Source organism: Taurulus bubalis (genome assembly GCF_910589615.1).
Source record: "Taurulus bubalis genome assembly, chromosome: 9".
Lineage (NCBI taxonomy): Eukaryota > Metazoa > Chordata > Actinopteri > Perciformes > Cottidae > Taurulus > Taurulus bubalis.
The window spans coordinates 15516538-15660716 of NC_136597.1; the positions used below are offsets into that span (position 1 = coordinate 15516538).

General features: G+C 39.6%; 5 protein-coding genes and 1 long non-coding RNA gene across 6 annotated transcripts; 2 read left to right on the forward strand and 4 right to left on the reverse strand.

Moving 5' to 3' along the window:
• Window positions 1–2210: 2210 nt before the first annotated feature.
• Window positions 2211–7563, forward strand: rgma (repulsive guidance molecule BMP co-receptor a; the record flags this gene model as incomplete). The annotated part of the gene is made up of 4 exons (XM_079223323.1): window positions 2211–2245; window positions 2318–2433; window positions 4055–4572; window positions 6859–7563. The coding sequence occupies 4 exons, from the start codon at window positions 2211–2213 to the stop codon at window positions 7561–7563; spliced, it is 1374 nt and encodes a 457-aa protein (XP_079079449.1).
• A 3138-nt stretch (window positions 7564–10701) lies between these two features.
• On the reverse strand, window positions 10702–27608 carry chd2 (chromodomain helicase DNA binding protein 2). Its single transcript, XM_079223931.1, has 38 exons — window positions 27444–27608; window positions 23819–24053; window positions 23105–23191; window positions 22878–22936; window positions 22318–22425; window positions 21862–22038; window positions 21595–21734; window positions 21268–21493; window positions 21061–21161; window positions 20915–20968; window positions 20595–20773; window positions 20360–20484; window positions 20035–20251; window positions 19862–19951; window positions 19566–19756; window positions 19264–19452; window positions 18980–19142; window positions 18691–18843; window positions 18080–18151; window positions 17604–17753; window positions 17354–17502; window positions 17177–17273; window positions 16997–17089; window positions 16719–16892; window positions 16406–16575; window positions 16279–16320; window positions 16027–16166; window positions 15806–15944; window positions 15542–15692; window positions 15164–15283; window positions 14938–15060; window positions 14466–14606; window positions 14174–14290; window positions 13887–14065; window positions 13700–13799; window positions 13412–13604; window positions 12912–13152; window positions 10702–12494 (listed from the first exon to the last, which is right to left on the reverse strand). The coding sequence occupies exons 1-38, from the start codon at window positions 27587–27589 to the stop codon at window positions 12203–12205; spliced, it is 5523 nt and encodes a 1840-aa protein (XP_079080057.1). The 5' UTR covers window positions 27590–27608; the 3' UTR covers window positions 10702–12202.
• A 1370-nt stretch (window positions 27609–28978) lies between these two features.
• LOC306741405 lies at window positions 28979–35903 on the reverse strand. Its single transcript, XR_013771060.1, has 5 exons — window positions 35744–35903; window positions 34307–34372; window positions 34096–34165; window positions 30795–30848; window positions 28979–29421 (listed from the first exon to the last, which is right to left on the reverse strand). It is a non-coding gene; the product is annotated as an uncharacterized lncRNA (long non-coding RNA).
• A 10276-nt stretch (window positions 35904–46179) lies between these two features.
• On the reverse strand, window positions 46180–54190 carry st8sia2 (ST8 alpha-N-acetyl-neuraminide alpha-2,8-sialyltransferase 2; the record flags this gene model as incomplete). Its single annotated transcript, XM_079223710.1, has 6 exons — window positions 46180–46492; window positions 49011–49304; window positions 51218–51475; window positions 51572–51712; window positions 52613–52669; window positions 54093–54190. The coding sequence occupies 6 exons, from the start codon at window positions 54188–54190 to the stop codon at window positions 46180–46182; spliced, it is 1161 nt and encodes a 386-aa protein (XP_079079836.1).
• Window positions 54191–60060: 5870 nt separating this feature from the next.
• Window positions 60061–93159, reverse strand: slco3a1a (solute carrier organic anion transporter family member 3A1a). Its single transcript, XM_079223475.1, has 10 exons — window positions 92829–93159; window positions 86811–87267; window positions 67773–67871; window positions 67429–67701; window positions 66810–66974; window positions 66524–66722; window positions 63728–63896; window positions 63162–63334; window positions 62988–63052; window positions 60061–62190 (listed from the first exon to the last, which is right to left on the reverse strand). Exons 1-10 carry the CDS (start codon window positions 92985–92987, stop codon window positions 61838–61840), a joined length of 2112 nt encoding a protein of 703 aa, XP_079079601.1. The 5' UTR covers window positions 92988–93159; the 3' UTR covers window positions 60061–61837.
• A 22722-nt stretch (window positions 93160–115881) lies between these two features.
• LOC306741744 (ras-related and estrogen-regulated growth inhibitor-like protein) lies at window positions 115882–117108 on the forward strand (the record flags this gene model as incomplete). The annotated part of the gene is made up of 4 exons (XM_079224060.1): window positions 115882–115930; window positions 116030–116083; window positions 116168–116235; window positions 116683–117108. 4 exons carry the CDS (start codon window positions 115882–115884, stop codon window positions 117106–117108), a joined length of 597 nt encoding a protein of 198 aa, XP_079080186.1.
• Between the last annotated feature and the right edge of the window lie 27071 nt (window positions 117109–144179).

A 144179-nucleotide genomic window follows, 5' to 3' on the forward strand; every position in this document is an offset into this window, starting at 1 on the left:
CATTCCTGTGTTTGCCTCTATCCACACTGTCGCAGCTGAAAGTCCCAAAACATTCCACAATTCATCAAAATACATCACAAAGCAAGACACCTTTCAGTTGCAGTCATTCATTTTAGATGTGAATACATGGTATATTAGAGCTGGGAATCAGTCTGCACAGGGCCACCCTTGTTGCTAACATGTGGAGGCTCAGACCTCATTGTACAGGAACATATCCATCATCCACGAGAAGGACAGCAAGCATTCACAAAGATGTTCACCGTGCTATGGAAAAACACTGTACAGCCAGCCATAACCTGAGTGCACAGCCATCTGTGTGGTAGTATTTTGTTGTAAATGGCAGTAGAAGACAGCAGTAATGAGTCATTTGTACAAGATAATCAAAGAGGGTGGTATTAAGCCTTTTAGAGGAGGGGATCACGGCCTGCTCTTTGTGGAAATGTATTCAAACCCTTTTAACTATGCATTTGGAAAGGCCCACTTTATTACAAGTCCTGCATTCTTAGTTTGACTTTACATCCCTTTCTCATTGCTGATGTGTTGACCTTCGTGTGTACTGCGGTTATGGCTTCATGTAGCGGTGTTTCAAACTAAAACCATGATGCCTTGCTACAGCAAGGCATCATGGTTTGTTTTAGTGATAATGACACTAGAGAAACTAATAATTTTACAGATTTTTTTGTTTACGCATAACAAATTATTTTTAAGTTTACAATCAATTTCTTCAGTGGGGACATATATTCTGTTAAGAGTAAAGAGTACAAGGTCCTTTTCAACGCTGTAGGTATTGAGAACACACCACTTGTGTTTTTAGTGTTTTTTGGGGGAATTTAACAACCAAGGACGAGTTGTCACGGTCATATAATTACAGGCATATTTCCCCAAGTGGGTTTTTAAATGCTGGATGGATTCTAATTGTGATTTCTTTACTTCCACCCTTTGATATTCAGTTTGATTTGATGTTTTGACAGTTGAATTCCATTATAACTCTTTAAGTGCCCCTTTTTATGTGTACCTTTCACCTAGCTGACAATATGTCTGTCACATAGAGCTGAAACAATTAGGCAATTTATAAATTTGCCAATCAACGGAAAATTGATGTGCAACTATTTAAAATATTGGTTAAAAAATGTTGGAGCAGAAGTGCTAAATATTCGCTTGTTCACTCTCAAACAGGAAGATTTTATGTTTTTGTATTTAATGTATATGCGGGTTTTGGACTGCTGGTTGGATAAAACCGCGATTGTAAATATGTCAGCGTTGGCAAACTGTGATGGCCATTCTTCACTATCGCCTCACATTTTATAATGTAGACAAAACAAACAAGCAGTCAAATAATAAGCAGAGTAATCAATAATAAATATAATTGTTGGTGGCAGGCCTAATACAAAACAGCTTGTTCCAATTCCATTCGTGATGGTTACGCTGAGTGAAACATTAAATCCTAAAATGTCACGTTTGGCTTCACCATTTCATCAAATGGAATATTATTGGTGTCTTGTGCATCATTTTGTTCTCAATTATCCAACATTCAGCTTGACAAAATTGGCGTCTTTAGAACCTTAAGGATCTTCACTAGAACATGAAATAATGCTATGTAGATTATGGTGGCACAGTGCGAGTTATATGACCTACCAGTGTGTCTGAAGGTTTAAAAAAAAAAAAAAAAAAAGGCCAACTTGGCTTGCAGCCACCATTTTAAGTAATGCACTATTGTACTATTGTATCAGCAGTGCTGATATGAAGGGCACAAAGCAGATCATTTACAGCTATGTGATAATAAAGGTAATGTTTGTTTATAGTGCATGCTGTCGTTTCCCCCCCTCTTTCCTCCGCGTTGACCTCCACACACACACACGCGCTGCATGGCGGGATGACCTCTTCTCCTGTGTCGGGTTCCTCTCCACAGAGAGGTGGCTGTTGTGATCTCGTCGTGGACTGACTACCACTCTGTGGGTCGCGGAGAAGACTCGGTCATTCTGCGAACAAGTCTGCACATTGAGTTGTAATTTGAAACTCGGGAGAGGGGGTTTAAGGGCAGAACAGGCAGCCGTGATTGGCTCAGGGTGTCCTCGGCCCGCGGAGGCTGCTCCCTCTCGACACTCCCTAAAAGGAAGACGGATCGCCTGGCTGCTCTCAGCCGGCGGACCCGCGCGGACTGTTCGCGAGCTCACTCGGCGGTAAACATCGTCTTACCAGTTAGTGATGCGATGACGGGACCTCAGAGCTCTTTTGTGGACTTTTTGTGGGTTTTCTCAACGAGGACTCGGTGGCTCTAACTCTTCTCCTCTGTCCTTCCTTAATCCGGGTCGAGCAGGGAGAGGAGTGAAGTGCGACCCCGAGCTGGATGGATGGTTATGGGGAAAAGAGGAAGACCCTCGGCGCTTGACGTGTGCAGAGTCCTCGCGGTGTTTCTCTCACTCTTCCCCTCCGGTAAGATGCTGCTTCTCACTTTGAAATTCAAAAGAAAAGGTTTTCGAGTAAAGTTTATTTTTCTTATTTTTTTTAAAGGCAACCCACTGGCATGTTTTCAGTGATACGGTTTAAGCTACATGAAGTTAATAACGTTGTGTTGAACTTTATAAATCATAACGTAGCTCGTTTTTAGCCTTAACAAACGGTTTCACCTTGGGCAACAAAGTTGCCAGGTTCGGTCACTTACTAGAACGGAACTAGTTACATGGTGCGCCACAATATTGCTATAATGTTGCTAATACATGTTGCTATAACCTATAACTAGACAAGTCGCCGCAGCAAATCAGTTGTAATTGCATTGAAACTAAATACCACATTGATTAAAATCTCCGAGAATCTTTATTACCGAGATATTGCAACAGGCTTGGGAGTTAACAACTAGGTTATGCCATTACAGCGCAACATTTGACGAATTCAAGCAACGTTAGCGTTAGTCAGTGATTTACTTGGTTTTATTGGAGAAAGACCAAACAAAGTGAGAGCTCCTTTAGGAGCTGCTGCAGCCCCCAACTCTTGTTTTGTTTGGGGGATGGTGCGTGCCTCGGTCATTTATCTAACTTTAATTTAGAATATTAATTAAGCAGGGAATAACACTTTGAGATGTTTTAATTGCTGCCATTACAAATTAAATCACTTTGTATTATGGTTTGAATGCTCCTGTTGCAGTGTATATGTCCCCAAATCCACTATAATAGCACTTTGTGCAAAGACCTCCTAAAAGGTCGAGTGAACTATTGCAGTGACAGTGTAGCATTACATTACATTCCCACATTTTTGGGTTTAAATTTACTTAATATCCTTGTAATGTGACAATGGGATGATGGCTGTGGATCACCTTTTTTTGCAGTGGGGATACCTATTTCAGCTCACCTTGCATGTCTGCCAAACCCTTATCAGTTTCCCTATTAAGTCAAACAACAAAGTGATATTGCACTGACAGTTGACATCAAGATTAGTTTATTGCCGTCTATAGATGGAGAGGCGATGTGGGGGTTGGAGAGAGCTACGGTGAAGCTTTCAGCAGGAATATTGTTTAAAACTTGAAAGTGTACACTGGATGAAACTTCTCCCGGCCTATTCAAATAAGTGCTTTATTAGTCAAAAGTAATACTAGTCAAACACGGTGCGACAAGGCAATCTTTGAAATGTTTGAAGCACATTGTGTAAAGAGTTGGCAGGATGTGGCGATAAAGCTGGGGACAACAATCTACAATGAGCAGCGTTTACTATCACTAAAGGTGTGGATTAGGATTCCTAAATGGATAGATACTAGACATAGCAAAGTATGTGACACAATATAAGAGATCCTACTTTGTTTAAAATGTGTTTAATGTCATGTATAGTATTAGGCACTGCGGCCTAACCACAATGGCTGTGTGGGCATTCATGCTTAGTTGGAAATATTGATTATTCTTGTTTTTAGATTCAGTCCTATTTAAATATGTGCTGTAAAACTACCATTGATGGCGGCCAAAGTGTATTTATACCCTTTTCTTCTGTGTCTTTATGATGTTTCTAAATTACATGGGGTTCTCTGGTTTGCTTCTTTTGTTCACTGTATATTGTTCCTCCCTGACAGTGAGTCTGCAGTGCAAGATCCTCAAGTGTAACTCAGAATTTTGGGCCTCCACCTCAAATTCTGGGCCCGAGGAGGAGTTTTGCACGGCACTGCGAGCATACAACGGCTGTGTACGCCGGACTGCGCGAACCTGCAGGGGCGACTTGGCATACCACTCCGCCCAGCATGGCATAGAGGATCTCATGAGCCAACACAACTGCTCTAAGGAGGGGCCGACATCCCAACCACATGCCCGCACCCCTGTTCCTCCTCCACCTCCGCCGCTCCTACCTGACAGCCAGGAACGCTCGGATGGCCCAGAAGTGTGCCACTATGAGCGCAGTCTTCTTCGCAACACAGCGCCGCCCAACTACACCCACTGTGGCTTCTTTGGAGATCCACACCTCCGAACATTTGGTGATGACTTCCAGACATGTAAGGTGGAAGGAGCCTGGCCGCTCATCCACAACAAATACCTGTCTGTCCAGGTGACCAACACTCCTGTGGTGCCAGGGTCTCTGGCCACCGCCACAACCAAGGTAGGGATCCTTACTCTTCGTCCTGTATGTATGGCAATATTATGGAAGGCCATTCCCGCAAGTAAAAGAAAAAAAGAGATAAAAAGTCTTGATTGTGAGATAAAAAGTCATTATTATGAGATAGAAAGTTGAAATTATGAGATAAAAAGTTGAAATTATGAATTATAAAAAAGCCAGCGCCACTGAATCGCATGTGTACTTTCCATCTCATAATTATGACATTTTATGAGATACTTGCGTTTTTTTTCTTTTACTTGCGGTAATGGGCTTCCATACTATAATGGTCTGCTTGGTTTCCCAAACAAGAACTCTGAACAAACATGAAATCAACTTAGGGCTGCATCTAACAAGTATTTTCATTTATCTACTCATCTTCTGATTAATTGCTCCATTAATTGTTGAAAAATGTCCATCCCAATTTTCCATGGTGACATTCTCATATATTTTGTTTTGTCTGACTAACAGTCAAAAAACTCAAAATACTCAGTTTAGTAACACATAAGTGAAAAAAGCAGCACATTCTCACATTTGAGAAGCTGGTTTCAGCTGTTGTTCTGACAACAAAATAGCAACTGGAAGATTTACACAAAAAATGAAAACCAACAAATTCATAAATAATGTAGATGATCATTAGTTTCACTTTGCTACATTTATTTTACATGTTAGTTGCATCAGATCATCTTACTGTTCATATTTGGGGTCGTATTAGTCTCTCATGTGGTCTGTCTGTGAGAGCTGCTGGGGGGCTGCTTCTCTTGTCAAACTGTGGACTCTGGTTAGTGTTTGGATGAGGTCCATAATGACAGATAAGGAAGACAAACCCAGCTCAATTGCAAAGATCTTGATAAGCTTTATACATTATATGTTAGTATTAAAACAGCAGTGCTGCATCAAATGTTAACACAAAGCTCCATTTTCACTTTTCACAGTGGACGGCTCGCACTGATGTTTGGCCTACTTATCCTTAGAGTGTCGTCCACTCTGAGCCATTACGTTTAGAAAAGTTGTGTTTGCACAGAAACGAGACATGTCCACTACATTATGAGATATTTTCTTTCATAGCTTTATCAGCAGTACATTCCTCATTATTGTTTTCTTTAATGGAACATGGGTTCGTTGGGACGCCGGTCCCTGAAATGGCTTTCAGTAGAACTTGAGGTCAAAAACAAAGAGGTTGGAGTATTTGCTGTTGGCAAATTCACTTGGACTTGGTCCAGATTTGGCAACGTTTTGACGGCAATGATTACGGACCTCAGCCACTTTGCAGAGTCTCATAACTGAGGTATTTATACTGAGGCATACAGCAAGATCATTTTGTCCTTATGTACATTTGTAGAAAGTATAATTTTCAGCAACTAAGGTTTCTTAATGATACGCTATTAAGTATTTGTGGTTTTCTTTTAGCTTTTAAAGTAATTACATTTTTATAATGCTGTTCTTGGAAGCAAATGAGACAAACCTTTTTTAAGATCTTGATTCTGGACAAAAGGGAAAACAAGGCAAGAGCCAATGCCACCTGTGCAAACAAGGCCCATCTGCTAAAAGATCTGCAATAGCAGAGCTCTTGCTACAGCAAATAAAACTGTCTGGTTATTTCTATCTTCATTCTGATGGAGGGATAATGGAGGCATTTTTGTTTGTTTTCATTAAAAGCTTTAGAAAAGATCCTGGGGAAAAAAAACAAGTTAATGTAGGTGGGAAATGTTACCCGAGGGAAGGGGGAATTGAGACGGAATTGGTGCAACAGATAAATTGTCAAGCGAGTAGCTCATTCTGTAGGCTCCCCCCGTCCTCTGTCACAAGCGAGCAGGCATCAGTCCCTCGGCTTTCCTGCTATCGCTGCTCCAACAATGGCTCATTGGTGTCCTGATGAAACCAAGCTTGCAGAGTCCTGAGCGGTCTCCCTTAATTAGCTGCAGAGTATATCGCTCTGTCCTGGCCCGATGCCACTCCCTGGAGCATAGTTCTGGGGTTCACAGGCAGGTTTTTCAGCGCTATGAATGGATGGTCTTTGTGTCTGCAAACTGAGGCCTGATTTTACATGGCCAAGACTCGTGTTTTTTGAGGGCGTTTACCTTGGCCTCCCCCATGTTGAGCCAGTGCTGAAATATGACACTTAAGTGGGGTGGATGGCACATATTGCACAAACTTGTTCTTAATGCAAATGGATAAGCACTTCCCTTTTTAAAAATCTGATTCTCTGTATGTTACCAGAGAAGCACTGCAACTAATGTCTCCATACTTGCATTTGTGCTAAGATGTCTTTCTTTTTCTTTTCTCCTGCAGCTGACAATCATCTTTAAGAATTTCCAGGAATGTGTGGACCAGAAGATGTACCACGCAGAGACGGATGAGCTGCCGGCTGCGTTTGCAGATGGCTCCAAGAATGGAGGGGATCGGCACGGAGCTAACACTCTGCGTGTGGTGGAGAAGGTTCCTGGGCAGCATGTGGAGATTCAGGCCAGGTACATTGGAACAACCATAGTGGTCCGGCAGGTGGGTCGCTACCTGACCTTTGCCGTGCGGATGCCGGAGGAAGTTGTGAACTCGGTGGAGGAAGGCGATAACCAGGACTTGTACCTGTGTCTTCACGGCTGCCCTGCCAACCAGCGCATCGACTTCAGAAACTTCAAGACTCGAGCAGCGGAGGCCCACAGCACAGGCAGGATCAGGGGCGGCACGGCGGCACATGGATTTACCTACCAGGCTGCCAAGGCCAAATGCAAAGAGCGGCTCCCGGTGGAGGACCTGTACTTTCAGTCATGCGTGTTCGACCTCCTCTCCTCTGGAGACATAAACTTCACCATGGCAGCCTACTACGCCTTTGAGGATGTAAAGATGCTCCACTCAAACAGCAAGAGATACCACATCTTTGAAAAGGATGCTTTTATGAGTAATGCAGGCCAGAAGGGCAAAGATGTGCTTTCACTCCTCTTCCTCAACGTCCTTGCTGTCTTACTGTGGGTCGAATGTTGCACAGTTCATCTATAGTTGCTTGACAACAGTATCCTCATGGTGTATCTGTCTGTGAGTGTTAGAGTACCATCGTCACGTCGTACATTGGCTCCTCTCGTCTGCTCTGGTTCTGTGACTTGACTGGTGGCTTGCCAGTAGGGTCCTCCCAGCCATGAGTCTCATTTTAGTAGGATTGTCATGTCTTGACTTCGGTCCAATGACAAGTAGAGGTCACCGTGCTCCCACCTATCATCACATGTGTTTAGCTGGTTCATAGGATTGGTCTTTGATGAGAGCAGCGGTGAGAGAGCCCAGCTACCCCAGAGCTCAGGATATCCACCTAGGATTAAATCCCACATTCTCACCGGGCCTGCATGCCTATGGGAAGCCGGACAAGATGATCTTTTGCAGAAAGAAGAGTTTGCTGATCCTCCTCTCCTGATCCACTCATTGGTGCCGAGCCAGTGAAGCTCTCCGTGGCTCATGTGGCGAAGCGAGAGGACCTGACAGGGGCTTTTGTTAACCTAAGGCCAGAAGTAGCTCTATGTTTGATTAGTTTCCAGCTTTGGAAAAGCCTGAGCCTTTTGGAAGAAGCACTCAGCCAAAAGGATGTCAAAGCAGCGTCTCCAGTTGTCTGCTGTGGAGATTAATGGGTCATATTGTAATACAATTGTGTGTGTGTGTGTGTGTGTGTGTGTGTGTGTGTGTGTGTGTGTGTGTGTGTGTGTGTTTGTGTGTGTGTGTGTGTGTGTGTGTGTTCAGATTAGTAAAATATGTGTGCAGAACTCAGCATCTGTGGTTCATTTTGTGTGTTTGTGGGTCCAGGAGAAATCTTTCCCATGTCTGTGGAACCCAAAACTTCAGAAATAGAAAAGATGAGGAGCTCCACAATCTGTCATTATCTGCCAAGTAGCAAATCCCAAAAGGGATATGATGTTAAAAAAAAGATCTCTTTTCAGTGTCATACAGACGACTTTCACCCCATTGTTTGGGTGTTGATCAGACAGTGTTTTGTATTTTACGTCTGTAATGTGAATGTAGCGAACGAGAAAAGCAAAAGAACAACCTTAGTTAAGGGCACTCATAGCGTTTACAGAATGTAGATCAACCTGTCGCTCTTCAATAGCATTTTGTGAATTTAACTCTCCATTTTAAGTCTGTGGTGTAGATACTGCTAGTAGTTGCGATAAAGACGTCACCGCTAGTCAGTTTAGCATTTCATGGACGACCAGTGTGCTGACCTGACTGTGGCTTTGTGCATAAATGATAAGCATATGGCAGTAGACGTGATTTCATGGCTTAAGTCATTGCCAAAGAACAAGCCCTTGTGCCAACATTTCCCTCACAACTGAATTTCCATCTTTCAGTCTTGAACAATTCACATTAGGGGGATTCTTAATTGTATATATATAACGTGTGTTTGTTGGTGAATTATGCGTTACAGTAACACACTGTAAGAGCAGCATTAGTTTTTGTTTTAGCTGTCGCACCTTTTGCTTCTCTTGTGTTTCATGACAACACTTTCCATTTGAACTCTGGCGCTCCGCTGCAGCATATGGTAATGGGCAAGTCGTCCATGTAGATACAGTTACTACTCTGGCACAGTTTTACGGTCATTTATCCTTTACACTGAAGTATTTGGCAGGCTTTACTACTGCTATTTGGAACATGAAATGGTGCAGCCTGACAGCAACAAAAAAAAAAGGTCATACAAACAAATGATTGTAATGTTGAATCTTGTGTTAATAGATGTAATTTGTGTTGTGAGTTTTACAGTATATGGTTCTACATTTGAAATGTGAGGTTGTACATATGTTTTGTGAGTTTAAATTTGTATATTACCAGTTGTGTTTTGAGTTTATCACTCCTGTTTTTGTACATCAGATGTTTTGGTGAATGTGAACCTTTTTTTGATTTGAAAAGGGATTTCTTGCAAAAACATGAACAGCACAGAACAAAATATTCTTACTATATACAGTATACTCACCTAGTCCCTGTGGAGGAAGTGATACACTGCTGGTTGTCATCAATTTAAATACAACATGCTGAATGCAGTCCACATCATCTAGAAACTGAATGTAGGAACGTGTTCTGAGGTGTTCATGTTTTTGAGTTTAAAGCACTTTATGTTTTCTTTACCATTTAGCTCTTATTTGGTTTGAATTTCTGTCAGACTTGTACTATTAGTAAAGAGTTTAAAAAAAATTGCTCAATGGGAAATGCCAGAAAGATCAAACTGTTTGTAATTAAAGCAAATGTGGTGCCACACGCCAGCTGTTTATAATGTAAATTATTTATTGAATAAAAGAAAATGTCTTGTTAATGAGGTGCCCTGTTGTCTCAGTTATTGTGAGAGCAGTTGTTCAAATTCACTGTTTTCTTTTCATAATCTGCAGTGTTTGACTGCCCCCATCTGGAAAGATGTGGTGGTGAACGTGAACCAACGTTTGTAGCAAAACGTCTGAAGAATGATCCAAAAGTAATGATTTATTAGTTAAGACTACAAAGTCTAATTAAAAAGTCAAACTTAAGTTTTGTATAAATGAGCTGAAAGTGACATTCAATGCAGACAAATGTTATAAAACGACTGTATACCCACAATCGCCGAACTCAAGCTCTGAATCAATCAATATAGAACGACAAAGGTGTCGGCTTCATGTACCCCGTCATGATTAAGAAATAATATCCCAGATGTATGCGTCTGTTTATTGGCTTATTAGGTACTTTCCTTATAATTATGTTGATATTATCAATATATGCTATTATAAATAGTATCTATAATATATGTTAAATTAGTTAAACAGGGATATAGTTCACATTTTGAGTGAGCGCTGTCGAGATACTAATGTTTTTCTATATCTGAGAACACAAGGTTGATTTGAACGTAAAACATTTTCCTAGTTACAAATTAACTTTAAAATCAGTTTTATTTATTGGCTTTCAAAAATCAGCAGAATTCCTGCATTTCACAGCTCATGTATAGCTATTGAACCTTTATAAATGCAACTCATAATTGTACAGCGCAGAATCATCTCACTTATCATTTTGATTCATCTTTACACAGCAATCCTGGTCTTTGCAGAGGAAACGATATGATAAAGCGATTAGGAAATTAAAATCAGATGGATTTTATCAAGTCAGCCATGAGAACATTAGACTAGACACATGTTCAATGTGTAACAAAGTTTATTACATATGTCCAAACATATGTACAGCACATTTCTCATGAAGAGTGGTTTTGTCACAAATATAAACCATTTAGACTTTCTTAAAGAACATATGATACAGGAACAGACGCTTGCTGTTCACTGTAACAGGTCCGCTAAGTGGCCTGGACCAAACACACGTGGTTTCTGTAAATTTAGCTTTTTCCTATCAAATCGTCAACACTTTTGGAAACCACAGAACCACATAAACGATTGCCAGAATAAGTGGTCCCGTAACCAGTTTACTTCGAGCAATTTCCTTAAAATGACACTGTAATACTACACCCTGCCTGTGTTAAGCCCCAGTACTGTCCATGAAAATACACTATGATAATACACACATAAATAAGGCACGAATGGAGAAGCATAAAAAAACAATTGAGGGACAGAGCAGATTTGGCACAAGAAAAGAGACCAAAGGTAATGCACATAATTAAATGTCATCTTCAAATCCCTGATAACCTTGATACAACCTCCCGGCAACAGCATTACCAAACCAAAGATAAGGAAAGAAAATGTTTTATCACAAAGTATTTTCAGACATCAGAGTACTTACATACTGTAAGTGGGAAGATGTATTAATGAAACTACACTGAAGTACCATTCTTAGCCACCAGAACACTGAAAGGCAACAAAAATAAAAGGATTGTCCCAAGTTATAGTGTTATCAGCCTTTGCACAATATGTTGCAATAAATACTACTGACAAAGCTTCCATTTCATCGGGCCTACCAAGAGAAAAAGTGGTTAAAGTGAACAAAGCAAGAGGATTGCAATGATTTATACAGCTACACAATTACAGAAATAAAGATCATTTGTACATGATTCATACGAGTTTGCTAAAAAACATTTTTCAAACGACTTGTAGAGTGTTTAGAGGAAACATACTGGCTTCGTTGCTCATTCAACTTTCATAAGAATTAGGCCGTGCCAACACGTCACCATTTCAACCCACATGGTGATTCAGTTCAGCTACATGTTCACGGTGCAAATGATGACGAACACACTACACATTCCTTCGTATTGAAATCTTCGAATGACATCATTTGCAATACTTAAAGCTAAACACAAAAAAATAATGTCCATGTCATGCTTCCTTTGGGAAAAATCCCAACATTTACCATTCAGAAAGGCCATAGCCTTCAGGCACTTTTAGGATTGAGACCAGTCATCAGTTCTTGTATCCTAAATTCTCCTTAGAAAATAGTCCATGGGACTAAGCATCCATAAGCACCTTACCATGGTTGACTGATTTGAGTCAATTCATTTAAATAAAGATGCTTGTTTCAGTTTTTTTTTTCTTTTTCATCGTGAAGATGACAGATAAACAAACTTCTTCCTTCATGGCATCCTTCACAGCTAGTGTCACTGGGGCTAAAGAGCTAAATAGTTTTGGGTTTCCGGATTTCCCTTCCAACTGAGAGCTTATAATTGGCGAGTCCAGACTCCATCAGCAGACTTGGCATCTTTTTATGTTTTCCTGTTGTTCCAGTTGGGATCTGCTGTGGCGTTTGGCTCTACAGGCCGCTCTGCCGGAGAGCGGGAGTCCTGGGGAGACTTCTGAGCCTGCGGGGAGCGAGGGTCCAGCGGCGCGGGAGGTTTGTCGGGGTGGAAGGGCCGGCTATAGTGCTCCGGCCCGGGTGGACCCGTTGGCCTCTGCTCTGGCGTCCTCCTGAAGTCCTGCAGAGGGCCTTCTCTTCCCTGGTGGTAGTTGGAGTTGGGACGGAATTCCTCAGGACGTCTTCTTTTGGGATCTGAATTCCTGAAATATCATTGATAGCATTTTTTTCTTTTTTAAACCAGTGGTATGACATAGGGATGTATAATTTATTGAACTTCAATCACGATTTTGGCTTCCATTGATTATGAAAACCAGATAATCAACAAAATATGATTATTGCGCTACATTTCGTTTTGCAAGACGCTGTCATTTTGATGTATGTTATAAATCCAGCACACCCTCTTCCCGCTGCTACTTTAAATGCATTTTTCCAAAGTAAAATGAGCAGTCATGTGAAATAATCTGGATTATATATTAAACAAAATAATTGGAACTATGATTTTTTTTTAAATTAATCAACATATATACACACACACACAGTATATATTATATGACATAATAGTTCCTGATTTTAGACCCAAAAACTAAACTGAAACATGTAATCAGAGTAAAACTCACCTGTCATAATAGGATCTATGACCCCTGTGGTCCCGGTCGTTGTCGTACTGCTCGTACGGTCTTTTTCGGGGGGAGCTGTTGTTGCGGTAACTGCCCGAGCTGCGGTACGAGTCTCCATGTGGTCGTCGATCCCCGTAGTGATCCTTGTAACGGTCATACGTATGATGTCGCTCTCCCTGCCACGACTGGTTGCTGTTACTTGGGTAGTTGTACTTACGGTCCCTCTGCCAGTCTCCTCTATCTGTCATGAAACATGTAAAAGCTGATATCAAAAATAAAATCCCTTTATTTATTGCCACTCTGGCATCCCTATGATGAATATGAATCTACAGCCAGGACATGATTAGCTTAGCTTAGCATAGCATAAAGAATGGAAACAGGAGGAAACAGCGAGCCTGGCTCTGTATAAATGCTAACACCTTTAAAGCTCACGAATGCTCACTTTGTTTCCTTCTTTCGTTTTCTTTGACTTAAACTAACATAATTCGATCTGCACGTACCATCGTTGCCAAAGTGCCGCTTATTAGGCGAGTTGTACGACTCTCGGTGGTGTCCGTGGGGGCCGGCCTGAGTCGAGTGAGATCCAGGTTTAGAGGACGACTGAGTACCCGGGGAGTCTCGACTGGAACCACAGGGCTCTGGTCGGAAGTTTTTCCCCCTCCCTCCAGAATCTTCCTTCTTCTTCTGCTCCTTCTGGAAACACAACAGGATATGTTCAGTGTCGGTTTTGTACAATACGTTATGTCTTCGTCCTAACACTTGATAAACCAGAGTTAGAATCCACTTGCCTCTTCCTCATGTGATCGCTTCTTTTGTGCCATTTTGTAAAGCTTGTGAAGCTTCCTGGCACCAAACTCTGTAAACTTAGACACAAAGATCCAGAGGTTTCTGCCAAAACGGGAACAAATAATCAGAGTTAAACAGGTGAGCACCATGATTCATTACACAAAAGGTGATACGGTCCAATCATCTTACCTCCGCCATATTTTGACATGTTCAGGGTCACTGTAGGCTTTAAGGCACTCTGTGATTCGGTCTCCAATCTTCAGAAGGCATGTGCGAGTGTGCTGGAGCTGCTCCTGGTCAGACAGACCCTCATCCGGTTTATCCAGCTGCTTCAGGGCCTTTTTCACCGGCCTCATGCGCTCCTTACACTAGACACATGGACAAATTGCTGATATTATTTGGATGCTCTGCTCGCAAACTCCTTCTCAAATATCACTGGCTTAATCTTTGTGCAGGGATTTAAAAAAGAGACTTACAACACTGAAAGTATCCTGGTCAAGTTCATCATCCTCATTCAGTTCAATGGGAATGGGGTCCGACCCAGCCGTTATGTGAACTGGACCTTGAGTCTTCTTCCCTTTTACTGCTTTAGCCTGGAATACAAAAACAATTAACCTGTAACTGACATTCATAATCAATAGATTATTCACAGGATGGTGACAGACTGTATAGCCATGTTCCTTTAGCTACAAGAAGTACAGCATAAAAAACATTATTGCATCAACCTTACATCCACTTGATAAAGTCATGAACACTTTGCTGAAATACCTTTTCTTTTCTGGGCTTGGCACCCTTTTTTTCTTTGTCCCCGTCCTTCTCCTTTTTAGGAGTTCCCTGTTTTTCTTTGTTCTCTTTGTTGTCCTTTTTCTTTTGTCTTTTCTTGGCGGGGGACTTCTCCGTTCCGTCATCCTGTTCAAACACAAGACAGCGTACGTTAAACAATATGACAGTAGGTCATACTACGAGAGGACAAGGACTTATCTGGAGTCACCTAATCAAGTGTAGCATTGCTCTGCTTAACTAAAAAAACAGCTGAATTACATTTCTTTGTTAAAGTGGATACTTTGTAGTTTCCTACTTCACAGGGCCTGATTTATAGTCTGGTGGGTCATTTATCTACCACTGCAATTAAGGACAAGTTTTGTCAGTATGGCTTTGCTGGGTCACAAAATCAAATGTTTCAACTGAAACCTCGACACAGAAGCATACCTACACCGACAGACTAGCAGGTGACACTGACCTTGACCTCGCCCTCCTCCGACGGGTTGTCGGACAACCGTGGGGAGGAGATGTCGTTGCCCTGCTCATCCTTGAGGATCTTGTTCTCCTTTTTCACCCGAGGCTTCCTCTTCTTCACTTTGACCTTTTGGGGGAACAGACTGGATGAGCTGTGGTTGGTCAAAGGAAACCTTCATGTGGTGAACATGGTATAGATGAGTTGCTCGGAGCAACGGCAGCCTACCTACCTCCACTGTTTTGGACAGGTCTGTGCTGTCTTGTTCTTTTTTCAACAGCTTGAGAAGATACTCGGCTCTCGCCTGCAACTGCTTTGCCTGAGGCTTCTTGCTTGGATCGCCTGGGAGAATCTGTGCAAAGGGGAGTACATGTTAGACACATAAATGATACATGATTAAAATAAATCTAGCTGCCTTCTAAACATTCTGACCAGAACATGATTTATAAAAACAACATTTTCAAAGCTTTTACAATATCTAAACTGGCCACTTTTGGTCCAAAAGTACAAAATAAATATATTATTGTGTGTCGAGTGTGTGCTTAATTTCTAATACTTTGATTTTCATTCATTTCCAACTTGGTGATGAAGGTAGAAATTAGACATTTGCCTTGTCAGCGAGTTTAAGGTCAGGATCCGTCTTGATCAGATCCCAGTTGCCAAAGCCGTGCTCATAGATACCGAGCAAGAGCTGAACGTCATCCTGCAGCTCCCAGTCGACATCAAAGTGGGCTATCTTGACTCTGCATGTCAGATTGAACCTGCGGGAAACAGATCTGTCAAATTTAATCTGCAACACAAACATACCTTTTCTTTTACATCTTGAGTGTAATGCAATGCCATGCTGCTCCTCATCTCTGCAGTGGTATCTTACTTATTTCTCTCAGCAGGATTGGCGGGCACTTCTTTGTGCAGGGGCTCAAACTCTTCCTCGTGCTGGATGATGGACTTGGCGTTGACCTGCACTCCCGAGATCTTGATGTTAATTCCTCGCCGCTTCCCAGGACCTTTAGCTGAAATAATAACATGCGTATTTTTTGGGCCCGGAAAAATGCTCCGATTTCAAAGAACTCCAACGAAGCGAAACCAACATACCTTCCACTGGGTTCTCTTTGAGGTGCTCCTCGTGCTCCTGCACTGCAGTCACACAGCTCGTATGAATCAGTTCACCAAGTCTCTTCAGGTCTGCAATGGATTTGTCAACCAGCTCAGAGTCTCGGGCAATGGCCTCCAACCTGGATACAGAAAGACGCACTTGACTGTTTGAGCTATTAAGATGTCTCACACACCATGCAGTCCAATGATGTAGTCATACATTTATTATTAATATAATTTAACAAAGCTTACCTTTCAAGTGGAGATCCAAATTTCTTGTATGCCTTAATGAACCTGTGAATAATATTATCATGAATACATTTTAATTGTATGATAAATAATTAATTGTATTTATACAAAAAAAAACTAAATACTTTACCTGCGGATCTCTGCATCAGTAAAACCCTCCACATTATTTTTTCGGGCTCTGGGTCGGCCTCTCTTCTTTGGCTTCTTGTCGTCATCACTATCTTCAGTCTCACTTTCAGAGCCTGAGGAGTGGTTCTTCAGCTTGGAGCCCACATCACTGTCACTATCATTTGCCTTAGCCTGAAAGAAAGAGGAACCAGAGCAACACCTTATGGCCAGATATAAATACACTGCTGGAAGATAGAACGCATTGTAAAGTATGATTCTGAAGTCAAACAAAATGTTTTGTTTTTAAAATGAATCTGTAAAAGTTCTCCTCTTACCCTCTTGTTAGAGCTTCTGCTTCTGGGCAGCAAGAAGATGTCATCCATCTCCCGCTGCTTCTCCTCCTCCTCAGTTTTGCGGCGCTGATCTTCAGGGATGATATCCTCCCATTCCCGTATGGGCCTATCCACAAACTCTGGAACACTCTCTTCCATGCTTGAGAAATTGGCAACCTGCAGCGACATGAGGAGGAAGAAAGGGACAAATCAGATTTTGAAAGAGGGGGATCTTTAGATACTTTACAATAATGCTACAGTTCTAAAAAAGTGACAGGAACCTTAAACTGAGATAGAAGTTCATCCGTAGCACTTGAGCCCTGGTCACTTTCTCTTGTTTCAGCCAACCTCAGGATCTCCTCAATATCCATCTCCTATAGGAAGAAATACATTCTGGTTTAATTCCACAAATATGTAACAAACATTTTGACTGCACACCAGATTATTTCTTGTTGGAATACCTGTGGTTCAGACTCCTCTCCTTCTGCCTCTTTGAAAAGCTCCTCTGCACCAAATTTGAGAATGGCATTCAGTTCTTCTTTGTTGAATGGGTTGGAACTGGAAGAAAAAAAAGCAACAAGGTTAAACACAGAGTTGCAGTGTCCAAATATGAAACAAGATGTTTTCTGACATCTTACTTTGTGTTTCCTGAGTTGCTGTCAAGTACAGTCCGACCGGTGGTGTCCATTCTCTGAATGACAAGATGGTCCAAAACCATCTTCTTCTTTGCTCTCTCAATGATGTCCTCCTCCACTGTCCCTTTGGTGACCAGTCGATAAATATTCACCTACGAAAGGTAAGCGGTGATGTCATTTTCTGACAAAACAACTATCTTTTTAATTATATATCATATGTACAGTGAAACCCATCATTTGGGCCAAGGATTACCTGTTTCTTCTGGCCGATCCTGTGAGCCCTGGCTTGTGCCTGCAGATCATTTTGAGGGTTCCAGTCGGAGTCAAAGATGACGACGGTGTCTGCCGAGGCCAAATTTATCCCTAAACCTCCAGCTCTGGTGGATAACAGGAAGCAGAAGTCCTGGGAAACGGATGAAACTGTTAATGCGGATCTCAATTAGCAATACACCACACATCATTTAAAAATGGTAATTGTGACTTAAATGCTGCTCAACCTTAGACTTTGTTCCAAGTAATCATGTATATTGGATCCTTTATAAACCATTTATAAAATACACCCTTCTGCTGCTACTACTACTACTCTTAAAGATAGTCCAAAGCGAAGAACAAATGTTTGTTTGAAACCGTCATCATCCCAATAAGATAATGCTAATAAATATGGTGTGCATTGGAGAATAAACTTATTACTTTCTTCAGTTAGTAACAATACATTATTAGTATACATACCTCTGAGCCTTCTGCATTAAAGTGGTCAAGTGCTTGCTTTCGTATTTCTCCCTTTATGGAACCGTCCAGCCGCTGAAGAGGAGCGAGAGAAATGAACCGTTGAAGATTTCCCAGGCAGCTAATTGCTATAATATTGGCATCACTTTGCTTGACATGCCATTCTACCCAAGCTAAATGCTACAGCAATGTCTGCACCAATTCAGCAAAAACAACCAGTCCAGTGACTTGCAGGCGTTTGTCTGGTCTTCAGCAGAACATAACTTGTTGTTATAAATAACATAACAGGATCTCTCAGCCTGGTGGAGTATATGTGCAACAACACTGACATCCGACCCTCATCCCAGTCAAAGCCACCCAACACAACCAGCTCAACAGCTCCCTGCACTGTAAACACCAATAAAGACAACAGTCATAAACTGTTTGACTCCATAAACTGTCAGTCTACTCTAGACAGTTTTTGGAGATACAATAGGTTTTAGAAAATCTGATGGCTAACAGCACTATATGTTTGATTTTATTCTCATTTTCAGCAAATAATAATAAAAAAGGTCTCCCAGTTATGTTCCAAAAAACACTTGCACAATGGAGCCCAGGAAATGTTCAAATCGTACCTGGAATGGGTAGCGGTTCTTGGCGAGGTATTCAGCCAGAATGTCCAACATCCTGACCATCTGGGAGAAGATCAGGACTCGGTTGCCTCTTTCTCGGAGTCTGGTCAGCAGCTTGTCCAGCAGCACCAGCTTCCCACTGCCCCTCACGACACGCTGAACAAAGCACAAACTTTGGGAGTCAGGAAAAATTAAGAATCACTGCGCCTTTATTGGGGCCTAGTTTCCTTTGCAGAGCAGAGATATCCTGAGGTGTTGCTGGGAGCTAAGGAGGGTTCAGAAGGAAACATACCTGCAGGTGTTCCTTTTGGGTTTCAGACTCTACTTCCTCAGGCTGCTTAATGAGAAAACTGTGGTTGCAGCACTTTTTAAGCTCCATAACTATGTTCAGGAAGCCAGAGGAGCTGCCTCGGGGGCCTTTGTAAAGAGCTCTATAATTCCTCGTTAAAATCCACCTGGAAATATCGGGGAACAAATGAAGTTAATGGGGAGGAGAAATGTAGCTTCTGTACAAGACGATTTGAAACACTGAAGTAGTTAAAACAAAAGTTACAAAAGAGAGAAATACAATCATACTTGTAGAATTGTTTTTGCTGTGCAGTCATGTCTACACGGAGAATCTGTTCTACTTTGGCAGGGAGAGATTTCTCCACGTCTTTCTTAACACGTCGCAGAAGGAAGGGCTCAAGGACTTTGTGGAGACTCTGATATCCGTTATCCGTTCCTTTCCCGTGTGCATCGTCAAAATCCTCCCAGGAATCAAACCTGTTGTGCACGACAAAGATAACAGACGTCACTCATCCACGGCTGGGATGCAAACTGATGGCGTTTCCCTGCTGGTCTTCAGCATCACATAAAACGTCTAAACCAGGACGTACTTGTCAGGCATGAGGAAGTGCAACAGTGACCAGAGCTCTTTGAGGGAGTTCTGCAGCGGAGTCCCAGTAATGAGGAGCCTGTGGTTAGACCTGAACTCCATCAGTGTTTTGTACAGCAGGGAGTCGTCATTCTTCAGCCTGTGAGCTTCATCCACACCCAGAAAAGCCCAGTTGATGTTCCCGAGCACCGCCTGCAGACAAATGTTGCGTTCTTGTAAGCCACAGTGATCCGGTTCTCTTCACGGCCAATAAAACTATAAGCCCAATCCTGAAGAAATGCTGATCCCTGCACCTACCTTGTCTTTGAGTAGAATTTCATAAGTGGTTAATAGTGCACTGAAACGGATTCTTTTCGTTTGATGGTTCACCCACTCGTAGTCACGGATCTACGTTTAAAAAAAAGCACAAGTTCATGGAACCAACTCTGGAGAAGACCACCAGGCTGAAAGACATTCAGGGTTCAACGTACCGATTTTCTGCTCATGACATCACCGAGGTAGACCACCACGTTCATGTGAGGAGCCCAGGTGTCAAACTCCCTCTGCCACGAGGAGAGCGTGGACAGAGGCACCACCACTAAGAAGGGTCCATACAGCTGATGCTGGTTAAACAGGTACGACAGGAAGGAGATGGTCTGGATGGTCTTTCCCAGCCCCATCTCATCAGCAAGGATAACACTGTTGCACCTGAGGACGGAGCATTACAAAAAAGACAATTTTTCACAGATTTTTCTAATTAGGAAATCCAACACATTCCAATAATAATCCAATATTACAACCTCATTCACACAGTACCTGCACCAAGAGTGGGCCAACCAGTTCAGCCCATCCAGCTGATAATCTCTCAGTTGAAGGTTATCATCTCCAATATATGATGGTTGTTTCTTCAGAGGAACAAACCTTGGTCTTTGCTTTAACACCTGAAATGACAGTTAGACAAAATCTTTAGGTAGGAGGAGAAAAATCTAACAATATTGAATTCAAAAGTAAAACATGAAGATGAGACCATTCTGGGTCATTTCACTTTTACCTTGCAGTCTTTAGAGGGGAAGGTTTTGCTGGAGCTTCGGTTAATGAAGCTGTCAATGCAGGGCTGAAACTTCTTTCTAACCAAAGCTCCATCCTCCCAGCTGCACTCTGAATAGGGCAAGCCCATCCACTTGCATAGATACTCTGGCTCATCGGAGGACGGTGTCTTGTGACTATGAGCTGTGTGAAAAAAAGCACACAAATGATTGGAAAAAGACAAATGACGATGACAAAAGTAGAAGCAAAGACATTTACATACAGAACATTTAAAAAGTCAACAGAATGCAACAGTGCTGGTAAAACATTAGCAAATGGACTTACAGGGAAAGTCAGAGGATCCTGGCAGCGGTTCTGGTGTATTTTCTGTTTTTATTGCTGTTGATAATCAAATAAATTTTAGTACATCTAAAGTGTAATAATAAAAGACAATTAGACAAAAGCAAATACATCAGATAATTAATTCCTACCGACAATACGCTCCACAATCTGAAACTGCTTGTTCAAGTCAGATATGAGTTCTTGTTGGCAGTTATGAAATTCTACATCCTCAGGAGACACCCTGTTCAACCTACAAGCAGGGACAGAAGAAACAGTGAAAATCCTCAAAAGCGATACATCACACAATGATGTGTTGCGATACATTGTTCTGTTGATGTGAAGACAGATGTTTTTACCATGAATTGAGCTCTTCTTGTTTCTTTTTGTAGTTGTCCAGTTTCTTTAGTCCCTTGACCTTCTGCTGCAGCAGAGAGTCCATGCTCTCCCAGGTGTTGTGGATGTAGGCCCAGTCCTTCCACTTGATCAGATAGTGAGTCTCCCCTTCATCGTTCTCGGGGTCAAAGCCTTCACTCGGGTCCCCATTTTCCTGCACAGAATACCCAGTAGTGGAAGCCCCGGTGGCTAGAGGAGAATGAAAAAGACTTTTAGACATGTCGCAAAGTGTCTTTTGGTTTTGAACAACGGTTTTCAAAATGGCAAAGAGTCAAGTAAAAATGCCGTACCTCCTTTTTTGCCTGTCCTGGTGTCCATAACCTTCTCAATGGTCTCACTGTCGTCATCCTGCTGCTCCTCACATGCGTCCCCCGTCATTTCAATCAGGTCATCAGAGTCCGTTTCAATGTCATGTTGGTCCTCTTTATAACTGGAACACAACAGAACAGGGCATACACGTTAGTCTGAAGTCCAAAAAACTAAACTAAACGTCCCGTTCCAATAGTTCATCGCACCAGGAGACTGATGACAAAAACACTATAGCTTCAGAAATGCACCTTTTGACTTTTGTTGCACCCCTTTTTCGAGTCTGTCTCTTTGAAGTGCCGTCTTCATCGTCGTCGTCGTCGTCATCGTCGTCGTCGTCATCTTCTTCAGCAGATGAGTCCTGTTTCCTGGACTTCCTGCTTTTTTGAGTCGGTTGCTTTTTGTTGGTTGAGGATTTGGTCTGAGGTCTGTAGAGCACACAGTGAAGCATAGAGACACACAAAACCCTTAGAGAACAGCTACTAGCCTCCTGGATCATCCACTGACAATTTGAAAAATATTTGTATCATGATCATCATTTTTACATTTTGCATGTTGCATTTTAGACAACATTTTTACAACATCAGGCTGCAGGTCTACACTTCTTCACACCAGAGTAAAGGGGAAAAACTGCTCATACAATATGGAATGATTTGGAGATGATTAGTGGGTAGCTGTCTGGTGGCCAGGCCTTGCTACACACTTACCTTCTAGCAGGAAGTCGTCGGGATCTAACTTTTTTCTCTTCTTGCTCACTGTCTGTACTGTCGGAAGCCTCCTCGTCCTCGTCTTCATCATTTGAGTCCCAGATATTTCTTACAACAAAGAAATGCCACAAGTTCACCCTCAAGGCCCATCACTGCTATACCTAAATTTGTATTCCATTCAATACTGGCCATAGGGTGTTCACTACAACCCAATTTGATCAGGGATAAGCCACCGATCGGACCAATCAGTTTTGATGTAAATGTGAAACCTCGCCTGACTGACTGAAACTAATGAGCCCATTTGGAACAAACAGATACCCATTTACAAACAAGCTTAAAATGATAAGAATCACAACATGAACACAGACTGGCAACACAATGACAAAAACAGACATGAACTACTGTATGGATTGAGTGTTGAGTAACAAAAATCTTGCTAAAAAAGGGGTTTGTGTCTCAACATGACAGAATTGAAACAATATGGTGCTGTACTGTTAAATAAATTAAATTATAATAAAATTATTAAAACACCCAAAGACATTCTCAGTCTTCACACTTACTCTTTTTTCTTAGCTCGGACTTTTCTCTTGGGACTTTCACTCTCAGAGCCACTGCTGCCCTGTAAATACAGTCAGTTTCAGTCAGCTTCGTTTCCACATGAAACATAACAGCGTTTCTTCATAGCATCCACTAGGTGGCACAAAGGGCTTGTTGATGCCAATAGAAATAATAGCCAGGCCATGATGCATATTCTTTGTCCTTTTGTTTTTTCAAAACATCTGCTTACCCCAGCACCGATGTTTAAACGAGCCGGCTCCTGTCTGCTGCGATTTGACCTCCTGACTCCATACACATCTGGATGTTCGTCCCACATCTGTAAACAGAGCGACCGCTATCAGAGAGCTGTTGACTTTAATAATAATAATAATAATAATAATAATGTATCCCTTATTTGTGCCACAGTGGGGAAATGTATTCTCTGCATTTTAACCCATCCTTAGTAATTAAGGAGCAGTGGGAGGCCTTGTGAAGCGCCCGGGGAGCAACTGGGGGTTCAGTGTCTCAAGGACACTTCGACAATGCAAACTATACTTTCTGTATCCCTACACAAATCATTTCACGTCCAATTATAATTTGTAAGAATGTGCCATCAAGCTGCAAATAATTGTTACTTTCATAATCTGATTCTCAATTAATTAGTCTATAAAATACTAGACTATCGTGGCAAATGTCCCATTCAGACAGAGCCCACGGTGGCGTTTACAAGTGTCTTACTTTGTCTGCCCGACTGTACAAACCCAAAGAGTTTACAAGTAAATAAAATGTGGAAAGTGACAAAATATTCACAATTAAGAAAGCTATAAATAGCTATATTTTGTGGCACTTATGCTTGAAAAAAAACAATGACATTTCAAATAAATTGTCAAAATAGTTTGTTCTTTTTCTGCTGCTACCTCACCATCTGCTCCCTGCTCCCTTTCTACAGTGGAGTGACCTTTACCTTCTTCACATCTGCCAGCCGCTCCTTCTTTCTAACGGGCTTGTCTTTCACTCCGGCTGTGTTTTGCTGTGATTTGGACTCTGCAGACTCGCTCTCTGACTCCGAGTGACCCTCTGACTCTGAGGAGCTGTTTGACTCAGAGTTGTGGGATCTCCTCCTCTCGCGGCCATGCTCGCTCGCTGACTGACTGCCCGACTCCGACGCAGAGCGGTTGGATTCCTCTGAGGCTGAATTGCTACAGGAACAAGAACATGTTGATTCTTTCGATTTTGCGGTGCATATTTGGAGCTACATTTTACACCAAACAACACACATTCTGTACACCAAACAACAACATGGCAAACAATGCGAGTAGAGTTGTGGCAGCAACTTAAAAATAAATAAACTCAAAGTGCACACACACTCACTAAGACATAGGGAAACTGCAAGAGCTTGATGGCAATGAGTGAATTGTGACTGTCAGTCGAGAGGAAACAGAAACCTAATTACATCATGCAGCATGTTCTTTAGTCAGCTAACAGTCTTATAAATAAGCTCATTCTCTCTAAGGCACACAAATCTACTTAGTCATCTTGAAAAGGCGTTCTGTCATCACTAAAATGACAAGTTTCACACGTCATCACTTCGGATGGTGACTTAGTATTACAATATGTCCTCTCTGCTAATCTACATTACATTAATATAATAAAGTGGGCGATTTGGAAATGGTTCTTGAACATTTTTGCTTTTGACTCCTTCAACTGAAAGTGTCTACTTGTGACCCCTCACAGATTATGGCCTTAGTTGAATGTGTTGTGAGCGTTTAACATATTTTTGTAGAGGCCTGAAAAGGACCAAGTATTCAGAGTTTCAGAAGAAAAAAGGAAATATTAAAGAAAATAAATATTATAAAAAACAAAACGGTTTCCTAAAAAATAAAAAAGCGTGCTATGACCCCTCTGATGTGTTTTGGGTCTCCTCCAAACATCCCTGATTGGTAACAAACCCCTATCACAACATGGAATGTATTCAGATAAAAGCTTTAAATATTTTTGGAACCCCCTTGAAAACAAGATGGTGCATGTCATGGGGTATATCCTGATGCAATCAAGTTCAAATTGAAACAAAAGCATACATTTTGTGAACTATAACTAAATTAGACTGTAGCTGGTATTTTGATATGACTACATAATGTTATGGAGGGCATCAATGGATAAAACCTCTAGCCTGAAATGGTGACCTCTCCTGTCTGGGTTTCTGTGTGCAGTACTTTGTCTGGCCACATGGGGGGGGCAGTCACTCAAAATAAATCTGGAGGCATCACTGCCTCAAATAGATCTCTTTGGACATGGGTTTATGTATAACCAAGATCACACTTAGTATACATGTTTAATTGTTGTTTCATCTATCGTTTTATTTCTTTTGAGAACAAAATAATTAATATGTCTCTTAGAATACAGTCATGTTTATTCTTTACACAGGTACCGACATCGATAAAACGAGAAGACAATAATTAATTTGTTGGAAGTAATTTAAAACAATCTAACTGGCGTTCATGTAAGTATAAATGTCACAGCCTGCACCATCAGTAGCCTCGATTGCGAAACTCGGAAGTGCATGCCTCCTTCCGCTTTAAGTGAGGTCAACAGTGGGCGGGACATGGACAAAAGCTCGATTGACTATTGGCTGGCGTGTTACTAGGTGACACTCTAGCCAATAAGAACGCAGTGTGCAGGCTTTCCAATGTCTGAACTCTTCCTGTTCCTCCTCCATGTAGTTCTGAGCTGAGTTTTAATACAGATAAGTGAGCAAGCTGGGCACACAGAGCAAGGGCCATTTTGTGACTCAGGAGAGCATGTATATATAGTACGTTAGTAAGATATCATGTTGCATTATGTCAGAAGGCTTTCTGTTCTTTCTGCAGCTGTGCATGCCCACAGTACTCATGTACCAGTCTGTAAAAGTTAGGCTGTCATCAGTAGCAGAGGACATATTTCTCACACAGCTGAAAATACTAAAATGGCTGCCACAAGATCACACAGAAAAACTACAAGTGTGATGTAACCTGCTGCAGTGTACAATCAGTAAAATGCTGTGAAGGTGATTACCTGCATTTAGTATCCAAACTTCGTTGTGCCTTTATCTAAAAACACAACAGTCTATTGTGATCAGGCTGCATTATTTATTGGGAAAACATGGCAGCATTTCTAACACTAAAAATGTCTGTTTGGCCACAGCATATATGCAATTAATACAAACATTTAAAATGATAATAATAATGGCTTGCTACTTGTGCAGTTTCTGAATTCCTGCAGTGTTCTGACACCATGCAAATGCACCTGTTATTAGTTTAAAAAAAACATCTTTATTGATGAAAATAGTTGTTTCCACTTGTTTTGATATTTGAAGATTCAGATACCTGAGGATAACGAATACACACTTGCACATTTTTACTATCTTTCTAAAAATAACAGCAGACAAAACTGTGAAAAAATATAATGTTAAGTGTCAAGACTCTTGGCCATAAGCACTTACATATAACCCACTTGACAAGTAAGAGAGATAAAGCCAGATTGAAATAGAACAGAAAATTCTGTAACATTCACAAGCATCAAATAAGTTCAAGACAGGTGCTTCAACTAACACCAGCAACATCCATAAAGCCAATATGAATACAATAAGTGCCTTTTAAACTTATGATACTAAAAAAATAACAGTAAATGTGTGTGTTCAATGAATACAATATCTTGCTGGACAAGTGAAAGCAACCATTTAATATTCTAATAATAAACATTTGAGTTAAGAAAAATATTTGAACCTGAAATTGTCCATTGCAATAAGACCTGAAAACAAAAGTGAAAATAACCTTCTACTGGAAGCATGTTACAAAAGCATGTGAACATTTACATCCTGTCATAATACACAGAAAACAAAGTAGTTTTAAGTTCTGCTATCCATCTAAAACAAAAGAAAATTATATGAAAAGGGCATTAAAAGATTTGAGAAGGAGGGCTTGAATGAGCAGACGTAAGTTATTAGAAGCTCACTTGGATTTCCTAAACTCTCTAATTTAGTCAAAACTTTAAGCACAGGTCGAGATAAAAGATCACAGATTGACATAAATAGAAAGAAGTAAATTGAAGCAACATGCAACCTGATTTATGGTCAACGAAGTAATGACAAAGTATGTTATAGATAACACATCTTAAAGACTGGATATACTACTGAACACAAGCAACATCAAAGCAAACATTGTGTGTGAAATAAATGAAAACCAAGCAACAACGTTGATAAAATGGTGCAATGCAGTACCAACTAGTTAGACAAGGTCATTACATGTAGAGATAGGACATGAAACATCTGACAAATCATGAGCAACATAATATAGGACAAATGAGTTTGCCTTTGGTGTAACACATAACGTACATCTTGTGGGCAATGATCTCTTAATATAGGCCTGACACCTCAGTATTGACTGTAAGAAATGCTAAAATCAGGGTGTGGCTATTAAACAATAGCAAGGTCATTCATGACAGTGGTACACTTCTTCAAAACCACATCGCAGATATAGACACAGATGATTGACCATGCTTGACAAGGTAAACAATCACACATGAAAAGCGTATAAAATGTATAAGGATCATACCTTGATGCATTGCTTTGAGTCGATCCTTCATCCTCTTGTTGTTTACTTTTAGTCTTCATCATGGTAGTATCCTGAAAATCTTTGATAGGATGATCTTTTGTACTGGTATTTACTGTCAAAAAGTTAGAGCAAGCATGAACTATCATAAAAGTCCCTCCAGATAGCCTTTGCTCAAGTGGCAGTAAAAAAAAACAAAGCGGTGCGACACGAGTTAAGAAAAGGGCATTAAATGCAAAGAGTGGAGTATTATTATTTACATTGCTAATTTAAAAGAGCTAAGAAATATGGCAAATGCTGCTATAATAGGTTTAATATCCAACGTACGTCCTTCAATATAGTACACGGATCAAGCCGCATGCAATTAATTATAACTGCGTCATCACATGAAGGGTTGGACAAATAACATTTAAAGATGAGAAAATCGGTTAATTATAAACTACACAATGTAAACAGAGTAATTCAATGTGAAAAAAGGCTGTAACCTATACATGAACTATTAGATTCACGTTCGCTCCATCACGGTTTTTTTTTTTTTATCCGACTTGGAATAAAAAAACAGCAAACTGTAAAAAAGAATAACTCGACAATAAATTAGAAATAAAGAGCGTTTGGATCGAAAATCTTTTAGGCCTTTAAAGTCTGCATCTGCTGTCAGACTCAGAGCGACAGAGGCGAGCAGCAGCACACTAAAAATGGAGGCGCGCCATGGCTGCCAGAGCCCAGTGTCGAAAACAACGACAAGCGCTCCCTCAGCTCAGACGGCTCGTTCAGCTCGAGAAAAACAGCCCAAAAACCACGCAAAATGCCCAAAATCCCGATAAAACGTCGATCGCACGATCAAAGCACTTTGATTTTGGTCAGAATCGAGTGGTCTCCGTCGAAAAACGGCCGAGAGAAACGGTCTGACGAAAGCCCATGGCACCCTTCCCAAGGCTCAGCCGCCATCTAGAGCTCCTTCCTAGCTCTGAAAGCTTCGCCTTTGATTGACGTTATTTCCATTTACCCCACACTCAGGTGATGTTTAAGTCCCACCCCTTTTATTATGTTTAAAATGTGCTTTTATATGAACTTAGTCATTTAAAAGCCCAAGACCTGAGGTTGAGACCTTTACTTTCAACTTCATAAAAAAGCTATGAACACTGAGAGGCTTTAAAGTATATAAAATTGTGTGCACCAATTGCATCACTTCCTGCACAGACAGGAAGAAGGACAACCAGGAGCCATTTTAGAAAGCCTTTGGAAACCATTTCTGTTCAGGCAAAGTCCTTTGTTGCTACTTGTTAAATACCATACACAAATGTGGGCTCTTCAACTGTTAATAGATTAAGCAAAGACATGGGACTGATTGGAACCGACTCATTTTCAAGCTCTTCCCCTTTATTTCACCAATCGCGTGATAAATTGTCTTCGTAGAACAACACGTGAATAAGAGAACATGACTTCGGGAGATTCATCAACCCGCGAAGCCTAGCGGAAGCGCTAATGCTAATCTATGAATTATCAGACATTCATGAGTAACGCTAGTGAAACAAAGCCAGTGCTAACCAAATTTATTTGTTGTACAGATTAGCGGAAATGTTCAAACCAACAGCCGAGCAAAAGAACTTCAACGTTATCAAAGTATTACGCTCAATATCCTATTGTAATTTTCTGTATAATTAGTTATTGAAACAAAGCCAGGAAAAAAAAATACGAGGACATACACTTTATTTCAAAACAACATTTGAAAATCAAATGTACAAATGCTGATTTTGCGTTTCCCAAAAACACTGTAATTTTTCCAGTCCACTGAAAACGTGGCCAGCAACAGTGTTCCAGTGTCCATGTTGTCGTACAAAAAAAAAATCCAAATGTCATAGTCCAGCAAAAAAACAAAAAGGTTTCATCATATCAAATTTGGGCTAACTGCCAAATCACTGTTCCATCTTCACGTTAAACAACGCTGTCTCCACTTCAGCAATATCCAGTTGACTGGCGTCTTGATAGAACAAAAACAAGAAGGAAAAAATGTAAGCCCACAGTGCAACTGAAACAAGGAATGATTCACAGCCCAGCAGTTAAACCACGCTTGCTAAACCAGACCAATATCAATTTTATTTACATTCATGGCAAGCTTTCAGATGCGTTAGCTAGCTTTCCGAATGAGGCCCGAAATATAATTTTCAACAAGTACAGTTAATTCCGTTGAAACTAAATAGCTATTCTCTTAAATTGCAATTAAAAGTCATCACATCGACAACGTATAGAACGCTAGCTACAGATTGTTGGGCGCTTGTAATCCAGTGTCAAAACGTATTTATTTAGAATCAAACTTGTTAATATATAACATCCTAAACTTCAATGTATTACGTTCTAATAAGACATTCAATACAACTTTTTATGCATTACATGTAAGGAATAAAAGCATTTGGCAGGATGTCGCACGTAGGAATTCTTAGTACGAAGTTGCAGTGAGAAATGCAGCACGCCATACTAGTAATGTAAAATCTGTCAAATTGTTGTACGGCTCTGAATTGACAGTTTGGTGGATTCAAAGAAATCAGCTAAATGAAGTCCGTGTTGATCAGATGCGACAACAATTTGCAAATAAATTCATCAACTGACCACCAGGGGTGTGCTGAGTTTAGAGATAACCTAATTCAAAATATGCATAAATCTTAATTACGCAACAGTAATGTTCAAGTAAATTACGATCAAAACACTGTGAGGAAACAATGCTGTATGCAAATTCAAATCAATAGCCCTAATTGACCAAATGTTTACCAAAGGCATCAAAACAAATTCATGATCAACCAACAGATGGACAACATTATAGCAGCGCTTCAAAACAGCAATTTCACACAACTGCTGCTCAAAGTCAGGAAGGTGTTGAAATACGGCATTAAAACAAAGTTGTTACACGCCATCGGCAATGTTTTAACCCGTATTAAACTTTAGGGTCAATAATCTATCAGAGATTTTAGCAAAAATGGATAATATAGAAATTCTTGGAGAAAGGTGGGCTTTTCTGAAAAGTACCAACAGGAGGCCATGCAGTCAATGTCCACATGAAGCCACAGTAAAACTAGCTTACATTATTATTTATAATGGAAGTAGTCACATTACTTTGTTAATGCACTCCACCTACGAACATCCAAGTCGTTTGCTAGCCTTTGGAACTAAAAGTGAATCGTAGCAATACATATTCCAGGTAAATGTAGTCTACGGTCTGCTTAAAAAAAAAAAACTGTGTGTTATACTCAATCTATCTGAATGGGATATAAGTAACATTTCCCCGTAAAGTCTAATTTTGTATTTATTATATTAATGAGCTCAGTTAATGAATACTTAATTCAAACCAAGAAAACTTACAGAGCCGTCTTCTTTTTCTTCAAAAATTCTTCACACCATGTCTTCATGTCGCCGCTGTGGAAAAGATAAGAAACAATGAATAATATGCATAACACACATGAAATTCACACAGATAGCAAATAAGTGGACCACTCAACATGATTGGCGCTTGGGTTTTAAATGTCAACTGCAACTGACTAAAGATAACAGACAAAACCAAGGTTTTCCAGCATACAACATTTGAATATGAGGAATGAGAAAATACATTAATAACTATAGATTAAAAGCCAATGTTGCATACAGCAAAAGTTTTTTCTGGAAATTGTAATAAAATACAAGCTATTGTTCTTTTAAAACAGAAGCCTAAAGTCTTTGACTTAGTGTAAGCCTACTGGTGTGCTGGTTAAATCAACATTGTGAGGTGTAATACGTCTAATAGGGGGTTGCCCATGTATGGAAGGCCAAATACAGCAAACTTATTTCACTGTTATTGCTTCACCAATGAAATACAAAATATGTATCTTAATACTATAAACTCGTTTGAGGGGTTTTGCAACAAACTATCTACAGACACTTCTCTTGCACCCTGCTTTTTTAAATAAACTCATATTGCTAGCCGTATGGTTTTCTTTTGTTCTTTTTGGGCATATTGTTCTGTTGCAAGGACTCCTGATGCCTGAATTTGCGGCGCGACCAGATTGCATGTAAAGTCAATCCACAGACGCGCTGCGACACGAATTGGCGATTTATTCGCGCCGCAGCAAGATAGACGCGTTGGAGGCGGCGCGAACAAAATGTTTGACCTGGGGCGAACAAAGCGAAGGACGCGGCGCGAATTCGTGTGAGTTGATTTCTCCCAACTCTGGCGGAGAAATCGCGTGACGCAAAGTTGCGGCAGCCAATCAGCGTTGAGAATCAGCGTTGAGAATCAGCGTTGAGAAGCTGCGCCCGTCACCACCGCCGTCTCCCCCGTTTCTGAATGAAACTGCTGCTGCTCCGCCTGAACCAGCGCTGGTAGCGGCTTCATTGAGACTGTTGTGGGACTACTGATAATATTATGAACCCAGACACCATGGAGTTTGATGAACTAGTGGTTATTTCCATGGTGGCTGGCATAATCGGCATCGTTTTACGGCGATACGCGAGACGCCGTTCCTGGAGGAGTCGGATTCACCGAGCTGTGTGCGGCTACGGATGATGTTATGAACTCAAATACGAGGGCGTTTCATGTTCCGACATGTTTGGGACTTCCACAACAAGTATAAAGCAGAACTAGTGGTTATTTATTCCATGGTCGATAGCGGCAATAAAAGCTTCGTCGCATGTCTCTCACAGAGGCAAGCAACAGAGCTAAGCCACGCCCCCTTCGCGCCGCGATTTTTCGCGTTTCCCTCGTTTCACTCACGCGAGTAAACTTCCGCGGTGGACGCGGCGCGAATTTTCACGGCATGAACACGGCATTACAGTTTCTACAGCTACTTCTAAAACTTTGGAAAAAGAAAATGTTGAGAAAATAAATAAATTTGAAGAGGGAAGCCAGATAATTTGCTTTTCTAGACTCTGAGCAACTTTCTATCAATAGCTTTTTTGTTGTTCATAGAAAGGTATTCAATGTTCTATCTTTAGACAATTTTTGATTTATTGGAGTGTGAGTCAGTGTAAATGTTTTGCGATACTAATCAGAACGATTAGGTCTTTAATGTTAATGGTTATTGTTCCAGAGATTTCACAGTGATTCGCTTCGGATCACAATAAATTGTTGTTTTTATGTCTCAAGTTAAGACATTTCTCATGTTTTAAATTAGCTTTTCTTATTCATATTTCGGTACAAATGTTTTTGCAATGCTGTTCCTTTGGAAGCAAATATCAAGGAAAGACACGATGTTCTGATTTTTCATTTGAAGAAATAAGGGGTCGTCTAAGAATGGCGTCAAACCAAAAGCAGTTGCGTGAGGAAATAATTAACAACCCAGATGAATGCACCCCATGTGACCTAATATTAAACACATGTTGGACAAATATAACAAATCTGGCTGTTGTCATGATGCCCACTGTAGGTGACAATTAAAAATGCCTTTTTAGAGTGTGACTGCATTGTCAAATTAGCAAATCAATGTTCAATGATTACTTTGGCAACATGCCACCAGTTTGCTAACCCAGAACGATGTTTAGCATTATCCGCCCTGGCTCAGCTTCTTAGCAAAACTCATTCATTTGAGTTAAACTCTAAAAAGAATGAATGATGTTGGACCAAAAGATTGCATGTCAATACTCGTCACACCGCCGATTGGACGCATCAAATATACCTCTTGCCTAGGAGCCACAGTTAATGTCCTTTTCACAAAAACATCCTCTAAAAAAAAAAAAAAACACCATTTCCAACGGCTTGTGCTACACCTTAGAGGCTTTTCGCTGCCTTGAGCAACGCGTAGACCCAGCATGCCACTCGCTGAGCAATTGATTGACCTTTGGGTGGAGAAACCACGTTCTGTTTGAAAATGTCAGTGTTTGAACTATGATTGATATGAGGGCAATGTGATGATCGTCCGTTGTTGTTTTGTATTTTCATGGGACATGAACAAAAAGAATAATCAAAGATTTTAAGGTTAGCTAGCTAGTCGAAAGACCGTCATTAACATTGTTCAAATCGGAATGTTATTTTTGAATAACTAAATGTTTATCACATTAAAAAGTACAAAGGAATCAGTCTTTAAATGTTGTAATTTGTTAATACCAACTCTTATTTCAACACATATGATAATCCAAAAAAAATTGCACAGAGGTCGACATTGAAGTCAACGTCTGGGTGCATCCTATGTTTTTAAATCACGTTTCAGAAGTATTATTAACTGGCAAACTTTTGATACATGTCAAATATATATGTCAAACCTCCCAAGTGTCAAAGTACTTTATTAGATGAATTTACATAATTATTTAAAACCAACTATGAAATGTCTCTCCCACAGTAAGGTCCTTGAGCACTTTGACATTTTTTTATTAATGTGTGAATACATGCCACATTATACACTAGAGGGCAGAACTGTCCTACATTTAGACACTGTCAACACTTAATAACTTAATAAACTGCGATAATGCACTGAAACAAAATACCCTTTAATGCATTTCTTAAAAGTGATATACACATAGAAGTGTAAATATACACTATTCACTACTGTTTATTCAGTTATGTACGCGTTAAGTAGTGGTTAGTAAAAAAAAAAAAAAAGTCACTTTGATTCAACAAATTTAAAGAGCTCAATGCACAGATAATATACAAGGAATTTACTGAACATGTTTAATCTTTTTTGAAAATGATACTTACAAAGCCCTGTTGCAGTGCAACTCTCCCGAATCCTTCAATTCCCGGGTCCATGGTGGTGAAATGTCAACCCCTTTAAAAAAGGAAAGATAGCGGTTTAGAGAGGAACTGTGGCAACAGCACCCCCTACTGGCTAAATGTATGAAACAGTAAAGTCAACGAAGCTAGTTAGCCTGGAAACACTTAAAGCGCGGACTGGTTAAAAATGACATACCATTTCACTTGGATCAGATGATCCCTTTTCTTCTTTGACGCAATTTGCTAAACTTCAAGGGAATCCCTGCAAAAAACCAAACAACTTATTTTAGGAGTCGCAATTAACAACGTTGCAACATAGGTTGGCATAAAATACGGCAATGAATAGGCTATTAATCTAAAGATATTTTTAATAATGTTTCAGGGCTCATTAAGATATGTTTTTAAATTATAAATAACTTGTAGCATGTGTAGTTGAGAAAATGTTTAATCTTCGCACGCCTTGGTGACACAAAATAGAAGTAAATTAGTCTTAAACAGGAACACCCTGCTCAAGATAGTGTTGAGAAGACATTTTGCTATGTGTAGTGATACTAATCCTTTAGCAATATGACTTAATATACAACAATCTGTTATAAAAGATTGTAGGTTTTCTGTTGTATTATGTGTAGTATTTACCATCACATGTGGATAAATCCTCAACCTTGTCCGTAAGACTGTGATAGTAAGATGAATTTATTTCTTTATTTAATATTAATACAGTATTTTGAGTTTCCTAAAATTATAGTTCTAATTGAAGTGTGGCTTTCTAACACAAAAGTACTTCTTTACACATCTTGCAGATGTAGTGTTAATAAGAAACAAAATGAACGTACATATTTAAATTATTCTTCATTCAGGAGCATAAAGGGTTAAAAGCCAACACCCTATTTTGTATTTCGAAGTACATCTAAGCTTTTATCACATATAAAACCTTTAATTGGCAAACAAAGCAAGTATGGTTTATGTATTAAGTCTACAATAGACAAATTGTTAACAACTCATATTTAAAGCATTTTGACAACATGTCACAATTTATTTCATCTATTTTTAATTAATAACTATTTACCATCCAACACTTTCTTAAATATTGTTAGAAACTATATCTGTACACACTGATCAAATAATGTGAAAATGTATCAATTTTTTTAGATTTATTAGATTTACAATTGGATGAAAAAGCTCAAAAAACTATTTTACTGAAAAGAAACCCCAAAAACATGCCTCATATTGTAGTGTTGATGACAACGAGTCTCAATACAGCATTTAAAAGACGAACATGTTGCTTGAACTAGATGTTTTTGTCGAGTAAATTCAGACAAGGGCATTTGCCCTGTCAAGGACAAAGCAAATTTTAAATGCGTAGGTTGAAATAACTCCAAACAGATCGAGAACAATGTGCATGTCAAAATATTAACTAAGTTAACTCGAAACAGAGTTAGCAAACGTGCAAATCCCATGAACTAAAACACAATTAAATGCATTTCACAGCCTCTCTGAGCCGTTTTCTGTATTCTCACACCATGGCCATTTTTTTTACAACACTGCGTCTGCCTGTCGTTTCAGCCACCATATTGCCAAACACCCGACTCGTATTTTAACGGCTAAAATATCTCGATTGCTCGTTAGTTCTTACCCATTTCTCAGGTCGTGTCTACCCGCCGTCGTCTGCCTCGTCTGGTGTCGCGTTTTTGGGCGATTTTCGTCGTTTTGGGAGCTGTTTCGGCCCCATCTTTCCGCCCGTTCGTCGTCTCTGTGCTCGACGCCTCGCTCCTCTGTCGTGTGTGTCCTCCTCTCTCCCTCCGCCTGAGCTGATATCCTTCAGCGGCTCTGCCCACTTTGCTCTCAACGTAAGCCAAGCTCCACTTCCTCTCCAGCCCCATCCAGCCACCTCGAGCAGCCGACTGCATCTGAAAACCCGCCGAGTTCATTTCTTGCAGCCCAAATATATGACAAAACATTTGAAACGTTTTTCCCAAAACACAACAAAATTCTTTAACGACACTATTAGTTTTTTGTACGTTTGTTATGGAGTATCAAATGACGTTCGTAAAAGTCAACTTGTATTGTAAACAACTGTGTGTGTGACCCACTGATATGAAGTTAAGTGTTTGTAAAGAAAACCACCTATGTATTTGGAAAGCAGTGATACGTAGTTATACACGTAGATACTTGTTTAGTGGCATTGCTGTAAATGTGAAGATAAGTGCATAATAGAAAAACTCATTTTCCTCATAGTGTTCCTTTTTCCCAACTTTCCTCAGCCTCTCGTCAGCTGATAAATGCATTTCCTCAGAACACCAAGGTATATATATTAGCTGTGTAGTAGGCCTAAGCTTTGTCTTGCTTCAGAAGCACAGGCTTCCTTTAACCATGTTTAATAAGGAGAAAGATAGTGTATTGTAAATGCAGATCTGTCAGTGAATTATCAATAACACGTGTTAAGCAGCCTATAACACCATCATTCAGACGTCAGGCTTAGTTCCTGATAGTAATTTAGGCTTCCTGGCTATGACCCTTTCACATTAATGAAGGAGTTATTGGGCCCATGTGTCATTCCATTTTTGAGTGAGGTATGCCATGCACAAGAGGGATTTTTTGTTTTTAATGTTTGCAGTTTTATTATAAACCTATACAAACAATTAACCTGAAGTAAAACTGTAAAGTTGCCTCCTTATGGCTTCTCTGAATAAGGATAATAATAACTGAACGTGAATGCAGCCTTGCGTGTGACAAAGTCAATTAAGATTGAGTATATCTTTGATTTAATTGAAACTAGTTTGAACAAAGTCTAATTGGGACAACCAAATTTAGCAAACGTTGGCTGTTCAGTCAGTGCGGCCTTTCCTGAACAGTCTATGGAGTCTGGTATGCGCTCCACCCCCATCGCTGACCAATGGGAGGTTTGCCACGACAGCGCATGCTCTCTGCAGTGGAAGATTTCTCTAAAAAGATCTCCAGCATAGCAACAGGAGTGGCCTCTCTGCAAGTGAAGTGAACACAGTCTTGCATTGACTGACTGGTTGGATCGGTTTGAACAAGGAAGTGTTTATTCCCAAAATAATTTAAGAAGTGTATTTAACCTTTAAGTCCCCTGAATGTCGCAATCTCCAATTGTGCTTTTAGAGATTGAGAATTGGAATAATTGTTGCTGCAGCACAAAGCTTAGTGAATATCCGTCTCTTCAGAGCACACATTTGGTTTACTGAAGGCCTTTTGTAACGATTGCTAACAAAGGGAAGATAAATAAATGCCTGTTCAAATGATCTGGATAGCTGGATAGCAATGACACATAAGCACACTTTGGACTCACACCAACCTGCAGCATTTAACACAAAACATGTCTTTGTCTGAATGGGAAGGCGTAAATGCAGCCATTCGTTTTGTTAAAAGAAAAGTGTATTTTACTGTTGCGGAAGGGTGTGCCTTATCTGCACTATTAAAATACAGGGTTGCTTTCATGGGTGTGGCATGTCAGGTCAAAGCACATACAAACGTCATTTTACCCCAGCAAATAACCTTTAACAGTTGACATAAGAACAGGTAAGCTATGTTCTCATGTTTACTTTCTAATTAGCGAGACAAATGGGTCCGTATACTGGCGTGGCCATGTTTTTCAACAAACAGCGGGTATTAATGAGGAGGCAAGTCTGGGACTTATATGGCTTGGAGGGACTAAAGTGTCCAGTTTCAAAGGACTCAAGTATAGTCAACTTTTTTTTCTACCCCTTTTTCTTTATTGAACAAAAAAACAAAACCTGAACATCACAGCAGTGCATCATTTCTAGACAGTTTGAAATGTAATATTCTGGTTTAGTTTCCCTGATCTCAGGATATATTCTCAGTACACAAAATGTGTCTCGTTAAGTGATTTCCTTTCCAATTATAATGCTTATGCATTCATTTATTTACCTTTTTCAAAGATCCAGAACGTTGAACATTTTACAAAAATAGGTATGCAGTGAAAAAAAAACCGTTGGTGTCAGCCAGTCAAGAGCGATGTAACCTGATCCCCGAGGTCACATTCAGAGCTGCTTCTCTGTCCAAAGTTCAGGCCGTCCCCTTAGAATGAGACAACCCCCTTAGCTTAAGATTTGTATCTTCCCTAGCTGAGGAATAGGGAACATCTCCTCAATGTAAATGTCCCCACTGCAGGACTAATAAAGGAATATCTTATCTTATCTTAAACAAATTAATCTCTTTGCAAAATCATACATCAACATAGTGCACATACTTCATGGCGTTGTGTGCATGTTTGTGTTAAGGAAGTCCCTCACTTCCTCTCCTGCTCCAGATCCTTTCCTCAAGGCATTCTCACACCAGTCAGTGCTGTTCGACCTGTGAATTGAAGGAAAATGCACGTTGTTATTTTGTGCTGCCATCTAGTGGGCTCTGATCAGCTTTCACAGGCAGGAGAGGAGTGGAGAGCCAGCACTCTTAGTAGGTGAACAGAAATAAGATCAGACATCTAAACAGACAAAACTACACAGGCTGTCTTTGTTTTCAGATTAAAGGTTTGCACACTGTGAGAATTTTCGGTATAATATAATATTACTTGCAAAGATCGTATCCACTAGCCATCAGAGGGATTATTTGTAGTAGTAAATCTAAGTGTTGGTTTACTTTTTTAAAAGGACTATGTAGATTGTAACCCCAAAAGTCCAGTGAAAATATAAATGGAGGTAGATAATACGTTATGGATCCCTGTGTGTCTATGTGAGTGAGACAAGGACACAAATGTATTTTGTGTTTGCGTTATGCCTATACATTTTGCTATATGATTATCACAACACTGATCAAATGATTGCTCATCCATGTCTTTTCTGGTCAAGATTTTCCCTTGGATATGCAGTGGTGACCTATAAGTCCTTTGGGAAATTGTGTTTGCTGTAGCCCACGGGGAAACAGAGAAATGCTGCCTTCATATGTTGTTGGAAATGTGTGACTCGCCATTCAACTCCAAATGTGGAGCGAAGTGTTAGAAGAAAGTTAGAATGATTGACAGACAGCCAAGCCTTTAGGATGGGATGTGCTCACTGTGTCAAAAAAAAAGTTTCAGAATTTGTAGACTAGTACTATTTTCAATATCTTGTCATTATAAATAACATCATCTATTACAACACTATTGACTGGTGTGTCTATAGGGCTGTGTCTCTACAGCAAAGGAAACAATGCAGTGATATGCATATGTAATAGTTTATATACATATATCCCCCTTGTATTCCTGTTAGTATGTGAGGAATTTGCATTTAGACTGAAGGAAGATTATATTACACACATCTCAATTTCATACCACCAACCAATCACACAGGAGTAAGGACTGCCCAGGACTACACTGAGGATATTTCACTGTCTCCCAACTCTTTTGTCTTTGTATATATATATATATATATATATATATATATATATATATATATATATATATATATATATATATATATATATATATATAAATATTCCAGTTCTTAAATGTGTATATAGGCTAGATATAGGCATAGCCTCGAAGACAAGCAGTCTCTCTGTTTAGGAAGGTAATGCAATCAAGTACATTAACTTTAATGTAGTAGAAATATTACTATATTTATGAAAGAACCCTAAAAGATGAGTACTTCCTCCTTCACTGTGTATACGGTCAAGCCTATTCTTGATATCTAAATGTATTATTATAATATAGTATACTATATGATGTTATGTTATCAAAAAGTAATCAAACACAAGCCACTAAAACAAATAGTCGACTGAATCTGATAGCATATGTTTCTATTTGACAGCTAGGTCTGTATGTAGTATGAAAAACGAGGCGGCCATGAAGGCATCACCAGCTCACATACTGCTCGTCTCCAGCACCGGGAGCAGTCATCCAGCTCTCCCGGACGCGGATAATCCCCATCTCTACCCCTAATGCAATCAGGAAGGATTGCTATACCTCACCTCAAGGGAAACACGTTTTGGAAGCAAATACAAGTGACGACGTAGCCGTCCACCATTAGGAGAAGCCCGGACGAGGAGGGAGATGGATATTTGCGTTTCGCATTATTGTGTGAACAGCCCAAACTGCCAGTGATAAGCCGATTCTCCGTAATATGACAGCTGCTGTCGCATTTCATCTATTTCGGAGAAACTACTGAAAGAACATCCTGCTTGCTTTTTTATTTTTTTATTTCAGCACCATGTTGACATACAATCTAGTATTAACTTTGTTTATCACGGCTCTTTGGCGGGTCGGTGGAGAACCACAAACTCTTTCTTCACCTGCGACGCAGTTAAATGCAACATCATCATCCATCATCAGCCAAGACCAAGAGCTGCCACATAATGTCACAGATGCCACCGTGGGATCCCCGATTTCATCTCTAATGACTCATCTTCCCACTCTGAAAAACATTGTTATTTTCATCTGCGTGTTAACAGCTGCTCTCATCACATGCCTAGTCATCAAAGTGGTCAGGTAGGCAGGTTGATCTCTTCTATTACAAAGGTTGCATCGCTATAATGATAAGCAGCATTACAATGATGCATTCGCAGTCAGATGATCACCGTGTAAATGTCGCTCTTTATAGTATTCCTGGTAAATTCATCACGTGGTTGTATTAGGTCTGGGCCTATTAATGATGTTCCTGAAGGCACTTACCAACATGGTGGTGCTTTATGGAGGCTATTGTGTGTCCTGATGTGTCTGATCTTACCATCTCTGCATTCACCACATAGGAATGATTGTAGGTTTACTGTAACCATATTTCATATTCGGGTGGCAATTAATGACAATTCTGATTGCAGATTAATCTATTCATTAATGTCAATTGAATTCTAGCCCCTTTACAACTGAGGAAAGCATTATAGTTCGAGGTTTGTAAAATAGGTTTACAGCAGATGTTGTGGTTTAGTCAGTCAGACTAAATGGTGAGAGTGTATTTATTGTACTCGTCTCATGTTTGGCAACGTTCTATTCCCCACAGATCTGGGAGACGAATCAGAAAAACAAGGAAATATGACATTATAACGACACCTGCTGAGCGTGTGGAGATGGCCCCTCTTAATGAGGAGATCGATGATGAGGATGACTCGACCCTCTTTGACATCAAATACAGGTTTGTTATTTTCTGTAAAAGGGGTTGATTCAGGGTAAACAAATGAAACTTAAAAGATTACTGTATATTTTCCATAAAACTAAACCCTTTGAAGTAATGTTGTACTTTTAAATTGCCTGGTTTTATATATCTTACTTTTCTTCAATGCCTCGACTTATCTCACTCGTAGCCATTGTAGTCATAACATAATTTAACGCACCTTGTGACTCAGTTTTGACTATCAAATGTTGCTGGGTGGCACCGGTTTGACAAAGTTAGTGTAGTCACTACACTAACTTTGTCACTCCTACATCTGTAACTTTGTCACTCCTACATCTGCATTAGTGGCACTACACTGTAGTGCCACTAATGCAGATGTAGGAGTGTCTCTTTGCTTTTAATATTAAGCACACAACAATTAGAAGTAATGTGATGCAGTATAAAACCACAGTGTCAGCATAGGAATATCAAAGTGTGCATTTCAAATGTGTATTTGCTGCTTGATGTTCTTGAGGAAACACGCTATTTTAAAGAAACATTGTAGTAGATCATCTAATGCTGATATACGGTTTCACCCTTCCGTCTTCTCCATTGTTCTTTAACGCACAACCACTTCCTCAAAGGAAGATATGACGTCCTGTTTACCTGACATTCTTGACAGCCAAGTCAGACCGGACTCTGCATGGGAACGTTTCCTTAACATATGGGCCGTAGCACCAGAGACCAGAGTAACTGAGTTTTCATTTTGTTTTGCAGGTGAATCACAGCATGGACATCAATATTTGATAACTCCTGTTTTGCCCAGGAGAACTCAAGTGATTTCCAGTTTTTTGTGCAGTTCAAGTCTCATCGGATCAGCAATTTCTTTTGCTGCTTGTGCATGGCTTTAATCTGTGTTGAAAGAACTGGAACCACATGGATATAATTGTTTGCTGCTTCCATCACATGGCACAAATTACCAGCACAATTCTTTCTGACATAGTGAAATCAGAATGACATTTATTTTATTATTTTTACATTTTCTGACAGTTATTGTCATTTAGTTTTCTGCATTTAAAGCTGCAGTAGGTTGGGCTGAGGAGTTTATAGTAGAAAGGAAGCAGCGTCTGCTTTGAAGCTATGATATACCCATACGAAAACATAGGACCATTAGTTAAATGTTAACATGCAACACAAATTGCACAGATAATACTTCATTCAAATGTAAAAATGTGCACACTTTAAAGAATCTATTGGTATACAGCAATTGATTCTTTTTTTAAACAAAAATTTCATACCAAATATATTTCTATCTACTAACCACTTAGCTGTGCATATATACTGTTGAAGGTGGTCTGTCCTTATGTATGAAGTAAGCGTATATATTTTTTTACTGTATGCTGTAGACGCTCCTGTTTTGCTGCTATCTCAGCTGAAATACGTTTTTGAGGTTCAAATTTGATTAAAAGCTTGAATAATATAGTCAGGGTATATTTGTGAGGCGTTCATGAAATACATCCGTTTGCTATGAATGTGAATGCTGTAATCTGTTGTGATCAAGTGTGTTCAATCATGTGACAACGTTGTTTAATCAAGCAACCACTGAAAGATATGAACAGCACAGTGTCTTATTTTCTAAATCAAAAACGTGTATGTCACCATATCATTTCTAGTTACTAAATTAAAAATTATCCCAAAATCTGGTATCTCTTGTTTGAGATATATGTGCACAGTTAGTCAAATATTCATGGAAGGTCTCCCATTAATGGCTCACTGACTCTTGTAATGTCTAACTGGAAATGGACGGTTTTCTTCCCTGAAGAGTTGCTTCTCTTTGCCATTCAGGTTCTGGTAAAAAGAATAAAGAAAAGTGTTCTTATCGTTTTTAAGTAGCAACGCCAGCTTTGACTGTTGTTGGTAAGGTTTTGACTTGTGGGTTTAAAATGGAAGTTTTACTTGATCGTAAATATGTCCTCAAACCATTTGGTCCATTAGATAAATAGAAAATTACTTTAAAAAAAACAACGAAAAGCATAACTGGTATGTTCAAATAGTTATATCTTTATTTCAAATACAGAATGTATAATCCACCAAAAGTCTGTATATAGTACACAAAAGAAATAACAGAGTATAGTTCACAAACCTTCCTTGTCTCCATGTGCACCCTAAATGTAATTAAAGTAAACTAAAGTTGCAGAATACACCTAGATTAGGTTTCTGCAGTAAAGGGAGGGCTTGTGTTGTAGGTGACCTTCTGTTTTAATCCAAACTGATTGACCATTTGATAAAGTGCACTGTGGTCGACAGCTGTTTCTGAATGACTACCATCCCTCCTAACAGAAAAGATTGTATGGCCCAACTTGTACAACTCTTTCTTTGCAGGAGAAGAAACAGTGTGCTATAAACAAAGTAATCGACATCCACAGAAGATTGGATACATGTGTTGTTATCTGTTAGATTTACAAGTGATGTGTGTGAGTGTGTGATCGGGTTTTTGAATATGTGAATCAAACTGTCCAACATATTTTTTATATAATGATCTTGAGCAGACTGCTGCCTATGTCCTGTGTTATCCATCAGACTTTATGACCACTGTTCATTTCAGTATTGTGTATTCAAGTTTCATTTTAGTTTTGGCCTGTATGTGTGCAGAGAAGTGGATTTTTCAGAGAAGTGGACTCTGCTAAATCTGTCTCAGAGGAGTGTGTCTTCCATCGTGGAGACAGACGTCTTCTATTTGATCTTTAGTTGTGAGGGAAATTGTGGAAAAACCCTGCTCATCTACAGAGGCTGATTCTAGGCTTTTTTTTTAGAACGGAATCATCTGCTGTAGACAGTTCCTGTTGTAAAATGAATTAAAGTCATTGTGGTAGCTATTTGAGAACTGTAGCTAATTTCCCTAATCCCACATCTAAACCAAGAACAGTTTTGGAAGTTTATTGACAAAAAACAAAGCCCCCGTTTAATTATTTTGACACTGAGATGTTATGTGTACCCACAGCTGTTTCCTGGGTTTCTATTGCTCTAAAACACTTCTGAAATAAAACTACTTTCTTTGAAGTGTTAAATCGTTTTAAAGGAGAATGTTGTTTTTTTCCATTCTGATCTTTTGTGTGTTCTGACTTCTGACCCAGAAAAGTACATTCACTTTGTCATAACTGCACAATTGAAGAGTCCTTGAGTCATACTGAATATTTTCAGAACTAAAAAAATGAAATATACTCATGTTGTATGTATCAAGACAAGAATATGCATGCAAAAGCTGACATTTCTTTGCGGAAATTTGAGTATACATAAACTGTATAGCACAATCCCATACGCTTTCCGTCAGAAACTAAGTAAAAGTAAATTTCTGATTCTGTGTTAATTAATTTTAACATTTTTGCCAAGCTCAGGGAGCTTTCACCATTAACGTTTCATTGCCTCAAACTGCTCACGTCTAGTACAACTTTAGTGTCTATTCTGAACTTTAAAACAAATTAACTGGCGCATCTTGTCAAAACATGAACAAATCACATGCTGAAAGCGCATGAAAGGCTTCTTGTTGAGCTGCAGAGCTCTTGTAATAATTTAAATGGTTCTGATAAGTGTTATTGAAAGAGACATTTTGTTGCCGAGAAATACCCAAAGTGAACTACTAAAAAAACTAGAAACTCAACTAAACTTTGAGACTTCAAAGAACATAAATATAATATAAAATAGCTTGAAACCTTAAATTTAACATTATTTTTGTGTTTATTCATATCTAGATTTTAGAAGTGAGTGACCTTATTAAAGACAGTTATGTCACTGTTTTTCCATCTTTCCAAGTCTGTTAAGAATAACTTTGATAAACCCAGTTTTATTTCTGGGCTTGTGAATGGTCCAATGGTCAAATTTATTGAGTATTATTATTACAGGCACAAAATACTGGCAACTTGAATCAAAATCCACAAATATCTGTATCAACCTATATTGGTTGAAATACTAAACCAAACCGTCTTTACAAATATAACTCAGACATCTTTTTATACGAACAAAGGCATACACGTTATTAGTTCGTACTCCTCTCAGTGTTATTGCACTGAAACGGCTGCTAACTTTAACTATGACTGTATTTAAATCACATTATGAGGTTAATTTCTTACAGCATTTGTAAGAATATCACCAATACATTCATTTAGAAAAAGCTAAGCTTTTCTTCCTACCAATACACAGCTTACAGCCAGACCTCACTACCAACATGTGCAGTGCAAAAACAGAGCTGGTGTTCTTCAGAAAAGTTCACATCGTGACTTTACCGCCGCCCAAGTCTGTGCAAACATTCTTATATGAACAGCTGACTCCTCCTTCATGCTCACAGAAGCTCAATACAATTCAACATGCCTCCATGCCTTCATTCGGTTCTCAAGGTAACCCCAACGTTATCACTTGGCAGCTCTGGTTGACTTGAATTTTGGAATTTTTTGCTCTTGAATAACCTGTTTTACACTAGTCACTTTATAAGAAGCTACAAAAGCATAACATGTTGAACAAACAGTATAGACCAAAACATTTTTTTTCTCATCATTGTTCTCCCTGATTATTAAGTGCATCTTGTGGCCTAAAAAGTGTCTCACAGGAGCCAATAATTCAGCAGCTCCTCATGATGTTGACATGCTGGGTGAATTACAACACACCTGTAAAGGAGCCCTATTAATCATGAACAAATGGCATCTAAAAATATGTTCTGACTCCTTAATATTATGACTTATAGCCATTCTGTAAACCCGGATGGCCTTTTAAAATGGTCTGTTTTGGAAAAACAAGGGGCGAACAGATGACAGTATCTCTATGAATACCTGTACAAAACGGTCTTAACATTTTAAAGGCTGCATTAGAAATCTAATTAAAGGTAAAACACCAGTGAAACAAGTCACCAAAAGAGCCTGAAATAGAAAAAGTTCATTCCAATTACTGAAAATAAGTTAATTCAAGTTTCATAAAAGTACGGTGACAAGAAAACTGTTTGTAGGGAGTCCGCTCAAACTGGTTTCCATCCTCTAAACTATTTGCTCGGCAGCTCCTTCTGTGGTGTCCTCTCTGCGTCGCAGGTCCCGGTGTGGAGCCGGAGCGCCCCCTGTCTGTGCAACGCGCTCAGAGTCCTGAACTCCAAAGGCATGGTGTGAGGACTGGAGCTGGACGTGTACTCGTACTTTAGAGCGTCGTAGTAGTGGTATTTGACTGGTTTGCCCTGCGGGTCGAGTGGGAAGGGCCAAAAGCCGTAAAGATGGATCTCTTCACAGAAGCGAGTGGCCATCGTGTACATGAGGAGCCCAGTGGTCGGACGCTTTATGTGGACGTTGTTGGTGAGCCAATACCTGTTGAGACATACATATAGTGTGTGATTGGCTGCATCCAATAACGCGATATATGCCTTGAAATACAGCGAAAGGAAGAATATGCTCTCTCAGTAGCTCACTTAAGTCAGTATTCATTAGCAGGCAACACTTCTCCTTCAGTGAAACCTTCCTCCCTCTGAGTTTTGATATATATAGATATCTAGTGTGGAGCACACAGCGTGCAGCTGAATCCTAAGAAGTCACTCAAGTAAAAATGTAGAGCCTGCCGGATATGTTTCTCCGTTGTGGACCACCAAGCTGCCCCTTCAAGGACTACTTGGCTCACAGATAATCAATGAGTGAGCTTTTTGCCTTTTCTTCTATTTCCTCAGCGGATGCACTGCAAAAATATCCCTCTTAAGTAATTGAAAAAATCTTGATTTTGAACTAAGCTGGACGATACATTTATAGAAAATGAATTATCGGAGTAATAAATACTCTCTGGTTCCAGCTTCTGAAATGTGTGGATTTGCTACCTTTTGTCTCTTTTACATCATTGTAAAATTAATATCTTTTAGCTTTTTACTGTTCATTGGACAAAATAAGCTACTAGAAGATGGCATTGAAGTGCAGGAACCATCAATGTCCAAACTGAGACAAGAGACATCCGCACACTTACTGCATAGATCTAAGTGTGCAGATATCTCTTCTATCAGTACAGATTTATAATAAAAAGAATGGTTCTTGCAGCTCTATTCTTAACACAGTAAAACTGTCTTATTCAACACATTTCCTGGCTCAAAAACCTTGAATGTAGTGCAGCCATCTGCACAGGAAACAAATAATAACTATTTGTCTTGGATATGGAGAAAAACATGCAATAATGGAAGTGAAAAAAGTAATTATCTTACCCCATTGGCAAAGCTTTACTGCATGTTTCTTTCGAAAAATAACTCTTGTATAGTCAATATTATTTAATTACTTGTTCAAGCGGATATATTTTGCAGCATGTTTAAAAAAAAAAGAGAGAAAAGAACTGCAGACACTGGCGTTGCTCTGCACAATTGCAATCTTATACTTCAGGTGACCTAGGAGCTGCTATGACAGGGACAAGCCAGATACTGCCCTTAAGAGCAGCTCCAGGGACAGCTGGTCAGACGTTCAGTTGGCCCAACTTAATTTTCCTTTCCAGTCACTCGCCCATTTCTCCAGCCTCGAGGCTACTGCTGCCTCCTCTGGCTGTGCACGCTGCGGTTAGTGTGGAAGGTCATGTCGAGAGGCAGAGGTTGTACTATTTAAAGTAGTTTGTGTGACATGGAGGGCCAAAACTCTGCAGGGCAGGTTTACAGTCCAACTAAACACTCCAGTAGCATTTTAAAAAGCAGAGGAGACGGCTTAATTATCAGTGAAATGGTCTGTCCTCGGGGCACATGACGGGGAGTTAAAGTTCAGTCTTACTGAGAAAATGACAAGGTCAGGGGGAGCATTTATCCAGCAGCACTTTAAAAAGGACAAAGGCATTGGATTAATCTCCAAAAGGATTTCAGGTAAATTATTTTCTCTTGGAAAACACTGACCAACAGACTACAAAAATAATGGCCCAGTTCTACCCTTTTGTAATTAGAGTGTTAGTCGGGCATACAAAATGGCATATAGTGTGCCGGACCAGTGGTTGTTAGGCTTTTAACAAAGCAGAAAAGATCCCGAGCAAAGTCTGATTGTGATTAGAGAGAAGCAAGGACAGCAACACAAAGTGCACAGAGGGGTTTTATAACAGCCTGAAGACAATGGAGGCTGTATTTGACAGTTCTGCCAAAAAAAAAACTCCAGTTCTAAAATAAATCACCTATTATACCGCAGCTTAATGCATATCTTCTTTGTATCAATATCTAAATATGTAAAAAACACAATTTGGAGCAAACAAGTAAGCGATATGCGGCAAATAGCTTGACATTTTCAGAAATGCCATTATTTGCTTTCTTGCAGAAAGTTAAATGAGAGGCTCAATGCCATAAACAATCCACTGAGCACTTTATGTAGACTTGCGTGGTAACGTCCCTGTGACGACAAGACTACGGCACTGCACTGCACCCGGCTTTTGATCACCAAGAAACAGCCAAAGCATGTAACTCCCAGTAAAAGCCCAAAATGATTATTTGTAGCTGAGCTCGCGGCATGGCTCTAGGGAAGGAAATGTCAGTTGGTTGGTTGATTAGTCCACCACTTTGGCCCACAATGAAATATCTAAACAACTATTGGATAAATTGCAATAACATTTTGTACTGACAGTCACGGTCCTCGTAGGATGAACCCACCTCACTGTCGTGCTCCCCTGACTTTTCCTCCCGCACAACCATGAGGTTGACAATTGTGGTTTAGAGTAAAATGTCATGGATTGTTATGATATTTGGTTCAGACATTCACGTGCCCCTCAAAATAAATTCAGGGCTACATTTTGTTTATGTCATGAGCAAATACCAGCAAAACTAACGACGTTCCCAAAAGCCTTGGTCTCACTATGTGTTTGGTGCTAATAAGCCAATGCGCTGCATCTTACCCCCTGACGGCGTGGAGGAGGCGCAGCGAGGGGAAGGCAGTGCGGACGTCCACCGTGTGCAGCAGGATGAGACGAAGGGCCCACTCCACGCGCTCCTCCCCGCCCTTGGCCATGAAGGCCGGGATCCACAGCACGCTGCCGCTGAGGCTCTGAAGTCGCTGCAGGAAGCGATCCCTCCACTCTTCGCTGACCAGGTCCTGGAAAGCCCGCTGCACCACCGAAGGGTTCATGGTCACCAAGTTGGTCCGCCACCCCACGTCCCGAGAGTACTCCTCCACCGGTGCCAGGTTACACCTGGGAACAAGCAAAGCACACATCACTCAATTTCACGGTCAGCCAATGTGAAAAGATTTCCTTCATTGTCTGGGTTCTTTGACCTTTGATCTGAATGTCTCCACCACACACATCTGCAGAGATAAAGTTTCTAAATGAAGTGTGAAACCGTGCTGAGCAACCAACTTCAGCTTCAAACCCACTTGGTATAAGAATATGAAAATTATTTTATTTAACTAATGCAGGATGTGAGGGCTCACTGAATGGTTTGATAAATGTGAAAATGACTCACAAGGGAGCTGAAATGGAAGCCAAAAATATAGACCTCAATCATCATTTCCTTAAAGTGAGCCTGAATGATTTGATGGACCAGTTTTCATTTCATGAGCTGATTACAGTGACTGCTACTCTGCAATGGTTAATTAACTTCAGATATGTACCTTTTCAAAAATCTTAATCTTCCGGTAGCTCACACATTACTAAGACGCTCCCCTTAAATCTACCATCCATCTGCTTGTATCCTCAAGCTAGTCAGACCATTTGCCAGGCAGACATCTCTACCAGGAGTGAAACAGAGCAGAAATTCAGCAGAAAAGCAGCATGGCATTTTGTTTATTGCCGTGACCCTCGGCCTCCGAGTAAATACTAGAAAACACAAAGACGGCAATTATCTTCCCGGCGAAGCAACTCTATTCTCAACAGTGTGGAAAGAAAACAAACCAGGAGTGCTCATTTTTAATAACTAAACATATTTCTGATTTAAAACCTCCAAAACATCAACAACACAATTCATTAAATTTCATTCATTTTAGTCAGTTTCATTTGGAAACAGTTCAAAGATTACATGCAAGAGGTAAACATGACAAATATGCACCATCAGCTGACTCTGATTTAGGTCCAATAAATTGCTCAAGTACGCCAAATTATTCCATTACATCATCATAACACTGAAATTATCTCTCATCCAAAAATACAGTCAACCTACTTTGTAGAAACCCATCGTGGAGCAGAGAACTATATTTAGCTGAGGCCTTATCTCCGTATCAGTTATGTGGATGCCAGAGTCAATTTCTCAGCTTCTCAAAACGCCTCACTCCCTGTTGTCCGCCTTCAGCCAACCATTACTGCCATGCCCCGGTGTTATTATCATGCTGCTGTGGTCTAGAAATCATGACCTCTCCTCGTCAGCAAAACATCGCAGCACTTAGAGAAGACAAGATTCACTGACAACAGAATCAATTCCAGAATAAAAAAGGGACACAAAAGGATTTTGAGGCCTATTCAGCTACCGATCAATTAGCTCAATGAGGTGCTACCACAGACAGCTAATTCCTGCTCTATTTATACAGCAACATTAAAGTAATTGATTTATTAGAAGCTGTTTCTCGCAGTAGTTACCTCTGCAGTGAGTGCATGTTTTGCTAGATTGTTCTGCTGTGCACAGAATCTCAACAAGAATATATATGCATCTTCCATTATAATACAACCCCAAACCGATTTATTTTCCTCCAATGACAAGTGAATAGTGATAAATAACACAACTCTCTGGTAAATGAGAGCGCTGGTGTTTCTCTACCAAGCACAATGTGTTTCTGCTGGATGCAGAGGCCTTTCAAAATGTCAGTTTAATGTATAATCAGACAATGAATTGCTCTCAGTCTGGCAGCTCATTTCCAACTTTAAATCATTAAAAAAGCTTTGACATCTTTTTCAAAAGTGCAATTACTATATTTCCAGCTGTGTGAGCACCAACTCTAAACCTGAATTAAACCGAGAAAATGGAATTGTGAATTATACTCTCAGTAAAGGGAGATAAACCTAAAACTAATGTGCCAATCCATTTCAATTATGGTCCACTTTGTTATGATTCATTTCAAGTGGAAGCCTTCCAACCCTGCCATCACTTGTGCAATTTCTGAGAAAAAAATGAATACCTGATAACAAAGTCGTGAGAATCGATGTCGGGTCCACAGCTGCTGTTGAGCAGAATCCCAGAGTTTCCCACAATGGCGCAACGCCTGTGATGTTGATTCTTCATGGGGGATACAGTTGGCAGGAGACGGTAGAGATTTTCTGAGATGTTGGTGGTGCTGTGGCGATCAAACACATAGTGGATGATATCTCCTGGTTTCAGCGTGCCCTTCAGAATAGAAATGTCCCGCTCTGGATCGAGAAACCTCAGAATGTTCTTTCTGTGAAAAAAGAAAGCACACGCTTAGTTACGAAAGGCTCTGCTGAGTGGAGTGTGAAACGATGTCCGGGGAATTGCAGAGTGGTGAGTCTGATGCCTGATGAGGTTGGAGAGCGTCTTGTTGAAGGTCCAATTATTTGACGAGAGCTTGACAGTGGTATTGTAGCTCGGACGGAGATGATTTACGTCTTTGCTCAGTCTCGTCAAAGCAGTCGGATCCACGTGTGCTGCAGCCTTTCTAAATGAGAACAGAGAGTCCTGTTATTGACACACTATTGTTGATCTTTAAAGTTATGATAAATACAAACAAAAGCCTTGGTATGTGGTTCATATATTGTGTTAATGTATCCCTCTTTTCCCCCAATTTTTTTTTTTCCTTTCTAAATCGAGGGTGCAAGAACAGAGGGGTTCATATGTTGTACAGAAGATTAGGAAGCACTCTGAGTAATGGAACGTACGCTTTGCTAACAAACACATGTTGGTACTTGTTCTCACGTAAATAAAGCCTTATTCTTTTCTGCAGCTTTATACTTTTACTCCACTACATTTATTGTACCTTTGAATACACTTATTTCAGCTTTAGCTAATAACTACATTGTATAGTATGATTGTACATACAAAGATTATATTTTAAACATTCATAATATTATATGTTGCATAATGAGTACTTTTAACACATGTTAACACTGATGTACCGTATTATAAAGGACTTATATTGTAATGGAGTATTTGACATAGACGTATTCCTAATTCTACTTCATCAAATCTGAATTATTCCTCCACCGCTGACTTAGCTGCAATGAGGCTTAAAGTCATTTAAATACAATAAAGTTGATTTTATTCAGCGTTATTCTTATGGCAGATGTTTTTGTTATCATGTAGATACCACCGCATTGATGGGTATTTATAGCAGCTGCCTTCTCGCTGTAAAAAGTAATGACACGCTCACTGTGAATGACTCACAGTCAAGGCTGCAAAGGAATCAAATGCCCAATGCCAACTATAAAAATTATATGTGAAGACCAGTAAGCCCTCCACTGTTGGTCTACCGCTATATGCATGTGTGTGTGTGTGTGTGTGTGTGTGTGTGTGTGTGTGTGTGTGTGTGTGTGTGTGTGTGAATAATTGGATTTCAGACCTGTGTGGTTTAGGGATGAGCCGATGTAAGTTCATCTTCTTTGAATGTCCAGTATTTCTACAAGGGGTGGGGGGAGGGGAAATAAATATGATTTAGATTGAATTATGAATCACATATTGCAGCATGAAGGCTTGGTTGATAATGGACTGACCTTTCAAGTCCTTCCTGTAATCATATCCTGTAACAAAACTGCACCAGGCATACTGTGCTTCCGTCTTTCAAGACAGAATAAAGGTGGTAAGCACGCACCATTTTTTTTTTTTAAGCAATCCACTGTGGGCCCATTTGCTGATGGAATGAGGAGAAATGAGGCCTTAATGGAGGCCCATTATACTGAAAAGGAGGTGTTCTTTTCTCAAGGCAAGGATGCAATCTTTTTAAAGGGGTGTTAAATACACCATGCTACCAATATGCATTTACAGTCACATGAAATCGGCCTATCTTTCAATCATGACCTTTTTCACATGTGATAAAATGATGACAAGCTGCCAGCTTGTCTTGAAGGAGTCAGAAACTGAAACAGAAGGGTGCTTCTGTGACAGACAGGTGGGCTGTTTGTTTTTACAATCCTGGTGGCTTTAAATATATTGTTACAATTGTGTTAAGCTACATTTATGCAGCAGGGGAATCGGTTCTGGTTCTTCAACCGCCGCGAATAACAAACCAATATGACCTCATTACAACGTGAGCCACAGCCGAGTAATTGCATTCAAAGCAAAATGTTCTTGCTGAAAGGCAGATGTGAGAACCCAAAGCTTCACAGAGAAATAAAAAAAGCTATTCAGGTGGCACAGCATCTTTCAAGCAGGGGTGATAAAGATGAGAGGGAGAGAGGGATGTTGCACTGTTGAGGTCTGGCTGCTTTTACATGTGACAGATTTGTTTTAGTCCTGAATTAAGAATGTATTTTTTTTTTTTGCAGGTCAAATATAAGTGGGGCATGAGCGCCTTGGAAGATGTCTGCTGCACTGCTCAACGTTTCAAGGACTGAAAATGAAAAAGAAAAAAGAGGAAAGCCTCGTTTGTTTCCAATCTGTTGCCCCCACACCTCTGTCTGTCTTTCTCTTCCTCCCTCACACACACACACACACACGCACGCGCGCGCGCACACACGCGCACACACACTCTACTCTTATAGTGCAAATGTCTCCCATCCCGCATGCAGGCTGCTGCAAGACAAATAGCCTAATCCTTGGAGACCCTGGCCAGGCTGCTGTCGGAACAGCTGCTGCTGCTGCTGCACCCAAGTGTTACAAATAGAAACAAACCCCACATTGTCCAAATCCAACTCTAAACTTATATTCAATAACGATATAACCTCTCTTATTTCACTCATGTATTCTTTTCCCCACCTCAACCACTTCACAGATTAATTCCTGTGAGGAAATAAACCTGCTGGACAAGAAAACAATGGACACACGCGCGCACACACACACACACACGCGTATACAATGCATGCAAATTACGGGGTGCTACTTACGCAGTTTCTTTCTCCACTTCTGCAATATCATCAATTATCAAAACCACAACCAGCAGCGTTACAAAGCCGAACAACAGCGCGCGGAATATCAGCGGCATGGCTGAGGAAGGGGGGGGGGGGGGGCCCCCCGTTCAGAAAACACTGTTACATTAACCTTCTTGTGGTTCCCATTTATAAATCCAAAATCCGCTCAGCCATCTCTCCCATTGTTCTTATCGCTGGAGTGGGACACTCCCAGGCGAGCGGCGGTGCTTTCCCCCTCTCCAGAGAAAGGGCTGCTTGTGTCGGCTTCCCGGCGGGCCGACGCTGCTGCCGTCTCCAGTACTGCCCGCTATTCCCCAGTCAAACTTTGAAAGCGTGCACCTCCACAGCAGCCTGCCGTGGGAGCAGCGAGACGGAGACCACATGCGGTCTTAAAGGCGCAGCGGCACCGCGACTCCATCGCTCTGTTTCCCTCTCCAGGTGTGTGTCGGCTCGCTGAGAGGAGGTGGAAACACCGCAGTGTTAGGAGGCAGCGGGGCCGGCAGGTTTGCACCAACAGTAGTAGGCTCGCATCCAGTGGAGTGGGATAGCCTACATTTGGAGGTAGAGGTCAAAGCTTCGTTGAAGCTCACGTGGCCACAACACACAGTGAGTGAGCCCCAATCAGACGAGTACTGGCTCTAATGGTGGACATCTTTTAATAGCTTTGGTCACCAGTGGTGGAGGGTAATGAAGCTCAACACTCAACGTGCCTTCATTATTACCCTCCACCACTGGTGAACAGAGCTATTAAAAGATGTCCCCATTCGATTTAGCACTTGTTTTTGTATATATATTTTGTGCTTCTACTCTACTTTACACTATTTTTACTCCACTACATTTGGCTGACAGTTGTAGATATTAGTTACTTTGATGTTTTACTTAAAACTATGTATGCACTGTTGAGGATTACACTAGTAAATCACAATCTCTTTTTTTACTTGTAAACCCTTTAAAAAAAAAAAAGCACTTGACACCCCTTATCTCCAGTAGTTCCACCAAAGACTGGTTTCACCTCCAAACTTCTCAGATGGTTTAATTTAAAGAGCTGTTCACCTAACAATGTCAAATTATCTCAAAACAGCATACATTAAAGGGAAGTAAATAGAAATGTGTGCTGCGCAACTTGTTTCTTCTTCTTTCTAATCCAATTAATCACAAATGACCCTTGAGATGTGTCTTGTGACCCGATGGAGGGGTCTGACCCCTATATTGAGAACCACTGACCGAATCTAAAGTAGTTAAAACTAGCTCCCCCTCTAGCAGCTGCAACAATACTTGATCATTCTGTGCTGAGGTAGGATTTTTAATGAAGGACTTTTACTTTCGTATTTTTTGTTTCTGTTGTTGTTGAGGATTCAAGATACTTCTTCCAAACTGACGGTTTTTGGTGCATTTAACAGTTTGGAGAAAGTAATCCTTATTTTTACTGAGATATTCCCACAAAGAAACTAATGCTGGACACAACTCTCATTACATTTTTTTTTTCTGAAGCCCCTATTTGCATCGCTCAGGGTATTTCTGCTCTTGGTATAAAGTGCAGGAATGCTGATCTTGGAAAAATAAATGCATCAGACCATTTATCTTCGCATTACCGTCACTATGACCAGCTCTGCTGTGTCTACAATTTATTTTTATTTTTCATCTATATTTTCTAAAGCCTATGTTTATCCTGAAAAACCTAGCTGGGCATATTTTCTTGCAGTTTCCTGCTAAAATGTTTACTACACCTCGGGCTCATAAATGTTAACGGTGGAGTTACACTTCACTTTCCCTGCAACAATGTACATTCACTAATTGTGGCTTAATTAACTAGTAACTTAAGCATTGTGTATAAATACATGTTAAAATTGTTAAAAAAAAAATTAAGACAGTTTTTGTGTCAGTATTCACGTCATGGATAACTTAAAGCAACAACAATAATGCAGTTTTGAGAGTATGTCATATTTAAAGCAACTACAGATTACATTTGTAATTTGTCCATCATCAGCATCATCCTTCAGGACTTTCTCTTCGTCCTGCTCATCCTCATCCAATTATCATCTCCAGTCTTGCTTGTCGGGCTTCATAGTTGCCTAAAATAAACTCAGATTTTTAGCTGAACCACATGGTTGTCACATGCTTTGTTTGGCTTTAATTGCAAATGAAGCATTAATCAGTTCAAGCAAATGTAAAATGTTAGCTCGGGCTTCCTCATATATATTAGCTACACAATTACAATTCATAGACACGGATAAAGGGCTAATTTACATAAAGTGAAAAGTGCAGCTGGAGCCTTGACAGTGCGCATAATGACATGACTCATATTCACCCTGCTAATAATATCGAATACTAATGCTGATTCATATATTTTGTATTTTTGTAGCACACTAAAGGGATGTGACAAGTAAAATCTTCCATTTGCATTCACATTCTGCAGTTTGTTATCTTGTTGAAAAGTCAGCATCCAGGCACGGAGATCTAAATGTCAGCAGGCTGAACTAACTCACTCCACTAGATTCACTGAAACAAACAATATATCCCTCAACAGTATGAGAAAAAACATGTCAAAGTTCTTCACAGACAATTTATTGCCTTGTTTTTTTCTGCTGGGTTTGTTGTGCAACAGTTTGTCTTACTAAAGCACCCATTAGGCTAATTGGCGCTGCTTGATTGAAGGAGAAAACTCTGCCTGCAGCAGCTTCTATTTAGAGCTTGCTTTTTCTTTTGGTGCATTTTGAATTTACAACAAGACACTTTCCCTGGAGTCTCGTAGTCGCATTTTGTGTGTCTTTGATGTGACGAGTGTCAGGAGCGAGGTGTGTATCAGAGAGAGATGCTCACTGAGGCAGATGCTGCTGATACTGTAGCGGTTGTCATACAGCAGCTTTTTGTCTTTTGAGTGCCATTGTGCTATTATTAGACGTTACAACCACAGGATCACACTGCAGTCTTCTTTTTGAAAGTGTGTCACATTTGGACTCACAAGAACTTAGAAATGGTAACTATGACATGTTGTGAAGCCAAACATTAACAAATAATAAAAGAATAAAGCCGTGATTTATTATTTATTGTTTACATGGTATCAATTGTTTAGTTTATCCCACTAAGATATTTGATTGAATGAAACTATGTGATTCATTCCAGTCCAGCAGACTGTGTTTTGTGGTATTTGATAATAAGCAATAATAGGAGATGATAAGAAAAAAAGGGCCTTGACGTATGTTTGGCACTAAAACAAAAAGTTTAGTTTTGGCTCAGTTGTTTAGGGCTTTAGCTTTTTTATTTTTATATAAGTATAAGTTTCTCGGACCAATCTTCAAATTCACAGCAGATAAAACGTGCACTGTGTGACAGCAGCAAACACAATAAACCGAACCCCCGCTGAGCCTCTGCAGCTGTGACTCAGGTCAGCCTCTAATTGGCTGAGTGCAGGTGTGACAGGTTCTTTGTTGAAACATTGAGGCTGACCTTTGAAATATTTTGGGAATGTGGTTGTTGGCTAAAAAGAAATGTCATCTCTTATTTCATCGCCAACATGTTACATTCAAAGCTCTGTAAAAGGTGTCTGACTGTCCCAGCATGATATCAGGTGCATAAGCAAAAAGGCCAAAACAATCTCATGAAAAATAATAAATGCTCCCAAAATGATGATTTATTAAGTAATCACAGAGTTTCCATTAGGTAAGCAGCAGCTGAAATAAAATCAAATTTGCTTAACAATACACTGTTTTGGGCTTTTATTTTTTGCCTAGAAATGGTGAACAATATATTTGGATGCATCTACCATCATGTGGTTTTCACAGGTCGATCAGACAGTTGCAGCTGATCCAGATCACTAAGACCAAGAGTAGTCCAGTTCTCAGATCTAAACACTGGCTTCATGTTTGTCGGAAAAATCTAGTTACTACTAATATACTACTGCTGGATATATGCCAGGGCCATAAGTATTTGGACTGTGACACCATTTTGCCTATTTCCTCGACTGCAATGGCTTTTAAATGACGCCAGTCAAAATGTGGAGACTTTCAGCTATATTTCAATGGAAATAACACCACTTTGCATTAACCGTTCAGGAATTACAACCATTTTTATGCAATCCCCTATATTTTCAGAGGTTCAGAAGTAATTGGAGAAACTAACATAATAGTGAATATAATAGAAGAATATTCCATTGCTTTGCCCTGAGAAGCTCTTCGGTTGTTTTCACAGCAGGTTTTGGGTCATTATCCATTTGGACTGAGAAGCGTCATCCAATCAGTTTTGCAGCATTTGGCTGAATCTGAGCAGATAGTAAAGTCCTAAACACCCCAAATCTCATCATGCTACTTCTATCAGCTGGGACATCATCAATGAACAGCAGTGAACCAGTTCCATTGGGAAGCAAGCCCAGTCCACAGCACCACCTCCACCATGTTAACCAGGTGATGTGGTTTGATCAGGAACCGTTCCTTTCTTTCTCTTCACTTTTCTCTTCCCATCCTTCTGGTATAAATTAATCTTAGTTTCATCTTCCAAAGAACTTTTGTCTCAAACGGGTCAGGCTTCTTCAAATGTTTTCTGGCAAAGTCTGATCTGGCCTTCCTGTTCTTCAGTGTTCCCAGTGGTTTGCACCTTGTTGTAAACTTCTGTATTCAGATTCATGAAGGCTTCTCTTGATTGTAGACTATGACAAAGACACGCCTTCCTTCTCCAGAGTATTCTTGAGCTCAGTATTAATGTTATGAAGGGTTTTCTTCACCAAGGAAATAATTCTGCTACGTCTACTTTACATGTCTTCTGTGGTCTTCAGGGCCTTTTGGTGTTGGTGAGCATTCCTTATTTTTAGGAATGTACCAAATTGTTGATTTGGTCGATCCAAATGTTGCTATCTGCCCGATAGGATTTTGTGTAGTTTGTCAATGGCCTTTTTTTTTTTTTTTTTAATGGCCTCCTTCACTTGCATTGCCCCCTCTTTGGTCCTCGTGCTACCAAATGCAACGTCAACATTTTGAATCATCTCCAGACCTTTCTATTGGCTTCATTTGTCATGAAATAAGGAGGGAGCAGGTCACACCCGCCATCAAACCATTTGTAAGACAATTGTCCAATTACAATTGAACCTCTGAAAATGTAGGGGACCGTAAAAAGGGTTGTAATTCCTAAACGGTTAATGCAATATATTTGTTACATCCATTGAATAAAAGCTGAAATTCTGCACTGCGTAATTTTTTAATCTGTGAAATGAGGAAAATAAGAACAATTGTGTCACAGTCCAAATACTTATAGTATGGCCCTGACAGAATATATATATATATATATATATATATATATATATATATATATATATATATAAATAAATAAATTAAAAGCGGGTTCTGCAGTTTTTAAAGTAGCAGTCTGAAAAAAAAGCATTACAATCCAGATGGATCTTTTACAATCTCTCAATATTCTCAGTGGCTCTTTTCTGAAGTGACTGAATGATAAAAGATACACTAGAAGTTTTCAATGTGAATCGAAATATCAGAAGTCTGTGAGCTCCTATCTTTTTTCAGGTAAATTTTTCATCTTACAGAGTGAGCACTTAGTACAATATTGAGAATGTGTGATGAGCCGTGAATAGACTGAACTTTATGCTCTTCCCTTTATGCTCTTGCCTCAACACTTGTTTAAAGGTTTAAAGAGGATTTGATAGAAAATAAAGTAATTATATACAATATGGAGAATAGATCAAAGTGGAGTATTCATCATAAAATGTAACTTGAGGTTTATGCATAACACCTCTTTTTTTGTATTATAGTTTTCTTTACTTAAATTAATCTTGTTTTGTTTCTGCTATGTCCTGATTGGACTGAATTTGTGTCTTTTGTTTTGATATTCTTTGTTTTGTGTACATGTGTTAGTTGTGTGGGTTCTTGACATATAAAGCCAAAATAAACCAAACGCTGGACAAAGACACACTGCAAAAACACTCAAATTCAAATTTCTTTTCTGAAAAATAATTTATTTCCAGAGTAAAATAAATGATATGTTGCCATACAAAAAGTGTAAGAAAAGGGACAAAACTTGAAATGCAGAGCGATCAGTAGGGTAACAGGTCGTGGTAACAGGTCGTACAGTGTGTGCCGAGTTGCGTTAAAGAGTTCTTCAAATACATGTCCAGGAATAGATTCAGTGTGTTCTTCGAGTGTTCACTTGGTTTGACCTTGCACACACACAAACCCCGCTGTAGTATTTCTGTATTGTTTATCCCAGACAAGGGCTGCACGATTTAGAAAAATAAATCTACGGTAATCACTTTAACTGATGTTGCACTCGCGACAGAATTTGTGATATTAGTGGGAATTATATTTTTTACATCATCATTCTCATCTTTGCTGAAAAAAACGATAAAATGATTATTGTGTCACGACATCTCTGCAGCACGACAATATTCAAATTTGAAATTGTATTTTGACACAGGTTTGCCTCTTACAAATATTGCGCCAAATAAAATGTGGATATTGTAGCCATATTAGTATATTTCGATAAAATCTTGCAGCCCTATTCGAGACATTACAGGCCTAGGTTATTTTTTGTTTGCCCCAACAATGCAACATAATATTTTACTTCGCTATGAATTGTCCCAAATCTTCTGTGACATCAGACACACACATCTCAGACAATTAGAAGATTATAATATATATATTTTATACTGTCCTTTCAAAAACAATCTAAGAAAACATTCTGGGCCTAATGAAACTAATATATTACTCCCAATCTCTTTTACTTGAATGTCCAAAACTCTTGTTAGCTCTTTTACAAGGTGCAAAAGTCAAAAGAAAATATAATTAACATTCTTATTTGAATAATCCCTTATTAAGACGTGTTAGGCTGGATAAACTCTGCAGATGTAAGAACAAATATGGAAATAAAACAAACCGCTATAATGAAAAACAAACCTGCAGTTTGAAACAAAACGAGTAATAAACATGGATGTATCATTTCTGAATTGCACATTTGCATCTATGAGACAAGACTTCACAGTCTAGTCTCAACAGTATCAAAAACAGTGGCTGTGTTCCAGCAAGAGAACGAGGAACTGAACAGTGCACGATGACATGAAAACACCACCTTGCTGTAAGGTACTAGACTTAACTCTTTGACAGTAAAACATCTAGTAGGCCACTATAACAACCCAGTCAGGGTGCTTCTGTTCTCTTCTTGCAGAAAACCTTCCTGCATTGAAGTCAAATGCATTAACGTAACTATTAGTTTGTAAACACTTGGCAACTTTTAAATATGGATAACTGAAGAACCGTCCAACTTTAGTTTTTTCTTATCATATAAATCTCATTTTTGAGAGAGTGACAGACAGAACACACAGTGCACTGACTGAAAGAAACTGTCATTATTCACACAGAACACTGGAATCATGACAGGCCTAAAACAATATGGCAACTAGTTATAATAGCGTCATGTCCATTCACTACTAATCAGCTAGGACTGAGCCTGACAGTACTTTAGTCTGTCCTCTACCACCGAGTCAACACAGGAATTCACCGGTAACAACACCTCGCTGATACGTAAACGACTAAAATGGACCCTTGAAAGTTTACCGAGGATGCGGATCGCAGTGGAGAGCAACGCCGCCTGTGACGGGCCGTTAAATAGATTACCTTGCTCGAAAAAAACAACAATTTGTTTGATTCTTTCAAGAACATTTAAATAAAATATTCCTTTGAGAGAATATGAATGTCCACATTGTCCTTTTCTTGCGTAACAAACTACAAAACTGACTCCATATTTTCACAAAACTCGTGGTTCTCTAGGTTGTATATAAACTTTGTTCTGTCTACTGTTTTGGGGCCGTCTGTGAGAGAGGGGTAGAACTCGGTCGGCGTCATGTAGCCCTCGTTACTTTTGATGTACTTCTTGTAGTTCCTGCGTAAGCAATACCACGTGGTGGCGTAGAGGAGGAAGGCGACACCCTTGAGGATGATGGCGAGGCTCACGTACAGATGCCTGTAAGCCACGTTGTCGTACAGCAGGCAAGCGCCCCGATCGCCGCAGTCTGAACTCCAGAACAGGCAAGTGGAGTCGATCCCAGCACCAAATATCAGAGGAGGGGGGATGAATCCTGTTCAACAGAAACACGGACTGAGCCCACATACTCTTTTCACAAGAAAACGTCAAAAGATAACATTTATGAGCAATTTGGGTTAATATCAAATAACTAGGTGACCTTTTATCCCCTCTCTTTTCTGGATTTGTCTTGTTCAATGTTCAAATTATTTTTCATAGAAAAGTGTTTTTGGGGCTGGGGATATGTTTATTCACTTTGGTACACAGATATTCAGATGATAAGATTGGTACCACTGGCTCTTTTCGAAAGTAAATATTTTCCTTTAACTCTTGGCAAGATGGCAAGTTTTTCTCAAATCTCAAATTCCTTCAACAAATGCAAAAGAAAGTTTGGAAAAGGAGGAGAATTTATGTGTGTTATATTTAACACAAATATATAATATCCTTTTTTTTTCAATGATTTGAGAAGTACGTTCCTTCCACATCTCAAAACGCAGAGATAATTAAAGATAATATCTCTTTTATGATCTGTAAAAGTAGACCTATGTATTTCTAGATAACTCGATTTAGTCTTCCTTAATTCCATTACTCCTCCCACTAATACAGGCCTCGATCGACCTGAACTGCTTTGCTGGTTTTATTCCCACACAGAGACAAATCAGATCAACCGAGCAGCATTAGAGTTGATGGCACTAGAAAAACAAATGCATGTTCAGGTCGATTGAGGCGTGTGTTGATGGGAGTGACGAGGCTATCTAAACGGGTACTGCGGCAAATCAGCCAAGTGTGAGTATTGAGACATAGTCTAGCATAGTATCTGAAATGAATGCGTTATCTGATAAAAGCCCTTACCTAGGAGCCGCAGCAAAAGAAACAACACTCCAAGTGCATACGATTTCAGCTCAGGGCTCACAGTCCTACACGGGAAGCAAATAAATCACAGTTTTGTTGTAGTTACTAGATTCGGTGGAAGAACACACACATCCACAAAGGCTGCACACACTCATACGTTTACATCAAACATACCTGATTAGGATGATAACAGAGGGTGTCTGGGCCATGGCGCCGACCAGGCTACAGGCACAGATCACACAAAGGAAGATGAGGAAAGACTCCTGGCAGCCCGGCATTGGACATTTCCCCGGAACGGCTGTGGCTAGTTCACTCTTGGATGATACACAAGCGCATCCCGTCAGGTTCTGTGAAGAGAAGAATACGAGGCTTCATCAAAGAACCATTTAAAAAAAGAACAAGGAAATCAAATTACAGGGAAAACATGTGCATACTTTTTCTTATTTGGAGGGAAAGCCGGTGTTAGTTCAGCACAATTAAGGGACCTGTACTTTATATCTGCATATAAATAAATAAAAGTGCTGCAGCATCAAGTCTCTTCTGCATGTGATTTAAATCTATTAAAGACACTAATCGGCATTCGGCATCTGATCTGGTGAAAACCACATGCGATTGCTGACGACAGGACTGTGAACTTTAAGAAGTTCAAAGAAACGTTTAGATCATCTGTAATTCATTTGCTGTTACACTCAGAAGGTTACCGTTACTAATCGCTACCACAAGACTTAAAAGGGTAAAACCTTGGCGAGGTTGGACGAGGTCTGAGAGTTGCCCGTCTGGGTGCAGCCGGCCAAGCAGGCAGACAGGTAGGTGACCCCGTTGGAGCCGCACACGGGGCTGATGGAGGAGGTGAAGCAGTTGCAGTGACTGATGCACGGAGCGTCTGGTTTCTCGCCCACTCGCAGAGTCCTGAACAGAGACACAGAGAGAAACCTGAGCATCCTCTCCAACTGTAAGGGCCAACTATATCTGTATGTGGCACAAACTAAATCGAAGAAGCACTTTTTTTTTTATCAGTGACACTATGGTTCACTTTTAACATCTCCATGGAAACTGCACGGCACGGATAACCTGCTCCTGAGCAGGCTGGGTTCAGACTACCGAATCGAAGAGTAGTGAAGACCTAAAGTCCGCACTTCTACAGGCCCACTACACACACGGAAATACTGCTTTCACATGGAAATAACGAGACATAAAGGCAACTGTGTGGCTGCGTATCAAACCTTTTTAAGAAGAGACCAAAATGTGGTTCACAACCAGTCGAGTGTGTTTTTATTGGGGCAGACATTACAAAGAGACCTAATGTAGATCTAAACTATGGGACATGTTCCTTACTAGAAAAAAAATGCATACTATTCACCCTGGGTCCATGAAGACTTCCCACTAACACAACGGTGTAGAGAAATTCTTGTTTTTCTTCAGTGCAAAAATAAAATTAATCTGTAACAGCCTCTGGTTAATCACTTGCTCAGTGATCTGTGATCCAAAGGGGAAGGAACCACTGGTCCAAGAAGTTTCCATGTAACACATAACCACGTAGATTTGTACTTTGCAATAGTAATGGAGTGATAATGTATGCATGTGTGTAAAATGTGTCCTTTTTGGATATATACTGTGTAAAGCATCAGTTATTCTCCCTTAGTTATACTTCCTCTTCTCCTGGAACAAGGTCCCTGAAAGCTGCAGGTCTGCTGAGACCCTCAGCTCCTTTAAGTCCCCATTGAAGACTTTTCTGTTTGCTGCTGCCTTTAATTGAACCAGATTCAATTACTGCGTCTCACTACTGCATTTTATTTCTTAAACTGCACTGCAACTTTTATTCAACTTTTATTTTTTATGTTGCCTTTTTTACTTTTATTTTGCTTTTTGACTGTTTTAATGTTTTCTTAACTGTTTTTAAATCTGCATTACGTTTTGATGCTTTTAATGGTTTTATGTGAAGCACTTTGAATCACCTTGTTGTTGAAATGTGCTATACAAATAAACTCGCCTTGCCTTGCCTTCCACCCTCCAGCTCAGGCCTACGGTGTTTAATACACTGCATTGAGCGTGATTAGGGCTGCAGCTAACATTATCAACTAATCTACCCATTATCTTCTTCATTAACTGATTCATCACAAAAAATCTATCCGAAATGCCTTTAATGTCTTCGGCTGTCTTTTTTCTTTTGACCAACAGCCGAAATCCAAAACATATTCAGTGTATTTTTTATAGAAGAGTGAGAAAACCCCCCAAAATACCTTATTTTACTAGCAACTAGAACCCAAGAATTCCTGTCATTTTTTGGGGGTATCTGCATCAGATATTATTACATCACCACTAATTAGAACATTTCAAACAATTTCTAGCTCTAGACAAAAACAGGCTACAAGAAGTATAATTCATTATGACTCATCAATATAAAAGTTAATTTAATGTCTTGTTGCATAACATGTTAACTTTATCATATGACCAGTGACTGATTCAGGAAAGGCTGTCACATTCATATTCAGTCTGTGCAACACGGAGGAACACAAGGCCACTTTCTAAATAGAAACTATTTTAACAGACTTCATGAGATGACACAAAGTTGTTTGAATAAAAAGTAAGCCCACTGTACTCCAATGACCTTCAGTGATAAGAATTTATATTTATACATTTAGACCCTTTGCAATTCACCTCCAATAAAGTCTTCTAACCTTGGCAGCAGTGTTACTTTTCAGTGCTATAACGTTGTTTACTGCTCATGTTTATTTATTAAATAACTGGGTCCCCATGACAAGACACAAATTTACAATCTAGGGAATAAAAACTCCCTGAAATTGCTTAGGGTATATAATCAAATAATTACATATTATCTATAGTCCACTGCTTATACATAGTCTACATTTATCTGACTGAATCTAGATGAACCTAACTAACTTCCTTGTGTGGATTAACGGTTTAATCTAATTTTACATCCAAACTGCATGCGATTGGTTAGTTGTTAGAAAAACAGCTTCAAAATGAAACTTGAATCTGTAGAAACATTGCAACATGGTGAACTCTGTGAGAAGGACCTGCTCCATACCTATGCATTAAGCCCTCATTCTAAGATCATGAAAACTCAGCCATTCTTGATTAGTTCCCATCATGGAAACATAGTTGTGAATATAATATTCAATTTCTGCCAATAAATCTACTTAAATGTTACACACTGGCCCTTAGAGGCATCATTTGTTTGAACAAATCCATTTTACAAATCTGGATTTCTTTTGGTTGTTTGAAGGCAAAGTGTTGAATTGACTCTTTAATGAGAAGATTTATAGAAAAGACAGGTACCACTATATCCATTATAATAAGATCTTCTTGTTATGGAAATGGAATGTTCGGACATTTTCTTTTTGTAATGACTGGTCATGTGTCTTGTAAGCCAAATTAATCAATACAATTTAGAATAATAATGTTGTTTTTGAGCTTTCCTCATCTCCCAACCCCTCAGATATATATGTGTACTGCATTAACCTCTCTTTAGTGTTTAATACAAATGGCTGCCATCTATCCGGCCTCTCTCTTACTCGTTGCCGTATGTGACTGTCACTCCTGCGACGGGGCCGGTGTCGCAGCCCAGGAACAGGAAGGAGACGTAGCACGCTGTGGAGATCAGGTTGACCAGCATGGCCATGCGGATGGCTCCCAGTGCCGACAAGTTCAGCTTCTTCACCAGCAGACCGCCCATGAAGATCCCCAGACATGCGCATGGAATGGCTGTCATACCTTGAAAATAAAGTTCAACCTGTTTATTATGCTGGTAAACTGCACATACTATGTGCACGCTCATGACTGTTTGCTCTGGACACAGACCTAACAGCTGATTCGCTGAGGATGTGGTGAGGTTAAACTGCTGCTCGAGGTATTTCCCCAGAAAGGCTGCGAAGCCAGCCACGACCGCGATCTCCATACAGGCCGCCAGGACGATGCAGGTGAACACGGGGTTTGACAGGAGGTGCTTGGTCACCTTGGGGATCACTAGTCGTAAAGAAATAAAAGAATGGAAATTAATATACTAGCATGTTGGTCAGCAGGACAGACAGGATCTTCTTGTTGCCTTTGAGTCTGTTTTGGCACCGGCTAATCTAATATTATTAAACTATTTTAGCAATCAAATAACCTAATACTAATATATAATATTATAATGAACCAATAACTTGATGGATTATTCAGGCATTCAATGTTTTTCTTTGCTACTTTTGGACAATCTGCATAATGAGTAATTTTGCTGATCGTACTTCTACTTGAGCATCGTTTCCAGGGCAGTACTTAACTTGTGATGGAGTACTTTTCATTGAAGTATCACTACTTTTTTACTTAGTTTAGCATTTTAGTGTTATTCACATTTTAAAATATATATCTAATAAATGAATCAATATGTGTCATGTATTTTCCTTGCATTACAGCGCTACACTGGATCTTGCACACTCACCCCTGAGTTGCTGACAGCAGGTGGGGCTGTTCGCAGGCTCGTGGTTGCGCGCAACCCCATTGCTGGGCTTTGGAGTCTCATAGCTTGCACTCGGAGAGGGAGGGAGCATAACCTGCTCACTGTCAGCCCCCTCATCTCTCTCGCTGGTCGGAAGTGACTGAGGGAAACCAAACATGAAGAGAGCGGAGCAGAAGAGTAAGGCACCACACAGGAGGAAGCCGGCCCACCAGGCCCCGATCCAACGCGGGTCTTCTGGAGTGATGCCCAGCTTATCTGTGGAGAGGAACAGCAGAGGTCAATACTCACGCACACAGGCACGGGCACACGAGAAATATTTAACTCACCAGTGTCTATGAAGATAGCATCCACGTAGAACTTGGTGCAGAGGGAGCCAAGGATGAAACCACAGGCCGGCCCGAACACCAGAGTAGAAAAGAGGATTCCTGCACGGAAACAAACATCAACGTTACTCGTTTGTTTGGTCTTATTTTAGTCAATTCCCACTTCAAGTAAGACATATTTATACATTATATTGAAAAAAAAAAATGCTAAAATGTACTGTTTTATTAAAACAGCTGTGAATATTGAACTGAAAGGTTACCAGCCAAAATCAAGAGAAGCTATTTGTAATGCTCTAAAACCCTTCTCATATAGAAAAAAGGATAATTTGTTAAAAAAAAAAAACATTGCCACCTATATGACATACATGATATTTGACCTTTGCCTCTAACCCATCCTACGCATCAGGAGGAGTGGGCGGCTGTGAAGTGCTTGGGGAGCAACTTGGGGTTCAGTGTCTTCAGGAACAGTCAAAATGTGGACAGGAGAAACGGGGGATTGATTAAAGGACGACCCGCTCTCGTGAACTGCAATCCATGTCACCATGCCGGATGATTTCAATAAATATTGTCACCTTTTGCACATACCGTTATATTGCGAAAAGAAATGTAATGCCTACTGTGTTTATGATTTATATCGAGTTTTGTTGTGTTTATATCATTTTATATTTTAGCTTAATTTCAGGTCTATGTTTATGTGGCATTTTCCAGGAGGTAAAGTGTGAAGCAAGACAGCAGACGGGGAAACATTTTGGTTCTCATGAAAGATCAAATCAGCCAGTTAAAACCACAAGGCTAGTGCAGCGGCTGCGGCGAGCAGTGGCTGTACACGTTATGATCACATGGCTCAGCCTTCTCACCCTCGCAGGGTAATGCACTGCACACACTGATACGAGCCCACACTGCGAGGACGACGCCCGACAACAGAAACCAGCTGTTTCTTCCCAATCTGCTCCAGCGGGCAGCTGGAGCCAAAACGTGGAGCTTGATTTTAAAATCCTCATTAGAGCGCTGTCAGCGGGGTGAGAGTATGGCGCTGTGACTCCAGACTGCAGGCAGACAATGAAGCCTCAAAACGCAATTTGGAAGAGTCAGTCTCCCTGACTGTATGTCCTGGGATCTGAGGTATTATCAGTCTGCACTGTATATGGCACACAACGACAAAATAGATCTTGTTCTTAGTTCGCGTCTAACAAAAAAAACGGCAACGCTAGCTAGAGATTAGGCATCAAAAATGCAATAAAACCATCTGTGCTTCTCCACTTCCTCCTCCGGCCCCGCCGCATCAGAAACATCCTGTTTTACTGGCTGCAGGTTGACCTGCGCATTGCTGCTATCAGCACAGAGCCTCTAGTGAGATGTTGTTTGAATGCCAGGAGCAGCCACTTAATGAACAAACGCGGAAACTGTGACTGAGCTCTGTAGGACTCGGCTAGTGCTGAGAATGAAGGGACGGTCTGTTTCCCGCCTTGACCACACACATAGGAAGGGAGTCGACTCATTCACATAATTGTTGCGTCATTCACACCATAGTTTATTCTTCACATAAAGGAAATGGTTCACAGATTTGTTAGGTGCAGCTCCCTCCCTATAATGTTGTATAAACAGACTAATTTAGGCAAGACGAGGAGTAAAACAAAAAAGGAAAAGAGCTTTCATGTTGGGATTTTTTTTTTTTTTTTTTTTACATAAACAGCTGAAACATCTTCGCGGTTGACAGTCAGGCCAGGACGGAAATGAACAAAGATACAAATATGTGTCTATGAGGCGCCAGTGTTTTCTTTGTAGTATGAAAATAAATACAATTTCCTCTTCTTTCAGTCCGAATGAAAGTCTGAAATCAAAGTTTAAAACAACTAAGCTCAACTAAACAGTGTTTAACCACCTTATATATACACAGACAGAGAGGGATTCACACCCACAAACACACAGGAAAGAGCTGTTGTGGCACATTGGGGAGTGTTCACTCGACACCTATGAAACTGTGCAGTTTACCAGCACTTTCAGGAAGGAGGGCTGCAGTCCCTGTGTGTACAGCACATTTGCCTGTGGTGCTGCAAATGAGGCCTCGGCACTCTCAGTTTGGAGTGTTTCCTTAGAAACTGGGTGTTTTCTTCTCATAGCAACAACATCACAATTTCTTTCACCACAGGAAACCTCAAAGAGGAAATTCAGTTAGTGAAATCACCTTGCAGGAGACGACTGCTCAGCTAGCCCGCGGATCCACGACCACCGAGTGTATAAATGCTTCCAGAGACATCCGTGCCAACCTCTGGTTGCTCTAAGAAACGCTGGCTTCTTGATGATAACATTGTGGCACAGCGCACGTGGTGGAGATCACTAATCTATTACATGGTCACACACTGATAAGTTTGGTTATGTTATTACAAACTTCTACTGGCCACCAGTACTGCAATTATTCTTTCTCCGTATCATATTTTAAATAACCAACCTTTGCACTCAGGTCTCAGATAAAAAGACAACTGTGTGCCTGCACAATCCGAAAAAGGCTGTATTTCATATTTGTGGCGACAGGATTAAGCTGAAGAAAAAAAGTTAAGCACATTAAATCACCATGAAGGACCATACACGACCGCAGTCGTGGGTAATCTTTGTAACACACTGCTTTTCTAAAAAGCCTCAAAATCCCTTTCCCTTCCAACGGTCCTGTTGCACGATAAGTACAAAACAAACTAATTTGTTCATGTTGCTGTTCGCCCAAGCCTTTTAGTATCCTGTGAATTATACTCTCAGGGGAGCATGTCAGATGTAATTCAATAACAAAGCTCCGCTCTATTGTTTTTCTTTCCCTCTAATTTGTTTAGAGACCAATAGAAAAAGCTGGGAAAGCTACCGTCCATGGGGCTTGTCCTTTTCCGGATATTAATTTACCCACAAATGCATCCCATATTCTTGATACTTTGAGAAGTTGACTCAATGTAAATGTAGAATATACAAACACCAACGCATTCATTAAAAAGAACACACAGGGGACGCTTTTGTATATTGTGCAAACTGTAGATCATTTCACATGAAGCCCTTGTGGTTTAGCACAAGTGGAAGTTCCTTGACGTCACGCTATGCATCTTCCCACTTGAAGAGCGTTTCCACAGAAATATGCTAAATACTTGTATTGCACTTTTCTAGGGGGGGGGGGGGGGGGGGGGGGGGTGTTGGAACCACCGATGCTCTGATTGAAGGACGACCCTGCTCTACCACTGAGCCAAAGCCACCGCTCCGGAAGGACGGAGGAGTTTACCAGAAAGGCTCTCGTTTGCCTTTTATCTGCCTACGACACCGCACTGATCATTTAGTTATTTTTGTTAAATATGTGGCCACATACAAGCATCTCCAGCTTCTGGCCTTTTGTGTTGGCTCAGCCAAAACACGATGCAAAGATTAAGCCATAATAGAGGGTATGATAACTGTGACAGGCTGGGCTGCACTCTTCTTAAAATCACTCCAGAGACGAATGTGGAGCCAGGTGAAACCCAGCTAGAGGCTGATTTAATGCCACTCCACACAGACGTTCTCTACAAAGATAATTGGCATTTAGAAAACCCTTGACCCAAAGTTATATTTCTTTCGACAGTCAGAGCAGGGTTGATATTGTTATCCAACAGAAACGCTCATGGTAATCGAAATGTCAGAAACATTAAGCCTGTGCCCTCCTCAGTTTATTTCATGCTCTCACTGTACAAAGTGTAATCCTGCCCAAGTTGGCTGAGTAATCCCCTGAGCTAAATAAGAGCAGAGGGAATGCAATGTTGGAGGCCAAACAACAGCGTGTGCCACTTTCACGAGGGGCCAGACTGAAACTGAGTGAGCTAAACGACCACTAAAAGGTAAAGCCCGTGTCTCAGCTGTTCATCTCTATGTCCAAACATGAGTTTAGGTCAGAAGGTCAATTGAGAGCAAGAACACAAAGAGTCTCGGGATGGAAGAAGTGCATAACGCAGACACAAGACCTACACAAGATTTCAAGGTTACTGTAAAGTTTTAAGAGCACACAATTTAAAGAGCTTTCAAACAAAAGCTCTGTCTTCCTCCTCGGCCGTACATCAGGCCATAACATCCTCTGTGTAAAAGCGTGAAGACAATTTTAGATTGAAGAGACTCGGGAGAAACACTCAAAGCAGACCAGAGAAGTCGGACTGAGCACAGTCCGTTTCCTGCATGTCCGTTGTACTTCAACGGGTGGCATCACTCACGCTGGAAGTTACACAAAGGATTGAGACACACCTTAAGTCATGCGCCACACCTAACAACTATCCTTGTGTTCCTGGCAACTCGCTTCCTCTTCTCTCATCAACTGCACAAAAGCAGCACGCAGTCGTTCCCCGGTACGCACAATAACTACTCGATCTTTTCTGGACTGTGTTTAATCTTTTCTGGACTGCGTTTAAGATAAGATAAAATAAGAATTTCCTTCATTTGTCCCACAGCGGGGATATTTGCAGTAGTACAACCGCAAAGTTAAAAAGCTAAAGGCATCTGTGATAAATATAATAAATAATAAATCAAACAATAAAAGTTCAAAGAAATAAGTTAACCTTAAAAACGAATATAAGATATGAACTGACTGAAATGGTTTGGTTTACATTATTTCACATAAAAAATATGTATTGATATTGCTCGGTGGTATACATTGATATTGCTTAAAAGTTAATGATTTAATAAGTTAATGGCTATTCTACTAAACACAAGGTTCATAGCTTCTTATCTGTGGTTTAACAGCCATTTGGTCTGTTGTGAATTAATGAGAATGAGGGAAATTAAGTTTTTCATTGATGCAGTTAGATTGCATCCAGTTATTATAATACATGCGTTGTTGTTAGTTATTGTGAGCTGGTGTTCTCTGTTGATGAAGGAGAAGAAGCTGAGGTAGTTTGATTGGTGGGCATGGCCGCATGCTCGGACTGTGATGAGTGAGTCACCCAACTTTTGGCACATCTTATAATGTGTATTGATAAATGGTTGCATTTTTGCTCCACCTTCAATTGTTCTGAACAAACACACCACCCTGCCACTTTAGCTCGACTACGGACTACAAGCTAGGCAGTAAATATGCATGGAATTCTGCACTACGACAAAACGTCCAGGATTTACAATTTCCACAAGCAATCAAAGTGATTGGTTGTCGTAAAGTTGTCAATCAATGCTCCGTTGTCACAGGAGGACACAGTTAAATTACCAGCATTGATGTTGTATGTAGTGGCATAAAAAGTAAAAAAATACCCTTTTTTTAAACACGCGTGAGATGTTGTATGTGCTGGTCTGAACTGAGATATTCCGAGATGTCTCGTACCTTTTTGGTCTGTGGGTTTATTTTAATAGGTCAATATTAATCGTGTGTCCAATAGCGACTTTTTCTAACCAGCTCGTGTCCCAGTTCTCATCACTCACAACCTGCTGCAGTTTCTCACTAAAATGTCATTAGAAAGTGCAATAAGATATCAGGTCTTAGTACTTCATTCATAAGTAAGAAGCTATTCAAGCATGCAATGACATAATCAGTGGCTCTCACATTACTGCCCACTCTATCTGCAAATAACACAGTGAGACTCTGCTAAACACCTGCATGATGTTGGCTCCTTTAAAGTTTTGTCCCATTTCATTTGTAGTCTTTTCACCTTTTTTGCTCACATTTGATCTCAATCTCAAAGTAATTTGTCTTCAGGCACTCTTCATGGAACTGACAAAATTCCTATTTTACATGTTTCAAACAATATCTTACTGAAGCACAATTTCCTTTTCCTCTTTGCTTGGACGGTACTACTAACACCCTAATCCTGCAGACGGTTGCACAGCGACTCCCTGATGATGTGAACCTGCGAACAACAGCAAAAACAAACTTGCTGAGAGGAAAAGGAGCTAGCCTGAATTAAAACAATCTCCTTCCTGAGATTAAACAAGATCGACTTTATATTATGTACATGTGATGATGATCAATTCCTGCAAACAGCTGCTAAGTAAATGCCTGCAGGATTATTAATAAATATGTAAAAGTCATGCAAAGGCCTCCTCTTAGGTCAGGGGTCGGCAACCCGCGGCTCCGGAGCCCCATGCGGCTCTTTAGCCCGTCTGTTGCGGCTCTCTGAGGCTTTGACCAAAAAAAATAAATAACACGTTTTTATTTTATTCTTCTTTTTTTTTTGCTCAGTGGAAAATCTTTTAAAGGGAATTCCTCTTATCTTGGAGTTTGAGGTGATATTGGGTCACTGAAAATAAAAATAAATGTTTAAATATTTCTTTAATTAAAATGTGCATCACATCCTGTCATGTAGCTGTCAAGACTCTTTCCCTGCAGGTGGCTACTCGTGATTCACAGAGCTCCGCAATCGCTAAACTATCAACGGAAAATTTAAATTAAAAAAAGTCCCGGAGAAAAGTAGTTTAATTCTGCGTGGACGTATTCATTTGCTTTCACTGCCAACGATGCTGCTGACCTGTCTGTGGATATGTGGCGAGAAGTTAGCAAACAACAAAACATGTAATGTTGAAAGACTCTTCCAAAAAAAACACACAGTATCTGCTAAAAAGCATCAAGCTGCAGAAGAGCGATTCCTCAACTGCTGCAGCAAACTGAGCAAACTAAATATAATTTCAGGAAGTGGATCAAGACTCCAAACTCCACTACTGCTGCTGGTTCTGTGGCAGCTCGTGAGACAGTGAGGCGTCCGCTAGTAAAGACGGATCCGTCCTTCTCCGTTTGCGGTGCTCTAAAAGTCTGTAGTGAGGACGCTCAGTGTAAACGTAGCAAAATATATGAGTTTTAAAATGTAAACCGCACGTGAAGAGGACAGGTATCGAACCTGCTACCTTGTGATTACAGGGCGAACACTTTACCACATGAGCCACAAATATAGATAGTACTCAAGGTCTGCATAGTTGTGTTTTTAATGGCCCTTAATGTAGCCGACACATGACTTTTTTTTCTCCTCTTCATAAGAGTTTGATAGTTATAAACAGGTAAAATAGCAATACAATGTCAACAATTGTCTTTAGTCTTGTTCTATGATTTCATAAATACAACCAACTATAATTGTGTGTATATATAATATGACTATATATAAAACTTTATAAGCTGTGATATCAAATAGCTTTTGCGGCTCCAGACAAATTTCTTTTGGTGGAAAAAAGGGCAAAATGGCTCTTTGGCTAAGAAAGGTTGCTGACCCCTGTCTTAGGTGAAATATACTTAAATGAGGTACAGGGGATATTAACGGCTACTAAATCTTCAGTGATCCATAAGTTACTAACAGCATTAGACACCAGCTTTCTCCCCAGGAAATGAAGCCTCGGCCCACCCGCGTGGCTTTTAGTATCAACGTCAACATTATTCACACTGAAGGCAGGCGGTTGTACTGGGCGTTTAAAAAGAACATCTTACAGAATACAGTTAATTAAGGTAATATTTAATGAATATAGCTTCCCTTTCCTATGCAAAACATTATATATATATATATATATATATAAAAAAAAAATCACATTTGAATTCATCATTAACGTGATCACATTTGAGTGTCTGGAAACAGCAGACGTTTGGCTTGAAAATTGACTGAAGAGGTTTTCAAAATAGCTATTGATAATTTCTCTGTTGATCGACTACTTAATCCTCAATTTATTGTTGCAGATCAGGAACAAAACCCTGAGATGGTTTGTTGGTCAGCCGTACCCTATAGTAACCTTGTTGGCTCTACACAGCAATGACCTAAATAACCAGCCCAAGCTTAAAGTAGGCTCTCAACTCACATTCAAATGCCATTACATCAGGATCATCCTGCTTTGACTTCCGCTTACGTCAAACCATCTAAAATTTGAAACCAGCCCCCCGTACACGTCCGGCTGCAAGCTCACATCAAAACATCGTCTTCTCGTTTAGTCAACCTCTAACTTGAGTAGACGTGTGTTTCCCTGATGCCAAATGGATGCTGTGTAAAAAGGTGCAGCCTGAGGACATGTCTTTAACTATTAGCATTCTGACCGTCAGGTTGAAGTAGTCGGGTTTACTGCAGAGCAGCGACCGGGCTGCGACCGGACAACACGCCGGCTTCTCAGCAGCTCTCTTCCCCTCAACACCCTGTCCCGTTAAGCTGAGCTCTGGCTCAATCTAAGCCTCCGAGAGGTCACGGCCTGAAATGGGAGGTCAATGTCAGGCCTCGCTGAAGGGTTCACTACGTCACACCTAGACTCCTGATATGAGTCTAGACTACTTAAAACCAAATTATTCCTAAATAGCAGGACAGTCAAGTAACTTTCACTGGGAATGCTGTACATAGTTTTTTACCACATCATCTTTCGTGATTTAAGACAAAACACAGATGCCAATTATATATTTAATTGGTGTGAATGTTATGTTCTTAAAAATGCACTGTATATGCTGAACCTTCATGGATTTAAAAATGCTAAAAACCTAACATATGTTCAACAAAATTATTTTTAGTAGAAAAAAAATATATTTTTACAAGAGGTAAATATATTTGATCGATTGATCAATTTGTCGGACAGAAAATCAGCAACTATTTTTACGAGGGATTAATTCCTTCACTCATTCTTTTAAGCAAAAAATAGTTTTCTGTTCCCAGCTTCTCAAATGTGAGGATTTTTGTTGTTGATTCACATCATTGTACATTTTTTGGACTGTCAGACAAAAAAGACATTTAAAGATGTTACCTTGGACTTATATCAAAGACTCATTGATTAATTGATAATGCAAATACTTTATTCTGCATTATTTTATCATATTCATTTTATATCTGAAGTAAAAAAAAAGACAAACACTGAATGCTGACTGAAGATCTGCTGTGCCCCACAGATCTCTGCCCTCTTTTATAATTCAGATGATGCGACGACTAAGCTGCCACATCCCATGACTCTTTGGATGACAATACAGAGAAAAATCTTTTAAGTAAAACACACTGCAGTGGGAAGGGAGAAGGGAAAAAGGGTTTTTGTCATGAATAAATGTTGTTGTTTTTTTTTTTATCTGGAAAAATCAACATCCGGCCCTCTTCCATTATATAAGACGGACTGAAGCCATCATATTAAACTTTAGAAAAAAACACACTCTGTATATGTGTGTCAATATCCTGTGTGTGTTTCCTCATGTTCAATACTGGAGGGCAACACTTAGATCTTGATAATAATAAAAGCAGGAGAAAGTCAACTAACAGATGTAAGGGGAAATTAAACAATTGGGAATCATTGTTTTAAAAGCATCCATTGCATTTTTCCTTTATCTGTTATACTTCATGAAGATTTCCACACTCCTGATCTTACCAGCAGACTGTGTAGTAACCAGGATGATAAATGTGTAATCTGTCTGACAGGAGAGTCAAGGAGATATTACTCAAGCACCATCTGTACACGCCTACAGCCCTGAGACGAGTAATAGCTGTTTTTAGGCAATTTGTTTTTATTTAACCGCTTCAATTTAAGGGTGCTGGTATTGTGCATGCTGTCTCACTACGGCATATTATATCTTATATATTTTAGTGGTAAAAAAACATTTTTGTTGAAAACATTGCCGTAAAAAGTTGGTGTATTGTTTCTTACTCTACTTTGCTAGTCAAATGAATGTAGCTAATCTAAACATGCACCATGCATTTGCGTTGTGCTCAGGCGGCCTGTAATCGGGCTCTTCTTCTACCTTGTAGATCAGTGGCATTAGGCTACTTTAACCTGACATGCAGTAGCTTAATCTTTGAGTCTCATTAACCTTGTGTCATCACACAGCCAACTATTCCAGGAAGCTGTAAAAGCCCTCATTAACCTGAATGGCATCAGTACTTGTGCACTCCAACTGAAAGTCCATTTGTTTTTGTTTCATGTCCGACAGATTTAAATCCACACTCCTAATTAACAAAATGATCTTCATTGTTAGTAAACGGCACACGTCATTAAAATGATTGGCTTTTTCATGTGCATCAACGCTGCCAGTTCCTTTCTGTGCTAGGCTAGCGGTTTTGAAATATTACAGTATTGCATGCTTTGACTGCTATTACAATAATAACGATGTTCTTTTCTGTGCCATAAGATTACATAAACAGACTGGGCATGTTTTCAAACAGGGCAGTGATGCGACGCTGGAAGCAGACTGCCAGCGCTGTAAACACCGGGCCAGCAGAGTCGGAGACAGAGGGGCGAGAAGGACGGAGAGACGGGGCGGGTAGGAGTTACTGTAACAGAGCGGAGGCTTGTCTTTCTGCCCTGCTACAGTGATCTGTTTGTAATCCTGCTTCTGATGTTTGCTTCGGAGCCGAGACGCAGCGACCCACAGTCTCCATTGTTGGGCAGTCGGGTGGTAGGATGGCGGCATGGAGGAGAAAGGGCAAAAGACCAGAGCGTGTACATCTCTCTGATGGAGAGTCGCAGCTGCTCTATTGAAGACGAGGAGCACAGAGAGGTTGGGGACTCTTTGACAGCAGCTGGTAACAGCTTCTTCAGCAGGTGGCTTGGCCTAATTATCAGGATAGAGATGCCAACAGCCCGTTTCCCCCCTTTCTCCGGGAACATGCGAGAAGCAGACGCACAATATACGGGCGATTGTACAACATCATATTTGCTGCCAATTATAATGGGGCAGTAATTGTGCTGCATCCTGAGTAAGAGGAGAGTTGATGGGGAAGGACACGGGTGGGCGTTGTTTCGAGGAATACAAAAAGTTGACAGAACTTTCAATCATTTCCATGTAATGATAAACTGAGGGATTGTGATGACTGGCATGATACTATTAGCGACAAGGTTTCCATTGCGATAAGACCACTCTACTAATCTTTTTAAACTTCTAAAAAAATTATGAAGTGGTGCTTCTATGTCCAACAAAACAGAACAAACACCAGATCAAAGAGAGCAAATCAGCCTACACTTTCATTTTTACCTTTTGGCAAGTTTATCAAGGTTTTATCGTTCATTAGCTATAGCTGATGTTTGTCATTTCAGAAGGTGAAGACAACAGACAGCTAAAAGTGAGAGGTCGGCTACCTTCTCCTTTAGTGCACATGTCGGAGTGTCCTTGAACCCCACATTGCTCCTAATGGCTATTCAAGCGGTGTGTGAGTGTGTGTGCAAATGAGCATTAGATTAGATCCCAATGGGCAGGTGGCACCTTGTATGGTGCTGCACAGCAACCCACGGCTCTTATACTTAGGACGGGTTAAATGCAGAAGTCAGACTTCATGTGTATACCTGTATGTTTACGTTAATTGAAGTTAGGTTTAACTAGTTTGGAGCGATTAAACTTGGCTATAGCGCATTGTCTATAGGTTTCCATAATTTATTTAGCGCAGACAAAGACAAAAACCATCACCTTTTCTTTAGGTTTTGCTGAATGAATGTGATGAAAATATGTGAATGGAAACACAGGAACAACTCAACTTAACTGTTAACAGCACCAACTGCTGTTTACACATTGATTAAATAAAAGTTGACTGAATCAAACGGTTAATTATAATTACTGGCCACCTATTGATCAGACTCTATTTAATTAGGCACTGTTATCCCTCACTCTTCGCCATCAGTGATATGGGGATTAAGTGCTGAACATGCTTCTGAGTAATCCTAGAAGCCCAGAGAGCAACCACTTACACACCACTCAATCAATGAGGCTTGGGATTTGTGGCAAAGCCACGAGCGCAGCATGAATTTTATTTCCTGAGCAAAGTCCTTGTCCAAGGTCAGGTCTTGCCATAAAGTTCAAATTGCTCATTTTTCAGAGCATGCGTGTATGGGAAGTCCAAGACAGGAGCTGATCAGAAGCCATTTGTGTGATTTTTAAACCCTTTGTGTGTTGCAATACTATTTAGTATGCCAGAAAAAGATTAAGTATGTCTCAATACATAGTGTGTCAAATGCAATATGAAAAAAATACTTGGATGTCCTAATGCATCCAGTCTGATTTTGCAGTATGAAAGCTGGCTATTCTTACCCACAATCCTTTGGGCAGCGAATAAGCGTCAAAGAGGATCAATGTTCAAGGTGCAATATCACGAGGAAGTAGTATCTCCTAAATGAAAGCATATTGCATACAATGGTATGCACTTTGAATGAGCAGCTGCAGTATGAACTAAAAATAAAAATAAAAATAATGCGATTTGGAACACAGCTCCTGTGCGGTTTGAAGAGCAGAGTGTCAGCTGCATCCTTCACAGCAGGACTGAGCATCTCAATCCAATCGTTAAAAAAACAAACAGCCTAACAACTGACGGTTTCTGTGGCAACGGCTGGCTGATGCTACTGTGTTTATGATCTGTCTCCACACCCACCTCTTATCCCCATGCTCCTCCCCCACCCCTGGGTGACCACAAAAAAAATCCCCTTTTTAATCAGCAGTGACAGAGCCTGACCCAGATTGCCTCGAGGCGGCTGCATGGTGGCATGGTGAGGTTTACTGAAGCCACAGGGATTCATGGAGGCGAAAAGGTGCCACAACCACATTTAGGCCAAAATACTAGACACAATGCAGCAGGATGCCACACGTGCCACCTTTCAGGCTGCTGGGCCTCGTCACCACTGCTGCATAGGGCAATTTGATAATGGCAATAGCAAGGAGCTTTAACATACGGCTCTGCAGGCACCGGTGAGACGGCCCGAGGGTTTCATATCGTTTATCCAACACTGATCTATTTCCTGCAGAGGTTTGACCCATTTACTGGCTACCAAACCGAAACTTTCTCAGTTCCCTCATCGTCCAGCTGAGGGATGAAAGGTTCATCAGGCCTGAAAAGTTGGCCCATCATTAGTGGAACTTTAAAAATCATCTTTGAAGGGTTTCCAGATGTGACATGCTGAGGCCAGTTTCCTAAAGATATCTTAGTGAAAGTTGTGTTGGGCAAGGACAGATTTCTGCTCTTAGACTAGTAGGATGTAAGTTAGACCGTTTTACAAAAACAAAGACCTATTTTAAGCCTGATAAGTTATCCACACTACCCCCAAACTCTTCTTAGTTTGGTCCTTGGAACAATTCAAATAGAAATTGGTTCACATGTTCAGCTGCTTTCCTCTATTTGGTGTGTAAGCTGTCAAAATCAAAACAAAATGTGTGATTTTGTAAAACCTTTGGATGTTTATCTGATCCGACCAGCCAGACATCCAACAGACAGGACCGTACAGACTGTAGCAAAACATACACTGGCATAATTACAGTGTCACTGCAATACTATCCCACAAAAACAGCAGATTGGCTGGGGGAGGTTAACAAGCAGCCAGATGACGAGTCTTTATGAGCTACACACAGCAGAAATGTGGGCATAGAATAATCAACCAAGTCCACACCCCTCTGAGGTTAATGCTTTGCACGCCCGCCCCATCTGATTGATATCAGAATGACGTCTAAACAAACAGGTCTTCAATCAACTCTTCTCATCTGCAAACCGCAGAATAATTTGCTTTGTATGTTTTGCCTCGTCCACAGGCAGGACTGAGAGATTACCTCATTAGATTCCAGGAAGGACAGCAGATTCAAATCAAATAACTTTTCCTGCTCTGATTTAATGAAACTTTAACTTCAGGCACCCACTCATCAATCACAATGACTTTCCATTTACCAAAACGAGAGCACTTTGAAGTGCTGAAGCCTTCCTCTGCTCAGCATGGCAGACGCTCAGCTCCGTTCCTTTCCGACACCTTAAGATGATACTCAAGAGTATTTGGGGATAATTACTGATTAGCTTCGAGACAGCAGCAGCATGTTGTTGACCAGTTGGATACAAAATAATCTCAGTGCCTTCTCTCCCCTCTACGACCAACCAGAGGTAACCGAGCAGTGGGAGGCTGCTGCGCTCGGGCCTGAAGCGGAGCGTGCCGTAAACGTCTCTGGGTCATTCAGCTCGAAGCACAGCAGACTGTTGAGCTTCCTGTCACACGTGGTGAAAAGACAAGCCCACACAGTTCATTAGAGTCATGCAGAGGAGCAGCGGCTGGCTGATGAACGTTTACTGCAACGCCGTTTATCATCTTGAGATAAAACAAACTGGTGTTGCTAGGCAAACTCAGCATGCAGCTTATGGCAGGGACGGAAAAACCCATTTAGAATCTAATCCTTCAAGATGACATTAACATGCGCCGAGTTTAAGTAGCTTATATAAACGCCCTACTGCAGCAACCGTTTGGAGGCAGAGCATTTTAGCAGGAATGTTGACAAGTCTCTCGAGGATCCCTCAGAGACCATTGTCACTGCAACGACTGCAATCGGTTTTCCGTAACAAACCTGAAGCTACATTTATCCCTGCAGAGCTGAAGTGAACACAGAATTTAGCAATATACCATAAGGAAATTGCTTGAATATGTGAAACAATAAAATACACAGAGCTAAAGCCTGAAAATGGCATACAAACCGGTGTTTGACAGCAAAATACTGATATGAAAGGAATTTATTTTAATGCTCTCCAGGTAGAGGCAGTTATCTTGTCTTGGACCACAACGGAAAAAGAGCCCTTTGTATTTCTCCATAGCTGGTCTGTCATTCCTAGTTTGGTAGTATGGCTGAAAGAGAGAAAGAGAGAGAGAGAGAGAGAGAGAGAGAGAGAGAGAGAGAGAGAGAGAGAGAGAGAGAGAGAGAGAGAGAGAGAGAGAGAGAGAGAGAGAGCGCTTGAGACTTTTGGCTGTTGTGCTGCTGCAAACTGTGACTGCTGTCTGACATTGGTGCATGAAGTCAACCAAAATCCTCTGCTTTTTGTAGTCAAAAAATCTGTTTAAAATTCTGTTGTTAAAGAGTATTTATTATAAAAACGATGAAACAAGCTCTTTGGGGAATCATAAATCCTCCTTGTATGCAAAGACATTCTCCCACTATGTACCCTGGACACTTTGGCTCATTGTTTAGTGCGAATTAGTAAACGTTAGAATGCTTATAGGTTAAATTGAGATGGTAAAAATGACTTGCTACAAACCAGCATTCCCTTTGAGCCTGCTAACATTAGCATTTAGCTTGCAACACCACAGTGGTACATACAGACTTCCCTCGCAGCCACCATGACTGTGGCGAGCACAGGACATTTCATTTACAGTACAATGTTTACTTACAATGCTGTAGCAGAATTAAACTCTAATTGCCATCTCCACCAACCAGTCAAGTTGCAGTTTACATCCATGTCTGTCGAGGGCGCCTCACAGGGCAGCCCACGGCTCCTTAATTAAGGATGGGTTAAATGCAGAGAAGAATTTCCCCAAGGGGATTAATAAAGGGTAATTTCTCTTCTTCTTTCTTTCTTTCTTCTTAATCACTTCATTATTTTATCCTCTTAGACATTTGTGTGGATTTGTCATACTGTAATTGTCATACAAATTCTTGAGTTCTGCTCAAATTTGTTTTGTGAGGTCACAGTGACTTTTCACCACCAAATTCCAATCAGTTCATCCTTGAGTCCAATTCCCTCCAGGCATTCCTGAGCTACGGACAACTTAAAGACATGATGCTTCAGGCAACGTTTATTGCTGGCGCGGAGGTATAAAAAGGAAATTCAGACTTTACATTTAGTTATAACCACTTCAGCAACTGTGTCACTTTTGCCAGGACAAAAAGCTGAATTAGAAAATTGCACGTTAATTGCGCTTCTCCATTAGAATCTGATCAGAAATTTCTTACATAACAAGCAATGTCCACAGGTTCAAATCTGTGGGATTTTGCATAAAAAGGCATGACACTGATGAATTAATTAATGCCATACTTTCAGTACCCCCCATATATGTACTTTACCACAGGCATTATATGTAATGCCTGTACATTATATTTTATATTTTAAGTAATACTGTACATTATATTTTCATGTCAAAATCCCAGGCTGTTTAAAAGCTTCTGAAACCTGGAGGTAGGAGGGTGGAGTTTGTGCTGTCGGATACACAACGCCAGCTCTAAACCCTTCTGTGTGTCCTGTCCAGTATATTTATGCAGGGGTCCTGTGGGAAGAGCCAGAATTAGCAGTGGATAGTGAAAGGTCATAGAGCAGTGGGAATAGAGATCCTGTTGACGCAATCTGTCCAATCATATTTATTTCCTTTGGCCAGTGACGAGTGCCTACGTCTAGACTCGGGAAACAATCCAAAACAACAACACGCCATAAAATACATGTGTTTATGTTTAACTCTAGTTGGAGATGGCATTCAAACGCTGAAGTTCTTCCTTTTAAGAATAACATGTACCACGTAGCAGTACAAGCGCCTAAAAAAATGTTAAGAATGACAGCGAACATGTCTTAACCGGACAGAGACAAAAAGCTCTCTGAAAAGTCAGAGACAACTTAGCTTGAGTGTGTTTTACAGCTGTTTAAACAGCAGTAAGTCACGTCTGCTGCAGTATACACAGTGAAGGCAGGCAGCCGGAGCCTCTGGAGGAATTGTTTTTCACAGGCCTGTGTGGTATGCATGTGCAGCCCGGCCCACTCGACCCACCTCATGGCTGGCTAGTTGGCATTCCTGCCTCACTCTGTAATTATGGCTCTTCTCCAGGCTCGGCTCGGCTCTCACTGCACCGGCATACTCTTAAAGGGCGGGGTTTTCCTCTGCCAAAAGGCACACACTTTCCACCTGGCTATTTGGCTCAGCCTATAATTTTAACAATAACACATCACCAGGCGACAATGTGCACTGAAAACAGCAGCAGGCAACAGTTGTTGTGGGGAAAATAGCAGTTTCAATTACACTTGATGCCATGTATCATCAGGGTTAATCATGATGTTCTTCACCTTGGGCTGAACTTAATACTATGTGATATCAGATAATTAAAGGGAATTAAAGTGGAGTGAATACTTTGCTTTCAACTCAGTCTCCCATCGAGTGCAGGGAAAAGTTTCAGCACTTAAAGCTGTGCAAGAGTCTACATGCCAAACGCATGCATATTTACATTTGTAATCTGCCAGTATGAAAATAAGGGCCTCTAGGAGGTTTTACTGTACATGCTCATACAGCACATCTGTATGCAGCTGTTCTGAGACACATGTCAGGTTAACGTTCCTGGTCTCAGATTCCAAAGGTGTTCTCCTCTCTAAGCTCTAATTAGCTTTAACAGCTTCTTAAAACCACTCCAAAAATTCCCCTTCTGCAATACCTGTCTGCAGAGACAAAATAACACAACTCAGATGATAGATACCTTCACTGTCATGTTTTGTATCCAACTATCAAGTTAAATTAATCTTAATTTAGATAGCGATGAGATGCTTTGGTACTTATTCTCATGAATATTTGTAGTGAAAGAAAAACAAGACTAAAGCCAAAGCCTACAGAACGTGTTCAAAACGTTCTGTAAAAAAAAAAAAAATGTTCATAGCTGCTGTAACAATGTGAACTTGTTGACGTAAACTAATGAATTTCCAAATACATTATCAGTATGTGAAAGGAAATCTCACAGAATGTCAGACAATCTACTTCATTCATGCAGCTGGTGGCACATGACATGCCTGCAGCAGAAGGATTAGGACGATCAGCTGAGCACGACTCAATACCACATTGTTCCTCGCTGCTCACCGCTTGTTTTTCCTCCAACTCTCCTTGCAGCTTATCAGAGGAGGACAGAACAAAATCTTGCCTCCCTTATGCCAGACAAACTTCAATCACTCGCAGTCTACTTCCCACTGTAAACTGTGTACAACCCACTGCAGTGCTGCCAAAATGGCAAAGCCTTTTTGTGGCACTTTTTCAGGCCATTTATTGTTTGAAACAACGCTTGAGGTGCTTTTTTGGAATCAGCTCATGTTTGGGACAAATAGACACAATGAACAGCAATTAAGAAAATCAGCTTTGGTTTGAGATTACAGAGCACACTACTGCCTTTATTCGCAGGTCACATCTGTATTCGAGTGACAAAAGGCAGCCACACAGCATGTTGCTGTGTAAATGTATCAGAGAAGGGGTGAGTGCCAGCCTGAACTCCTCCTCTATTCAGGCTCTCATTGTCTCTGCTCCACACTGATAACAAACAGCTCACACGATGCAGACACATCTCAACTACTCCATCAAAGGCTGATGTGGCAGTCTGGACAACAAACAAGCAGGTCCCCGTCAAAACAAGGAAAACCTACCATTACGTGGATTTGTGGCTGCGGCTTCGCAGCTAACTTCTGAACTCAACAAAATTAAAGCAAAAAGGTTTACCATGCAGGAACGGGAGCCTTTGAAACTCATTGTTCGAACTGCTGTGACAATATAAATGCTTATTCGTTTCGGAGCCAAAAGATAGATGAGACAATTGATACCCTCTCATGTCTTGAGAGTGGGATTGATCTTTTCTCAGCAAGAAAGCAAATAAACACATTTCCCAAATTATGTTGCATATGTTGCTCTTCTCCATGCAGACTGTATATTACATTGACATATTTCACTGGGTGGGTGTTCCTGTAATATCCGACATAGATCCACAGAAAAAGCTACAGGAGTGAAAATCCTCCATGGCTTAATGAGCCAAGCATTAAAGCTTCCTTCTGCATACTGAAATGGAAAAATATACATATCACAGCAAATACATATCCCCTAAACAGCCATTGTGTACTCAGAACTTTGCACAGAAAGCACTTTGAATGCACCTTTAAACCCCAAAGAAGCCACATCAGCAGCATCTTGCCTTTGAGATGGGATTGAGCGAAGCAGAGACATTTAACCCGCATCTGGCCACTGAAACTGCTGTAATGGAGATTAAAAAGCTCCAAGATTTGCTCACCTGGCAATCACGTGATCAGGCCTGTTCTTGGAACAAAAGGCATATGGTGTGCAGCAGAAGAGCACACGAACATACTGTGTGGATTCAAAGTGTGCAAACATTGCACCTGATGAACAAACACATTCATGGCTGTCTTTACGCCTTACCGGTTTTAGTTGCCCTGGGAAATCAGCGTGCTGCAGCAAATAGATTTTTAATTTCAAGTGTGATAATCATCCGTTTCCTTGAATCCTGCTTATCTTGAACAGCTAATTCAGCTAAAGATTATCAAACCATCCTTTAGCAGAGGCCTTTTGGCTATCTGACTTTGATATTTACCTTTTTTCCAACAGATTAGGTGTACATAATCTGGGTCTTTAACATTTTGTTCGCACAGTTTTAGGAATGTGGCTCACCTATATAGAGTGATGAGTCTTTCTTCTTAACGTGATCATCGATGTAGGACACCCCAAGAGGTTGCACTGGTGTGGCTCCAATCCCCAGCAGGACCTGGGCTCCGATCAGCAGCAGGTACATCATGTTGGTGTTGGTCCTGTTGTTGCACACTAGGTCTTCAGCCATCTGGGCGTCAGCGCTGCTGGTGTTGGAGCAAACGTCCCGACCCACCTCAGTCCTCCACATGTCCCCTATCTCATACTGCTTCGTTAGAAACTCAGGCAGAGCCGAGAGAAGGGCGCCGAGCGCCATGACGATGCCCCCGCAGCCGATCAGACGGGGCCGATGTGCTTTGGCCCCAAAGTAGCTGACAAACAGGATTAGAGCCAGGTTGCCTATCTCGAAGCTGCTGGCTATCACTCCTACGTCAGCACTTTGCAGGTTGAACCGCCGCTCCAAAGTTGTCAACACACTCACCTGAAAACAACAGAACACAACATCAAACCAGGGTCATGAAAAGTCAAACACAAGTACAAAACCAAGGATGCTGGAATCGAACATTGCCGACTGAAAAAGAATTGTATGATTTATCAATGGAGAGTATCATAAGCATTTTAACTCCATTTACACCTAGCATTAACAAGCAATCTGTGTCTGGATGTACCATCTGGATAAAGAAACGCATCGTGACCGCAGCGCGATCAGATCTGCCAGTTCGCATTTGCTCAGGTCTCAGCCAGGAAAATTGGGCCTATATTCCTGGAGAGGCCATGCATGTGTTAATCATATGTTGTAAACTGTAGTTTCCATTGGAATATCTTGAATAACAAGCTGTACAGATGTTCCACACAGCAGCTCCTCCCTGGAAACAGGCCTCTGTTTATGATTAGCCAGGCACAGCAACATTTAGCTTGAGTGAGAACAGCTCATCACAAGCATCTCTCTCCTTCACCAGCTGTCATCCACAGAAGAGCTAGCGCCTACCAGCAACTCCCAGCGCCCAGTTGTTTGATAACTGTAGTTTTCACAGTATGAACTAGAAAAGGCGCACGTATAAGGTGCTGTATTGGGTGATTAAACGATATTGCCAAGACTAAATTAAACTTACCAAGCTTTCTGCTTGCGTAGCAGCCATAACTGGGCACCCAAATTATGATGCAGTATGCTGCAGCAGAATGTGAAATTAGCAGTGGACAGACACAGAGGTGCACACTAACTCACACATGCATACAAATGTACGCATATTTGCACGCACGCACGGATTATAATGAAATATTTGTTTTCAGTGTGTGAGTACATTAACTTTGTAAAAAATACTAAGTTCATAATATTTCAAGGTTAAAGACTTTATAATCCATCTGTTATAAAGCAGAGCAGGCTTGTGTGTTGTGTGGGAACAGTCTCTCTGTACCATGTGAACCACAGCGTCACATTTAAACAGTTATGAAGCTATTTTCAGATCTGTCCCAAACTGCCCTTGAAAGGGCATCACAATTTTCCATTTCCTCACTGACACCGTCAAAGAGTTTTGACTGAGCTCAACCAAAAATAAAAAAAGGCCAGCACAAACATCCCTTTCATTCAGTGCTTGATGAATCAACTTGTGGTTCTGCTGTTGGAAAATGCTTTTCATCAAATGCGCAATTGTGTAAATGTAATGTACACAGTTGATGTGGATTAGATCAGAGTGTGTTTAAAAAGGGAAATGACCTTTTGAGGCTTCATGGAGGCCGAATGTGGTGGTGACTCATCAAAAAACAATTTTTCTTCATGCAACAACACTTAAATTTTACTTTCACATTAGTATCACACTTTGCAACATCTTACATATATCATCAGTAAGTTTCTTCTATTGGAAAAATCGAAAGTGTGTCTTCGCTTTATCCATTATTTGGAGCTTTTCACAATGCAATCTTCTATTTAGGGTTTAATGTTTTTACTAATTGATTTTATTCTCTTATACTACAATCTGCCCTTAAGCAGAGTGGAAACCATTTTCTCTTCAGTCTCTACTGATACCTGTTAAAACATGAGCAGTTTCTACAAATGCTATCAACATTGCTCATTGTTCTTTACTGTATGTCCCCTTTAGGTCAATATTTAACGCAAAACGGGCGAGTAAGTGAAACAAACACTGGACAGCCTGTCTGCTTTGTAATTACAGTTGAAAAAGGGAGTCGTCTTCTGTGACTTTCGAGAAGCAGAAATGACAGCAGGTCATTCTGCAGCTGCTCTGGACACAGCTGCAGTGACTCCTTCGCAACACATCAAAGCATGGGGAGGATGATCGCTGGGGGCGGTTCGGGCCGGAGTCCTTTTGATGACGTTGAGTTGATAGAAAACTTCAGGCTGAGTCATAATGTCCCCACGGGTGGCTCTTTCTCACTAAATACCAACCTACTGGACAGGCTGCATTTACGCTCGTCTTGGCTGGGATCTCGCCATCCAGCTCTTAGAAACAATGCCGGGCCCGAACAACCTGTTGACACTGTGGCTTTGGCTCAACACAGACAGCGACACTGCAGCAAAATTATAGCAGAGCAATCCAAGCACATCCCATCGGCTGAGCAGTGGAAACACTCTGGATGAGTTAAGCCCTCTTCTCCAGGTTCAACATGTTTATGCACTTCCACTCTGACTCAAACAGGCCGCCTTCCAGGAGGAATACACCAAGAACAAATTATATAGGAAAAATCGAGTGGATTGCATACTGGTCAGTGGTTACAGCTACATTTTCTCCATATAACTCAAACTGGGGAAATGTTTCATCTGTTCCATGGCAACACAACAAACATCGTCATGTTGTGGAACACCCAATCAACAGAAGGACAAGTCTTATCCAAACACAAGGATTCCTGACTTTACCAGACTTCTTTTTTCAGGATGTACGGACAGGTTCTATGTTACCAGCTAGCTGCTAAAAATCAATAAATCTCATTGAGGTTTAGCACTGACATGAAAATGCTGAATTGGTGTTATTTGTGAAAGCACAACAGCTGTCTAGAAACATTTGCATTTAGTTTTATGAGGTGAAACCTACTGAAGGTTAGCTGAAGGTGCTTTACCTGCTCTGAAAAAGCTAAAGAGTTGTTTTATTGGCTTCTAAAATAAGCTACATCTATAGCCTATACATGCCATGTGCATTCAGTGTCATACTTTTCTTTATCTTTGATCTTTATTTTCTGAGCATGAGTGAACTTTTTTTCAGTTCATGCATGCGTGTGCAGAAAACCAAAATAAATTGCCTATTTATTGATACTTAACACCCAAATAATTCTGACTGTTTTTAGCAATCATCACTTTGGATCTTCAAACGTATACCACATTCTCAACAGCACCTGGTGCTAGCTACTCTGTGGCCTAAAGGCGGAACAGCAATAATAAATTACCTGGGTGATAGATGTTTGTATATTGACCTGAACTATTGGACATCTCGGCATAACTTTAGTGAATGAAGAAATAAAATGACTAAATAAGTAATATCTGAACAAATGCATGTACTGTTGGATTGGATCACACTATTAATGCTGATATCTCATAACTATTTGGGCTTCTCTCACAAAGCTCAGCTGGTTCAGTGCGACTGCAGTTTGACAGATTTGATCAGCGGAGACGAACACAGTTCAGGTTCAGGTGTTAGTTGTACTTCTCAGCTCAAGCTCTGGCGTGTCAGAATTGGTTCTTATCAGGGCGTATGCAGGTGTTAAATAAACCTGCATACACAGAAGTCACAAATTAAGCTTCTTCGGGCTTCATTGATAGTAAACTGCAATTAAAAGCCGATGGAGTTACTGCAGTAAAGTGTGACGGAAAAACATCTGTCCCTGTAGCTTTATTATTGGGTAAAATGAGACAGCTTTGGAAGCCTATAATTTGTGTAAAACCTTATCAATCGCATGATGGTTCGAGGATCAGATAGATCTCGAACCAAAGATTATTTTTATTCTTGACGCATGATTGTATCATGTCAGAAGTCAGTGAAAAAATGTAAATGTGGTGGAATGTTTGCCCTTTTTGCTTGAAAAAGGTCAAACATGAAAAAGGAGACAGTCAATTACCAAAATAGCGTTTCTGTTGCTGGACTTATCTTTTTTGATCTACATACACCTATTTACTATATAGTCCCATGACTCCATAACAACTACAATCAATCAATATACTAGTTGTAATTAAAGGAATTGAATGGCTCGTGTTGTACCTTCTGCAATACTGAAAAATCTATGTCTAATTGAGCTGAAACGATCAAATTATCAAATAGACAATCGACAGGAAAATAATCTGCAACAATTATGATAATTGATTAATCATTTCAGTCATTCATCAAGTACAATTAGAAGAACATTTTTGTTTCCTTCGTCATACATTTTAGTAAACTAAATACCTTTTGGTTTTAGACTTCTGTTTGGACAAAAAAAAACAAAGGAGATAGTGAATGGCATTTACCCCATTGGCATATTTTTTGGAAATAATGAAATTATTATTATTATAATCACAAGATGCATTAATTCAGCATCTCATACACACAAACTGTAAATATAGCAAAGTGACTTTCTGAAGAAAACCCCAAATTAATCTAGAAACAATGAATACATCAGTACTTCTGAGGTATTCGCCCGTGCAGGTTGACCGTGTGTTCACTTCCAGTCAGGCTGCTAAATCAGGACGCCCAGCATGCTGCTAAGTGTCTTGTACAGTAAGCAGCTCACAGAAAGCAAAGGGGGCCATGATAGCTGAGTTGTGTCCCTTCACTGCCAGCAAGCACTCTTAAGTCCCATCATCCAATCAGAGATAGCCCATGTAGGTCGACACCAGTTCACCAGATAGTCACCAAACCAGTTACCTAACGTCCTACCGCTCGTAAATAAAGCTCAATGTAAATTAGCTCTGTTGTGTTGACGAACTAAAGTATGCCAGAAAGCATCATGTGTGTAAATCATTAAAAGCATCACCTGGTTTAAAGTTCAAACTGTTGTCAAACAGGTGTCCAAAACAAATGCAATATAAAAAAGCCGAACAAATGCCTCTTTTGAAATGAACATTAAAGAGGAAGTCCTCTTGAGGAAATCATCCTAACTGACCGAGTTGCTGTCGCTGCTCTGAGCTGCAGGATGCTTGATGCTCAGCAGGTCCACTAACAGAGAAGATAAGATGTTCCACTCCAAATATGGCCACTGCATTTAAAGTGTAGTCTAACTGCTAGCAAGACGAGGAAACAGTGTTATTCTTGGAGAATAAACACGTCAAAACTCAACGTTCACGTTGGTCACCTGAGGTTGCGGAGCTCCTTTGGGACGCTTAGAGGAATATTTGGCAGCACTTCGGAGCGTTGTCCCACAAAATCTATATTAGAGTCTCTGAACAAGTTAGGATCTTTCTACGTTTTGAGGTTATCACAGTAACTGCAAAACAAAAATACACATTTTGAGGTTTTATAAGAAGAGGGGACATATTAAAGACCGTATTTGTAATACCACCATGATTAGGTATATGTGTGATCAATATTTAAAGTAAAAGAATGAGCAAAACAATACCAAAAAGAAAGAGGAAGTAAAGGGGATGGAAAGGGGTCCTTGACCTTGAATTGACATTTGGGGTAAAATTAGCCTACTACTAACTGCTGCCTTTCTGAATATGATAACACTGCCAATATCAACGCTAAGCAGGGCTGTAAGGTCAGCGTTTAGCTAGTTGCTGCCTGGTTGATTGAAAACGGGCTCAGTCTGGATTAATAATAAACAGCCTATAAAGATAAATGATCATGGAACAAAAGCAGCATTGTATTTTCTCACAACTATTACACACGAGGCACAGTTGAACAGCATGGAATATGTCCTGCAGACTGTGCTTTACAGTAAAGTAGAGATGTTTCTATGTCCTGCTACGTGTCACTCAGTCCGAAGCGAGCAGAGCAGCAGAAACCACAAACGCAAAGCCCGGACCTGGATGACACGAGTCTGACTATAGGACCCGCAGCGGCGGCAGGCTCTCGGTAACAGTCCGAGTCCTGCGCGGTGAGCTCGGCGTGTTGTTGCACTCACCAGGTATGCTCCGACTGTGCCCTGCGCCAACATGAGGGCGCATTCCGATATCAAGAATATCTTGATATTTGAGAAACATGAGGAGTTTTTGCGAGGGCCGTCTCCTTCTAGCATGTCCTCGCCGCTCCGGTCCGAGTCTCGCTGCTTCTTCACCTGCATCCTCGCCTCACTTTTACCCACACAGCACCGCGAAAAACCGAAGCACACAGGAGGGTGGCCGTCGGGGAAGACACTGGCAAGTACAGCGTTTCGCTTTCCCACCTGAAGACTACATTCGCGGTGCTCCTCGTCGCTAATTCGTCTTCACACACGCTCGAGCTACGAAACACACGTCCAAACTCCTCGGGGCTCTGCCGGTAGTCTGCGTCTAAACATTGCCGCGTCGTCCACGCGCAGGAACATGTGAACTCCCTGAAGATGTTAGCGAAGGCAAAAGTGAAGTAAGCGCGCGCAAATCTCTGTCAAATCGCATGTTTCGTCGCTGGGGGGGCGTTCGTGGGTCTCAGGTACAGGAGAAGGGTCCTGGTTAAAGGGTCCTTCCTCCTCTTCTGGTTCTTCTTCTTCTTCTCTTCTAACTCCTGCCGCTCCGGACTGACGCGGTCCTTCACGCACAATGACTGCTCTCCGTGTCTGCGCTCCCACCTCCCTCTCTCTCCTCTGTCGGCACGTGCACGGCCCTAGAGGCGCTGCGTGGCAGCATCACAAAGTCTGCTCAACTCGCCTCTGACTTGAAAAATCACTACTGTAGTCCCATGCGGCCCGTGTGAGTGTGGTATTTAACGTGACTCACTGCTATTTTCTCATGTATGATTTGTCCACATTAAATCTCTTCTCTCTTTCTCTGTGTGTATATGTATATATGTATGTATATATATATATATATATATATATATATATATATATATATATATATATATATATATATATATATATATATATATATATGGGCAGGCACTATAGAAAAAATATTTGGTAGGTGATTTGATGAACAAAAAAAAAGGCAAAAAAAGGCAAAACCATGTTTTCCATTTAGAAAGGCCTACAGTGCCGTTTTTGCTCTTTTTTTTATTGAAGAGATACTCTCTTCTCTCTGATATAATTGATACTGTTTTGCAGCATCTACGCTAATGTCTTTAGGAAACACTATTGTCGTTTGGAAGAAACAGGTTCCTCACACACACTTAAACCAGTCTGTAGCTGCCAGTAGCTCCTCACAGGATGCTGATTGGTCCGTGCTTTGGTTTACTTGACAAACACAATACTTGAAACTTGACAAGATGGATTTTCAATGCATATGTTATCCGGCGACTGAAATTGCAAGAATCCAGCTGCCATGGAAGGTAAGTGTATTATTTTATTGTAAATGAAATATCTTTGGATTATCTACTCCACTGCCCATAAAGTCTTTCAAACTGAGTATCTCCATTAACAAGTCAAACATGACAATCCATGAGAACAATAAATACTTTGTGTGCAGACAGTAACTGTACAAAATGACTCTTTTTCATCATTGGTAGCCTTAATGTTACTTTTTTGATCAATCTTTGTATAAAATATGGAACTCGGCCATTACACGTTCAGAGTCCAGGATGATCTTCAGCTCTCGTGCTTTTTTTGACCAACAGTCCAAAACCCAAATATGTTTAATTTACTATGACAAGAAAACACACATTCATCAGGCACATTTTGGAAGCTTAAACGATCAAATGTTTGGAATTTCTCAAGCAATATTTTTGCAAAATACGCTTATTTGCTTTCTTGTTGAAAGTTTGATGAGGAGATTGGATAAAGACTGGGAAAAGGGGGAAGAAACTAACCCAGCTCTGTCCAGACGATCATTTACACAAAGAAAACATGATTGCCCATAATGCGCCAAAGTCTTCATGCTAAGCTAAGCTAACCAGCTGCCGGCTGTAGCTTTATATGTATTGTACGGACGTGAGAGTGGTGTCAATCTGCTCATCGAAACTGGCAAGAAAGTGAATTAGAGTTCCTATTTCTCAAAATGATTCCTTCAAAAAACAATCAATCATTTATGAAAATAGTTGCTCATTAATCAAATCATCACTGCAACTCTCGTCCTTTAACAGCACTTTGGTGAAGTTGTAGCAGGAGATGTGATGTTTGCACTATATGTTTCCAACATTTATTATGGGATTATCTTGTCAGCATGTCTGGGATGAGGTATTGCGGTGGTTATGATGCAATGAAACCACATAATGTAATGATGATGATGGGGTGGAACTGCTCAGGATGATAAACAAATCGTGTGTAAAGGCTGCAGGGTTTTTGTTCTCTGTTTTGAAAACAGCAGCAGCAGCATGAGGACATGTAAAGGTCAAGGAGATGAGCTGGTAATTGATGAACTGTGAAATGTGTTTTTGAACCAAACTTAACATTTAAAAACTGGTCAAAGCAACAACTTAACATGCAAGATGGTTTATAAGGTTATTAGATATTTCAGATCCAGGCTATTAGAGCTGCATTGATTAGTTGATGAACAACTTAGTCAATTGACAGAATATTAAGTGGCAACTGCTTACGTCATTATACAAGTAAAAAAGCAAAATATTTCTCCCCAATATAATGGTTTGCTGTTTTTATATATATATATAGTTGTAAACTACATATTATGGGGTTTTGGAAAAATCAAGACAAATGGGGACACCACCACGGACTGCACATTGTGACGCACATTCTTCAGTATTTTCTGACATCTATAGACTAATATATTCAATACATAATCATTACTACTCCTTGGTTAATATCATTTTATTTTATTGCCTTGTTCGACCTGTTAATTAAGATACTCAATACTAAAGTTTCATAATGCAATTAATAAGATTATATATTGAGAGGTTAGTCTCAAGGTTAAATCTATTTGTATATCTATTTGCCATTTGAGTTAGTTTAGTTAATCAAGACACATGAGATCTTAAACACATGAGAAATATTTTTTCTCTCGTAAAAATGGATTAAGTGACAACCGTAGTAAAAAAAATCTTGTATCAAGATGATTCTGCAATATAACTGTATGACATTAATGTCGTCCATTCGACTCACAGTTCCACTCTCACAGTAAACCAGAGAACCTGAAACCGTCTTAGATTAGAACAACCTATGAACCCACAATAAAAACGAGAAATGATCAGTGCATGATTTAACAGTCGACTGTGATTCAGGGCGGCCCCCTCATTCTCAGACTAGGTTTTTGGCATGTGTCCAATGCAAAATGGTCATCAATCGTAGACGCTCCCTCCCTCTCGACCAGCAGACACTCCCACACAGAAATTATTCCTCCGCTTTTTCTTGCTGCTTCCTACGTTTAGCCTGCTGGGAGAAGCAACCCATTGACTGTCAAGCTGACAGCTTTTTACATTTTTAATAAGTATGTAAATATTTGAATCTAAAGGAAGAGCCTTATGATACATGTAAATCTAGTGTGGTCTGAGCCATATGTTAGTTTCAAATGGTTTGAAACCAACCTAACATTATTAGTTCAAAGACCCTGTAACATGCAATGGTAACTTCTGTGTGTGTCTGGCAGTTAAAAAGGCAGTTATACCTTAACTACACAGGTGTGTTCAATTACTCTGCCTGATTAGAACTGGAGGCAATTTGTAGCTGGTTGGCTGAGTGCTGTGGAAACATCCTCAGTGAGTTGAATAAAGACAGAGCTGCAGATGTTCCCACGTCAAGTTTGAATTTGTGATCCAGACACAAAAACTACTCTGGACATTTGCAGGTAACAGACAGACAAGGAGAGACGGTCCTGAGCCTGTAGGTGGAACCTTGTGTGGGGCCAAAGGTGCAGTGAACAATGAAAGATCAGAGACAGGACATTTGTTTTGGTTTATGGCACCTTTAAGTTAACACACTGAAACTGTGAAATAAATAAAGTTAAAAGAACTCATAACAATAGAGGTATACAAGCTCAGCTTGAAACGGGAAAAATAATTGCAATTTTTTTCTCCCAATAAACTGGCTGTCATGTCATTGATTATTACAGTTCTTACAGTTTTAGTTGTATGGTTATAGATATAGCATAGCATGTCTCCAATTAGCTAGCATTTTTCTCCAGCCCTGCCTTTCTCGCAAGGATTTAGGGATGGACTGGGTGTTAACAGGCACAACAGGCGAAAGTCAGGGAGACGGGAATCAAACAGTCTGGCCCCATCCCAATCTCCACCCTTAAGGACTCACAGACTTTGAGGCGCACTCCCGTGAAGTCCGTGAGGGTTTAGGGCTGCCCAACTGTCACATCGTCGAGTGGTTGAGGGGTCTCTGGCAGACATTTTGAGCCCTTTATGAACCCTTTCCGTAATTCAGCATTAGATGCCGACTTTGCTCAAGGGAATTACCCACAGTTCATAGCAATGTGACGTTAAACACGCAGTTCCCAATGGAAGAATGGAGAAGTAAAAAAGAAAGAAGGTAAACAAATTGACACGTGGGCGTTTAGCCCGATAAAATACCTTTACACTACGGATTAAAGATGGAACATAAAAACACATGAAATCAGAGGAATGCAAGCAGAAATAATACTTATTTAAGTTCATCAAACATTTAGTTTTGACAAAAACTAGTAAATAGATCATTTAAAATGAATTCTCATCTCGTGAGGAAGACGTTCAAATCAGTGAATAAAAAGTATAAAATAAATAAGAATATATTTTTGTATGTAGTCATGTGATATTTTGCAGCAAAGCGCTGTCCCATTCATATTTACACCAGTTTAAGCCCTCACAGCCTCTCACACTCAACCACTTAGCAGGTGACGTCAGTAAGTACCTCAGGGTTCAGGGTTTGAGAGTTTAGGGGGAACATTGGGATTGGGCCTCTGTATGCAGCCACACAGTCCTGATGGGATCAAGGTCCAAGTAAAATTTAGCACAAACTGATTACATTTTAGAGGTCAAAGGTCACTGTGACCTCACAAACACATTTGTATCCATAACTCAAGAATTATGTTTGCTAATTATGACAATTTCACACAAATGTTGAAGAGGATAAAAATGATGAAGTGATGACATTTTGGACTGACATGGATGTAAACTGCAACTTGACGGAAGCAATCAACCGCAAGGTGGTAATTCTAGTTTCATAGATCATTTAGAGACCAGTAAAAATGTAAATGAAATATAAGATGTAAAAATGAATCCATCAATACAATTCGTTGAACATAAATGTTTTGTCGAGGTGTGCTGGTGGCCGAGTGGTTGAGAGGTATACCATACCACTACAACAACAACCCCAGTTTGCTTAGACTCCAGTGGGGCCTCCGGCAGCAACCAGCCCAACACTGACAGAACCATTGTTGGCTTTGCTAACGCCTTCGACCTGCAGACCCTGGTACAGTGAATTGAGAAGTTTTCTAAAGTGACTGTGGTGCTAAGAAACATTAAATGAAAGTTCCTTGTGGTAGCTACACATTTATACAGTTCTCCTATTATTGTAATAAGTTAGTAGTTTTTTCACATCAGTTAACATATGAGTTAAAAAAAATAGTAGAATGGAAAACATAATGCAGAAATGCATGTGTGAGATCATAATGTCAGTGTGTGTGTGTTTGCAGCACTGTTTACATACAGTAGACGTGCATGAACATGAGTCAGGTACTAACAGGCAGTGGGCGGAGATGCCTCAGACCGGTGCCAGGAATGTATGAATGGAAAATCCTGCAGATTATTGTTCTGCCCTCTGAAATAGCTGCTATTTATAGGATTTGACTGTGGAAAAGAAGCCCAGCCCGTCTACTGGGAGAAACTGGGAAATGGGAGAAGTCTGAGGCATAACTGGGAGTAGAAACAATGCTGCTGTGAGGCAACTTTTCCTGCTTAAACTTTCAAAGAAATGTGTTGCACTATTGCAATAGTGCAACACAATAGGATCATTAAATGTGGACTCCTAAATATTATATCTTTGTCTTCTAAAGCTGTATTAGTAAATTAATTAATATCAGACAATCACATTGATTTATTTTGTCTAACTGAAACCTGGCTGAGACATGAAGAATATGTCAGCCTAAATCTACTACTCCACGTCATATCAACACTAGCATTCCTCGAGGCACTGGCCGAGGAGGTGGAGTAGCGGCCATCTTTGACTCAGGCCTGTTAATTAACCTGGTCCGTATTCAGAATTTCTATCTGCATTTTCGAGTTTTTTTAATTTTTGTCAAGTTTGGTCCTTAAGACTGATAAGGTTATTATTGTAGGTGATTTTAATATTCATGTGGATGTCGGCAATGAGTACAGGAACCGACTCACTGCTTTAACCACACCCTTGACCTTGTTCTTGCATATGGCGTTGACGTGGAGCATTTAAAAGTGTTTCCACAGAACCCTCTTTTATCAGACCATTGCCTTATAACTTTTGAGTTTGTACAACGGCGTGAGGTAAAGGTTGTCTAACTGTTGTCTAACTGACAGTGCTGTTGCTAGATTTAAGGAAGTGATTCCTTCTGTATTAGTTTCTTTGCCATGTCTCAATATAACATAGGACTCCTGTGCTAACTTTAGTCCGTCCCAGATTGATCATCTTGTCGATAGTGCAACAGGCTCACTGAGAATGATACTGGACTCAATAGAGTCTCTTACATTTCTCCAGTTGATCTAGAATGCTGCAGCTCGTGTACTAACGAAAACTAAGAAAATAGATCACATTACTCCTGTATTAGCTGCTCTGTAAAATCAAGAATCAAATTTAAAAGCCCTAATTGGTGATGCACCATCATAATCTTAAGGAGCTTATAGTAGTCTTATAGTAGCCCTACTAGAGAGCTGCGCTCACTAAATTCGGGGCTACTTGGGGTTCCTAGAGTCTTAAAAAGTAGGGTGGGAGCAAGAGCCTTCAGTTATCGAGCTCCTCTTCTATGGAACCAGCTTCCATTTTTAGTCCGGGGGCAGACACAGTCACCTTATTTAACCCCTTATTGCCTGAATTTCTTTGCAATTATATAGCATCATGCAGATGCTAAATTAAGTGGAGATTGTACATTTTAATATAGCACATAGAATAGATGTAAATTTAGGTATGATGCAAATTAGCGACATTAGGCACATTAGGTATAATTGGGCATAATAGTACATTTGAAACATTGTATTTTGAACATTGCACTTTTTAATACATTTTGACCATTGCAACATGTGAGTACAGTCTGGCCCTTCCAATTTGGGCGTTTTCAGTGTTGCTGTCCACTTTCAACCACTGGCTTTGAAATTGAATAACAATTGAATAACACATGTTTCTGTACAATCACAGCTTCGTTGCTATCATCACGGTCATTGAGACAGCTGTCATCACTTTCAACTGGTGGAACCCTAGTTTGAAGTCCACCAGTTCACTTCCCATAGAAAGTGGTTGTGTCCATTTAGTTCTGCCAAACAATAAAGGGCACATTGCTGTCACGGTTCAGGTATATATTCCAGCGGTCTGGAGGAGTCCCGGTTGGTTTGGCAACATATAAGAAGGCCCTCCATAATGCCAGAGGAGCCTATTACTCATCAATAATAGAGAAAAAAAAGAACAACCCCAGGTTTCTCTTTAGCACTGTGGCCAGGCGGACGGAGTCACAGCTCTGTGGAGCCGTGTATTCCTACAGATCTCAGTAGTAATGACTAAAATTTGTATTTGTGATTTTGGGCTATACAAAATAAACTGAATTGAATTGACTGGAACCTTTTTTTATGTCATTATTTCCTTCATGAACAGTATTTTTCTTGTACAGTTCCATTTCGAAAGAGCCATACACCATTACTTTCACAATGCAACACTGTCTTTGATTTTTTGTGGTTCACTGCCCTTTTGGTACCACACAGGGTTCCACCTGCAGTAAAAGGCTCAGGACAGTTTCTACTTGTCTGTTACTTGCAGCTGTCAAGAGAAGTTTCGGTCTCTGTCTCTTCAACTGAAACCTGAAGCACAAATCAAACTTGACGTTGAATGGGCACATCTGCAGCGCTGTCCTTATTCAAATCACTCAGGATGTTTTCACAGCAACTTGTCCTTTTAGAGTTGTAGTTTTTGAAAGAAAGTCAAAATATAGTTTCACAGTTGTCTTATCTGTCATTAAATCTCTGCATCTATCCCGAAATTCTTCAGCCTTTCTCTTGAGACACAACGAGTACCATGGAAATGGGGGATGTGGGCAGTGGGAATAGTGCAGAGGGACTTGGGACTCTGTTGTGAATTTATCAACAGCTTTAATTGGAAATGGGATTGTGTTAGTTTCTGTAAAAACACAATGGTCATTGGTCGTTGATAACTGTTGAGGCTGCGTCCGCATCATAAAGATGCTATCTGGTGTTGTTTTTTTCATATCAAATCCAATTATATCGTACATTTGTATTGATAATACAGGCCCCAAAATCCTTAAAGTTGACTGCAGTCAATCTGTGCTTTGCAAATTGATGACACACAAAGCTGTAAAATAGTAATTTTAAGCAACTACAGGATTTTTTAAATTTTGTGTTGATATTGGCGGCCCCTGTGGACAAAAGCACTACTTTTTCCCCTGAATGAAGAATGCATTTTCCGATGAGCACCACTGCATCATGTCATTAAGATCTTGATCTCACTAGCGCATGCATTTGTTTTGGAAGCAAGTGGAAGAAAGACGCAACTTTCTCTGTTAACAGAGAGATACTGTCGGCTGCCTGGTGCATGTCGGTCATTGTGCTCATATTCACAGAAAGCTTGCATTCAATAACAAATCCAATAAACGTTAGCTACATTGTACTAACGTTAGCCAAAGTAAATGTGTTGATGTAAAATTGTTTCTCTGAATGTATTTCAGAAATAAAACAATTTTAAAAAGTGGAAGAGGGCCAATTCAAGGTTGTTTTGGATTTTTTTCAATTCCAGCAATTCTCACCATCTATTGAATGACCAACAAATTTGTTTTCGACGGTGCTCTATCACTGTGACTAACAAAAATATAATTTTAAATATGAAATACGAAATCTCCTCCTGCTTCATTTTAACTGTGAAACTTTGCCTGTGAAAATGTAAACATTGTAATGGTGTAGTACAGTGGTTCTCAAATGGGGGTACGTGTACACCTCGGGGTGAACTCCAGGAGGTACGTGAGATTTGAAAAATATATATGTGTGAAAGTAACATCCATTCAAAAATCCTTTAAAAATTGTTATCTAATAAATATTCAATAAAATATATATGTGCATTATCCCTGTCAAATAAACACAAATAAATATAACTATGCAGAAATAGAAATATAGACTATGTACAACTGTACTATATGTATGCACAGTGTATAGCTCTGTATGTGTGTGTATGGTATGTATGACTTGTACAGTACTTGTATGTACAACTGTACAGTATGTATGCACAGTGTATAGCTCTGTATGTGTGTGTATGGTATGTATGACTTGTACAGTACTTGTATGTACAACTGTACAGTATGTATGCATAGTACATACATACGTACACTGTATGTACAGTATGTATGTACAACAAATGTGTACAGTATGTTTGTACAACTACAAATATAATGCTGGGATATAAATGCAATGTCTGCCCTTTATTGTTTGGCAGAACTAAATGGACACAACCACTTTCTATGGGAAGCGAGCTGGTGGACTTCAAACCAGGGTTCCACCAGTCGGAAGTGATGACAGCTGTCTCAATGACCGTGACGATAGCGATGAAGCTGTGATTGTACAGAAACATGTGTTATTCAATTGTTATTCAATTTCAAAGCCAGTGGTTGAAAGTGGACAGCAACACTGCAAACGCCCAAATTGGAAGGGCCAGACTGTTCTCACATGTTGCAATGGTCAAAATGTATTAAAAAGTGCAATGTTCAAAATACAATGTTTCAAATGTACTATTATGCCCAATTATACCTAATGTCGCTAATTTGCATCATACCTAAATTTACATCTATTTTATGTGCTATATTAAAATGTACAATCTCCACTTAATTTAGCATCTGCATGATGCTATATAATTGCAAAGAAATTCAGGCAATAAGGTGTTAAATAAGGTGACTGTGTCTGCCCCCGGACTAAAAATGAAAGCTGGTTCCACAGAAGAGGAGCTCGATAACTGAAGGCTCTTGCTCCCACCCTACTTTTTAAGACTCTAGGAACCCCAAGTAACCCCGCATTTAGTGAGCGCAGCTCTCTAGTAGGGCTACTATAAGACTACTATAAGCTCCTTAAGATTATGATGGTGCATCACCAATTAGGGCTTTTAAATTCGATTCTTGATTTTACAGAGCAGCTAATACAGGAGTAATGTGATCTCTTTTCTTAGTTTTCGTTAGTACACGAGCTGCAGCATTCTAGATCAACTGGAGAAATGTAAGAGACTCTATCGAGTCCAGTATCATTCTCAGTGAGCCTGTAGCACTATCGACAAGATGATCAATCTGGGTCGGACTAAAGTTAGCACAGGAGTCCTATGTTATATTGAGACATGGTATTGAATCAAATGCAGAAGGAATTGCTTCTTTAAATTGATGTACAGCACTGTCAGTTAGACTTCTGATGTAGAAACATTGGCCGTACACTCCGGTAGTATAACACACAAATGATTCGGTAATGATTTTGATAAAAGAGGGTTCTGTGGAAAGACTATTAAATGCTCCACGTCAATGCCATATGCAAGAACAAGGTTGAGGGTGTGATTAAAGCAGTGAGTGGCTTTCTGTACTCTCTGACAGAAGCCAATCGAATCCAACAATGAGATAAATGCAACACTAAGGTTATCACTGCCGACATTCACATGAATATTAAAATCACCTACAATAATAACTTAATCAGTTTTAAGGACTAAACTTGCTAGAAACTCAGAAGATTCAGATAGAAATTCAGAAAACGGACCTGGTGCCCGGTATAGAATTGGCTGTATCGTTTTCCAGGTCGGATGTGAAAGACCACTCTGGCCCCTGAAATGCATTTGACTGTGGCCCTTGGCTTCACTATATTCACATTTCTGAATATGGTGTTGCCGATAACCAGAGTTGGTTTCTCAGCTGGTGTTTACAGTTTCCAGTATTTATGCTTCGCTAAGCTAATGGTCCCTGGCTTCAGCTAAAGCACAGAAATGAGTGGTGCTGATTTGCTTCTCCCCACCTTGTTGTCTATTACTATCCTATAATGTCTAAATAACGTGTTTCTTTCTGAACTTCTGACAATTCTCAGAATGTGAATGATCACCATCAATACTTGTATTCTTATGTAACCTGAAGACAATGATTTTAACTGAGATGACAGAACTTATCCCTAACTTTTATTTATCCACAAACCCACAAAAAGGCAACTGTGTTATACTGATTTCTCATTCTGAACAGCCTCAGATTGAAACCACTTCTTTAGGAATGTGCAAGCTAGTTAGATGCACGGCTCCGCACCATCGAAGCTCAGGCGTTAGTGAACTTTTCGGCCAGCGCTTTGTTGTTTACTGGACTCCCAAGATCTGTTCCTTTTCACCTAAGTCTTTGGTGGTCTTCAAACTTTGCGACCATCTCGTTGTCAGTCTGGTTGCTGCAGCGTCCTCCGGAAGATTCAACACGTTCTTCAATACCTTCTCAGTGAGCTGTCGACTCCTCTCCATCTGGGCCTGAGACTGCTCACGGCAGCACCCGATGCTCACTGAGGACAGTAACTGCAGAACAAAATGTGCTTTCACGTCAGTCTCCAAAAGTTTCCAATAACATCAGAAAAAGTCGCTGGATTTGTTGCTAGTCACTTTTGACAAAAAAAAGTCATCAAGAGGGCTTGGAAAGTCGCCATATTTAGCGACAAAGTGGCCAAGTTGGCAACACTGGTGAGAGGGATTTGGGTGTTCACGTGAATTTTGTATGTCTCTGCAACTGCTGCTAAATTTAGAATCGGAAAAATCCACAAATTAGCCGCACCAATATATAAACTGCACGGGTCAAAGTTGAGGAAAGAAAAAGATCAAAGTATCGGCTTATAACCCAAATTTTACAGCATAATATGTATATATATATATATATATATATATATATATATATATATATATATATATATACACACACAAAATTATACGATATAATATATATATATATATATATATATATATATATATATATATATAATAACAGTGTATTAAATAGACAGTGGGTAACATATATTATATAATAATATATATTATTATATATTCTATATATAATAATATATCAAATAATAATAACACCAGACCAGGTCAATTTCAACCAAGCAGAGTGTTTAGTCATATCCTAACCAGATGCACAAAAATCTGATCTACAGTTGAAGAATCAAAATGTTAACAGCAGCCCTTTAGGCCAAGAGAACAACCCGAAATACTCACAGGGCTAAAAGCTCCATGTCATTCAATACACAAAATATAATTCACTCAACAGGGGTCTTGCATTTAAACCAGATATGCTAACCGCTAAGCTAGCGGGAGCAAGCCAAAGGTTAGACCAGTACTGAGCTCCCCAAAGCCTGCAGAGGATCTCAACGGGAACAAACCAGTAGGTTAACAGGGTTAGGTTTTGGGGGGCGGCAAATGACTGCAGTAACCAAGGGGTTTGGGCCCAGACAGTTCAAAGACAAGGTGCTCAAATGAGGAGGGAGCCGGGATGGTCATTGCACCAGCAGTGATGGCCTCTCAACATTTTTTGGCTATTTCTATGCATGAACATCCAGAGGGTGTGGCCCGGTCCAATGCAAAGTACTCCTGTTGGTTTTGCCACGCTTCGGTTAAACAGAGAAAGTCCAGATCATTGTCAGCTATGAATTCGCGGAGCAAGAGGCCCTTGATGTTTAGGGATCGAGTGGTAAACAGAGCAATTTTGAGATGTGGATGAATTTGGACATGCAATTTGGACAGGCAACTCGCTTGTGTAGATTGTTGTGGTGATGACGTGCAGAAGTGGCAGCGATCCGGCGTGCTGACTTGAGGGAGGGGATGGAAAGAGTGGAGCCAGGAGTAAAACTTTCTGCGGGAGGCTCTTTGGCTGCAACGGGGCCCCAGGAGTAGGTTTTTTCCAGAACTCCCTTAATGTCCATTAAGGTGTCAGGTGTCAAATTCTCACTTGAGTGTGAGATTTGGTGTAAGTCACAACACTGGTGTCTCATTAGACGAAACCAATGGGAATCCCTGTGACATGACGTCAAGGCTATACACATTGCCGCACACCTTCAGGAGATAACAACTCTGGTACCCGAAACAACCTTGGGAACAGTCGCAACCTCGCTGAATGAGCAACAGACCATTTACGAACACTTGGATCTGGAAAGAGAGAAGGATAATTCTGTGGCCCGAGCTTTCACAAATCCCCTGCAGAAGGAAGAATAGGAATTCCGCTGTTGACTTACATATACAAAAAATGTAAATGCTAATTCATCTGCTGGAATGATGCCATTTAATACAAATCTGAATCAGAACCATTTATTGCCATGTATGTTTTCACGTACAAGGAATTTGTCTTGGCAGGTGGTGCATAACATTAAACAATAAACACAGTGCAAAAAGAAATAGGAGCATGACATTTACAATTTCAATTTACAATAGAATAATATAAAATTAAAATAAAGTGCACAGACAAACAGTACTTTAGACAGGTGAAATGTAAGTGTATTGAATATAGAAGCCATGTATTTTTTGACTATACATTGAATAAAAAAAAAATAGTACTTTAGTAGCGCTTAAATGCCACTTACTTATTGCACTTTGTAGTTTGGCTGTCTTGAAGAAATTGTACTTTCCTGATTCCTTTTGTTCCGAGATTGTACTTATGGTTGTAAGTCGCTTTGGATAAAAGCGTCAGCTAAAATAAATGTAATGTCATTTTTTTCACTTGATAGACTTTATGAGCCCTTGTTCTGGTCTCAATTAGTTTTCATGCCTCATAGCTTATGACACCGACAAGAGGAAGAGTAATGAAGGGTACAGACTTTAGGAGTGCCGACCAATATTTTGTACCATAGTCCATTTGCTTGCAGTCACTCGCAGTGACCAGAAGTGAAATAACACCTCAAAGTCAATGTTCTCCTCAAGGGGCACATACATACTGCATGAACTAAAGGAAAGTGAAATGGCATTTGCAGCTTCAATGGTGAGCTACTAAAATGTCACACGGCACTTTCTTTTCGATTGTGTCCTGTCTAAATATAGCGTGCTGCTGTCTGTTCTAGATTTTAAACCATTTCATGCCGCTGCTCTGCTGTCTATTTTTACACCAATATCAATAGAGAGGTCAGCTTGTAGTTTTAAAATAGAGTAATACCGTCTGCTGCCGGGTATAGGACTTGAAACATAGCAAGTAAAACACAACATGGACCAGTCTTCTTCCCCGTGTAAACAAAGCCATGGGATGCATGTGCTTATTTCCAGATGAAACCTTACCTCATGAAACTGCTATTCATTAACCAATCAAAATCTTACCTTGGAACATGAGATAATAAAACCACATTAGAGCAACAGAAACTACTCCACCCAGCCAAAAGCACATATTTGTTCACATCTCTGTGCTGTACTTTTTAACACCAGTCCAACCTGCTTCATGGGAGTGACACAAGAACGCATTCACTGGGAGGACAAATGCAAAGCTACTAGAACCAGAGAGTCTGATGGCATTTAAACAAAGAGTGAGCGATGAAGATGCACTGTGGGCTGGCTGAGCATGGGAATGCACAGAAAAAAGTTTTGAGTTACAAGTCGGGTGAGATGGAAACAAAGGAAGGACAGAATAGATAGCCCTCGGGAACCGTCAAGAGGACATTTCAGTCAGAATTTGACTCTCTTTTTTTCCACATCGGCCTGTATTTGTCTGTCAAAACAATATTTGCAAACAGGAACAACATGTTCCCAAAGCGAAAAAACCACAGAGCTGAGCCACCATGAGGTCATGAACATGTACAACCTGGAGCGACTGCACTGGGACTTTGTTGACTCATGTAAAGCTTGTATGACCTTATGAGTCACCTTATGATACCCATTTATTTTTTTTGCTTTGTAATGATTTGATAAAGAAATATACAAATGTACCCTGAAAATACCCTTACGTTTATTGTCACAGAATAATCCTATTTTTGCTATGCAAATTGAGGTGTCACAAGGCTGAAGGCAAACAGATCCAATCCTAACATTCAGAGTTAGTTCAACAGCTTATCATAAGATTATTCTGTACTGTGTATCTTGTGTTAAAAAGAAGAAAACAAAGCTGAAGCAGCAATCACATGCCTCTGGATCATTTTCTTACCACAATGTACTACAGTTGAGCCCAAACACATTTTGCCTTCCCTCAGGGGACATTTGCACAGTTGGCATGTTGTTATGTGATAGTTGTTTTAAAAAAATCTTCTTCAATTTTTCATTTGTCTGGTGGTATAGAATGAACAAGTTTGAAGAGGTCAAAACTACAGTTAGTTCTCTGTTATACAGTTTCACAGGTGTGTCAGAGCTCTATGGTGGCCTTCAGGTAATGTAAAAACATAAACGGCTCTCACTAGAGCCAGTGTTTGATTTGTCTGTTCTGGGCTACTGTAGCAACATGGCGGACTCCATGAAGACGACCCGCTCTGTATGTAGACAGGAAAGGCTCATTCTAAGCTACCGAAAAGGCTTTCAGGTGATTATACACTAATGAAAACATATATGAATATTATTTTGCATTTGTGCGTATATATATATATCTATCTATATATATATATCTCAAAATGCTTCACAATAGCCCTTTAACAGTAGAGGGTTATGGGTAAAAAGCTTTTAGTGCAGTGAAGTATACGTTTTGTCATGTGACTTCTTACCACAGGCCTATAATCCCTTTAATTAAAGCCTTCTTTCTGTGGCTCAGCTACAACTGGCAACTACGAAGGAAAAGACTCCTAAATCAAATGTTGCCATTCTGCACTTAAAGGGGAAGTTTAAGCAAAGCTTTGTTTAAGATGGGTGTGGTTATGCCCATGGTGGGACCTGACAGTCACCCTGATGAAAAACAGTAACTATCACATTCCTCTGCCGTATGGCCTTTAAAAAGTGCTCAAAACAGTCCACAGTAACAGCGAAGCCATTTTGTAGGCTTCATCCCTTCACTCAGCAGATTTCATCGATCCTTTTGCAAGAGAGAGATATTTTAGTCGCTGACATTTTGATTGTCAGTGTTTGGCGTGTGGTGGGCTGATAATTCATGTTGAAAAGCTGACTAATTGGGCACCACATCCAAAAGGCTCTCTGTCACTGGAGGCTGTCCAGAGTTTGGATGATTTCATGCAATTGAAGAGATAATTCACTGGCACATTTTGCTAAGCACAGCACAATATATTCATGTGACTTTTCTGGACTCAGTGGTACTGCTAGTATCAGTGTAGTGTCAGCTTTGCTAGTTTAATACAACATTTGAGTATGTGATTTTGCTATTATCACTATTCAGCTAAACTAGACTAAAAAAATCTTTTCTGCAATCCTGGCTCAAAACATGGCCAAATAGAGACCTTGAGAGAAATGAGTCATGGGTTAGTAACGATGCTCCAGTCTGTTGTAAGTACATTTACATAAAGTAAATGTATGCAAATAAAGAGGAAGCTACTTAGTGTGCAGGAACCTTCCTGCCTCTGAAATTCTTCTCTGATCTACAGGGAATGTAACTATAGGAAACTACTTAACCATCGCCTTTGAATCTCCACAGCAAAATGTTGCTTAGCTTTATGGTTTGGCCACTATTGAGCAGAACAGCGCGCTGTTGTTATAGTAAACAAAACATATTTGCTTAGTTAAACATCCGGAGCAATGTTATTATTTATTTAGAGTCGTGCATTTGGCCACCAGATTACTTTTTGCCACTTTTATTACACGTTTAGCTCTGTTTTGGTCTCCACCTACCTCTTTTTTTTTTTTTCGCCGGGCGCCGCGAACAGAGCGAATTCGCAGGAGTTGAATTATCCCAACTCTGGCGGAGAAATCGCGTGACGCAAAGTTGCGTCAGCCAATCAGCGTTGAGAATCAGTGTTGAGAAGCTCTGCCTGTCATCACCGCCGTCTTGCTGTTCCTGAATGAAACTGCTGCTGTTCCGCCTGAACCAGCGCTGGTAGCGGCCGTCATTGAGACGCTGTTGTGGGACTACGGATAATATTATGAACCCAGACACCATGGAGTTTGATGTTCCGAGTATGTGGAATTTACACAACAAGTATAAAGCAGAACTAGTGGTTATTTCCACTAGTTTTCCACTACGGATGGTGTTATGAACCCAGACACGAGGGCGTTTGATGTTCCGACATGTTTGGGACTTCCACAACAAGTATAAAGCAGAACTAGTGGTTATTTATTCCATGGTCGATAGCGGAAATGCAAGATCTTTTCATGGAGAGAAGCAACAGAGATATGCCACGCCCTCTTTGACGCATATTCGTGCCGCCTTCGGTGTGAACACCCTTTTATTGTTGAGCGAGTAAACTACCACGTTAAAAACGCGGCGGGTCAAATTCGCGCCGCGTCCGGTGTGTGCGCAGCATAAGTCCTCTAGCTAGCGGCTGTGTCTTGCGGCATGCAGTGAATAGAGCACTTTGGCTGAAAACAGCTGCTTCCGGTTATGTTAATGAGAGCTGTGAGAGGGAATCAAACCCCTAAAGATGCTGGCTGTAAAACCCAAAAAATGGGTTAAAGGATTTCAAAACACCACGAGAGCTTATGGAGATTTTAGACCATTACATGCAAGTTCATCACTACAATCAACCTCCTTTGCATTACAGATTATGTTTTTCCATTGAAAAATATTGATGAGGGCAGGTCTTGAGCTAAAAACAAACAAACATTCAACAAACATTTTTGGTTCTTCTTATCTCCAAAAATTATGTTTGATCAATCTTCATGCTTTTAGGCGCAATAATGTTAAAATAGTGAATGTTTTGCTAAACATTGAGCTGTCCCATCTGTAATTATTTCCAACAAAAAGTGGTTTAGGTGTAGAAAACATTCAGCAGCTCTCTTGCCCTGGGGCACAAAGTGAGAGGAAACATGGGAGAAATGGCGAGGACATTATGTGGAATTCTGAAGAGCCTCCAGGGACCACTACAAACCACTTACCATATTTATACCATGAAATATTCAGGCAGCACTTTTCCCAGTAAGCACACAACCCCTTCTTGAAGTCAAATGCAACCAAACTAAAAGCAACATGTAAACATATGGTCGCTTGAAAAACTCAGTCGCAGTGGGACAGCTGCCTGGAAACGTTGGCAAACTAGAGTCAGTACTGCGTGTGCCATTAAATCCCATCTTTAATATGATTAAGTATGATAATATTGGCAGAGACAACAACTCAAACTTGTTATATTTCCAATCAGAAGCAAGCTAAAAACAAAGTTGAGGACATTGTTAAGGCTTTTACAGTAGGTCTTTATTAACCTAAACTCTATGTATTTGCTAGATTTTGTTTGGAGAGGCCTCTTTCCTCCTGTCGCTGCCAATGCTGGCACGAGGTGAGGAATAATTATTTCAGTCTCTATAAAGGCTAGTGTGCTCTGGTCTTCTTCCTCATCCTGTAATTCTGACAGTGAGTCTGAAAGCTTCCTTCCTGTCTGGGAAATGACATGCTAATGACCTGCTCTTCGCTCTTCTCTAGTCCTGTATCACAGCTGTCTAATGAGAGCATCAGTGTATAAGTGGCTGCTGATGATGAATGCCTTCAGTTTTATCAGCTGCAAGCAACTGATTAGCTCTGAAGAAATTATCCTTTTGCTTTGGACTTAAATCTTAATCTGTCTTTTTCTGCAGATGTCCAAATATAGATTTCTCTTCTGCATTCTCTTTGGGATAGACATATTGTCATTTAAAATCTCATTGTTTTACAAAATGCAGATGAAAAAAATGCATTTTTCAGTTTAGTTTGTTCCGTGTGCACATATTTAAAGTGGTCAGTCCACTTTGGTCCAAAATTAAATATCTAAAAAATTGTCTGATGGATTGCAATGACATTTTTTACAGACAATCATGGATCACAGAAGATGAACCCAGCTAACGTTTGGTGAGCCTCTGTCTTTTATTCTAGGTATTTTATTCTGTGAGTGAAATGTCTCAACAACTACTGGATTTCCATAACATTTGGTTTATTCATGTTCCCTTCAGGATGAATAGTTATAACTTACCGAATTCCAAATACATGTGAAACCAATGACATTTCCACCAGCCACAGTTGTACTGTTGTGTTTACTGAAAAGCAAATGTTAGCATTTAGCTAAAAGCACTGCTGTGCCTGAGTACAACATCACACAGCTGCTAGCATGGCTGGAGACTCGTCGTCTTGTTTTAACAGCCAGGATTCACTGACTATGTGTAATGTGAAAGGGGTCACCTGTTGTGATGTAACTCTGAAGTTCCCCTGAGCCCTACAAACATTTTAAGGTCGCACAGCTTCTTGTTTTGGTTTTATAGCCTGCAATTGTATAGTTTATCAGGAAGCTCCTTTTAGCAATAAAACTCTGAGAAACCTGCCGTACATTTCCTGCTTAGCTGCCAACAGCAGACCGACACAGTTAGCCTCTGGTGAACATAGTGGAGTATTTAACAGTTAAAGAGTCAAATTGTTCACTTTCGGGGGTTTGGCAGATACCCATGGTAGAACTAAAACGAGGTTGAGCATTCATCAGGTGACCAGAAACACAACTCCAAATGAAGGTTAATGTTTTCTGACACATTTCACAACTTTATCAAGTAACAATATGTCAATGGTATTGTGAACAGCTTGTTCTGCTGCTGCTCAAATAACATAATAACACAATGAACACATATGTGCACCAGTGTTTCTGACATGAACATGAACTTATGAGGAAAACATTTTCTTTTGACTGCAAACATATCTGTGTGTAATGACAAGTGAATACACAAATGCATGACTTGCATGGAGTAAATACATGCAGCCATATTCCAATTATCCAATGCAGGTAAGAAACACTGAGAACTAAAATCTGAATGTCTTTTTTACCGGCAACCTTTAGTACAAGACACTTAGATTTCTTCATAGTTTTAAAATGGGCTGAATGTGAATGTAATGTGTTCACATCACTGACAACCTGAGCATCGTACTGCTGCCTCAGTTCAGTTTTATCCTTCTCCATTTAAAGTGACACATTTCAAATGGAATTGCAAATCATGTGTACATTTAAATAAGGCCTGCCATCTGACGTCTTTAATCGGGAGGATAGTGTTCAGTTTATTTCCTTATCGCAGCCCTGAAACAGGGAAAAGTGGAATTATCACAAACATACAGTGAGTTAGTTAAGTCCCTAAGAAGATTTATTTGCATAAGCACACACAGCCAAAGCAGCTTCCTGTGAAATGTTTTTTGATCAAATAAGACCTTGTATATAAGTACTGTACTTCTGAGTATTGCAGAGGTTTGTGTCTTTATTCCTCCAAGTTATTATATGCATTTCAAAGTACTAATAAATATGTTTGATGATAACATTAATACCTACAGTAATACCTGAGTCCTTTGAAATGACTAAACCGCCAAATGTTCTCTTTTTAAAGTCACTGAAGGATGTAAATGAATTATGGAACATACCAGATAAAGATGTTTTGCTTAATTAAATCCTTAACTATGCCACGCATTAAAATAGTGTTTGATATTGTGTCATTCATGTTCATTTACACATCACATGCTGGAAATGGTTATACAGTTTGACAGTTGGATGAAGTTAAAGTTCAGTTTGCTGACACATTACTCACTGTAACAGAAGTGTGAGCACCCTCATCAGCACTGAAGCATATTTACATTAATTATTCTCAGTGACTCAGTGAAGTTTGTTGTTTTAAACAATTTTCTCCCTTTGGCTGAGGGCAATTTGACAAGAGCAGTGAAAAAAGGAAGTAAATAATGTCAGTCTCTAAAGCTAAAACTCTGTTGTGTTATGTCTATCTATGTACATGAATTTCTCTGTTTTGGTCATATAATATGCCTCTCTCACCACTCTAGTATCTCTGCAGCTGTACAAATATGAATTTTCATGAATGTGGCACCTTCGCTGGCCAGGAAACTTAATGTTCTGATGTCTGATGAATGTCACACAGACACGTCAGGATGGTAAAAGTCATTGATGTAAGAACATGTGATGACTGTGTATGTACATTGAGAGCAACGGAATATTCCTTATCTGTATGCCCATACATGGCCAAAGAAGCTGATTCTGACTGATATATTTCATGAACACAATTTGATACATTATGGCCTTATTTACCTCATTGTTTTAATGGTATTGTCATAATGATACATATAGGCATTTAAAAGCCATGTGAACTACTCTTTCAACTTGATCAGGTTCCCTATTATAACCACGTTCACAGTTAATGCACCAACAAACAAGGCTACAGGACGATTACTCAAAATCTGAATTAGAATCTGAATTAGAATCAACTTTATTTGCACACAATAAATAAAAAAAAACTAAAAAGGACAACAAAGTAGAACAAAGATAAAGCATACACATTTAGCTACTATGTACAAATATGAATATATGTTGAGACATTTCTAATTAACATACATGCTAAATAAGTAATGAACAGTTTATTTTATGACACACTGAACACTGCAGTGTTTGCAGTAAACTCCAACAAAACCTGTGAGGGCGAACCTTAAGCTATTCCACATATTATGTGCAAAATATATTCCAGAAAATCAGCCATAACCATCGCTTATAGAACGGAAACAGACACATATTTAAATACATCTTCTTGGAGCTTCCACTCTCAGAATAATCTTATTTCAACAAGATAAGAGAGAGGACATAATATCAGAGATGATATGAAAGGTTTCTGTGATCTGGTTTTACTGCTGCAGCTTACTGTCGCCGAAGAGCTTTTCTTATTACATCAATATAAAATGTGGAAGAAATCAGTGGTAAATAAAAGAAAAAACATGATTAGTAGACGTATCTTAAAATGATGCCTGACTTGGTCTTTGGTGATTGATACATAGAAGTATTAGCAATCATGCACAACTTGTACATGCACACAAGAAACCAGGTTACTGGGAAAAATCTGATTAGGAAAGTGTAGCCCACAGCGTAGTAAGTCAAGCTTGAAAAGATACAGATAAATCACACACACACACACACACACACACACACACACACACACACACACACACACACACACACACACACACACACACACACACACACACGATCCGATATCCGATCTAACCTCCGCCTTTTCTGGGGGAAATAAAGTCATCTGTTAGTGGAAGACATTTATAGAAAGCTGGTTCCCCCTGGTGGTTGTTGTTATTGCTGCAGCAACAATGCAGGCGGCAAATGATTAGCCACCTGCAGGCAAAGGCGCTTGACAGGTTTAATAGGATGTGACGCACTTTTTCTTTTTTGTATTATCTCAAACTCCAAGACAAGAGTTTTGTTTTGTTTTGTGAAAGCCTCAGTGATCCGCAACAGAGGTTTGGCGAACCCTGCAATAGTGGGCATATACTCATTTATAAGTAAAAAGTCCAGCATTAATAGTTAAAGTCTGTCACAAAATGTAATATCAATAAAAAAAAGTATAACCCTGTGAGTATATTATCAATATCATTACTGATGCATTCAAGCAGCAACTAATGTTTTCGTTGATTGAGGTGCAGTTATTTGATATACTGCTGGGTAATTTAAATCAATATAAATGTTTCATATTCTATACGATGATCATATATTTGCGGGTAAAATCATAATTCGCAAAGTAGCTGTCATATAAATGTAAAAAGTGCTTTCTTTTTCTATAAAATGTAGAAGTACAATGAGTAATGAGTAAAGTACAAGTAGGCCTACTTGAGTCGATGTACTTAAGTATATTCCATCGCTGATTTTCATAAAATGTCATAACAAAAAACAAGCCTGTAGAAAACATATATTCTATTCATATATCTTTTTCAACTTTCAATCCCCTGCAGCGCGTTCCTGCGACAGACAGGCGCGTGTGCGAGACCACGTGAGGGAAATAATTGTTTCGGTTGTTGTTGTGGGTGATTTTTTCTTGACCCGCCCACCTGTGTGTACTATAAGAAAGCTCACATCGAGCTCAGCGGCTCCACACAGCTGTCTCACTGAACATGGATGCCAACATTGTTGTTATGGGGACAGAAAGCGTCGGAAAATCAGGTACGAACGTGTCTGCATTGGAGAAATAGTACAATGTGTGTGTGTGCTATGCATATATCTCTTTCTGGTGCACATGCGTTAAATATTGTTGTTTTCCAGCGATTACTGTGCGTCTCTTAACTCGGAGATTCATCGGAGAGTATGGAGATATTGGTAAGTGTCTGTTTTACTAACATCGATGCAATGTAGCATTTTAGCTTCATCTAACTTTCCATTGACTGAACTTTTATCTTGCAGAATCCATCTACAGTCACAGTTTTGGGAGGGAATTCACTCTCAATATTTGGGATTCGCCTTATTCTGAGGTGAGGAGAGACATACCTATCAGACATTTGCATCAATGATTTCTTATTTTATTAATTCTGCTGACAAGCTTTGCTGTTACAAAATGAAGTAATCCTCAAATTGAGTAAAAGTTTAAGTGTTACCATGTAAAATACTACATTATAAGTAGTTTCTTCCTTTTTAAAATGTGCCGTGTTGATATTATGGTTAACTATACTTTTGAGTAAATTTAATTAAAATAATCGTTCATAATTTAGAAGATGATCGTGTGTGTGATCATAATCTGCAAATAAACTAATAATTAAAGCTGTATTGCAGTAAAAGTACAATATTTGTGTCTGAAATGTAGTGGCTAAGTATAAATGTAAAAACTCAAGTAAACTACAGGTCTCTTTGTAGTTGAGATCAGTTTTTGGGGAAATGTATAATGTTACTTTCCATGTACTTAAATTATCTTATTTTTGCAGGACTTGTCTGTGATGACCTCACTCTTTGAGAAGAAGGTCCAATGGGCAGACGGCTACGTTCTTGTCTACAGCATCTGCGACAGGGCCAGTTTCAACGCAGTCAGCAGGCTCATTCAGACCATCAAGTCCACAAAAGACTACCTGAGTGCAGATAAAGTGCCCATAGTGATTGTGGGTAATAAGAGGGACCTGCACCACAGGCGGACAGTACCGAGCGAGGAAGGCCGGCTGCTGGCTCTCAACACAGACTGCCACTTCTATGAGGTGTCGGCGGCCGAGAACTACCACAGCGTGCTCATGGTGTTTCACGGACTGGTGGACAGGATGAAGGACGCCAAGCTGACCTCAAAGAGGCCTCTGGGATTCAGGGGCATAGTGAAAAGCATGTCGGCAGTGTTTGCCAGGAGACGGACAGACTCCTTTTAGTAAGACAATGACAGAAGAGGAAGTCATTTTCTACAAATCTTCAAAAGAGAGGTTACATTGTGTCTATTTGACTGGATGGATTACAGTCAGTAAGAAATAACCATGTTACTGTGCCAAAGGTAACAATGAAGTCCCCTGAGGCCGAGACACTGCGGCGATGGGAGCTGCTTTTCGCTTAAAAGTGAGGAAAGACTCCAGAGAGGAAAAACTTCAAGTAACAGGAGACTGATGAAAGCACAGACTTGTTAATTAGACAGATACTTGACATGTAAGATATGGTTGTGTGCAATGAGGTATGCAATACGTTTAAGCTGTGAATTTAGATTGGAAAATATGATGTGCACAAAATGTGCCTTTTATTCACAATGATGACCAAAGACTGAAAAAAAAAGAAAGTTCAAAGGTGAAACTGGAAAAATTGACTGAAGGTGTCCTGCTCAATCATGTAATTCTTGAAGTAAAACACATTTTTATTTATTAAAGCAAAAAACAACAACGTTTTCTATATTTATGAGCTCACATTTTTTATTCATTTGTTGGAACTGAATTGTATTGTTTGTTTGAACCTTGTCTTGCAAGGTTTTAAATAAAGCATCAAATGTGATTTTAATTTTATTTGTATCAAATTCTCATGTCTCTTTGTCAGTAACATTATTACTCTTTGATGCCTACAAGGTAATACTCATGCCTTGTAAGGAGTGATGATGATGATTGGTCATGATGATGGCTGATTTTGTAGAAATTCAGTGGTTTGCTCAAGGAAATTTAAGCAGGATGGATGCTAATTATTGGATGAAAGATGTTTCTTTACCGACTACATCATCCGACAATCCCAAAACTAACTGCATCAGGTTGGTTTTTGGCTTCGTCTGTCCTCACTCCACACTGACAGCTATAACACATTTCGTAGTCCTCTAGCTGCAAATAACTTAAGATTTAATGTGTTGCGTAAAACAGTTTGCAAATGCAGGTTTAGAGACCTGAAAATGCCCACTGAGTACCAGTGTATTTGTAACTAGAAAATGCATGTCCTACATACACCCAAGATTGGAAGCACACATGAAAAAGTCCTGATAAACTGCTGAGAATGAAACAGAAGAAAAGAGATAAATCCGCAGATGTAGCAGAAGAAGCTGGTGTGTCTGCAGCCGCAGACCAGCAAAGGTCCGTGTCCAGATGCGGAGGTAACAAGTAGCCAAGCAGAGGCAGAGGGCAGCTCATGCCTCTGAGGTGACACAAAAGGTATATAGAAAAGAATGAAGGTAAGTCCCCCTATAAACCATATCTGTGTTTTACCCTTTATGTGATGTTGATTGATGGTTTTGAAATGGTCTGCCATAGTTAAATATCCAATTAGGACATTACTAGACACTAATGCCTTGCAGTTTGCCTCAGTGATTTAATGGTTTTATCTCCAAATGAATAGGATGTCAAGAGAGCTTTGCTAGCTTATGCTTGCTAAACAAATTGTAAATGCTAAATGTTTGATGGTTAGTTATTGATAACAAAGATGCTCTACAATCAGATACATGTAGAATACTAAGGGCTTGGCACTAATGTGAGCTCAGTGACGTAATGAACCCCTCCTTTTATTGTTTTTTTGGTGACACTGGAAATTAATATATGCCTGGATGGACGTCTCAACAGAGCTTTGCTAGCTTACACTTGCTAAACAAATTGCAAATGCTAAATAAGTTAATTCACAAACAAAGTTACAAGTACTTGTACAAAGGCCATAAAGGCCCAGATTTACAGAGGCATATCAAATTTGGGTATTAGCGCAACCTCTTAGGCCTACATTAATAGGAAACATAATCGAAAGAGCTTGCTAATGCCCCCCCCCCTGAACATTATTAAATATCATGATCAGTTTGATGGTTAGTTATTGATAACAAAGACGCTACAATCAGATACATGTAGAATACTAAGGACTTGGCACTAATGTGAGTTCAGTGACATAATGAACCGCTCCTCCTTTTATTGGTTCGTTGGTGAGGTTATAGCTGAATGTTTGCCTTCATGGATGGGGCGAGCCCTTCAAGCACAATCAAATGAATTAGGACAATTGTTAGGATACAATTAGGATATTGTACCCCGGCAAAGTAAAAAAAACAAAGGGGCATCTATCTTAATTAATGACTGATTGCAGTAATCAGGTGAGCAGGCTCAGTGACACACCCACAGGTTGGTGACCTGAACAGTGGGTCGAGCTAACATGCTAAATGCTAACATGCTCGTGGTGGATCATCGTTCAGTGTTCACTGAGGACCTTCGACCTTCAGTTAGGTGTGCGAGGACGTTTCTGCAGTTTGAGACTGTTAATCTCTGATGTGACCTTTGATGTTGTATGTGATTTAGTGGCAGCAGCCGCTGTGGAGTTTACATTTTGTACATTTCGACGTTGTCTGCTTTTGTGATTTATACTACTCTTGATTCTAAAGGAAGTTTCAGGCGCCATTGTTTCCATATGTTGTTTTATGTATTGGTTATCATTCTTTTTTTTATTTTAAATTGCTTGAATTTTGTCTCTTTTCTGATTAATTCTGTAAGTCTCTGTATTGTCTGCTTTACTGAACAACCTGTAAATTGAAACTTTCAGAATTGGTTGGTGAGCTGCAGAAGCTAAAAGCTGAAAGACATTGCATTGTTTTTGCAAAGACATTGAAAGTGCTGTCTTGGTGTTGAGTAGAACTGGTGATAACACACAGAGAGGTACTACTTGAATAAGACCCAATACTTTGCTGAATATGTAGACGATATGTGTCATTTGTGTAGCTAAAGTCACAAATCAATATATATCTATATAAACAGTTGTAAATGGCTCAAGCCTTCCAGAGGTGAATAACATGCCAGCCTATGGGACAGTAAAGCGCTGTCTTGGTGGTTTGCAGCAAAGTATTCAAAAACTGTAAGTCCTATTGCTGAAATCATCTCAAAATGTCAATGTTTTAATGTAACAGACACATTTAATTGTCCACACAGATGCTGTAAAACATCCAAAAATGTACTCTCATTTCTTCCCCAGTCCTCCCCATATCTTAAATTAAGACTTTATCCTTTTTGTATTTGAGGAATTTCTCTAGGAGACCATTTCCCCATGAAAGATTCCTCTAATTTCTGTCTGGCCGTCTCCAGTAAACTTGATGTGACCCTCAACATTAGGCGGCAGACATCCCGATTCTTTTTTTAATCCCTTCAACCTCTGTCGCTAAGTGTCAGGAAGATGTCCATCTGTGTGGCTCAGGCAGCAGCATGGGAGGGCAAATGGCAGGTATGCTAGTGCCGGCTCCCCCTCTTTTCTATTTTTGTTTAAGAGGAATCGGACAGGAACAAGGCAAGGGTTAACAAAGTAAGACGGGGCAGTCTGGCCCCTGCAGGTCCTTGTCACAGTCTGCGGTCATTTCACAGCACGACCCAGAATATACTGCAGCCTGACATGTTTCACCTGCAAGAGCTGCCTTCATGCGTCTCCATGTGCTGCTACGATGACACTGTATACATCCAAGACATGTGCAAACCACTTTTCAGTTTGAGTCTGAGATGAAAATAATCAGTTTACTTTCACAAAATGGGTTCCCATTTTAATGACACTTAATGAGGAAAATGCATTTTGAATAATTATGATTAAATTACGATATTGCATGAGCATATTAATTTGCATCAAGTCTTGCATTTTAAGTCTTGAAATAATACAGGCTTTTTAGACAGCATTCTTTTAAGACACCTGAAACAGGCAACATTAAGGCTACGTCACATTAAGGCTACGTCCACACTAATACCCAAAATGGAGCGATGAGCTCACAGCCGCAGCCATGAGCTTTAGCGACAGGTAGCAGAAAGTGAAACTACTAATACAATGTTCTCTCTACCTCTGAAAGGTAGGCGTTGTAGTGTAGGCAGTTATTGGCAATGCTGGAATAACAATTTATATTATTATAAACGTCTGCAGGATATTCTGCAGTTGAATAAGGTTTTCACCATCTGAAGGACTGTGCATGTGCATTTTGTCGAACAGCTAATAAAAACGCCCTCTCTTTGAAATTACCTGTGATTGGCCAACGCCCCCCTGGCACAGCCCTCTTCATGACATGGCACTTGGCCCACTTTTAAACATTTGAAAAATAGAAGTTATGGTCAGCAACAATGTTTCCAACCTGCTTTCAAACAGGCCCCGAGGCCAGAAATCAGACCTCAGCTCATTATACCGCTCTCACTGTGTCACTATCCGCGCGATGGTGTCCTTTATGCCAGAGTTTGGATCTGCAGGCATAGCTGGCACAGACATCTAAAACCTTTTGTAATAGAAACAGTGGTTTGTCACATGAGGAAATGTTTTTTTACAACTCCACTGTCCAGGTTTGGTGATCACTGCTGGAGACTAAGCTACTGTGGAGCACCTGGTTCAACATTGAGAATGTGTGATTGTTCTTAGACTGACTGAGCTGGTGTTTGAATATGGCCTCTCTGCTATTTTTAATGAATGCACCATGACTCACTCACATCCAAATGCATATTCCACCCACCATCCAGCTGGATGTGTTTGTTTATAAAGCCATTTTAGTAGATTGAATTTCAGTCAGATTGAATTCTGTGTGTTGGCTCCTGAGATGGTGGTCTCAGTGCATCCTTTAGTCAAATAGTAACTAAACTCCTGGACCCTGACTGGATGCTTGAAGCCAAAGTCACTTAGTGGAAGAATGAGGTGAGTAAACAAGGAAGTACAGTACCCCTGAAACTCTTTCAGGTTCCTCAGAAAATACTTCAGGCTTTAAAAAAAGAAAACAGATCAAACAGTGAGGTCACCAGCTGTGATCTTAAATAGTTTGGATTTTCATTTCTTAATCCGTTTTAACATAAAACCCAGGCTAAAGTATCTTTTCGAGCAATGTTTATGAGCTCAGCTTCTAAAAGGGCATCATCAAAAGACAGCTGATGATTTGTTGTGTAGATCTCTGAACCCACTCTGCCTGCAGGTAAAGTGTCTCTGGCTTCAAAGAAACGCAACCGACATGAAAGTTTACCGTGCAACCAATCTTCATATGTTTACAAGGAATATAAACAGCATTCAGAGATTAACCTGAAATCTGATGTGAAAGGAAGAAATACCAAAATTCATTTACTTTTAAAATATAATCTAACATATGCATCTAGATGTCATAGCTTCAGGTCACGTTTTAGACCTCAACTGAAGCTGCCGGGCAGTTTTCAAGAGACATAACTGATCAATGCAGTAACACAATATTGTTTTCTTTTGCCTTATTAAATACAGGCACGCTTTATTTAATTACTGGGTAAGCAACTTAAATAGGATATATTAGCTAGGAGGTCAGCAAGTTCAAAGACAAATAAATAAAAAGGGTGAGACCTACAGTAAGACAGCACTGTGTTGAACACAAAAATGAACTAACATTTCTCATAAAATGTGATTTTACACAAAGAGTAGTATTATATTTAAACGGATTAACTACGATCCATAAAGAACGACTGGACAGTTGCATGACACTCCAGTCCATAACGATCTTTTAATTTTCAGTCTCAGGTTGCTCTGTCCCGCAAACCTCGACACAGGCAGAGAACGGTTCCTACAGAAACATTGAATGGGAGTAAAAAAGCGTTAAGTAAACATTGTTTTGGGTTTTGTTTTGTTTTGTGTTTATAGGGATCACATGTTTAAATGTCTATGTTTTACTATGTGTCTGTCTGTTCACTTTACTATTTGTGCAAGTAATATTATTATTAAAGCAAATTTAACAGTATAACAATACAAAAGAAACATTTTTAAGGAATAGTTTTACATTTTTAGGAAATATGCTCACGCCCTTTTTTGAGAGTGAGTTGAGAAGGGTCAATAGGCTCGTTCGTTAGAGCTGCACCTCGCCAATCCAGACAGAGCAGGCGTTGTCAATAAACTGTAATCAAGCCGGACAGTTTTCAGCTGACTTCAAAGCAGACAAGAAGTCACAGAAAACATGCTAACTCTTAGCACGAACGCAAATGAGCATTTTTTCCAAAATGTTGAACTATTCCATCAAATGGAAAACCACATGACATGGTCAGGTCTAAACTTTGGACAAATATGTAGTCAGTGTGTTTTGCTACTTTCTTTTTGATATTTTATGGCAGCCCACTTATCGAAAGAGAATGCTCAGAAGTTTGTCACATGACAAACAGCATGTAATGTCCCCTTTTCCAGATGAATAACCTGGACTCTTACTGTGTGGCGTTACAGGCTTTGTCAACCTGACAATGACTTTCAATTTTCTACTCCAGCATTTACACGGGGGGTCTGGAATGTGCAGTCACTAAAACAAACCAAGGTGCTCAATGAGCCTTTTCGTCAACCACATTTAATAAGCAATGTGTTAACTGATCAAGAATGCCAACTATCCCTTTGCTGATGCCCTTTTGCCTTTGTTAAGCTCCCCTGCAAAGACTGAAGGACCCCCTGCTGCACTGTACAGCTCAACAGTTTTCCAAATAAGGTTGTGGTGTGTACACAGAACACAATTCAACCCTCTGCATGGAAAGTATGGAAAGTTCAAAGTTCAGTAGCACATGGTGCCTTTTAATGGCTCATCTTACTGGTGCTTCTCGGTGCTTCAACGAACAGCACTTTGGTGGAAATCCTTTTGAACATGAAGACCTTTTGAATACTCATGCCAAATATTGCACATCTATTTCTATTCTTCCCAAATCTTCCATTTTCTCTTTTCATTTCAAACGGCCACTAAAGGCAAGCAAGGCGGAAGATTATTTTGACAAGTTGTCAGGTGCTCTTTGATCTGTAGGTTTATGAAACCATTTAGAATCGGAGTAACAGGTCACCAGAGAGCATTTCTGACATAGCATTGAGACACTTGTCAGATGTCTCTTCTGTACTCTGGAGCTACAAGGCGTTCAATGTACACCATGATTGAAAAGGATTATAATTCACTTTTCTTTCATCAATGCTAAATAAATGGTCAAATAAGCTATTCATACTTCAGCTTTAGCGTCTAAATGCATTATAACTAACACTATCCAGCAGATCAAGAGATCCTTTGCTTGTTCAAGCCTTTAATGCAATATAGTGCAAGGTAGTCATGTCTGGAGGGCAGAGCTGCTAATACGTTGACGATCTAATATAAAATGGTTGATTGAGTTGAGAAAACGTTTCCTCTCACTCGAGAGGTTCACGGGGAGGGAAAGAGAGACACGTGAGCCGGTAAATGAAATCAGGCATGGGGATGAGTGACTCATCATGCTGTAATGGGTAATGAGTTCAATCAACAATGTCAAAAGCAGAGAAGGTTTAACTGATTTGGGTAAACAGCAGTCACTTCTGTGTCAGGTGAAATGAGGAATTCATCAGTTATCATGAGCAGTGTTGCAATAAATTGGAAATCGGAATGAAAATGCTTAATAATGTTTATGGAATTGGTTCAGGAAAGCAGCTATAATTAAATAACATTGCCCATGTGGGGGATCCAACGTAAAAAAAATAAAAAATAATATGATTTAGAAATATGATAATTCAGATAACTGCTTTACATAATTATGCAAATTTATGAAAATAATAGTTTTGACATTTTGGGAAATACACAATTGCTTTTGTTAGATGAAAAGATTGAGATCCACTTATGTGTGTAGGGCAAATAGTAAATGACAGCTAACGGACAATTAGCCTAGCTTAGCATAAAGAGTGGGAATATGACTGGCTCTGTACAGTGGTTACACAATTAGACGAGCAGCACCTCCAAAGCTCACTTAATAACACATTACATCTTCTTTCTTTAATCTGTAAAAAATAGTCTTTGTTCTATTCTAAGTTAATCAAGGGTGCGGTGGTTCGGTTTGTATTACAGCTTTTTGTATGCATATTTCTCAAAATATCAAACTATTTATTTTTAATTCATATTTTCAGATTATAATGGAAACCCAAATTGTTATATAAAGTATTACAAATCATCTAAAACAATGACATAACATTGTTTGACTGAAAGGTGGACCAGCCTCCCCGCTGTAGCAGACACTGCCTGCATTAACTGGCCATAGGTGGTCTCATAAGCACACACAAAACTGGGCGATGGGTGATATTTAACTAATAGGCATTTATTACTTCAGTATATGTTTCCTTTTAATTCCAACTTCACAACAATATGTGTGAACACACTGATAATTTAGACTTTAATTTTTTTAACAAACATCCTGAAAACTTGGTTTCAAATCTTAAGTGTATTGGTGCAACATTAGTTATCATGAGCACAAAGCAAACCCACTCTGCAAATGTTTAGACACCTTATTTAACACTCATATTTTCAACTAATCTTTTTTATCACAACTGTGTAGATCTGATTAACTGACAGAAACAAGCCCTTAATTGTCGTTTAAATTATAATTCAAATGTTAAACTCTTTGCGTGCAACAAAAACTGTTGTAATTTTGGCAGAAAATGTTGTGATCACGAAGGACCATATCCCCGATAATGTTGATCAAGAAAATAGTTTTTTAGGGCCTTTAGAAAAGAAAGGACATCAAATATAGAGAGACAAACATTGAATGTGTGTTTTTTTCTCTGATGAAAAGTAGTTATCATTTTCTAAATAGATGAATTACATTTCTTAATGATACTCTAATTGAATTAGAGATTTGATTCTAAGCTTCATCCTTTTATTAATTCTTCAGAAATGTCAGTGACATGCAGAATGTAAATGTTGCTTAAGCGCGGATTTACCGCGAACGATGGCTTGTCCAGTTTACATGCAACATGCTCCACACAGCATGTGCATAACGAGTCCTCTCAGCAGGCACATGCAGCTCAACAACTTTGACCGACTGCCAAGCTGAATTTACTGCAGGGGTCCGATGTTGTGTAACAGCCCCCTTTGTCTGATATCCATCCCCTGAATTATGCGAAGAAAAGGGGAGTTGCAGGGAATGTGTTCTGAATGTCATTACTTGCATTTCCAAAACATTTCCCTGAGAGCTACGTCCAAGCCAGGGTCACACAGCAAGACGTCCAGTGGGGTGTCAACTATTATGTAGAGTTAGAAACTAATAGGACTAACACTGAGGTCTATATATAGCTGTATTTATTAGTATTTAATCCGTAAGGTTTTTGGCGTATAGCAATTTTCCGTGATTGCAGCATAAGGCAGGGAAACACCTTGGACTGATTACACTATTTCAGACTCCCTGTGACACCAGTTGATAAGGGGCATGTCTTTGTAAAAAAGAGCAGCTGAAGGAAGCACACATACTAGTGGCACATATGAGAATGTGCTAACTCTTGTAATTCAAGCCCAGCACCTTCTTGCCGTGTGTCAACAGAGCTAACCACGGACTCGAGCTGACTCATGACCAAACATTGATCCTCGGGGAACACCATGCTGATGCTGGCGTGGAATGAAGACCCTCATTCACGACCGAAAAATGCAGTTTAATCAGATTCAGGACGTTATCTGTGAGCCAAAAACAATTTTCTCAGCCAATGAGCAGAGTTCAATCAACAATGTCAAAAGCAGAAAAGGTTTAACTGATTTGGGTAAACAGCAGTCACTTCTGTGTCAGGTGAAATGAGGAATTCATCAGTTATCATGAGCAGTGTTGCAATAAATTGGAAATCGGAATGAAAATGCTTAATAATGTTCATGGAATTGGTTCAGGAAAGCAGCTATAATTAAATAACATTGCCCATGTGGGGGATCCAAAGTCATGAAATATAGATTTTTATTCAAACTATAAAAATATTGGCTTTTTTATGGCGCAACATGGACATTCTAGAGATGGCATTAATTGTGCTCTAAGTTAGGTGGAGAGAAAAAATTAATATGATTTAGAAATATGATAATTCAGATAACTGCTTTACATAATTATGCAAGTTAATTAAAATAATAGTTTGACATTTTGGGAAATACACAATTGCTTTTGTTAGATGAGAAGATTGAGATCCTCTTATGTGTGTAGGGCAAATAGTAAATGACAGCTAACGGACAATTAGCCTAGCTTAGCATAAAGAGTGGGAATATGACTGGCTCTGTACAGTGGCTACACAATTAGACGAGCAGCACCTCCAAAGCTCACTTAATAACACATTATATCTTCTTTCTTTAATCTGTAAAAAATAGTCTTTGTTCTATTCTAAGTTAATCAAGGGTGCGGTGGTTCGGTTTGTATTACAGCTTTTTGTATGCATATTTCCCAAAATATCAAACTATTTATTTTTAATTCATATTTTCAGATTATAATGGAAACCCAAATTGTTATATAAAGTATTACAAATCATCTAAAACAATGACATAACATTGTTTGACTGCACATACTGCCAATTACCTCCAGTATTTTGATCAAGTGAAGATGACCGCTGATGACACACAGAGGTGTAAGACTTCCCCTCTTGATTCACGTTTGAGTGTTGTGAGCAAGCTGATAGCCATCTGATTGTAAGCTTCACTGCACAAAGTGCTTTCCAGAGTCCAAAGTCTTCTGAAGCTGGGCAGCAGGCCAGCAGCACAGACTCCTGAAAGGAAAGCACTCAACTGCTGGACATGGAAATTAGAAGTGGGGCATGTCTGACAATCTACCTGCCATCATTACTTAACCTCATTTGCTGAAACATCCGCTGATGGATAAATAAGGCGGGGCATCACATCAGCAACAGCAAATTCAAGATCATTATTCTCATATGAGGTGCTGTTGATAAGTTGGAAGAAAAAAAATAAAGGAAGATGTAAATATGTAAAAAATACACTTTTCGAGAAAAAAATCATATCCAGTATATTTTATAATTTGGACTGTGTGTTTGTGAAAATGTCCAATGCCTTATTGTTGGGAATCTGTGCAATATGTTCTCTGCATAAGGATCTGTGCGTGTTATTGCAGGTTAATTGTAGTTTGATTGTACATTATAGGAATCCTAAGGGACACAATACAGGCTAATCTAGTGAGAGCCCATGCTAATCACTTCATTGTTCATCAAAACAACTAGTGTCGGTTTAGAATTAGTGGCCATTAACTTATTTTCTTTGAAAAAGTCATCTTTACTGACCACACATTGTATATATATATATATATATATATATATATATATATATATATAAAACTTTGTGTGTAATGAAACAATGAATCTTACAAAACATAGAACAATACAAGAGAGACCAATACACTAGACAGGTTTTGTATTTAAGTTAGATCAAAAAACAGATCAAATCAACGCTTTATTATATTAATAATGATGATTATTTAGGTACATAGCACCTGTCATACAAGCAATGCAGCACAATTTGCTTTACAATAAAGGAAAATAGACAATGTGTAATGGACTATGACATGTACACACAGAATGTTATATTAAGAAAGTTCATTACTCTCATGAGGGCACAAACTGTATTTCTACAAATGACCACAGGAGGGCAGTTGTGTGTCAGTGAACTGTATGGAATGTGTTTGAATGCTTATTTATCTTTGCCTGTCTGTCATTCTGTCTGCATGTCTGTCTGTCGAGGTTTTTAAGCAGCTGAGGTTGTGCACACATTTGGGCTCATATTGAGGAACAAACAATTAATCTGTATGTGGACCTCTTGAATTGTGAAATCAATTGTGCTCGAGTGTCGGTCGAGAGCCGAGGTGTCACATCTGGTGAAGAACACTGGTGTGATGATTACTGCTCACTTGATGGGGAAGCTGAGAGCAATACAACAGTGAGGATGGAGGGTAATTGCAGAGGAAAATATTGTTTCTGCACTCAATCCTGGGGCTTCTCTACTGCATTATTTACATTTCAACGTGCCCACTCTGTGTTCACAATTCATGTTTAATTGAAAAGTTAGGTCAAATGCACAATTCATGTTTAATTGAAAAGTTAGGTCAAATGCAAGTAGTGCAACATTCATGTCGTGGATTATAGAGAAAAATTGTGCAGTAGAATGGCATTCAAGACATTTGACAAGTGACATTTGACACAACCCGCCTGGGCATACAGCCCATTGACTTTTATAGCTATGTGTGTCTCTAGAGAGGGCAATTTCAGTCAGTTGATTGACAGGTTGATCCACCATCAGTACAGACTAAAATATCTCAACAACAACAGACCTATTTACCATGTATAGACATTTAAGGTCCCAAGATGATGAACTACGCTGACTTTTAGCGCTGTTCTAGTCTTCCGGCCACTCAAAGCCCTTTCACACTATTCATCATTCACCCTTTAACTCATTCACAGTTACGGGAGCAATTTGGGGTGTCTTGCCCAAGGACACGTCGATACAGGCTAGTGGAGCCAAAGATCAAACCTCCAATCCTGATTGAAGGACGACCCTGCTCACCACTGAGCCACAGTCACCCCAATTGGATGGATTGCTATGGAATTTAGTACACACATTCATGCACCTCTCAGGATGGATCCCAGTGACTCTAGTAATGCCTTCACTTCTCATCAGGTTATTTTGCTCAATGCTTTGGTTTATGATCAAATACCTGCAAAGCTAATGAACATCCTCTCAGTCTCAGCTGAATTTTCTAAAGGATTTCAATGCTTTTACGGCTGTTAAACTTGCACACAAAAAAAATCTCAAAGCACCCGAAAAACACTGAAATGCACCCAAAATGCTCTGCAAAGCAACAAGCATTTTTGTGTTCCTGTGCTATTTGCACATATTTAAGTGGGCCTCTCTATGCAAATGAGCCTCATTTAAAAAACTGTCCAATTCACAAAGATCAGCGGTAATAGTCACGCAGTTACAGTGAAATTATGAGCATCATCAGAGAGTAACTGAAGCACATTTATACTGACACACTGGAATATTCACCAAAATATTATTTGTTATCTCTGTCATGTTTAAATTCCTTCCCTGAAGTTTTGAGGAATGCCTCTGCACTTTGTGGGTCGGGATCTGACGCTTGCAGTCTGAACATTTTATTTTTTATTTTTCTCTCTTCCATTGTTGTATCTATTGTGTTCTTGGTTCAAAGGGAACATTCATACGTTGCCACATGGATAATTGCAATCAGACACACAAAGGGAAAATTGTCACCTTAAATGTCTGAAACAACATCCGTGACAAACAATTTGGGTTTTAAATGCATATAAGAACCATATAAAATGTGTTTATTGCATCAAGGCTTTTTGACTTTGCCAGAAACCTCTATTTCATTAAAATAACAAAAAAATGTTTCAAATGTATAAAATGCTTTGGTTGAAATTATGACCTTGTGAATTAGGATCTTGCAAATCTATATGTTGTGTTATGACTTGTTCTGCTTTTCATTTTGTGTTTTTATTAAAGTTCTATTGCTGAAAAAAATACTTTTTAGCCTTTTTCTTGAAGTAAATATACACTACCGTTCAAAGGTTTGGGGTCACCCAGACACATTTTCAGTTTCTTCGCAATTTCTTGCATGGAATAGCCGTCATTTCGAAGAACAAGAATAGACTGGCAAGTTTCACATGAAAGTCCTCTTTTTCTGGCCATTTTGAGAGTATAATCGAACCCACAAATGTGATGCTCCAGATACTCAACTAGCTCAAAGGAAGGCCAGTTGTATAGCTTCTCTAACCAGCATGCCTGTTTTAAGCTGTGCTCAAGGGTTTTCTAATCATCCGTTAGTCTTCTATGCGATGAACAAACACAATGTACCATTAGAACACTGGAGTGATAGTTGCTGGAAATGAGCCTCTTTACACCTATGTAGATATTTCATTAAAAATCAGATGTTTCCACCTAGAATAGTCATTTACTACATGTATAGAGTATTTCTGATTAACTTAATGTTATCTTCATTGAAAAAAACTGCGCTTTTCTTTGAAAAATAAGGAAATTTCTAAGTGACCCCAAACTTTTGAACAGATGGTGTACATGGGTCGAAATTGACCCGTAACACCATAGATGTTAATATAGTTAATAATATTAAAAATTGTAAATAAACAAAACTAATTTATTTAAGAGATGTGTTCTAATAACCCTCAGTAATAGTCAGGTAACACAACAACCTTTTTTGTATTTATATGATTCTATTGAGGTTAATTTTACATTTTCTTAAATTGAAATCGAGGGGTATACTGACAAAGAAAAGGCCCAGAGGCATACACCAAAAATATACAACAATATGTTCATGGATAAGGAAGCCTAACAAGGTAACCAAGAGATGAGAAACAAATTGGATGACAGATAATTGTTTTTAGTGTATTTTACAGCTGATTTAAAACAGTGGTTGGCTTACCGGTTAACACAAGAGATGGTACTAGAAAGCTAACACAAGAGGAAGATTAAGTGTTGACATTTCACAGCACTAATGGTTGACGCTTGGTTTTACCTTCAGTTTTTATCTCTCTCCATCTTAAGAATAGAGAGAGAGACACGCATACGGGGCTTTTTCTTTTGCTGGGTAGAGTTTCCATAGTTCCTTGTTTGTTCTTATTTCGACTTCATGGGGATGGCTACCTATACCTAGTATGTACCTACCTATACCATTTTCTCTAAAGAAATGATGTAATTTATTCAGAGCAACTATGCCACCTTTAAGGACAATATCACAATTGTTGTGCCACATTCATTTGACAACCACTTATGAAATGAAATATTTTTTTTATTTTAATTCTACTTTTAACATGAATTTTTAATGGCTGTTTAATGGACACTTACATGGAATTATTTTTATTATGTGCTATCCTCTTTCTGTTTTGGTTGCGCAGTGATGCTTCGCACTTCCTTTGTGCCGTACATCCAGCCTTTATTTTCCTGCCTGATCGTGACCCTGTGACACACATAATTGCACTGTGAAAGGGAGGCTATGAGGGAACCATTTCTAAACGCTGATGATGTCTTTATTCCTTCGGCAACATTGTGTAATCAACATTACTTCATAATTCTAAGCAAAAAACTAAATGTTTCCCACTTTCAGGGCTGCATTTCCTAAAACAACTACTAGATTGACAGGAAACATGCAGGCAATGTCATTTTTATTAAATCCAATATACTTTCTTGGCATGAATGTAACACAGTCAATATTGCCAAAGCACCAAGTAATTAGGAGATTATAATACAATAGAAATAGAATTTTTGTCAAACCAATACCAGAGAAAGTAATGAGAGTCTAGCTGTTCTTAAGGCTCTAGGGCCCTAGTATTTCGCTTTTAATTTATGCTGTTTGTCATCTTCTTTACTCTTAGCCAGTGACATATACAGTGGTATTAACACATCTGAACAATATCTCACAAGTGTTACTTTTTATTTTGATACAAATATTATTAAAATATACTTTGTGGTTGCAGATATACTCCTTTTTTATTTTGGGTATGCAACTTTACCCAATTAAAGAAAAATTAGCTCTATTTTTTTAAGATGAAAAGAAAACTATAATTTCTGTGTAATTTGAATATTAAAAGGAACGACACTATTCTTCTCTCTGACACAATTTAACTGTAGTATATAAAAGAACAGTACTATGGAGACTACATATGAGCTGTACACTAATTTCTACTCTTTGATGTTCCACCAGCATATGAATCCTTATAGCTGGAAGATATTACAAGAAATAGCCTAAAGTGTTCCTAATTTGCATATTACAAAATTGCATGTTCGTTTACATTTACGCTCGAGGCTGAATTGTAAAAGGAATTCAGAAAATTCAGCTTTGCTCGACTGAACAGCTTTAAAGCAACTATGAAAACGGATTGCGTAATTGCATGACTATTATTAGGTGTGAAGACAGCATCAGCTGAGTGATGAGTCTCAGACATGTGTAGGTCAGTCTGGCTCCAATGTGAATCCTTTAAAGCTGGTTCTAATTGATATTGGTCTCTCCTGTCTCTTATGTTTACTTTGCTGGCCAACAAATGAAGCGGGGATGAGTCTGCTGCCTCTGTAAAAGGCCACTCTCACCATTAAAGTACACGAGAGAAACATGCAGCTACTATTATGGGTTGAGAGCTGCCGAGGACTGTCTGAGAACCTATACCTTGAGTTTTAGGGTACTTAGATGTAATGATTTTCATTCATCAGATCAAATTATTGTCCATATTCCTGCCAACTGCTATAAGACTTTATAATAAATCACCTCTTGGCCAGATCCTCCATCAATTAAATCATCAACATCAATGACCCTCGCACCGCTTTTGTCGTTTAGTTAGTCACTGTACTTCTATTTCACTATATATACACACACTTCATATACAGTGCATATCCTTTGCATTTTTGCACCTTCTTTATTGTTACATTTTCTTAAATTTAAAACGCTCTGCAGTTTTGTATATATATTGAGTATTTTTCATACCTAATGTTTTTGTGTCTTCTATGATACTTTGCTCGCTGCTGCCACAAACACATTTCCCCTTGGGGATGAATGAAGTATCTATCTATCTATCTATCTATCTATCTATCTATCTATCTATCTATCTATCGATGTTGGGTGGCTTCCTGTTTTATTTTGTAGTCAGTGTCTCTTGTGTCCTCTGTGTCCCCGCACTTCCTGCCCCCGTCTGCCTTCTCACTGATTATTGGCCGTTTCTCAATACCAAGTACACAGGTCTTGGCTTGTGAACTTCTGGAATCTGGTCTTGAGAGTCTGGACTTGGGAGTCCAGACTCTCAAGGACAGGAGAACGCAGGACGGTCTTTCTGCAATTGGAACAGCAGCTGACTTGATGACGTCACCACCTCAGCTGTTGTTGTCATGGTTACTCTGATTCTTCACTGTAAAGTATTTTTACATTCAAACAAAATATGACAACCCTGCTCTTTTTGTACTGGTTTCACAGACATACACATATCATTGTATATATATATATATATATATATATATATATATATATATATATATATATATATATACATATACACACAGATACACATCTCATTGTATATATATTGTGTTTATAAATATGTATTTTATATAAATACTTATATAGATACACATAAATGTAGATATAATATGTTTATAAATGTGTTTTATATATACTTATATAGATGCACATATAATTGTATATTATATATTTATAAATATGTACTATATATATATATATATATATATATATATATATATATATATATATATATATATACATATAATTGCAAACAATTCGGTCAAAAGTACTAAGACACCGCTGTAGTTCAAAGTAAAAGTTACATTAAAATCTTAAGTTAACCTTAACCTTTCCCTCAGTCAAACTGATTTAATGTGACTGTGAATAAATAATAATGATTGCTTGTTAAATCCTCGAAACAGAATTATATCTCATGTTTAATCGATACGGAGACATCGGAGCCAGCGGATCATTTCAAAAAGTCCAGGCGAGATCAGGCTGCTCTCGGGGGGCAGCAGAGCGCTGACGGCCCGGTGCTGCGGGGCTCACGGTCCCGCGAGCAGGACCTCAACCCGTCGGCGTATCTTTTTAAGTTGGCCGATTCTTGAGAAAGCGACCACAGATTTGATGCTTAAACAACTAACTTCTCGCCTGAAAACATCCTAAAATTACATTTTGTGACTCAACAACGGTAGTATTCAGAGAATGTCAACTTTCAGTTATGAGTTTTCTCATCCATCATTGTTCCCCGTTTGCTGGTCCGAAATGCATTCTGGGATATTGGCTCTCTCAGGAACGCTCAAGTCTGCTCTGATGCGTCCCCGGTAAAATGGGCGGATCAAGTCACATCCGGACATTTTCACCGTTCTTGGCGAGAAGCGGACTTTTGAATTAGAACAGTACTTGGGCTGTGACTGATGACGTTGCACGAGTTCACGAGAACACAAGTACAGAGAAGAACGCTGATTGAGAAACGGCCATTGTGTATTCCTGTCACCTGTCCTTGTTTCAGACTCCTCCCTCCTCGTGTGCTTTTCCCCTGTGTAATTGTGAAGCCCCGCCCTCATTGTTTCCACCTGTGCCCAGTTGCCTGTCTTCCCCTGTGTATTTAGGCTGCGGTCAAATTGTCAAATAATTACCTCCCAACGTCTAACCCTAAGCACTTTTCCTTAACCTCTGTGGAAAACGTCACGGGGTTAAGAAAAGATGGGAAGGAGAATTCATGAGGAGTTAGGAGAAGACAACCACGGTGTTTGGCAAATCCGAAAAAAACGTGAAATTAAAGAACGTTTTAGATTTTTCCTTATCTGGACTCCTGTCGTCTCCTCCTGCACTTGTTTTTTTGCTCCACCACACCCGGTCGTGACTATCTATCTATCTTTAAGTCTCCTGTTTTTTTTTTTTATCTGTATGGATTAGGCATACAACACCATTTCTACTCAATAAAACATGAACTTTCTCACCACAAGATTAAATTGCACTCTTTCACACTAAAGGATGTAAATGCAACACATATATAATTAAAAAAATACAATAGCATTATTTAAAAGGAGACAGAATATAATTGACAATTGTGTCATTTCAATAATGGTTTAGCATTAATGAGTCTGAACTCACAACTTAATTGTGCAAATTAAAGACAAAACTGTCAGAGGCTCTAAATGAGCCTTTTGTTTTTGGCTTTGTGTTCTTTAATAATTGTTACTTCTGTCTGTGTACACTTCTTTGTAAAAGAGAATAAGAAAGGAAGCAAAAAGAAAGCTGTTTCTTAAAACTCCTTTAATAAATTACAAAGCACTCAGACTCAACAGTGTAATGTGTATTTCATTAAATTACATGGCAAATTATATATTATACTGCAGGAAGAGATTATTCAGTCAAGAAACAGAGCCTCTGACCTCATCAGTCCTATTTTTACTTTTTTATTTTTCCTCTCAATAGTGTCTTTGAGTTTGTGAAAGGTACTTCCATATTTTTTGTTTTAAATGTATTATGGATATTGTAACAAACAGTATTATGAATAGACACCGTATTAACTTTTTATATCTTTGATTTTATTATTTAAATTCAATTTACTTTACTGCTAAGCTGTCCTGTTTTATGTTCCAACACATTCTATTGTACCATTGACCCTGCGTTAAGCTGCATTTGATTAATTAAACTAATACAAACGTAAAATAAAATAAAAATGACTAATACAACTAAACTGAACCTATAGGTCCCGCTGGCCATCACTCTGAACCTAAATCAGTCATACAGTACCAAAATATCCAATGCTACCATAGATTATAATTTTTGTTTTGAATGCTCATTTTCATTACATACTGCTTATACTCATCGAGTGTATATATATATATATATATATATATATATATATATCTCCATTCAGTATTTATTTATTTGTACTGTTTACAACTTACAAAACACTTGAAATACATTTAAATTAACACATGATGACCATTGACTAACAATCAAACAAAGGTAGCATTACATAGGTATACTTAAACATGTAGATACCAGGAGCTAAACTGTGCATCAGCTAGAATTAGCTTGCTGGCTAAATTAATTAGTTTAATGCGACAGCCTATAGGCAGAATCGCACGCTAAGAAATCTACTCTGCAGATGGACTGACTGAGCTTGTATACAACAGGATGTTTCCCAGCCCCGCCCACTCCCTCAGTATGTCTCTAAATACACACAGATAGTAGCAAAGATTTATTGCCCGGAGAGTACCTACTGTACCTGCGGCACTGAATATATTGTCTCGGGTCACCACAAATACATGAATGTATGGAACACACGTCATGTATCATGACAGTCTGCATCAGCACAGAAACTGCAAGCCGAAGCTTCAAGGCCATGAAAACCTTTTTGGTCAATGAGCTTCTTATCATTCGCGATGGGTTCATACATAATAATAATAATAATAATATTAATAATAATAATAACTACAACTTTTATAAGTACATGCATGTTGCATGTATTCAAGCTATTTCTAACAATAAATGCAGACATCTATACATTTCTCGAAGGCAAAATGTTACCTTCAACCTCACCATCTGTCAAATAATGCAAGGAATCCATAATGGTGTGGGCAGGCATTTTATGGGAATCATCTGGTTCGATGATTATTCTGCCGGGTTGTGTAACGCTCAATGACTACTTTCTATAAGAACTGTTGCATCCCGTGGTGCAAACTGACCTTAGGCATCACAAAGATGGCTTCATATCTCAGGAAGTTAATGACGGCATACCGATAAACAAATGTAAGAGAGGTGGTTCAGGGTCTCATTTCACAGTCAACGACTTGTATGAGAGTGTTGAAAGAATCTTTGATTCTGTTCTGAATGCCATGTGTGATACTACCTCTTAGGTCCATAGTGTTAATCAGGCTGCTCTCATACAGCGTTCACAGATATACCTACAAAAATAAATGCACTGTAATTTGTAGATATCCCACAAAATCAGCTCTTATGTTATCCACTTAGGCATGAAGCAAGATATATGAAGACCGCAAAAACCCACACAAGGAGGGCAGAATATGGATGGGTCAAACAAAAAACAGGATTTATTGAACATGTAACTTGATGCCACTTATGAAGGTATTTTAGCCCAAACCACAATCTTTTCCTGAACCTAACTAAGTAGTTTTGTTGCCTTAATCTAACCAAGTATTTCACAATAATATAGTTTCCTGTGAATAAGGCAGTGGTTCTCAAACTTTTTCTGTCGGGCCCCACTTTGGAGGAAGAAATATTTTCGGGCCCACCACCCCAACAAAATGGTCCAACTTTTTGTGACTCCTCCCTCCGTGCTTTTTCAAATAATACAATAAAGAAAATTGAAATCCCTTTCAAGTAAACCAGATCGCTCCATCAGACAAAAACTAATAACATGTGCAATCTCTTTGTTAGAACAATGCAAATAAAGTTCTATCTGTGCAAACAATAACTAATATTTGGCACAAAAAAAAAACTTATTGTGGCTCCAAATAACCTGTTTTGCACTGAATATATTTTCAAGTTAATAACAATAACGTTCAACCTGTGCAAAACAAAATGAGTGCAGATGTGTGAGCCATCACGTTGTATCAGTATTAGTGGCTGCAGTGAGCTGCTTTCCTCTATAAATATTTTTTAAATGAGATGGTAGATTTGATACAGCCGCTCTTAATTCGTGCTCAATGTTGACCTTAGATCCATATTCTGTTTTGAGAGACGCAGCAGCAGAAAAGACCTCACGGAGATCTCATGGAGGCTTTTAGCAAAACGGCAAGAATCGGCGAGTCGTGCAATCGTAACCTAATGACGACGTAACCGAAACATTTCCACGAAATTACAGGCATTTCTCCATGTATTTATTAATGACGTTTTATGTCTGTGTTACTTTGTACTTTTGTACTATGTAAAGTTATCATGTTGATGGAGAGTGTGTTCGTTCTGAAACCACATGGTAGCCGGTTCATCCCCATAGTTTCATGTTGAAGTGTCCTTGAGCAAGACACTGAAGCCCCAGTGCTTCACAGCAGCACACTGCTCCTTAATTACTAAGGATGGGTAAAATGCAGAGAATAATTTCCCCACTGTGATATTAATAAAGGATTACATAAAAAAAAAAAAACACTAGAGGGTTGCACCCCACAGTTTGAGAACCACTGGAATAAGGACATCCATTTTGTAAAGACTGTATGACTGTAACGACTGGAAATTGACTATTGAAAATAGTTCAGTTTGAAGTGAGCATTGTAACCACTAAGCTGACTCTGATTAAGTGGAATACTTCTCTAAACTCTCTCCAGTCTTCATACAGCTGAAACCACAAGAACATACGCTGAAGTTTATTGATAATAGGAGGTTTTATAAAGTATGGACCACCAGAGGAGGGGAACTGGAGTGTTGTGTGTCATCACATGAAACAGGGAAAACTACCTTCATCCTCCCTACTGCACGCCCTTAGCAAACACCACAGGTGGGTTTACATTAGGGTCAACTAGAAACTTGGTACGTGGCATAGAGCTTCTTAAGGGGGCCTCCGTGCTTCGGATTTCGATTAGAGTTATTGAACAAACATCAGTGACGAGTTGGGAATGACAACGGGTTGGCTTGATGTGGTCTAGTCGCAGTATGCGGCAGGAGCAACAGAGATTGGTGCCCTGAAGCAAATCTCCAACTGTGTGTTTACTTGCAACACTACGTGCAGTGTTGAAATAGGGCTTCCTTTATTGGAAAATGACTCCAGTGAAAGTGAAAGTCACCTTAGAATACTACTTGAGTAAAATTATCTGATATTTACTGTACTTAAGTATCAAAAGTAATTTTCTGATATTAAATGTACTTAAATATTGAAAGTAAAAGTACAAGTAAATGCTGTTAATAAAAAAGCAAAGGGTCAGAATTTTGAGAATTATGAAGTTTATTCTTTTAAGTGCTGTGGCCACCATGACCAAGGACAAGGAGTTAGGTTGGCTGTTATCTTTCTCTAGCTTTCTCTGAAACAGTGAGAAAGACATTATAAGCGTAACAACAGCTACACACACTTGCATGCATCTCCAACGCGGTTCAAATTGTAATGCTGCGCTCTCGCGGGCTCCTGTTAATCCCATGGGATGGTGGCTAGCTAACATTAAGTTAGCTAACGTTAGCCAACTAGTGCTACAATGATTATAGCTAAGATGACTCAAATCAACAAAATCTCACAACTGGTAACACTTCCTCAGCTCACTAAATCACTAGTGATTGGTCTACGACACTAATTGTCTCATTTGATTTACGATAGCTAGCGAACGTTAACATACACCATGCATAGCTAAATTAGAAGATCAGACACCTGACTCCCTCCGCCAAATATCTACTGAAATTCTGTAGGAAACACTGCTAGATATCTTAACAGGTTTATGCTAATTATGATAACTAAACATTAACATTGCGGCTCATGGGATTACTCCTAATTTACCTCAATGTGTTTCCTAAGGTTGGATGGGGAGTTTTTGAATGCCAATATTTCTGTAGCTTTGGGTAAGCATAAGAGGCACTTCATCCGGTACGAAGAATCTTTCACTCCAACATAAGAAAACATTTCTCGCAAATATGGCCACGGGTGTTGGTCTTCGTCACCAGCGCCGTTTGTTGCGGGAGTAGCAGGTGTTTCCATTTCTGCTTCCATCATGAAATCAGTCATCTACTCATGTAGTCGCTCGATAGCTAGCATCCTGGGCATCACTCGGAATTATGTGTCTGTGTTCCACCACAGTCCCCGATGTCTCAAAATTCTTTTTTTTTTTTCAAAAGATAGATTTGATTTTGTAGCGAGTAACGAAGGTTACAGGGGAAATGTATCGGAGTCAAAGTATCAGTTTTCTTTGCAAAATGTAGTGAAGTAAAAGTGAAAGTCAACAGAAATATAAATAGTAGAGTACAGATATCCAAAAGAACAACTTAAGTACAGCAACAAAGTATTTCTACTTTGTTTATATACACCACTGGCTACAGGTTGCCACTAACTTTGACTCTCTGCGGTTTGGTGCTGAGCAGGTAGTGTATTGAGGTTTTTTTAAGTCCTCTGCCGATTTTGTGACTCACTTCACCTCTCGTTGCAGATCTTCTTCTTCTTCTTCTATAAATTTGACTGGCGGATCGCAACCAATTTGCCTAGGTGCATACTGCCACCTACTGTACCGGAGTGTGTAGATTCAGGAATAACTGTTCTAACTAACAAAGAAACAAAACAAAATATAAATAAAAAATAAAAATAAAACCAAACCAACAAAGCAAATAGAAACAAAACAAACAAAACAACAACAACAACAACAACAAAGCACCTCAAAGCAACAAAACAAAACCCAAAATACTACCCATTAACAGCCCATCTACTTAATAACCAAACAAACCTATACCTAAATCCTGCGTCCTAGTCCTGTATCTTTGGCAAATCGCAACAAAGCCCTATAACCCTCATGACCCACCTGCTTCGCTGCCAGAACTCCCTCCAGACTCCACCGCCGTCCCAGCTGAGAAATTTTTGCCTTCAAAAGCTTCCTTTCAGAGTTGTATTTACGACACTTCATGATAATATGCTCCACATCCTCAGACTCATTACAAAAAATAAACTTATCTGTTCCCACTTTTGCCATCAAAAACAGAGTTGCATTCAGTCCTGTGTATCCCAATCTTAGCCTTGATATGATTACCTCCTCTCTCCGATAACTTCCCTTTGAAAAACTTAACATTTATGGATTTTTGTATAGTGTGATAGTGCCTTCCTTTGCAGTTGTTGTCCCACTCCCTCTGCCATAATTCCCTCACTGCCTCTCTAATAACAGCTTTCGCTTCCCCTTTTCCAAACGGAATACTCAGGATTTCCTCCTTTTTGAGTTTAAGGGCTTTTTTAGCGATCCTGTCCGCACTCTCATTTCCCTCCACACCTATATGAGCAGGAACCCAGCAAATATGCACACTAGTACCCAGCCTTTGGAGTCTCAGCATTATCATAGATATTTCCAGCACTAAGTCCTCTCGTATAGCTTGTTTGGACTTAATGCTGTTTAACGCTGCTGCAGAGTCTGAGCAGATAACCACTCTCTCCGGCCTGACCTCTTCCACCCATTGCAGCCCCAGGATTATAGCAGTAACTTCCGCCATGAAGACAGACTGTCTGTCATTAATTCTTTTACATATAGCCCTATTAAATTCAGTTATGAATACCCCTGCACCCACTTGACCATTCCCATTGTCTTTCGACCCATCGGTGTATATTTGCAGATAGTTATAATATGTGTTGTTCATGTATTCTTGTGTCTGCTGTCCAATGTCACAGTTTCTCCCCACCCATTTTTTCCTTTGCTCTATGAGTGATAAGTCCACCTTGTTGGTTGGTAAAATCCACGGAGGAACATTTCCCCACGTCACACTGGGACCATAGTCATACTTATTTAATCCGAACTCATTGGCTACTGAGTTGATGCTCTCGTTGCAGATCACTTCCCTTCCTGTCTTTTGTACCTTTTTTGGATGACTATCCTGCCTCAATTAGTTTCAGCTGTCTCTCGTAGCCTTGCACTCACCCAACCTCTTGCTCATCTGTTCTCACTCCCCCAATCAGTCATTGACGTCATATACCAGCACAGTTCCTTTGGTGTTTGTCAGTTAGTCTTTGTTTCTGCATGGTCTTTTGTTTGCGCGTTACCTGCTTGCATCTTAGACTCAGTTTATAAGCCTTTTGTGAGATAATTAATTTAACTGTATTTTAACACCAGTAAGCCTGCTTCTGCATCTGGGTCAATTGTCCGCTACCTGCACTCCAAACCACAGCAATGATGAGAGTATTGAGAGGGAACAAAATCTGTAAAATTGGACAACTGAAACAGTGAGCCAAAATAGACTGTAAAGACTAGGTTGCTAAAGACTTCTTTCAATTTTATGTGGGTTCATCACTACGAGTATTATTTTTTCCACATGGTCATGTAATCCAATGCATTATGAAAAATTGTAATTATAGTTGTTTATAGGCAATTTAGGAATATGTACATCTAGATTTTTAAACTATATTGTCAGAAAGCTTGTACTCTCTTTTTCCTCCAGCTCAATGCTGTTTTTTCTGCGTTTTGTCATCCGTCTGTTTCAGCTGTGCAGAGTTCAGTAGGATTGTCACTAAGGACCTGCTGGATTCTTTTCCGGATGCGCTCGATGCCTTGGTACCAAGTCTTCTAGAGCTGTACAAAGGTATTGCATCATTAATAATTAATTAATTAATTATCAATGATGTAAAATTGCACAGTACCCTTTCAATAGTCTCCTTAACCTTTTTGTTTTAGGGATAATGAGGACTCTCTAAACATTGAACTAGTACTATTTTCCTCTTAACATTTATGCATTTTGTGTTTTATTCAGTAAATCATTACAATATTTTACATAATATACAAAACAGAAAGACTGAAAAAGTATAGGTAGAAGCAAAATGCTTATATATTTCTATCCTAAATTATTAGTATCAATTCGATAAAATAAATATATACATCTTCCATATACATACATTGCATTCACACTTGCAACCCTCAAAAATTGTTTTATAAATAATCCTTTTGAAAACCAAAAATGAGTTCTTACATCCATTTTAGCGTTGTTTCATAACTGAACTCCTACAATAGAAATACATCTTCTTTTAATCCCTTTTTTTTTTTTTTTAGCTTTTTGTACAATAAACTTACAAACATCTCTCAAATCATATTTACACTCATGTATTGAAAACAACTTTTGTATGCAGTCTGGCAGTGACTTTGCTTTAGCTCTGTACATTTTCTGCATTATTTTATAATAGACCAAATCATTAAATTTCATAACTGGATCTGCAAAACAAAGGATTTGTGTGCTCATAGTAGCCAGCATTATTCATGATGCATATCACTCGTTTTTGTAACAAAACTGTTTAATTTATAGATGTTTTAAAAGTTGACCCCCACACCGCCACACAATAAGATGAATATGGAAGTATAAGTGAGCAATACATTATATATAAGGCCTTAGAAGTTAGTACATCTCTACATTTATACAGCATTGCTATTGACTTGGACATTTTACCATTTATATATTCAATATGTTGTCTCCATGTTACTTTATGATCAATCACAACCCCAAGGAATTTTGTCTCAAAAACTCTTTCAATTTTATCATCACAGAATTTTAATTCAATATCCCCCTCTAACTCCATTTGATTTCCAAAAACCATGAATTTTAATTTTTTATTAAGATCCAAGATTTGATCATTTCTAGCTCCTTTTCAATAGCAAAACAAAAGTTCCTTCAATCGTTTTCCTGAACAAAATAAGTTGGTATTGTCAGCAAAAATGACACATTTTAATAATTTAGTAACATTACAAATATCGTTAATGTAAAGTATTAAAACTATTGGACTGATCCCTGTGGTACTCCACAGGTGACCTTCCTAAATCCACCATGTCATTACAGTTTTTTCTGATCGCTTAGGCACTATCTTTGAAACTAAAGGCTATTTTTGCAAAGCTCTACACACTAACCACAAAACCTTACACCAAACCAGCAAAAGATTATATATATCTTGCAAAACTCTTCAAACTCTTTGAAAAACATTTGTTTTTGCGCCAATACGGTACACACAAACCATCATTTGAATAAGCACACGAAGCACCAACTACGCACTGATAGTATAAATGAAAAACACTTGTGGCTTTTGCTTTTTCTGTGTAGTATACACTCTCACACACACACACAGGTATCCAAATGCGTACAAATAAGAAAAGTTTAATTTTTGTTCCTAACACTCA

Coding starts and splice junctions, on each gene's coding strand:
- chd2 (XM_079223931.1), bottom strand. CDS start 27,589: ATGATAGTTCATGCTTGCTCTAACTTTTTGACAGTAAATACCAGTACA. Junction 24,054..27,443: donor ACTCAAAGCAATGCATCAAG/GTATGATCCTTA, acceptor TTGTTCCTGTAG/CAATTCAGCCTCAGAGGAAT. Junction 13,605..13,699: donor AGCGATCACATGAGGAAGAG/GCAAGTGGATTC, acceptor TTGTGTTTCCAG/AAGGAGCAGAAGAAGAAGGA.
- slco3a1a (XM_079223475.1), bottom strand. CDS start 92,987: ATGCAGGTGAAGAAGCAGCGAGACTCGGACCGGAGCGGCGAGGACATG. Junction 63,897..66,523: donor ACAGTCACATACGGCAACGA/GTAAGAGAGAGG, acceptor GTCTCTGTTCAG/GACTCTGCGAGTGGGCGAGA. Junction 62,191..62,987: donor TCTTTTGCTGCGGCTCCTAG/GTAAGGGCTTTT, acceptor TCTGTTGAACAG/GATTCATCCCCCCTCCTCTG.